At 58.7% G+C, this 132,590-nt stretch overlaps 12 protein-coding genes across 20 annotated transcripts in view; 9 read left to right on the forward strand and 3 right to left on the reverse strand.

Annotated features, from left to right (window-relative positions):
* Positions 1-9,997: 9,997 nt before the first annotated feature.
* SPATC1 (spermatogenesis and centriole associated 1) lies at positions 9,998-27,726 on the forward strand. The gene is made up of 5 exons (XM_059995354.1): positions 9,998-10,208; positions 18,178-18,753; positions 18,880-19,393; positions 19,504-19,645; positions 27,397-27,726. The coding sequence occupies exons 1-5, from the start codon at positions 9,998-10,000 to the stop codon at positions 27,724-27,726; spliced, it is 1,773 nt and encodes a 590-aa protein (XP_059851337.1).
* Positions 27,727-29,476: 1,750 nt separating this feature from the next.
* LOC132440362 (uncharacterized) lies at positions 29,477-32,009 on the forward strand (the record flags this gene model as incomplete). Its single annotated transcript, XM_069541558.1, has 5 exons — positions 29,477-29,893; positions 30,697-30,847; positions 31,124-31,265; positions 31,487-31,547; positions 31,626-32,009. Coding segments are annotated over 5 exons (900 nt in total), but the record flags the coding sequence as incomplete, so codon positions are not given.
* On the reverse strand, positions 31,983-41,800 carry OPLAH (5-oxoprolinase, ATP-hydrolysing). Of its 3 annotated transcripts, none has more exons than XM_059995311.1 (27): positions 41,512-41,778; positions 40,831-41,054; positions 40,565-40,756; positions 39,963-40,062; positions 39,759-39,882; positions 39,478-39,673; positions 39,232-39,397; positions 38,986-39,124; positions 38,826-38,893; positions 38,433-38,698; positions 38,224-38,336; positions 37,962-38,132; positions 37,676-37,813; positions 37,446-37,584; positions 37,212-37,324; positions 36,874-37,025; positions 36,240-36,400; positions 36,060-36,161; positions 35,814-35,988; positions 34,013-34,197; positions 33,743-33,889; positions 33,523-33,657; positions 33,213-33,362; positions 32,931-33,088; positions 32,678-32,838; positions 32,426-32,523; positions 31,983-32,183 (listed from the first exon to the last, which is right to left on the reverse strand). In XM_059995311.1, exons 1-27 carry the CDS (start codon positions 41,663-41,665, stop codon positions 32,037-32,039), a joined length of 4,074 nt encoding a protein of 1,357 aa, XP_059851294.1. In that variant the 5' UTR covers positions 41,666-41,778; the 3' UTR covers positions 31,983-32,036. The 3 variants fall into 3 exon arrangements, with proteins under 3 accessions (XP_059851294.1, XP_059851295.1, XP_059851296.1); XM_059995312.1 differs by having other exon boundaries at positions 40,831-41,097; positions 41,512-41,617; XM_059995313.1 differs by lacking the exons at positions 31,983-32,183; positions 32,426-32,523; positions 32,678-32,838 and having other exon boundaries at positions 32,948-33,108; positions 41,512-41,800.
* A 10,464-nt stretch (positions 41,801-52,264) lies between these two features.
* Positions 52,265-55,840, forward strand: EXOSC4 (exosome component 4). The gene is made up of 3 exons (XM_059995426.1): positions 52,265-53,029; positions 54,037-54,243; positions 54,364-55,840. The coding sequence occupies exons 1-3, from the start codon at positions 52,859-52,861 to the stop codon at positions 54,721-54,723; spliced, it is 738 nt and encodes a 245-aa protein (XP_059851409.1). The 5' UTR covers positions 52,265-52,858; the 3' UTR covers positions 54,724-55,840.
* Positions 55,841-55,976: 136 nt separating this feature from the next.
* Positions 55,977-59,445, forward strand: GPAA1 (glycosylphosphatidylinositol anchor attachment 1). 2 transcript variants are annotated; one of them, XM_059995331.1, is made up of 12 exons: positions 55,977-56,161; positions 56,402-56,581; positions 56,667-56,778; positions 57,000-57,147; positions 57,228-57,329; positions 57,416-57,612; positions 57,685-57,881; positions 57,980-58,133; positions 58,297-58,392; positions 58,533-58,723; positions 58,805-58,985; positions 59,119-59,445. In XM_059995331.1, exons 1-12 carry the CDS (start codon positions 56,088-56,090, stop codon positions 59,416-59,418), a joined length of 1,932 nt encoding a protein of 643 aa, XP_059851314.1. In that variant the 5' UTR covers positions 55,977-56,087; the 3' UTR covers positions 59,419-59,445. The 2 variants fall into 2 exon arrangements, with proteins under 2 accessions (XP_059851314.1, XP_059851315.1); XM_059995332.1 differs by having other exon boundaries at positions 58,805-58,975.
* Positions 59,446-69,366: 9,921 nt separating this feature from the next.
* Positions 69,367-71,864, forward strand: CYC1 (cytochrome c1). Its single transcript, XM_059995416.1, has 7 exons — positions 69,367-69,542; positions 70,156-70,352; positions 70,435-70,561; positions 70,648-70,805; positions 70,901-71,061; positions 71,370-71,470; positions 71,562-71,864. The coding sequence occupies exons 1-7, from the start codon at positions 69,411-69,413 to the stop codon at positions 71,664-71,666; spliced, it is 981 nt and encodes a 326-aa protein (XP_059851399.1). The 5' UTR covers positions 69,367-69,410; the 3' UTR covers positions 71,667-71,864.
* Positions 71,865-72,979: 1,115 nt separating this feature from the next.
* SHARPIN (SHANK associated RH domain interactor) lies at positions 72,980-77,643 on the reverse strand. Of its 3 annotated transcripts, none has more exons than XM_059995391.2 (9): positions 77,069-77,643; positions 76,485-76,659; positions 74,274-74,411; positions 74,061-74,202; positions 73,886-73,976; positions 73,666-73,819; positions 73,468-73,586; positions 73,252-73,380; positions 72,980-73,162 (listed from the first exon to the last, which is right to left on the reverse strand). In XM_059995391.2, the coding sequence occupies exons 1-9, from the start codon at positions 77,303-77,305 to the stop codon at positions 73,079-73,081; spliced, it is 1,269 nt and encodes a 422-aa protein (XP_059851374.1). In that variant the 5' UTR covers positions 77,306-77,643; the 3' UTR covers positions 72,980-73,078. The 3 variants fall into 3 exon arrangements, with proteins under 3 accessions (XP_059851374.1, XP_059851373.1, XP_059851372.1); XM_059995390.2 differs by having other exon boundaries at positions 76,949-77,643; XM_059995389.2 differs by having other exon boundaries at positions 73,666-73,976; positions 76,949-77,643.
* A 138-nt stretch (positions 77,644-77,781) lies between these two features.
* Positions 77,782-80,840, forward strand: MAF1 (MAF1 homolog, negative regulator of RNA polymerase III). 2 transcript variants are annotated; one of them, XM_059995424.2, is made up of 8 exons: positions 77,786-78,114; positions 78,848-78,973; positions 79,078-79,206; positions 79,281-79,446; positions 79,579-79,700; positions 79,781-79,900; positions 80,070-80,201; positions 80,328-80,840. In XM_059995424.2, the coding sequence occupies exons 2-8, from the start codon at positions 78,891-78,893 to the stop codon at positions 80,347-80,349; spliced, it is 774 nt and encodes a 257-aa protein (XP_059851407.1). In that variant the 5' UTR covers positions 77,786-78,114; positions 78,848-78,890; the 3' UTR covers positions 80,350-80,840. The 2 variants fall into 2 exon arrangements, with proteins under 2 accessions (XP_059851408.1, XP_059851407.1); XM_059995425.2 differs by lacking the exon at positions 80,328-80,840 and having other exon boundaries at positions 77,782-78,114; positions 80,003-80,139.
* Positions 80,841-80,905: 65 nt separating this feature from the next.
* WDR97 (WD repeat domain 97) lies at positions 80,906-90,002 on the forward strand. Its single transcript, XM_060035292.1, is given in 25 exon segments — positions 80,906-81,093; positions 81,298-81,428; positions 81,613-82,241; positions 82,422-82,543; positions 82,732-83,437; positions 83,509-83,651; positions 83,734-83,970; positions 84,047-84,137; positions 84,240-84,372; positions 84,463-84,584; positions 84,763-84,817; positions 84,819-84,920; positions 85,092-85,241; positions 85,320-85,547; positions 85,629-85,754; positions 85,850-85,933; positions 86,922-87,038; positions 87,131-87,295; positions 87,379-87,573; positions 87,676-87,873; positions 87,954-88,075; positions 88,162-88,324; positions 88,706-89,160; positions 89,257-89,318; positions 89,428-90,002. Coding segments are annotated over 25 exon segments (4,869 nt in total). The 5' UTR covers positions 80,906-80,963; the 3' UTR covers positions 89,631-90,002.
* Positions 90,003-96,786: 6,784 nt separating this feature from the next.
* Positions 96,787-99,734, forward strand: HGH1 (HGH1 homolog). The gene is made up of 6 exons (XM_059995410.1): positions 96,787-97,429; positions 97,502-97,602; positions 97,701-97,799; positions 98,001-98,092; positions 98,181-98,303; positions 98,389-99,734. The coding sequence occupies exons 1-6, from the start codon at positions 96,804-96,806 to the stop codon at positions 98,566-98,568; spliced, it is 1,221 nt and encodes a 406-aa protein (XP_059851393.1). The 5' UTR covers positions 96,787-96,803; the 3' UTR covers positions 98,569-99,734.
* LOC132440365 (testis-specific serine/threonine-protein kinase 5-like) lies at positions 98,835-102,411 on the reverse strand. Its single transcript, XM_060035293.1, is given in 9 exon segments — positions 98,835-99,013; positions 99,776-99,952; positions 100,026-100,163; positions 100,481-100,596; positions 100,675-100,810; positions 101,104-101,168; positions 101,252-101,442; positions 101,609-101,738; positions 102,099-102,411. Coding segments are annotated over 9 exon segments (1,299 nt in total). The 5' UTR covers positions 102,266-102,411.
* A 3,781-nt stretch (positions 102,412-106,192) lies between these two features.
* Positions 106,193-132,590, forward strand: part of MROH1 (maestro heat like repeat family member 1) — a 67,867-nt gene continuing 41,469 nt past the window's right edge. The window contains exons 1-8 of one of the 3 annotated variants that reach the window (XM_059995301.1): positions 106,235-106,276; positions 118,203-118,301; positions 119,691-119,768; positions 120,707-120,852; positions 126,438-126,569; positions 127,028-127,190; positions 127,426-127,524; positions 132,154-132,305. In XM_059995301.1, the coding sequence (XP_059851284.1) occupies positions 119,747-119,768; positions 120,707-120,852; positions 126,438-126,569; positions 127,028-127,190; positions 127,426-127,524; positions 132,154-132,305 (714 nt within the window). In that variant the 5' untranslated portion in view covers positions 106,235-106,276; positions 118,203-118,301; positions 119,691-119,746. Of the gene's footprint in view, positions 106,277-118,202; positions 118,302-119,690; positions 119,769-120,706; positions 120,853-126,437; positions 126,570-127,027; positions 127,191-127,425; positions 127,525-132,153; positions 132,306-132,590 lie in introns of those variants that run through there. The other 2 variants (XM_059995300.1, XM_059995302.1) reach the window with 2 other exon arrangements.

The raw sequence follows: 132,590 nt of genomic DNA on the forward strand, positions 1-132,590 counted from the left end.
CGCACTGTGTCGGTGGGCGAGACACTTCCCCGCTGACTGTGCCCTGCTCTCACTTCCCTCTGAATTTGCCATTTCTAACATCGTCTCCAAGTGTCTGTCCGTCATCTGTTGCCACTTCTGCCGGCGCAGGCCCTTCCACGTGCTTCTTGGAAGGTCCCACTCACCGAGTCTCTGCTGGCCTTCTTTTCCTTCATTCTCCCCACTTCCGTGCTGCCCTCAGCAGTCACCCAGCCCTCCCCAGCCCTCCCCTGATTCTCAGCCGCTGAGTGCCGCAGGCTCCGGCTCCGGCTCTGCATGCTCACTTCCCCGCAGGATTTCACCCTCCTTCCCCCACAGCGAGCTCACCTCCTGACCTGCAGGCTCCCAAACCAAGGCCCACTGAGGCTCCCCGCAGCCCAGGTGCTCTGGGAATGGACCAGACCAGCCTCCCACTTAGGGACCTCACCGTTTGGGGCACTGCCCATCCCACCACTGCATCCCGGCCACACACCTCTCACCCTGCTCCTCCTGTCCGGCCAGGTGCAAACCGGCAAGCCCTCAAGCCTTCTCCCCTCCCAGCCCACCCTGTTTCCCTCCCGCGCCCATCTGCCCTCCCTCCCCCAGGTGCACAGGGCCTGCTCCATGCCCCTTGTCCCACCATTTCGCGCCCTGGCTCAGCCCCCTCTGACGGGCCTTTCCCAGCCCATCCTGAGGCAGTCCGAGGCTGGGAGGGCACTCACAGGGCAAGGTGGCCTGGTGTCCTCCCAGGGACATTTCATGGACCTCGGCATGACCAAGCAGCCCTGCTACCAGCCTGCACACTCAGCACCCTGCTCCACTCTCCCCAGTCCTGGCTCTCCGCCTCACCCTGCTCTCAGCACAGGGTCAAACGGCGGCTGACGCCTAGAGAGCACTGGGTATGAGCTTACACACCCCCTGTCACATGGCTCCCCAACCACCTGCTCTGCCTACATCCCATGTACAGGCCCCACGCGTGCCACCAGCCCCTCCCCTGGTTCACGCTGTCCTGCCCCAACCTGCTCTGCCTACATCCCGTGGACAGGCCCCAGGCATGCCACCGGCGCCTCCCCTGGTTCACGCTGTCCTGCCCCACAGCCTTCTGGCTCTGCTTCTACGTGGCCTGCCGGTTCCTGCCTCAGGACCTTTGCTCCGCCCCTCATCCCAGCTCTCAGACACGATGTCCCCTCAGAGGCCCTGTAGTCCACCCTGCCCGCCATCCCCCATCCCACCACCTGCTCTGATGCCTTTGTGGCCCTCGTTCCATGCGTCTCTGCTGGAGCAGTGGTCTCGTCCACACCGTGTGCCCAGAGCTTGGCATGCATCTGCACACAGACAGACGTGCCCGAGTCCTCGGGTGCTGAATGGACAAATGAACATTCGGGAGGCTTCACAGATGAGGAGCCTGTGGCTCTCGGAGGTTCAGTAACTACCAGAGTCCAGCGGCAGCTCAGGTGTGTCCAACCAGCACAAGAAAAGCCACAAGACTTTTGAGGAAAATGAGGCTAGAGGCACAGTACTCAAAATGTCATCAATGAGATATTTAAGAAGTCTCAACAACCTAATAAAAACGATAGCACAGTTTTACATATGTTACATGGTTAAGAAATACCAAAAATACTACAATAAATATGGCATTTGCCTTGAAGAAGACCTGAAGCCAGTTTATAGAAGTGGGTGGGGGCAGGGTCGTGGCTTGTGGGTTACTATGAAGTGAGTTGTCTGAAATCGGATGGGAAGTTGTGACCCGGATGTGGCGAGGTGTGGCTCAGCACAGAGAGGAGGCAGTGAACTGAGGCACTGGCAGATGTCTGAGGTGTGTGTGTTTTGCACGTTCCTATGTTGCTGTGGTCCATTCATCTGGGTGCAGTTTTTGCTTTCTGTTTTCACCCATTTCTCATAAACAAAATTGCACGTAAACAAACGGAATTTGCCTTATGTTCAAATTGCTCCTAAATATATCAACCATGTTGAAACAAATTCACATTTTCAAAACAAGCATTTTAGCAAACCGTATTTTTTTAGGATTCCCTCCTATAACCAGATTTTTCAGTAACACGACAAATTGAGAGTGCACCAGAGAAGGTACTCATCTACATCATAAACTGTAGCATGAAATTCCTCAAGCTGGGGCTCAAGGACCCAGACTGGCCAAAGAGGGGTTCTGGGGTCAGAGTATCCCAGCTGCGGGACATCAGCCTAAACACTGTGGTGCAAGACGCTAGGAGGAGAGGACTGTCACGGGGAGTCTAAGCGTTGGTCAGCCCAAGCAGGTGTCCATCATCACCACCAAGCAAATGAGCTTAGCTCTAGCGAGTCCTCGGGTCACAAACCCAGGGCACAAACAGCAGATTCTAAGGACACTGGGTTTGGGAAAGTCTTTATTTCTGATCTGCTGAAGAAGGGAGGAGAGAAGAGACACTTTCCTAGGACCAGGCAGAAACGGCTGGCCAAATACGTCACAGGGGGGCTTCCCTGGTGGCGCAGTGGTTGAGAGTCCGCCTGTCGATGCAGGGGACGTGGGTTCGTGCCCTGGTCCGGAAAGATCCCACATGCCACGGAGCAGCTGGGCCCGTGAGCCACGGTCGCTGAGCCTGCGCGTCCGGAGCCTGTGCTCTGCAACGGGAGAGGCCACAGCAGTGAGACGCCCGCGTACCGCAAAAAAAAAAAAAAGTCACAGGAAGAAGTGCGGGCAACTCTGCCCCCCTGATCCAACCGGAGCCCCGCCCAGGGCTCACTTGCAGGCATGGGGACCGGGGCAGCCTCAGGGCCAAGGGCAGGAAGGTCTGAGTGGCTGCTGATGGGGGTGGCCAATGCCCTGTGCCAATCCCAATATCTGACATGCAGCTTGGTGACCTTATCAGGCCAACCCAGCATGTGCATGTTGGCCTTGAGCTGCTCCCCTTCTAGCAGCTCTCCCTCTGCCAGCCCTGAGCGTGGGCAGATGGGACCCCAAGTGTCGGAAGTCTGTCACCACAACCAGGTGTTGAGCACCACGTGCAGGCCCCTACCTGACCTCAGCTCTCAGCCTCAGGGTCATCTGACCTTCAAGACAAACTCACTCCCCAGATGAGACAGTCCAGCCTGCCGTGACCTCACAGCCCCTCTCCCACCGCTCTCCAGACTCAGGCCTAAAACCAGGCCCCTCTGTCCCCGGCTGCTTCCCTCTGTGTTCACAGAGATTCCTAATGAAAATCCCTCGTGAAGGTTCTGTTCGATAGGGCTGAGCTGAGAGCTGGGAAGGCAGGTCTGCCCTCAGCCGCAGGGCTGGCAAGGGTCTGACACAGAGGCACCTGGAGCCGGAGCCAGGGGCGGGCATGGGCTGGGGGCGTGCAGGCTGGTGTGGAGGCAGGGTGGCAGAGTGCCCGGCTCACGGGAGATGTGAGGACCAGGGAAGCGTGCAGTGGAGGGGCGGGCATCGTCAGGCATGAAGCTGGCGTGCGCTTTGAGGAGCTGCAGGTGCAGAGGGGAGGGGGCAGGCAGGGACGTCTGGACTCTACCTGGAGCCGAGGGGCAAGGGCAGTGGCAGGGCCAGGCAGGGCCCATGCACTTGCCCTGCAGGGTTCACCCAGAGCCCGTGGAGCACTGGGAGTGGACTCGAGGACCCAACAGAGACGAGTGTCCTGCAGCCCTGGGGTCACAGGTCATGCAATCACGTGAACTGGTGGTTAAAGCTCCTCCCTTCACTCCAAAGCCTCCGAGCCTTAACGTCCCACCGGGTGTAAAATCCAAACCCCTGTGTGAGCCCCACACGCCGCCCTCTGCCTCTCTGACTCAGTTGCCACCTCTCTCTCCGTGGCTCATTCCCCTCCATCTCACAGGCCTCCTGGATGGTCTTCAAAAGTGCGGCAGGCCTGCTCGTGTGCCCAGGGCCTTTGCACTGGCTGGCCCTCTATCTAGAAGGCCTGCCCCTCAACATCCTAATTTCTTGTCCTGCCCCCACCTCGAGTCCCCTCCCAAGTGTCACCTTGTTGGGGAGGCCCTCCGACCAGTCTGTACTGAAGGCCATGGCCTCCGCTTGCTCACCCTTTCCCCGCATTACGCCTCCCCACAGCCTGCATCACCACCACCCTCATCATCCTTCTCTCTGGCGACTGCCCATGGTCCCGCCGGGCATCAGCTCTGAGGCAGCAGGCCTTTGCTGTGTTCCCTGCACCAGTGAGAGATGGCGTCGATGGCTGCCGTGGAGCAAACGACCAAACGTACGGTCCTTACAGAAGCCACGAGAGCACACTGCAAGCCCACGTGGAAGAGGGGGAGACTGAAGCATCAGAGGGCCACGTGTCCTCTGGCCTAACCCTAGCCCTCGCTGGCAGGGCGGTCCTTGGCTCGGGCCCGTCAGCTCTCAGGCCCCCCCCACCTCCACACCCTCTGTGCCCCCCACCCAGACTTTGAGAATGCCCTCCAGTCAAGGAACGGGGCTGGGGAGCCTGGGGTTCCCGCCAACAGCTTCCAGCCTGCCCTGCCCTGGGCAGCTCCTGCCATAGAAATGGAGCCAGAGAGGGCAGAGGTTCCTTGTTTGTTCCCTGCTGTCCCCCGCAACGGCACCTGGCAGGCTTTCAAGATCTCTGGGCTGATGAGAAAACGCATTTGGCTCTCCCTCTGTGCCAGACGTTGCCTCGCTATTTTACACACATTACCTCATCTAAGCCTCACAACAACAGTAGGAGGAGGGAGCGTTATTACCCCACTTGACAGACAAAGGAACAGAGGATGCAGGCTGCCCCGGCCCACACAGCAAAGCTGGAGACGAGCCGCCTGACCCCTCTGATGCTGCTGAAGGGGAGCCCTGAGGGGGTCTCCCAAGCTGGGGTGTGAAGTGGGAGCAGGAATCAACTGAGGGTCAGGGTAGGGGGCACACGGGTCTGACGTGGGGCCTGTGGAGCCTGGGGGCCTGGACCCCAACCACACACGCCCAGCAGCCCTGGCTCCTAGCCCCCGCCCCTCTCTCGGGCTGACCAGCCCTCCTCCTCCTTGCTGCCCTCCAGATAACACTTCTCAAAAAGCCGAGAGGGCCCTGCTACCAACAGGGAGACGTGGTCAAGGCTCCAGAGCCTGGCAGAGCCCTCCTGGCCCCTGCCCTGGCCTCTAGTCCCTGAGCCCTTCACGAGGGGTGATGGACGAGCCCCGGGGTTGGTGACCAAGGTCTCACTCCTAGAACATTCCGCCTCTAGCCGAGACCTGGACAGTCTTTCCTCTGAGGCTGCTCTTCCTGACTCTGGCTGGCAGGGCCCCAGGTAGATGAGCAGGTGCCCCTGCTCCCCACAGGGCCGGCTGCCTTCCCACGGCCCTCCAGACCCAGGGAGGGCACAGCCGGCCCCTCAGAAACCCAGAGGCACGTCCTCCTCAGACACTCAGAAGGCCAACTAGCACCTGGCCTGTTTCTACCGCTAGCCAACGCATCCTCTCCAGCTTCATGGTGGGAATTCTTTCAGAAGAGAGGAGAGAGGGTTGAATAAAGATGCACTGATACATTTCTTGAGCACCCACTGTGTTCCAGGGCCTGTACTGGGCTCTGGGATGCAGAGTGTGCTGCGGTCCTTGTCCTCTCCGGGACACCACCCCGAGTCCTCCCTCTGAGTGGAGCCTTGATCCAGAAAGACCCTTTGGCAGCTGTGCAGAGAGGACGCAGCAGAAAGGCTGAGGCTGGATGCAGGGAGAGCAGGCCAGAGACTAGGCAGCCCGCCCCAAGCCCCAACCTCGACAGCTGGGAAGATGCAGGAAGCATGGGCCCGTCGTGGGGCCCTGGAAAGCCCCGGCACTTGGCATGGCTGTGTCTCGGTGCCTCACCTGTAGGAGGAGGGGACTGTACATCTGCCTGGGGCGGCGGGTGTTGGGACTGTTACGGCAGTGCCTGGAGGGTGTCGGCCGACTCCGTGGGAGCGCAGACTGGGCAAATGCCCCCAGGAGCTCCTTGCCAGCACCAGGATGTGACTGTGAGCCCACAGACCCTGAGGTTAAACAGGACGGAAATGATCACACGGCCGGTGTTGCTAGAACTGCGTTAGCCACGTGCAGACTGGCCCCTCCTCGGGAGGGGACAGGAGGTAAAACGGGGTGTGGACAGAGGGCTCCAGGGTGAAGGTGCCTGTTCTTCAGCAACTTAGTGCCTTGAGAAGGTGGCTTTAAAGCCAAGTTTACTAAACCTACAAAGAATCCCAAGCCACGACAGGAGCAAAGACCCCTGAGGGCCTTGCCAAGTTGGCACGCCGAGCTGAATCTAATGCGGCAAATCTGAATGGGGACAAACGGCGCAAAAGCCCGTGACCCAAGACCAGACGGGGGGTCTGACTCAGCATAAGCAAGTGGGAAAACACCGAAGGTTTGACTGCAGTGGATTCCTGACGAGCCCGTGGGGAATGCAAAGCCAGAGCAGAGGCGTGGAGGTCCCCGTCACTCCTGCAGCCCTGACCTCCCTGTAGCAGGACCTGAGAACCATTCCACAGTGACACTGGCCAGGAACTCAGACGGAAGAGCAGGACAGAAGACATCGAGGGGTGGCCCCATGCGTGCACGCCCCAAACTCCTGCCCCCAAACGCATGATCCAAATTAACGCGGGTCAATTTTTGGATGAAGCCCTTGCTCGCCAGATTTTTGCTACTCTCAATCCCAAGCTCAAACCTAATAGCTCTGGATACCAAAGGACACTGTCTATGTGATATAACAGCAAAAAAAACAAAACAAAGATGAGAAAATTAAAGAGAGCAAATGAAGCCTGAAGAGGGTGAGTACAAGGAAAGCGGCAGGAGGCTGCAGCTCAGCACCTGGGGGAGCCGGGTCTTCTGAGGAGAGGCTGGTGGCAGCAGAGGTACAGTGAGCTGCAACCAGGCAGTGGGGATAGCATCTGGCCCGTCCCCGGGCTTCCAGAGCTGGAAGGGGCTGGGGAGCCCGCAGCTGCACCCCTCCTCCTGGGAGCTGTCGTGCCCCCATCTCCTCGTGACCTTCCCGCTCACTTCTCACACTCAGGAACCCGGCATTAGCCCAATGGCTCTGCCAAACAGCCCTCCCTAAGGCCGATGCACACTCTGTCCTCCTGTCATCTGGCCTCTCGGCGCCATTCTATTTCCTCAGCCCGTGGCTGTGCCAGCCCAACCCCCCGGGCTCCTCCTCGTGTCCCTGTGGCATTTCTGTCCTGTGTTCTCTGCAGGCTTGTCCTGCTCTTCAAGGCCCAGGAGGCCTAAAGCCTATTGTCTTTCATGACTTACTGATTGCTGGGTGACCTCACCCACCGCTGTGGCTGCCTGTGCCGTCTAGAAGCTGATGACCTCAAGTGGTATCTTGCCAGTCCACGCAGCGGGCTCTGCCCTGGGACCCGAGCGGTAACCACTGCTTCCCTGAATTCACTCCTCAGAGGCTTCACGGCACCCGCTCTCAGCAGCGCATCCAAACCTGACTCAGGGTCTTTGCTCTAAACTCGGTCTTGCTCCCTGCTGGGCGGGGCCCCCAGCAGCTGTGAGGCTGTCCCTGCTCACGCCCGTGCCCAAGACCAGGCCGCCGGGTACCCGCTGAACTTCCCTCCCCCGCACCACTGCGTCCAAGGCACCCGCGCCGCTTGCTTGCGTGACTGTGGCGGCCTCCTTACTGCGCTCCATTCAGCGGCTCTTTCTCTCCAATCCATTCCCACGTGCCCTTCTCAAAGCCTTCAAGGGCTTCCCAAGGCCTTCAGGATGAAGATGAATGTAAACCCTGCGGCCGCCAGTCCCCATCACAGCCTGGGCCCTCTGTCCTCCGCGCCCCGCCCCCGCCCCGCCCCCGGGGCCCCATCACAGCCTGGGCCCTCTGTCCTCCGCGCCCCGCCCCTGCCCCCGCCCCCGGGGCCCCATCACAGCCTGGGCCCTCTGTCCTCCGCGCCCCGCCCCCGCCCCCGCCCCCCGGGGCCCCATCACAGCCTGGGCCCTCTGTCCTCCGCGCCCGGCCCCCTCGTTCCTTCGGCGGCACACTGCCCTGGGGCCTCTGCACGGGCTGTACTTCCGGTTGGAAGCTCTTCTCCCACCAGAGACTCCTCCTTCGTGTCACCTCAATCATCACTTCCTCAGGGGAGGCTGCCCCGAGCCGACTGGGTCTACCCTACCCGCCGCACCCTCTCCCGGCACCACGCTCAGCATTCATCACGCTGGTAATTCGACATTTACGTGTGATTGTTCGATTCTCCGCTGCTCCCCACTGTACTTCATACGGCCGATACGGCAGGGACAATGCCTGATTATGACTAGGATCGAACCCCCAGTTCCTAGCACAACGCCTGCCATACAGTTGGTGCTCAGTATATATATTTTTGGAGGAACGCAGCACTGGTACATGGGAAATACAGATGGTGTATCAGTCAGAGTTCTTGTATATTGAGAGGTTTATTTTAAGGAACTGGCTCACACAATCGTGGGAAATAGCACGTCCGAAGTCTGTGGAGCAGACCAGGAGACCAGAAACTCAGGCAGAATTTCTAGGACAGCGTTGAGGCACAATTCCTTCTTCCCCGGAAAACGTCAGTTTTCTATTCTTAAGGCTTTCAAATGATTGTATAAAGACCACCCACGTGACTGAGAATAATCTGCTTTACTTAAAGTCAACCTTCAGAGCAATGACTAGGCTAGTGTTTGACCAAATACCTGGGCAGCACCATAGCCCAGCCAAGCTGACACAGAAAATGTAACCATCACAGATGGCAAGGAGGGCAGCAACCCAAGGAGAGGCCAACAGCGCGGTAAGACGATTGAGAGAGCCGTGACAGGCTTATTTTCACATGCTGGAGGAAAACCCAGCAGAGACATTCTGTGAAGAGCTGAGGGTGTGCAGAGGGGATCTCTTCCACTGAAGAAATCTCAGCCCTGGTCCCCAGGGCCAGAGTGATTCAGCCAGGATTACAGTCTGGGGCGTCAGAGGAAGGTGAGGGCAGGCCCCCCATTGTGAGGTCCAGGTAGAACGCTCCACTCAGACTGGCCCCAGCCCTGGCTGATCTTCGACTCCATCCTCACCCTCACCCTCCTGCCAGGAGTGTGCCCTCTGTCTTATACCAGGACGTCACCACCCTCTCCTGTTCAAGAGCAGATGCCCGCAGAGCCAGTGGAGGTCACAAGGACGTGGCCTCACACAACTCCCAAGGTCAGGCCTGCAAATTTCTCTGTGTAGACGGCTCTAAAAAGGGGGAGTGCGATAAGGACTCAGAGATGTGAGTTCTTGGAACCTGATGGGGAATGCAGTCTTGGGTTCTTGAAGGACTATAGTCAGGAAAATTCAAGAAGCCAGAGAATAGTGGGCACAGAGGGGGCACCGCTAGGGAATTTGGAATAGGGAAACCTGAGTCATCAGAAATGGAAACTCCAAGCTATAGGGAGCCGACTGCTTAGACGAGGGAGCCCCTGGGCCAGCAGCCAGGGAAAGGCTCTCAGCACCTGGCGTCAGAAGAAAGCATAGCCCAGTGTCCCGCTGTCCAACATGTTAGTCCCCAGGAGAAGGCTGACAGCTAAATCCAGGTGCGCCCAAGATCCCAAGGGAAGGGCACCCTCTCCAGGAAGGCAGGTGATGAGTCTTCATTCAGCAGATGTTCACTGGTTACCTACCTGCACGGCACTCGGCCCTTTGCTGGATGCTGGCGAGTCGCAGTCCTTGCCCTGGATGTGAAGTGAGTGAAACAGCGCTAAAGAGCTAACTGCACAGAGCCAGGTAAGTGCTGTGATGGAGGACACGCCTGCGGGGAAGCCTAGAAGGCGGCTGCTGGGAAGCTCCACAGAGGAAAGCCGGCTGGACAGAGAAGGGGTGGGAATGTTCCAGGCTGAAGAAGGGCCTGCGCTCAGGCCTGGAGGCACGGAGAGCTGAGCCTGGTAGAGCAGAGAGGCCTGGAGGAGGTGCAGCCTCTGACCTCACAATACCCAGGCCCATGGGCCAGCCTTGCAACTTGCAAACTCTAGTGCCCTCTTCCAGCCCGGGTGAGGCCCCGGGCCCTGGGCAGCCTCCAGGTGCAGCGCCCTGCTGACAGCCGCACCCTTCCCGCTGCCCTGGGGCATGTCTCTACTCACCAATTACGAGGGGCTTCGCCATCAGATCGAGAGGCTGGTGCGGGAAAATGAGGAACTGAAGAAGCTGGTGCGGCTCCTTCGGGAGAATCACGAGCTCAAGTCGGCGATCAAGATGCAGGCGGGTGGCCTGGGCATCAGCGGGTTCAGCAGCAGGCTGGGCGAGGCAGCGACCAACCCTCCTCAACACCAGGGTAACTGCAAGGGGCCTGGGTTCAAGAAAAGCGGGGAGGGAAGGGTGAGACTGCACCCGAGAGGAGAGACTCTGTGCTGGGGTCTCGGGAAATCATGGAGAGAAGGGCGGAGATAGCAACAAACACCGGGTGAGGGGAGGGCGAGGACATAGGGCAACCACGATAAAAGAACAAAACTAGGCACCAGCCCCATTCACCTGATGGCAGGAGTCCCTGCCCACCCACACACTCCTCCCCTCAGGTGAACTTCCAAGCAGCTCCACAGACTGAGAATTTCCCAGCCCTGGAATCCAAGGTGCTGCCCCACTGGACCCAATACGGCACCCACCCTCAGCTTCCCCCCCTCCCCTCCGTCCCCCCGCCCCCAGCACCCTCAGCCCCCTGCCCCATCCCTCTCCACTCAGAATTGACCACCGGAGTCTAGAGACCAAGGAGAGAAGCCAGGACTGAAGCTTGAGGTTTGAAATCGTTAGTGTGTGACAGCCCTGGGGCTGGAGAGGAGGTATGGGGCAGGGTGAGACAGAAGAATGGGCAGAGAAGTTAGGGGCGTTCACACAGAAGCTGCCCAGGGGCCAGCTCTCCCCAAGCCACCGCATTCTGGCACAGAACTCCAGGGAGTACAGGAGTCCTAAAATCAAACCTTCCAGGTTGTTACAAAGGTTTATTTGTCAGGTAAGCAGATAGAACATAATTTAACAGTCGTTAGCTTGACTGATAACTTTTAACTGACATATCATATGTAAGCCTCCATTTGTGCTCTCGGCCAGGGGGAACCTGGGAGAAGGAAATTCAGTCTTGGAGGAAGAGAATAAGTTGCACTTTGGACAAACTGACTCTAAGACGTTCTCACGACATCCACCTGGAGCACCCAGGAGGCAGCGGAGGTGTGAGCCTGAGGCTCAAAGGAGAGGTCAGGGCTAGAGAGAAAAGATGGAAGAGTCACTGATAACTGAAGCCGCAGGAGGGGTGAGACGATCTGGAAAGAGAGAGGAACAGTGAGGAGAGACTGGGGACAAGTCCTGAGTCAAGACAGGTAGAGAAGCTGGCAAAGGGGCACTCAGAGAGACAAGGGACACCTCAAAAGTGTAATGTCACAGAAGCCGAGACAGCTTCGAAGGGGACAGAGTGTCAGCGGAATAAAGGCTGCCTGAGAGGTGGAGCAAGAAAGGTGCTAATGACCTGCGTTGGGAACCTCGGCTAGAGCAGCTTCAACCGCACTGTGAGCAGGAAAGGCCCAGGAGTGAGGTGGAGAGTGCGGGAGAAAACGGAGAGAATAAACGGTTGACACTACGTTCATGAAGTAGGGCTTGGAGGGGCGCCAGCTGGAGAAGGGCATGGCGTCTAGAGCTGCTTTTCCTGATGGCAGAGACCTGAGTTTATTTCTATGGAAAGGGGAGATACGAAAGAGAAAAGGAATGCTTTACAGAGCAGAGGCTGCCTTGACTGAAGGAAGAGCATCCGTCCACTGCCGGGGAAAGGAAGGAGGAAGGGTGGGTGAGAACACCAGGTGGGAAGCTGCAGAACTCCGGAACCGTGGCTTCAATTTTCTCTGGAAAAAATGTCATTCTCTGACAGTCAGGGTGGAGAGAAAAAGATGGGGGAAGTCTGAAATAAAGTGAAAATGGCAGGAGGAAGTGAGAGGGGAACCGGGAGGTGTGTAACGGGCGCAAACGGTGCCGGCATGTGTGGGCTTCGTAGGCAGCAGCCACCAGCCGCCTCCAGCAGCACTGGGCTGGCGGGGGTGCGGACAGACATGCGGAAGGCAGGCAGGTGGCCATAAGGGCCGGTCAGCGACAGCCTGGGCCCACCACGGAAGGGAGTGGACGCCAGCTGGGCTGGCACATGACACGGAAGAGGCCAGCGTCCCAGAGACCTAGAGAGGCCGGCAGCCAGGGCAGAAGGCACGCCTCCGTGGGCAGAGCGGGTCGCCTGCGCGGCGGGAAATCAGTAACCATCGCTGTTGGCTGCATTAATTTCACGGGGAAGAAAGGCCATGCGGTTCAGGCGCTGGCCTTGCGAACATGGCAGGGGAAGGCGGAGCCAGGATGCATGGGGACTGAGGGCTCAGGGGCTCTCGGCCCGACGTCTCGCAGACGGAAGATGCACGGGGCGTCGGGGCAGGGCTCAGGGACTCTCTCGGGCCCGACGTCTCGCAGACGGAAGGTGCGCGGGGCGTCGGGGCAGGGCTCAGGGACTCTCTCGGCCCGACGTCTCGCAGACGGAAGGTGCGCGGGGCGTCGGGGCAGGGCTCAGGGACTCTCTCGGCCCGACGTCTCGCAGACGGAAGGTGCGCGGGGCGTCGGGGCAGGGCTCAGGGACTCTCTCGGCCCGACGTCTCGCAGACGGAAGGTGCGCGGGGCGTCGGGGCAGGGCTCAGGGACTCTCTCGGCCCGACGTCTCGCAGACGGAAGACTCATGGGGACTGAGGGCTCAGGGGCTCTCGCGGGCCCGACGTCTCGCAGACGGAAGGCGCGCGGGGCGTCGGGGCAGTGGGCGCAGCGCGGAAGTGAGGGCTGCGCCGAGGGCTCAAGCCCGCACCGCGGGGGCGGCCCGCGCGCCGGCTCCTCCGCCCGAGGGGTCGGGCGGGGAGGCTGTCAGCAGGGGGGCAGGAGGGCTTCTGCTGCCCTTCCTGCTGGGCGCCTCCCCCTCCCCCCTCCTCACCTAAGCCCCCCCCCTCCCAGGCCCCCACCCTGCTGCCCCTCTGTCTTCTCTTGCTTCCTTAGGCGGGGAGCAGCCTTCTTCCTCTTTCCCGAAGGGCTTTGAGCAGCCCTGCTCCTCACAGCCTCCCTCCCCTCCCCCCAATCCTACCGGGGCCTGTTACCCCGGCAGGGCCTCCCTCCTCCCCTCAGGAACCGTCCTCCCCCAAGTCCCAACCTCCCACCCCGGACCCAACCCTACCCCCGCCCCACCCCCACCCCAGGGGTTGACCCTAAGCCCCCGGATCCATCACTCGTGGGACCCCAGCCCTCCCTCACGATTGCCTTCCTCTTAGGAGCCTTGTCCCCCCTCAGAACCCAGCCCCCTGGGGACCCCATCCCCCCTCAAGACCCACCTTCCTTTTGGGACCCCTGTGCACCCTCAGAACCCACGCCCTCACAGCCCTCTCCCCTCAGGACCCCATCCCGCCCTGCCCTTCTTTTAAGACCCTTGTCCCCCCTCAGAACCCGCCCCCTTCTCAGGGCCAGTCCCCTCCTCAGGACCTGTCGCCATCCCCCCTCTCTTTCTCACCTGCCGCCGCCCCAGACCTCTTGGAACCCTGGGCTCTAGCGGCCTTTGCTCACCCGTCTCGCCTCCTCGAGTCCGGCCTCGAGCAACACCTTCCCGCCCAGACCCTCAGGCCCCGCCCCTCAGGGCAGCCCCGTTACGCTAGCTCCGCCCCTTGAGCGGCGCCGCAACTCGGGCCCCGCCCCTACGCTCGGGCTCCGTCCCGTCAGGGCCCTCCCTGGCGCCCCGCCCCCTCCGACCGCCGGCTTTGACGCCCGCCACATTGACTGACCCCCGGCTTCGTCCCCGCGTGGACCGGGGGGTCTCGTGGCCGGGCCGCCCTTGCCCGGGTGTGGGCCCGGCCTGGTCCTCGCGGGGCCGACGTCCTCGCGGAGGGAGGGTTCCGAGGCCGGAGAGGCCACGGGTGGTGGGCAGGCCCGGGAGGGACCGATGGGGAGGCTCTGCAGCCCGGAGCCCGAGGGCCGGCCAGGGAAAAGGCGCGAGGGCGCGGCCGAGTGCAGGACAGTGTGGCGCACGTCCTGACCGACGCGACGAGGGGCGGGAGACCAGAGTGGGGCCCCTCCAGAGTCCCGCCCTCGGCCTCGGCGGGAAGGATAGAGCTGCCCCTGTGAGGAGCAGGCTGGGGGAGGAAATCACAAGTTCGCTTAAACGGTTAAAACATTGTAAACTGCATTTGTAGATCTAAGACATTTGCTTTTCTTTTTAGCTTCAATAGTCCGATGTAACAAACAAACCTTCCTGGACCCAAATAATTCTTATGTATAAAATAAACATAGGGCTTCCCTGGTGGTGCAGTGGTTAAGAATCCACCTGCCAATGCAGGGGACACAGGTTCGAGCCCTGGTCCGGAAAGATTGCACATGCCGCGGAGCGACTAAGCCCGTGCGCCTAGAGCCCATGCTCCACAAGAGAAGCCACCGCACGGAAGAGTGGCCCCCACTCACTGCAACTAGCTAAAGCCCGCGCGCGGCAACGAAGACTCAAAGCAGCCAAAAAATTAATTAATTAATTATTTTAAAAAGCTAAAAAATACCCTATATAGATGCAGTGAATCTAAGTTCTCTTTAAGTTTCTAATACTGTATGTAGTAAAGTACCTAGGAACATTTCAACTCGTAAGTCTAAATCAGCAAAATATAAATTATAAGGTTAAAACAAACTTGCACATTTTGCAATACAATACAAAGCTATAGGACTGAAATCTCTTAAACCGAGGCTCGACCTGGGGCTCCTGTTGGCTCAGAGCACTCCTGTTCATGAGAATTCCCTGGAGGTCCAGTGGTTGGGACTCTGTGCTTTCAAATGTCCCCATCTCCCAGCCAGAGATTTCAACAGGCTGCTCCTGAGATTCTCATCGGTGACCCTAATGGGTCAAAAATCCATGGACATGGCTTCCCTGGTGGTGCAGTGGTTGAGTCCTGCTGATGCAGGAGACACGGGTTCGTGCCCCGGTCCGGGAAGATCCCACATGCCGCGGAGCGGCTGGGCCCGTGGATAATCCTACACTGACCTTTTTTAATCATCAAGTTTTATCTGTGCTCATATATACATCATGTTCTTCATATTTATTGAACACTTTCTGTGGCCCAAGTACTGTTCTAGGCACTGGGAAACAGGAGCAAACAGACAAAGCCCTGCCCTCACGGAGCTTCCATTCTAATCGAGGGAAACAGGAAAAACCAATAAGTCAATGGAGAATATCTTGGAGAGAGATAAGTGCTAAGGAGGACATAGTCCAGAGGAAGGGGAAGGAACGGGTTGGGTGAAGGAAACTGGTGATTTGGGATGGAAGAGCTCATTGAAGAGGTAACAACTGAAAGGACGGGTGGAAGTACGTGGCCAGCTGTGCACACGGGAAAAGCGTTCCAGGCAGAGGGAACAGCAACACAAAGACAGAGGCAAGAGCGTGCCGGAGCATTTGAGGAACAGCAAGGAGGCCCGAGGGGCTGAAGAAGAAGGTGCCAGGGAGAGACCAGGAGGAGAAGAAAGTCAGAGAGAGGACGAGCCAGGTCACGGGGGACACTGAACTGCCTAGCACTCCGAATGAGACGGTGAGCTAGCTGGTGGGCATTTTAACTGGAACAGTCTGGCTGATGTGTGAAGGGAGAGGCCAGAAACAGGTAGCAAGCCAGGGGGCTCCTGCAATAATCCAGGCAGGGTAGTGTTGGTATGGACCGGAGTTGGGAGGAGCACACGTGCTGGATTCTGGATATACGTACTTGAAGGTGTTGCAGACAGATGGGATGCTCGGGGCTCCTGAAAGAGAAGTGTTGAGGCTGCACCATTTGAGGCCTGAGCCACTGAAAGAGCGAAGACGTCGGCGGCCGGCACGCCAGGGCGGCAGAGTCCCCAGCAGAACCCTGGGAAGAAGGGGGTCAGGCCACTGGGATGTGAGTCAGAGTCCAGCCCAAGAGTAAGCAGCCTGCGCTGGTCCAGAGCGTCCGAGCTGCATCAGCTCCTGCAGGGAAGCAGACTCTAGGTGGGCCTTGGGGCTGCCCCCGGGGGCAGAGGATGTGGGCCCAGAAGCACCTGGAGGAAGCCGGGTGACCAGGAACCTGGATGCCAAACCAAGACGGGATTTCAACAGGGAGGAACGTCCCGCCGCGTGGACACCACTCGCCACCTGCGAGAAGAGCCCCGTGAAGCGTGCGCTGGGTTCTGCGACGCGGGGTCACCGGCCCCTCGATCAGTGTTTGGGTGCAGGGATGGAGAAGGAGAAAATGGACTGAGATGCTGAGTTGGTACAACGCCCAGGGACGTCTGCGAGGGACACAGAGGACACCAGTGGAGGTGGGGACATCAGTGAGATGGAAACCAGATCCCCTGGGTCTCAGAGACCATGAGGACCTGGCCGCGCAGGCACCGTCTTCTCTCCCAAGTCCTGAAGACGCTGCCCGAGTGGTCCTTTCCCATGTCATCCGGACCCTAGGCTCCCCCAAGAGGAGACAGGCTGGGAAGGACAAACGCCCTGACTCGGGTCTCCGTGCCCCGTCACCCGTCTCTGCCGCACCGCCTGCTCCTTCCCTCACGCCGTTCCTCTCCGTGGGATACTTCCCTTTGGGCCACAAGCTTCACTGTCTCTTCAATCCTAAAGCAAAAATCCAAAAAAGCCAAAGCAAGAAATCATAAAAGACTGGTTGATTTGATTCTGAAAATTTAAGTTATTTGTTTGGGAAAAAATAACAAAACTTAAAACAAAAATAAACGGCAGGACATCCTGGCACACATTGTGCAGGGCGGCATCAGTGTAACAAGTCCCGGACTTCTCAGGGAATGTCAGATGTTTCTGAGGGGTCTGAAAGTGGATAGACTTAGCAGTGTGCGTTAAGAACCTCTCAAATGTCTGTTTTCGGGGGGAAAGATAATAAAGATTTATATAGTAGAATTTTTGTCACTGGGAAAACTGGAGACAATTCATTCTCCCAACAGCCGAAACAGGCTCAATAAACAATGGCACGTGCACAAGCCGGGCACCACCGCAGCCACGATAAGCGCTGTTTTCCAGGAACGATGATGCTGAAGGTAGCCGTGGTGCAGGCCCAGTAGGAAGAGGCGGGGCACATAAGGACACGGGCCACGTACGCAGTCACCACACACGTGTGCGTGGCCTGGGAGCTAGGAATGGACTTTACCTTTTTAAAGAGCTGAGGGAAAACCCAAAGGAGTCTGCTGGTTCACGACATGCACTGAGTCCATGAAATTCTAATATCGGCACCCACAAGTAACGTTTTGTCGCCAAGCTTCCACGTGTATTTGTTTCCGTGTTGTCTGTGGCTGTTTCGGAGCCGTGACAGCAGAGCTGAGCGGCTGCAATAGAGGCCGGATGGCCAGGAGAGCTGGAGCTCTTTTCACCAGCTCTTTACAGAGGGGTTCGCCAGCCCCTGAGCGACATAAACACGTGGAGAAAGTCTTCAAGCCTTCGCGGAGCTTTGCTATATGATGGACGGTGGGATAACAGGACCACCAGTGGTTTTCATCTTTTCTGACTTTTCTGTATTTCCATTCTTTTCCTATAATAAGCATGTACTGCTTTTTTTTTTAATGTGGAAGTTTTCAATCAAACTGCACACTCACAGAAACCTTTCCTGCACCCTCCCTAGGGGCCTTCTCCCCCAAACAGCGGTCACTCAGTCATCCGAGGGCAGTCTCCTCAGGAACCCAAGGGCAAACGGGCTCCCAGGCCCCACGCAGGGGAGAAGCAACACCCCCTCCTCTGCCTGCATCCCCGGCGACAGGCAGGCGGGGGCCCTGTACGGGCCAGGCACACCCTGGGCTCCACGGGAGGCTCCCAGCAGCTTTGAGCTCTGGCCTCCCTGAGGGTCCCCCACGTGGTGAGGCTTGGCCGTCCCCAAGAGGACAGCAGTCAGGAGGCCCGGGCCCACTCCCCCACCACCTGGGAACAGAGGGGTCCACTTGGCGACCTACGTGTTCAGACCCTCCTCTCCTCCGTGAGGGGTCAGCGGCTCAAGGCAGTGGGCCTGTCTGAGGGACAGGCAGCGTGGAAGGTCCTGGTGGCTGGGGGGCCGGCGTTTACAGAGGTGATCCTGGGAGGGACCAGGCTCCCTCGGAGCACAGGGATGAGGGGCCAGACCCTCGCGTGGGATCCACTGAGCAGCCCCACAGATGCCCGCTTAGAGGTGAGGCTCAGAGAGAGTTGGTCAGCTCATCAGAGGCACATGGGCATCTTGGTGCAGGCCCTGCCCCAGTGGGGAGAGAGCCTGGGGTCTCAGTGCTTTCTCCGTGTCCCCCAGGTGTCTTCCCGCCCCCGGCCCCGGCAGCAGCAAACGAACCCGTCCTGGAAGAAGGGATGGCGGCTCTGGTGCCCCTGGCCGACACGCTAGACAGCCCGCAGCCCAGCCCCGCGGCAGGCCCCGTCGTGAGCGCCCGGATGGGCCCTCTCAACACGCTGCTGCCCGGCCTGGGGCCCATCTCACAGAGCAGCCCACTCTCCAGCCTCCTGACTGGCCCCCTGAGCGACCACCTGGCCAGCCCCGTGGCAGTGCCCCTGGCGGACACACCGGCCAGCTCCCTGGGCCTGCCCTCGACTGGCCCCCTGACTCCCAGCAGCCCCCTGACAGGCCCCCGAGCTGTGCCTCAGAGCAGCCCCCTTATGGACGCTGTAACAGGTTCGGTGGCCCTCTCTCTGAGCAGCCCCCTGCTCACCTCCACGGCTGCCCCCCTAGGTGTCTCTCAGAACCTTCCGGCCAATCCCGTGAGCAGTCTGGTGCTGTTGGAGGCCCCAAGGGTGTGGCTGGCAGAGCCGCTGCAAGGATGCCCCTCTGGACCCCATCCCTCAGCGGGTGGGGGGCCTGCTGCCACCGCAGAAGGTAACCGGTGCAGGGGGAGGGGCAGCGGGGGCCCAGGGGGCGGGGCCCCTGCCAGGCTGGTAGGCCCTGGCCCTGCCTCGCTCTAACCCTCCTCCTCTCCTTTCTGCCCCTCCCCCACGTCGCTAGCCCCGCCCTCCGCTGAGCACCCCCAGCCCGCCCAGGAGCCTGAGCCCCTCAGCATGACGTCTGTGGGTGCGCCCATGCAGACTTCCACGCCCGTCGGTCCCATGGGCACACCCAGCCCCGCAACAGCCTTCTCCTACGGCACCCCAGACGCCCGGACACAGCCTGGTGGCCCCCAGGGACAAGCGGTCTCTGCCTCTGTCCCTGCCTCGGCCACCTCCTACAACATCACCATCCTCGCCTCTGCCCTCACTCCCGCTCCCCAAGCTGCCACCAGCTATAGGCCCTCAAGCACCCCGCACCCCTTTGCCCGCACGCACCGCTCCCCGACCCGGCTCTCGCCCACCCTCCACTCCCCTGCACACAACCCCCACTCCCCGCCTCGAGCCTCGTCCTCACCGGCTTCAGTCAACGACACCCGAGGTCCACGCGTGGCAGAGCCGTCTCGGAAGAGCAACCTGCAGTTGGAGCGGAAGCTAGCCCACCGGAAGACCGGCAAGTTCCCTGACAGCTCCCGACGGCAGCACGGGTCTGGGGTCTCCTCGGCTGCCCTAGGAGACCTCCCAGGCACCCCCCTGGGCTGCTGACCACGGTCACTGACCACTCCCTCCACCCCTTGTTGTCCCCAGAGTCGAAGCAGCTGGCCTGGGAGAGGCTGGTGGGGGAGATCGCCTTCCAGCTGGACCGCAGGATCCTGTCCAGCATCTTCCCCGAGCGTGTCCGGCTCTACGGCTTCACGGTCTCCAACATTCCGGAGAAGATCATTCAGGTGTGTTGTGCCTACCTGCCGCTCACCGCCTGAGGGCCTACCCCGCCACCTGCAGGGCTGGGGACGGCCTTCCGGGGGCCCCTGCACTCCGGCTAGGCAGAGCGCATCAGAATCTGCGGGCACCCTGGGACGGAGGATACACCGCACTCAGTCCAAGTGGCCAGCAGGTGTCCGCGGCATCTGGCAGCAGGAGTGTGTGGTCCCAGCCACCCGGGCGGCCTTCCCAGAGGGCAGAGCAGCAGAGGGGCCCCAGCACTGTCAGGCCTGTGAGCCCCCACTTTGCCACTGCCATGGCCTCGGGTCTGCCAGGCCCCGCTCCCACGGGCCCTCCCCAGACTGGCAGAGCTGCCGCCTTGTGTCTCTCCCTCGCCCTGTCCAAGTCCTCAAGTGTCACTGGGGGGTGCAGGGGAGGCAGTTCTCAGAGCCTCTGAGCAGCTGGCGGCCTGGTGGCCAGGGTCTTCAGGCCGGGCTCGTTCCGTATTCCCAGCATGCCCTCCACTGAGCCCGCTCCCACTGAGGGACACAGAGGACGATGTTTCCCAAACACGCTTGGGCGCGTCTCCTCGCCACCACGTGTAGGAGGCACGTTGGAGTGGGAGCCGTCGGGGGCTTGGGCTGCGCCGGGGCAGGATGAGCCGGTGCGCGCCCTTCCCCCCCGACACGCCCACTCGGGTGGAGCGGGGGTGGGGCAGGGGTGGGGCAGGGGGCGGGCGTCGGCGCCGCGGCCCTTCAGCCGTTTACTCTTCCCTCGAGAAGTAGCCCTCGGTGGTCCCGGCCTCTACCTCTCTGGCCGTCCTTATCCGTGGATGGACTGTGGCTCTGGGTCTGTGAGTGGGCAGGAATCACGTTCAGTGACAGTGGGCTCATCTGTGTCCCGGTTTGAGCTTGCCTTCTCCTTTTGTTAAGGTGTCCTTTGGTTAGGTTTGTAATTTTAATGAGACCAAAATAATCCACGTTTTTTATCCACCTTTTCCTTTTTTTTTTTGGCCGTGCCACGTGGCATGCAGAATGTTAGTTTCCCGACCAGGGATGGAACCCGCGTCCCCTGCAGTGGAAGCGCAGAGTCTTAACCGCTGGACCGCCAGGGAAGTCCCACGTTCTCCTTCATTGTTTGTACTCTTCGAGTCCCATTTAAGGCTGGAGCTGCCGGCCCCGCCTTGGTCCCCTCTCCCAGTCCCACGAGTGTGGGCTCCAGGTTTGCAGGTCTGGCCCTGCCCAGGTGACAGTGTCCTAATCCTGGGAGGCCAAGGGAGCCAGGGCATCTCTCCTTCCAGATCGTCGTAGCTCCTCTTGGCCCTTCGCTCTTCAAGATGAATTTTAGGATCAGTCTGGCAATTTCCAAGAAAAACCTAGTTCAAATTTTTAGTTTTTCATTGGTTTATAGGTTGAACTGGGGAAGTTTCCCATCTTTGCCATGTTGGCTATCCCTGTGTTGCTTGTGTCGGCGGGGCCAGCTTTGGCCATGCTGGGTTTGACAAGCCTTGACTCCTACCCTGGAACACCGCCACCACGGCTGTGCCATGAGTGCAGCCCGGCAGCGGCTGTTTAAAACTTGGCAGATGACGCGGGAGAAGCACAATATTTATGTCTCTAAAATGCTGCATCTGATATCTAGTTGGCAAAGACTACACTTAATCATAAGTGAAAGTCTAGTTGCCCACATAGAAGTTAGACATCAGGCTATGGAGAGAGGTTTCTGGTTGTTTGACACTGCTGTTTATGCGGAGGATAAGGTGGACCCTCCAGGAGGGTGTGTGCGTGCAGGTCCTCCGCTCCCACGCCGCTCTCCGCCTTGCCTGCGAGGTGCCGCTTATGCTGGAGAACTTAAGTCACGGCACTAAACGGCAACTCTTTAGAGAAGAGGCAAGAAAAGGAAGCAGAACGCACGTAAGGCAATTTGTTTGGTATTTAAGGAAGTCGAGGAGCTTGGTGCCCCTGAGCCTGTGCTTCAGGCTCCACCTCGGCGGCCTCTGGGTGGCGGTTCTCACCACAACACTCACCTGGTCATTCTGCCCATCGGCCACCGTCACCAATTCCACGGCCTCCGGCCCATGCACCTTCCATCCAGCCATGAGCAGAGCTGCAGGATCATACACTTGCTGCCCTTGTTCCCAGGAAGCCCTCCACTGCAGCCCACCCGCACGGAAGCTGTCTTCAGGATAGCCCCTGGCTGGCCTTCTGTAGGGCCCACTGCAGGTTGACTGAGCTCTGGTCCCACCTGAGGATCATAAAGATGCTTCCTGGTCTCAAGCTATCCTGCCTACTTGGCTGGATTATTCGTTGATTCCCATCTGCATTTAATTCCACTCTGCCCAGGCTTTCACTTCCCTTCATCAAGACATCTTGTTTATTTCTCTGCACATTGACCTCCAATGTTGGCGGTTGCTGGAAGCCCTAAATTCTACCTAGATTCACCAAACCAGGCGAAACCTGGTGTCGGCCCACTGGGGTCCTTTGCTTCCCGAATGCCGTAGAGCTTTAACGCTGAACACTGTAATGGAACCCGATATTCAATGAGGACTCGTTGACTTTGTCCATAGAACGTGGCTATCTACTTTTGTGTAAGTTCGCAGACAGTTATGCTGTCTTTTAAGCTCAACTGAAAGTTATCCCAGTGCTCATTACTGTCAGTTCTTCTGCCCAAACACAAAGCTCTGCTCCATGGGAGATGCTCTGGCTCTCTTCCTTTCTGCGCCCTTGTCCTAGGAGACCCTGAGTCCAGCTGCATCAGTGTGAGGGTGACTGAGGGTGGTGCCTCGGTCCTGCCCGTGGTCCCCCCGGGATGCTCTCTAGGCCAACGCATCGGCCTGCTCAGAACATTTTTGATTTCTGTGTACTGATTTGTTATTTAGCTACCTTGCCAAACCCCCTCGCTAGTTTTGATAGTCTGTATATCATTTTGGCTTTCCTCTGTAGACAATCATATCATATAGCACTTAAAAAAATTTTTTTTTGTTTTGGCCGCGCTGGGTCTTAGTTGCGGCATGTGGACTTCTTAGTTGCGGCATGTGGACTTCTTAGTTGCGGCATTCGAACTCAGTTGCGGCATGCATGTGGCATCTAGTTCCCCGGCCAGGGATTGAACCCGGGCCCCCTGCATTGGGAGCTCAGAATCTTACCCACTGGACCACCAGGGAAGTCCCATACAGCACGTTTTAAAAGCAGATCATAAGGCTACCTCATCTTGTCTCTGACGTGATTACAAACACACACTTCTAGTCTTCCGGTTAAGTGCGATGTGTGTTCCAGGCTTTTTGCCAGATCTTCTTTCGACAAATCAGTCAGAGTCCTCGGTTGCACACAACAGAATCCACACTAGCTGATATAGGCAGAAAGGGGTTTATTATAAATGTTTAGGTGTTCAGACAGGCTCCAGGAAGGACACCAAATTGGGCTTGCCTGCTACACAGCCAGTAAAAATGCCAGACGGCAAGGGAGTGAACACGCCATCGTCGTTGCTGCCCCGGGAACAGCACGCACACGCCTAGTCGGATGCCTGCAGTTTGGTACGGCTGCCCCGAAGAACCAGTGCCACAGCCAGTGCGCTCTCCAAAGAGCCCAGCCCCTGCCTGCACTGTCTCCTCCAGGAGACGAGGTCCACGCACCTGTACTTGCTGGGCGGAAACCCAGGTCAGAGGGGTACCTGAGCCACAGGGGAGTCTGGAATAGGTGATGTTTAGCGTCCAGCCTCTTAGAGTTCAGGAAGGTGCTAGAATGCACCAGGACAGAAGCCAGTGAGCCACATTCAGCATCTGCCTCACCAGGTGAAGAAGTTCCCTCTTCCTCCTTTGTCCAGAGTGCTTGGTTTTTTTCTTACTCATGAACAAATACTGAACTTTTAGAATGCTGTTTCTCTCTCTCACTGAGATGACCACACAGTTTTCTTCCCCCGCCCTTTTCTGTTAACATATTGATACACATGAGAAGATACTCTGCTCATAAACCACACTGCGTCCCTGGTGTTTATAGATGCCCTGGGAGGCTCTGTTTGCTGTTTATGAGTTCTGCAGCTTCGCTACATTTTTAGAGATCGTGCCAAGTTTCTGTGACAGGAATACATGGCTTAATAGCCAGAGGTTTATCTCTCCACAGGGTTGTGGGGCCCTGCTGACCAGCCCCTCGCACACATCAGGGTCCCCAGGGTCCCCGCGTCCCGGGACTCGGCCTGGGGGTGGTGCTCGAAGTCCCAGGCTCCTCCCCTTGGCTCGAACTTAGTGACATCAGGTCCCCCTGCAGGATGGTGGGACACGTGGTGGTTTCAGCTGGGCATTTCATTACCTAGAAGAAGGGGGAGGCGCTGCCTTGTTCAGTGGAGGGTGTGGACTTTGCTCATCCTCTCTATTGAGCTTTCTTCAGATTGTGTTTCCTCACTTCTCATTATTATTTCCTCCCTTCTCCTTCCGTTAGCTTTGCTTTATTTTCCTTTCTTGGGTTGAGCTCTTAAATCATTTTATTTTACATCTCTTTTGTTTTTAAATAACTGCATTTAGGACAAGGAAGTTCCTTCTGGTCAGGGAGATATTCAAAATCCTCAACAACCGGTACCAGGGAACCCCAGCCAGAGTGGACCCTGTTCTAGGGTCCAGGCAGAGCGGGAGGCTTCCGCTGTTCAAGGCTGGTGGGGAGAAGCGACGGTCTCCTGGCAGCCCCGGCTATGTCCGCCAAGGCTCCAGCCTGACTGGTGGCACTCTGCCTGCAGCCCTGCAGGCTAGAGGGGTGGTGTGTGGCTGTTCAGGTCTGACTATCTCACGAACTGCCTTGCATTTCCTCTCTAACCCCTGAGTCCGTCGGGACCACCATCTGAGGGGTGTCTGGCTGCCCGTGAGTGTTGGCTTCTAACACGCCTGCCCTGCGTTTGGAGAATGAGGGCCGCACCACGCGTATTCTCTGGTATTTGCTGCCATTTCCCCTCACTGAGCGCATGGTCGGTGCTGTGTGTGGTCCAGGACGGAAAGATTGCGTGATGAGCACGCGTGCTGGGTCTCGCAGGTGTGAGTCTATGTGCCTCCCCGCGCCCCCGCCCCCCACGTATCCCCTCCAGTGCCAGGCCCTGCGGCTTCGCCCTGTAGAGATTCTTCCCCTCCACTCTGATTGTCTCCACGTCCACCTCCACAGCTACATTCTCTCCTCCGCTCCTACCCCGTGGTCCAAACTGCTGTCACCTTAGCTGGTCCACAGCTAGCTTGCCGCTCCACCTGTTCAGGCCTGGCTAGCGGCAAGCGTTCAGAATATGCCAAGCGGGTGCCAGACACAGTCTCTGCCCTCGGGGAGCTCACTATCTCTCTCCGAGGCCTTCAGTCAACAAGAAGAGCCGTCAGGAGCTCTGCCTCTCGTTCTTCTCCCCACCCAGACCCGGGCTCACCGGGGCCAACTTCACCGCCCTGGGCGCCCCTCCTTCTCTACTCCTACGCCTGTAGACGTGACCCCCGTGCAGCAGAGCTGACTGGCCCGGGTGCTGTGCTTGACGCCCCCAGAGACGTTTCCTTTGTCCTCACAGCAGCGCTGTCAGGCGGTGCAGTGTTTCCTGCAGTCCCAGCAGGGAACGCGAGGCTCACACTCAGCGTGGTGGCGGCCGTTGAACCCGACTCTCCCCGGGGGCCCTGCTCTGCACCCGGCGTCCTGGCACCTTCCGTGCCATGCATGCTGCTCCCCAGCCTGGAAACTTCTTCCCTCCACTGTCCTTGTCCTTCAGGCCTCGCTTCAGCGACCTCTCCCTCCAGGACCCCATCCCAGTGGCAGCGCTCGCAGTACCATCCCTCTACCGGGCCGTGTCCTCACTGTAAACTCTGAGGGCCTTTTGCTCACACCTGAACTGGGAGGGCTCGGAGATCTGCAGAGTGAGGATGGATGGACAGAACCCTTCACCCTCTCTCGCCAGCTTCCGTCCAGCCCCTGCCAGTGGTCAGCACGATCTCTTAAAACCATAAAGCCCACCAGGCGTCTCCGAGCCTTTAGGACAGGCACTCCGCTCGCCCGCCACCTCCAGCCCCGTGCTCTGCTCAGGCCCGCAGCTTCTCAGGGGAAACCTGAGGGGACTGGGGGCGGGGACCCACACCCGCTGCCCCCGTGCTGTTGGGGTGCTTGTCCTACTCTTCCCCACCCACTCCCCCTTGTCGCCCTCCACTCTCAAGGGGTCACCTCCTAGGGGCAGCCCTGGCCTCGTCTCTCAGCGTAAATGTGCCCCCGTCGGACTCCTGCTCGTGTCTTAAGCTCCGTGTGCCCAGCCTGGCACACAGCAGCAGCCCAGCCACGGCCGGGGGTGAGCAGGTGACGGCTCTCGATGCCCCCGCAGGGGCCAAGGCTGAACGCTATCCACCGGCTTGCTCCCCGGTCGCCCCGGTGTGAGCAGCCGCAGGTCCGCTTGCTCACCCACAGATGCCGGCTGAGCTCCTGCCGTCTGTCCCCCCGGGGCCTGGAAACAGGCAAATGGAAGAAGATTCAGGCGCCCAGGTCAGGAAGCCAGGCCCGTCCTAGCGTCACCAGGCAGCAGAGGTGCGAGCCTAGGGCTCTGGGGGCCCCTGGGCTGAGCCCAGGCATCAGCCTGGTGCTCTGCTCACGTGACCATCCAGGGAGCGGACAGGGAGGCCTTCCTGGAGAAGGCAGTGCCTGAGCAGACTGTCCCGGCATCCCTAGCAGGTTGGGAGCCAGCCTGGTGGACGTCTGGGGACCTGCGGGAAGAGGGTGAGCAGGGCCAGATCCGGGCCTTGCCGGTCCGCCCTGGCCCTGGAAGTTGGAGCAGTGGAAAGTGCAGGGGGGCTCTAGCGGGGAAAGACCCTGTCCCACTACGTACACTTCAGACCTTCGTTCTGCAGGCCTGGGGGCAGTGGTACCAGTGACAGATACCTAATTTGCAGGACCCAGTGCACACAAAAACACAGGGCTCCTTGTTCAAAATTATGAAGAACTTCAAATGGCTACAGCAGAGACGGCTGAGGCCCCAGAAGGCAGTGGAGGGAGGGACGGGGCAGGGGGGTGACGCTGCGGGACGCAGCTCAGCCCGGCAGGGCGGTCACAGGTGATGAAGATGGAGGCAAAGAACCCGGTTGCTGGCAGACCCCGGGTCCAGGCGCTAGGAGCCAGCACCCGGTGGCAGCAGACCCGGGGTCCAGGCGCTGGGAGCGGCACCCGGTGGCAGCAGACCCCCAGCGCTGGGACTCAGGGCCCTGGCTCTGGGCCTGGGGTCATCGGTGCAGCATGAGGGTGGGAAGGGACGCCCACAGGGGGTGTGCAGGCCACGGGGCGCTGGGACGGGGGGCCCGGAGGAAAGGCTGAGAGGAAGCGGGGCGGGACCCAGGGGGCAACCCTGGGGGCTTTGGGACGCCCCCTCGTCTTTCATCACCCCCAGCCATGCTCTCCGTCCCCAGCTCCTGTGGCCCCCGCTCAGTCCGAATCCCTGGCGGTGGATGGAGCAGGTGACGGGGCCTCTGGGACCCCCTCGTCTTTCATCACCCCCAGCCGTGCTCTCTGTCCCCGGCTCCTGTGGCCCCCGCTCAGTCCGAACCCCTGGCGGTGGATGGAGCAGGTGATGCGGCCTCTGGAACCTCTCTGCTCAGGCGCAGCCCACAGGGCTCCCCTCGCCCTGGAGCCCACAGGCGCCTCTCTCAGCGCCTCCAGGACACCCCCCTTAGGACACCCCCTCGGATCTGGATCCCCCCACAACCACACCCCCGGCCTCCGTCGCCCCTCACCTGCCTGCCTGCTGATGTGCTGCGGTGGGGCCAGAGGGTCCCTGACGGCTGCTGTCCCCTCAGGCCTCCCTGAACCCCAGCGACCACAAGCTGGACGAGGAGCTGTGCCAGACACTCTCACAGCGCTACGTGAGCATCATGAACCGGCTGCAGAGCCTGGGCTACGACGGGCGGGTGCACCCGGCCCTGACCGAGCAGCTGGTGAACGCCTATGGCATCCTGCGGGAGCGGCCCGAGCTGGCCGCGTCCAAGGGCGTCTCCTACACGGTGGATTTCCTGCAGCGCGTGCTGGTGGAGACCGTGCACCCCAGCATGCTCGCCGATGCGCTGCTGCTGCTGTCCTGCCTCAGCCAGCTGGCGCACGACGACGGCAAGCCCATGTTCATCTGGTGATGCTGGCTCGCTGTGGCCCGCACCTGGGTGCACAGCCATTAAAGCTCGCCTCGGACGCTGGGCCTGCGCTGGTACTCCTGGGTGGTGCTGCCTCCTCTGGGGGGCTCGCCAGCGCCCCCTCCCCAGCTCCCCTTCAGTCCCGCCTACCCTGTAGGTTCACGCCCCTTCCGGGGCCCCTGGGGAGAGCCCCAAGACCAAAGCTCAGCAGCTGTGTTTCCAAGGGGGATGTTCCAAAGGCCCCAAAGCTGGCCTGGCAGTGGGAGCACAGGAGCCCCTGAGACCTGGAGGGGGAAGAGCCGGAAGGAGCCCAGCTGGCAGGCAAGGGTCGTGGTGTGCCAGCAGGCCTGGTGACGGGCATGGAACTGAGGCCTGGGCACAGAGCAGGAGGCAGAGGCGACGTCAAGAGAAGGATGTGGGCGTGGGAGCGCCTCCCTCTGCACGAGGCAGCAACAAGTGCTTCTGGAACCTCACGGAGGGCAGGAGGACGTTAAAGGGAGGGGAGCCAGGAGGAACCTGGGCACCGCGCAGCCCAGGGAGACGGGGTCCCTGCCAAAGGCCCCGCAGGAAGGGACCGGACTGGGAGAGTCAGAGCCGGCGAGGGCAGATTCCACCTACTGCAGGGGCAGAGCTGAGGTGCACAGGCCGACGGAAAGCCGAACAGAGCAGGGGAGAGCAGGAGTGGGGATGGGGTGGGGTGGGATTCCTGGAGGTGACCTAGAGACTCGGAGCGGGAAGGGCTCAGGGAGAGTGCGGGATGCAGAGGGGTGCAGGCCAGGATGCTGGTCCCTTCAGGACGTGCGTGAGGAGAGGAGAGCAGCGTGGGGCAGAGCAGAGGGCCTGCCTGAAGAGGGGGAGGTGGTGGGGATGCGGACCCCAGTCAAGGAGGCTCTGGAAGCACCGCTGCCTGCCAGCCTGAGGACCGCAAGTGAACAGAGGAGCCCTGGGTCTGGGTTCAAGCAGGGGAATCACGTCAGCAACCAGCGAGGGGTGCGGAGAGGGGTGTAGCGCGTGCTGGGGTGCTCGGCCCCAGGGCTCCGTCTGCTTGCTCCCCTCACTGCCGGGCTGCTACTTCAGGAGATGAAGCCAGACCCCTGGGAAAGGCAGGGAAGGCCTCTGTGTATAGACATGTTAGAGAGCTACACATGCAGACCTTCCAGCTCTGCCTGCCGAGAAGGCTTAGCAATACGACAAACCCACGGCAACGAGCACACCCAGCACCAGCTCTTGATTCGTAAAGGGTATCGGGGATTTCTGGAAAATTGGGGGCTGGGGGGGGGGAGCAGAAGCCCCTTCTCCATGTCTGTAGGTGTGAAGGGCAGCCCTGGCCCAAACTCCAGGGCAATCTAAGAGACAACCTTAAGAGCTCTAGGAACTGGTTCACAGCTCGAATTAGGAAGGTGGAGGGCAGGGCAGCGCCTGAGCAAGCGGGAGGCGGCTCGGTCCTGGGATGCAGCAGAGCGGGTGCAAGAGGCTGCGTGGACGCAGAGCTGGCTTCCACCTGGCTCGCGTGCCCCGGCGGCCCGGCCTACTGCGCGGGGCCGAACCAACAGCCCTTCCCCCAGATTGGAAGCTTCTTGGGGGAGGGTCACAGAGCCGCCTCCACTATGGGCGGTGCCCGGCGCTGAGCCGGTGACTGGTGAGGCCTCTCCGAGTCCGCCCCTTCCTCGGACTTGGGGGAAGCAGGTCGGGGTGGGGTAGATCCCGCAGTCTGGGCAGCGGGAGCGCCGGGGCCATTACGCTCTGACTCGCGGGAGGAGGGAGAGGGGGAGGCAGCGCGCATCGCGCTCCACTCCCTGTCGCTGCGCCGGCCCGCATTAAGAAGTGTCGCGCTCCACTTGGTGTGGGCTGCACCCAGAAGTCGCTCCCATCGGGCGGGTCTGGGGGTTCTCCCTGCGGCTTTCAGGGGAGGGCGGGGCGAGAAGGATCTGGGGCGGGACTAGGGTCTCTTTCGCTTTCCCTTTTGTTCTCCAACCGCCGCCGAGGTTCCGCGCGGGTGAGGAGAGGGCGGCTTCCCGGGTGGCTCCGCCTGTGCCCATACCCCCAGGCTCGCGGGGGCTCAGCGCCTTGCCGCCTCCGCGCACAAGTTGTGCCACGTGGCCTTGACCCCTGTGACTCCCCTGCAGCTCCCGGGCACGCACGAACGAGTCGACTCGCACGCTGGAAGCCAGTGAGTCGTCGGAGAGACTTGCTACCAAGAGCCCCGCGCGCCACGCCATGCCCGCCCGACTGGCCCCCGACGCCCTGCGCCCTACGGCCCTCACCCTTCCCGCACCCTGTGCTGCACGCTCTCCCCGGCCTGGCCCGCGCGCTACGTTTCTCGGCCTGCTGGGCCCTGGACCAGCTGCTGGGCTGCTGGGCGCCGGCCGCACGCCCGAGCGACCAGATCTGGCTGAGCGCCGCAGCGGGCGCCGGAGCGGCTCTGTCGCTGCTGCTGCTTGTCGGCCTGCCTGTGGCACTGCCGGACCTGCTGCTGCAAGCCTGGCGCCGTCCCTTCTGCTACCAGCCCCCTCCGCAGTGCTGGGCGCCCCCCACGCCCTGGCGCCCCGCGCGCAGCTTCAGCTTCTTCGGCGTCAACCTGTGCCTGCTCCCCGACGGGCTGGCGCACAACCAGCGGCGGGCCGAGACCGTGGGCGCCGTGCTGCTCGCCGGCCTGCGGCATTCGCCCTATGGGGCTACCGGCTGCAGTTGGCCAGTGCAGGGGTGCCGTGCCAGCGAGGCTGGACTTCATGTGCCTGCAGGACGTGTTCCATCTTCGCGCAGAGCGACGCCTGCTGAGCCGCCTGGCACCCAATCTGGGCCCGGTGTCGTACGACGTGGCACATTCGGCCTGCAGCCCGGGCTACACCTGAAGCTGCTGGGCAGCGGGCTGCTGCTGGCCTCGCGCTACCCGCTGCTACGCGCAGATTTCCAGTCCTTCCTCACGCACGTTGCGAGGATGCGCTGGCCTCCAAGTGACTACTTTCTGCACAGGTGTCCGCCCACCGGCCGCGGCGATCCGGAACCCGGAAGGGGGCGGGACATGGGGTCGAACGCGCGAAGGTCCCCAAGCGCAGCTGGGCATCCCGGACGGGCGCCACATCGTGGGCTTTCCTGCACTGCACGCATTTGCATTCGCCGAGCGGTGAGCCCGACTGGCTGCTCGTAGGCTCGTGGGCGGGCCGCCCCCCCTCACTCTGCGCGGAGTCCCAATCCTTGTCTGCACCTCCCCTCCCCCCACCGTTTATTCACTGCCCCAGGCGCCGCCAGTCCCTTCGAGTGCTGGTGGGCTCACAGATCGGGACCGGGCGGGGCGGGGAAAGGCGCGGGCGCAGCTGGGTGTCCAGGAGGCAGAATGGCACCTCGGACTGAGCCTTCCTTCCCTCCCCGTCCCTCTCCTCCAACCCACCCCGCCCCGCAGAGGACGGGCTCCTGCGCCGCACACAGCTGACGCTGTTGCTGGACTGGGCCGAGCTGTCCGAGGTTGAGAGCCGCCAAAGTGACGAGGCCGTGGCCTTCAGTGTGCGCCTGGGTGACCACAACTTCGACAACTGCGCGCTTAGGTGAGAAAAGGCTGCAGCGGGGCGGGCGGGCGGCCCCGCCCACCGAGCGCCGGCCTCTCCGCAGCCCACGCGCGGGAGCAGCGGCACCAGCTGTTCAGCCGCTTCCGGGACCGCCGCCGGCCGGGGACGCGCCGGGGTTGGGGGCGGACGGACCTAGGGCGGGCTCGCGGGCCAGGCTCCCACTGATACCGCCTCTCCCCACCGTCCTCCGCCCTCCCCAGGAACGCTGCTGAGATCCTGCAATCTCCGCCACTCCGTGGCCTGCCCCGCGGAGATGCTGAGGTGAGTGGCTACCTGGGGGCCAGGCAACGCTCGGAAGGAGGGATGCCCTAACCTTGGTGACACTGCCACCCTCCTCAGGGCCTTGGAAAGGAGGAAGGGCGCCGCCACTCCCTGGCAGGCCCTCCCAGGGGAGGCCGCCCGGCTGAGCACTGGCGGGCCGTCGCCTGGACTACGTCACCTACCGAGGAGGACCCGGAGGCGTTCTGAGCCCAGTACGTGCCAGAGCTCAGGGTGCTGGGCCTGCTGGCGCTGGGGCGACCCCTCAACCTGACTCCTGCCCCCAAGAGGTGGAACGGGTGACACTCAGCACCGCCCTGGTGGGGCTTACGGACCACCTGGCGGTGGGACTTGCAAGCCCTCCTAAGGCAGGTACGGAGGAGACAGGTGCCAGCACGGGTGGAAAGACAGACAGGGACACAGAACGTGAGCCTGGCCAGCCGCCACTGGAACAGGACGACTTCAGGAATCTTTATTGTGCGGGGCCCTCCCTCACACAGTCTCCTGGGCCCTGCGGTACTCATAGACGCTGCCCCGCTCAGGGAAGGCTAGGGGCTGCGGGAGCGACGCCGGCAGAGGGGCGGGGTCCTCTGGGTCCCCATAGCCCCCGCCGCCTGGTGTGTGGAGACAGAACACATCCTGTGGGGCAGAGGGGAGGTTCAGTGTGGGGATGGGCTCTGCCTGTCTCCTGCCGCCATCCCATCCCCGGCAGGGCAGTGCAGCCACAGCAGCCAGCTGGGACCCCAGAGTCTGCAGCCCCCATCCTTCAGGAGCCAAATTAAACTCCGTCTCTAGTTATCTGTGCAACTCCATTCACTCTGTGGGATGGGGGCAGCTGGGGGTGGGGGCGGGGATGGGACAGGCCAGGCCGCAGTCCTTACCCCCGGGGACACGAGCACTGAGGTCTTCCCGCCCAGATTCACTGTCCGGCCGCCCTTCCGGATCAGTAGGTTTAGGCCACGAGTTCCGGGCTCGCCCCCTGCAAGAAGAGGCAAGGTAGGGGTGGCCCAGGAGGCAAGGAAGTGAGAGGCGTGGGGAGTTGGTGGGGGAATAGGGGGGTAGATGGGACAGGAGGTGGGTGGGGAACTGACGGCCGTGATGGGCTGGGGGGAGAGGGGAAGGGAGCCACTTACCCATAAGGCCATAAGGCTGGAAGGCGCGGCGCTCGGTCAGCACTGACAGTAGCGCCTCCTCACGAAAAAGCAGCTCGCGGATAACACCATCGCCGCCCCGGAAGCGGCCGCGCCCCCCAGACCCCAGTCTCAGTTCAAAGCGGCGCAGGATAACTGGGTACCTGCGCGGGGCCAGGGTCTCAGCCCAGCCTGCCCCGCCCCCGCTCCACCCCAGGCCCGGCTCCTCAGCCCCACCCCTTCCTGCAGCGCTCACCTGCTCTCCAGGATCTCGGGGTCGGTGATCCGTGTGTTGGTCATGTGGCTGTGCACACCGCTGCGCCCATGCCAGCCGGGGCCCGCGCCCGCGCCGCCCGCCACCGTCTCGTAGTAGCCCAGGTGGGCGTTGCCCAAGGTCACGTTGTTCATGCAGCCCTGGCGGGGACAAATGGCCGCTGCGCTGGCTGGGGGCGCGTCGCCTCTCGGCCGGTCGCAGCCTGCAGCCCTCCCTCGCCCCGCCCCCAGCAGCCCCAGAGCTGTGCCCACCGGCCCACCACACCTGGGAAGCAGCGCAGGCCCCGAAGGCCCCCAGGATGACGTCCACCACCCGCTGCGACGTAAGCACGTTGCCGCCCACCACCGCCGCCTCTGGGGACGGGTCCAGGATGGAGCCCTTAGGGATCACAACATGCACCGGTGCCAGGCAGCCCTGTGGGGAGAGGGGCCAGCGCTCAAGAAGAGTTGGGAGGTACACCATCGCGTCCCTAGGATCAGTCCGACCTTGGGCCGGCCTAGCCCCAGGCTCCCTCAGGGTGACGTGGGGCTTGGGGTTGACCTGCTGTCCGTGTGCGCACCACACCCTTGCACACCTGGTTGAGTGGGATGTCGCGGCCGACCAGACAGCGAAGGCAGTAGATGAGCGCAGACAGCGTGATGGCCCGAGGCGCGTTGAGGTTGCCGAACACCTCGGGCCCCGTGCCGCTGAAATCAAACACCGCGCTACCCTGCCCGCCAGAGAGGAGGGGAGAAGTCAGCAGCCGGGTGGCCACGGCCCTGATGCCTGGGGAGGTCCTTCCTCCCAAGACTGACCTCACTCACGTCGATCTGCACTCGGAGTCGGATGGGAGAACCGTCGTCCATGTGGTCCTCTGCAGACACCTCCAGGGGCAGGCCCTGGGCCTGCCGGGAGGTTCCAAAGGCCCGAAGCATGTCTCGCACAGCTAGCTCAGCGTTCGCCTGGTGGAGAGTATGTTCAGTAACGGCCGCGCCACCTTCCAGGTGGGCCAGGTGCCCCCCACCTCCGTCCACCTGCCTGGGGCAGGCACAGAGCTGCCGGCTCGCTCCTTCCCCCCGGCCCACCTGAATGTGGCCCATGTAGGCCTGTACCACATCCAGGCCGTACTGCCCAATGAGCTCGCCCACCAGCTGGATGCCCTTCTGGTTGGCTGCCACCTGGGCACGCAGATCTGACAGGTTGTCGTGCAGGTTCCGTGTTCCGCTGCAGCCTGGAATGTTGCCTGGTGCCCGCAGGGCTTCGGTTACCGCTGAATGGATGGGATCGCCACTGAGCCACTCAAAGTCCCCGGGCCACCTGGTGCCCTGCTCCACACCTGCTGTACTTCTCTGCTGGGGCACTTGCGGGGACCACACGTTGGCCCATCACTGGCTCCCCACTACCCTGCTGGCTCTTCCAGGTCCCTGAAAATCCCCAGCTTTCCCCCATCAGCTACTGAACCTTCTTCCCACACCACAATGCCCCAGGGCACCCTAGGATGGGACAAGCAGCTTTGACCGTGACCATGATCTCACGTGGGCTGGAGGTACCCGGGGCAGGGGGCAGGGCAGGGGGAAGGTTCCCTCAGCAAACTCTCCTCCCTCCTTCATTTCTCCTGCCCTACCTCCCCACCACCTGGCTCACACTCTCCAGCCTTTTCTGGGCACCCCTCCCCTCTCCCAGCAGGAAAAACCACTTCCCTTAACCCTCCCACACTCACACTGCCCTCAGCCCTGGGGCCCCGAACTCACCGCCACAGCCAGTCGTTTTGAAAGAGCGCCAGCATGGCTGCCTGTGCGCCCCGCCACCGCCCCCAAAAGATCTGGACAAGGCGTCCACCTCGGGCAGCAGTACGGGTTCTGGCCCCGTGGACCACTCCCTGCTTCGGGCAAGCTCCCCTCCTGAGTCTGGATCAGGGTCCTCTCAGGCTCCCTGGCCGCTGGGTCCTCTGCCAGACATGCCTGCACAGGTCCCTCGGTGACCCCTACCCTCTGCCCCCACCCCATACTGACCAAGGGAGCAGCCAGGCCTCAGTCACTCTGTTCGTGTTCTCAGCACCCACAAGAGCCCATGGCTCTGTTACCCCACCTTCCACCCTGCCCACATCACCTGTTCTCACTCTGGGATGCCCCGTGGGCTCTCACACCAGCTGTCCCTGACCCCCAGGTGCCACTGCAGTCTCTGTCCCACCTTCCTGGCAACTGCAGTGCCAGGACCTCCATCCTACAGCTGTCCAAACTTGATTCCTCCCCGCTGCCCAAGTCCCACCACTTACCAACCCTGACCTCCAAAACCCCCTCACGGTTGCCTCCCAGCTTGAGGCTCAGCATCTTCGAGGGCGAGAGCGGCTGCCCCCCCCACGCCCCCTGCCTGGCCTGCAGGAGCCTCCACGCGCCCTGCACGCAGGCAGGGGCTTGCCCGGTGCACAGGCAGCTCAGGCCCAGCTGAAGCCCTTCACGGCTGCCCAGTGACTGACCCAGGCCCCGAGAGCCTGCAGCCCCTGGCCGCTGGTGCCGCCGTGTCTCTGCAGTCCCCAGAGCCAATGCAAACCCAGTGCAAATCATAAACGCCACCAGCAGCCGCCCACCTTAAAATAGGCTCCTCCCCCTCCTGCACCCAGTCCCTTGGGTGTCCTGGCCAGCTCCCCACCCCCAAACCTTCCAGGCCTCCTTGGACCCAGGCAGAACTCAGCTCAGCTCGTCTGATCACCTCTGAGAGGCGATCTGCAACCACCCTGGGGGGTCACCGAGCAGCTCCCTCAGCCTGGAGGCTGGCCTAGGCCGGGGGGGAGGGGGGCAGCGGGGGCTGCATCCCCGTGTCCGGCCCAGCCTGGCTGCACGAAGCGGCCGGGTGTTTCAGCCCCACCCCAGATCCGTTCCCACTCACCCTCCTCCTGGAAGACACCCGCCTGGACGAGTCTGAAGGACAGAAAGATGGCGCCCTCCTGCTGCAGGGTGGTGGAGTGGGGGGGCATGGAGCCCGGTGTGATGCCCCCAATGTCCGCGTGGTGCCCACGGCTGGCCACGTAGAACACAGGCCGCGTCTGACCCGGCCAAAACACCTAGGGGTGAGGGCAACGGTCAGGGGCGCCGGCGGCCCTACCACCCGAGGTACCTGGGCAGCGACCCTCACCGGTGTGATGACGGTCAGGTCTGGCAGGTGGCTGCCCCCCGCGCAGGGGTGGTTGCTCAGCAGAACGTCGCCGGGATGGAGGTCAGCCCCCACGTGCTGGATCTGAAGCCAGGAGACAGGTGCAGAGTGGGGAGGGGGCCGGTGCAAGGGGCGGGGGGCAGGGAGAGGGGCCCGCCGAACCTGGAACTGCACCGTCTCCTGCATGGCACCCAGGTGCACAGGGATGTGAGGGGCGTTGGAGACCAGCCCCCCGTCGGGCCCAAAGAGGGCGCAGGAGAAGTCCAGGCGCTCCTTGATGTTGGTGGAGATGGCCGTGCGCTGCAGGATGCGGCCCATCTGCTCTGGGGACACAGAGTGACCAAATGCCCGCTGGCCCCACCCCATCCACAGCGCATCCCCGGGGTACGGAGAGGCAGGGCCCACCGCCTTCAAGGCCTCTGAGTCCCGGACCCAGGACCCGAAGCGGGCGATGGTCCACCCAGACGCTGCGAGGCCATGGCCAAGCCACATCTTACTCGTGAAGGGCACCCCCTTCCTCCCCAGCCCTGCCCAGCGCCACCATCAGCCCTACGCCCTGCTTCGCACGTTAAGAAACTGGTGCGGGGCACGGGCTTCGGAGCCTGGGTTCACCGTGCGGAGCCCAGACCACGCGGTGCCGGGAGGAGAAGAGCGCCCACCCTGCCCAGGGCCTGCGCCACCGCAGGACGCCTTCCGCTTCCGCCCCTTCCCCCGGGTCACGCTTTCTCTCCGCACACCCCTGCCTGGTGCGCCGCAGGGAGCGGGGCGGGGAAGCAGGATGGTGGAAGCCACTCACCAGCAATGCTCATGAAGCGATGGGAGAAGATGGACAGGTGGATGGGGTCGAGCTGGGCACCCACCGTGCCGGGGGCCTCAGCCCCCACGGAGATGCGGATGTCCCCAGTCTCAGTCACCTCCGCCTGGCAGGCTGGCTCCACCAGGATGGTACTGCGGGCAGGGCAGCAAAGGGGCTGCAGGAGCCAGGCCACACACCCCTCCCAAGCAGGGACCCCACGTGCCCAGGCCCAGAAGCAGCCCAACCGGGAAGGGACCCGAGAGCCCTTCAGGCTCCTGCAGCCTGGGCCCCACGGGTCACCCCAGCCCCGGCAGCCGTGGCCCCGGCCCTCAGCCCACCTGTTGCTGTCAATGAGGAGGCAGGGCCCCTGCAGCTTGTGCCCAGCGCCCAGCTCGCCCAACAGGTACACGGGGGTCTCCTGGTAGCCCCCCTCGAAGTAGCAACGGGTCGTCTGAGGAGGGCGTCAGGTGAGCGAAGTTCCTAGGGCCGGTGCCCTCCCTGCGTCTCCCCCTCCACACCTGTCCCCGTGTCCCAGTGGGTGTGGGTGGACGGGCACAGGCAGGGCCACCAACCTTGTCTACCCGGGGAGGCCCACTCTGGGCTTTCGGGACGTACTCGAGGCGAAGGCCACTGCGGCCAGTGCCCCTCACCCGCACGTCGTCCACCACCACTGGCCGCTCAGGGATGATGAAGCCAAACTCCCTCATGTACCTGCGCACCCGAAGGTCCCGGAGAGCCATCAGGGCGGGCAGCCGGGCCAGCGGACGCCAGCCAGGGCTCCCAAGACGCGGAGCTCACATACCTCCCGACGAAGCCCGCCCCGAAGTCGCCCGCTCGGGGTGAGTGGGCCGTGGCCGGGTGCTGGCGGGCGGACACCATCAGGGCGCAGTCCGTGCCCTGGTAGCGCAGGTGCAGGAAGCTCTCGGTGCTGATCTGAGCCCTGCAGCGGCGACAGGCAGGGCACTCGCACTGGGTACCCTCGAGGACACCCAGGCCACCCCTCCCTGACTGCCGCCGAAGAGGCCCCAAGTGCAGCGGCTCGGGTGCGGCAGGCCCTCCACCTGGCCCGGCAGCCCCCGGAGCCCCACCTGGGGAAGCCCTGGGCCCGCAAGGCATCCACGCACTGCTCCTCCAGGCGGCTCAGCCTCTGGTCCAGCTGCACAAAGGTCTCGGGCGCGTAGGGCAGGGAGCAGGGCTCCTGTGCCTCGTGTACCACGTCTGCCAGGGCCAGCCCCAGTGCTGACAGCAGCCCACTATGCCTAGGGGGACAGGGACCGCACAGCGAAAGGGTGGGGTGCCTCCCACAGTGGCCCCCCGGCCCCAGGACACACGCACCACACCCAGACACACCTATGAATGTGCACGGTGTCCATGCCCAGGGCCCGGGCGATGGCGCAAGCGTGCTGCCCACCAGCTCCCCCAAAGCAAGCCAGCACGTGGGCCGAGGGGTCGTGGCCTCGCGCCTGGGGAGCCAGAAGGGGATCAGTGGCCTAGCCTGCCCCGCCCGGCCCTCCCCCATCCTGTCCCCCAGCCCTGGGCGAGGGGAGAGGCGGCTGTACCTGCGTGAGCGCGCGGATGGGCCGGCACATGGCCTCGTTGGCCACACGCACAAACCCCATGGCCACCTCCTCCAGGCTCAGTGGGGAGGCCGGACAAGGCCCGTTGGTCAGGAAGCTGTTGACCTCGGTGGCTACAGCCTCCAGGGCCTTTCGGGACGCCTCCGGGGACAGTGGCTGGTCCTCTCCCGGCCCAAAAATGCGGGGGAAGGAGGCAGGCAGCAGGCGACCCAGGACCAGATTAGCATCCGTCACGGTCACAGGGCCTCCTGGGAGGTGTGCACGGTGTGGGGCTGGAGGTGAGCGCCGGGAGCGGGCAGTGGGGGTGGGGCTGGAGGGGTCGCTGGGCCTGGGCCGTGTGGGAAGGGGACTGGCAGAGCACGTGCCAGCTCTTACCTTTGCGGTAGCAGGCGGGGCCGGGGTGGGCTCCTGCAGACTCTGGCCCCACCACGAAGAGGCCTGACCTTTGGAGAGGGGAATTGGAGGTGGAGGTGGGCTGGGAGGCAGGGCTGGGAGGCAGGGCTGGGGGTCCGCCCAGGTGCGGGATGGGGCTGACCTGAAGAAGAGGCGGGAGCCCCCACCAGCTGCCACGGTGTTGATGTCCAGCTGGGGGGCCTGGAGGGTGACACCAGCTGTGCTGGCCTCGAAGACGTGTTCAAATTCGCCAGCATAGCGGCTCACGTCGGTAGACGTGCCTGGTGGGAGACGGGGTGACGAGGGGTCATCCCACAGACCTGGATGCCTGACATTGCCCAGCCCGGCATCTGAGGCTCCCCCGGACCCCCCCCTCAGGCCCTCATACCTCCCATGTCAAAGCCGATGACAGGATGGCCACCCTCCACCCGGTAGGTGGTGGCTGAGTACCCAACGACGCCCCCAGCAGGGCCCGAGAGCACAGCGCGGGAGCCACTGAAGGAGTCCATGGGCGCCAGGCCACCATCGGAGCGCATGAACAGCACCTGCACGTCCTGTGGGCAGGCAGGTGGGCAGTGAGGGGCGGGGCGGCGCAGGGCGGGGGTGGCCAGGGCGGGCCGGCGGGGGGCCTCACCTTGAGCTGACCCTGGAAGCCACGGCGGAAGCCCTGCACGTAGCGCTGGATGGTGGGTGTGAGGTAGGCGTCGGCGCAGGCAGTGTGCCCCCGGGGCACGATGCGCACCATGGGCATGGCCTCCGAGGACAGTGACACGTGTGTGAAGCCCAGCTCGCGGGCCAGGGCGCCCACCTGCTGCTCGTGCTGGGCCCACCTACGATGGCGTCCGAGTGCCGCTGAGCTAGCTGCCCACCCGCTGGCCCACCTGCCGCCCGCACCCCCAGCCAGCCCACACTCACGTGTATGAGTGCATGAGCACCACGGCCAGGCTGCGGATGCCTCGGGACAGGAGCCCCTCCAGCTTCCCTCGCAGGCCCCCCAGGTCCACAGGCTGCTGCACCTCTAGCAGGTCCCCTGTGCGGCCTGCAGGGAAGCCCGCCGCTGCCCCGTCAAAGGCCCATCGGGGCCTGCTGCCCTGCGCCCCAACACTCGGGCATCCGTACCTTTCACGGGCACCCCAGCACCTGGCTCCTCTCGATACAGCACCACACGCTCGTCCACTTCCAGCACCTCCTCGTACAGCATCTCGGGCATGGGCACGGCCTGAGGGCAGGCAGAGGCTCAGAGGAGTCCCAGGCCTGAGGGTCCCTGCCGGGGCCCTGCACGGGTGGGGCAATGCAGGCGAGCAGATGTGTCCCAACAGGCCAGTCCACAGGCCCAGGAGACACAGTGAGACAGGGTGACACAGTCAGAGCGGGTGGCCCCAGGAAGGCCCCCCCGGGGGGCGGCTCTCTGCCCCCAGGCCTCTGAGTGCAGCCAACTGCCCCACCCCCACAAAGGCAGCTCCTTCCCAGAGCCCAACCGTGGGGGTGAGGGTCAGGGTCCAAGACTGGGCGGAGCGGCACACAGGCATAGGACAACACGTGACCAGTCAGGGCTAGGGGGACGCAGCATCCCACTACGAGTGCCCGGAACCTCCTCTCTATCAGCTGGTGGCCTTGGGCTGGCACTGACCCTTCCAAGGACCGCCCTCCCTGCGGGGCCACGGCACTCCAGGGAAAACATGTGCTGCAGAGCTGGCCACCTGCTGGCGTGATGAACTCACCAGGTCAAAGAGGTCTTCACGGGCCTGGGTGCCCACATGCAGCAGGTCTCGGAAGCCGCGAGTCACCAGCAGTGCCACCCGCTCCCCGCGCCGTTCCAGCAGCGCGTTGGTAGCTACCGTGGTGCCCATGCGGATGCTGGCGATGCGACTGGTGTCCAGCGGCCGGTCCCGCGGCAACAGCATGCCCCCCTCCTGGGAACCACGTGGTCAGCCATCAGGCCTCTGGCCCCAAGTCCCTCCCCACCCCACCACTCTGCCCTGGCCACCTGCTCCAGGATGCGGCGGATGCCCTCGGTGGGTGCGTCCACATAGTTGGCGGGGTCTTCTGAGAGCAGCTTTAAGACCCTCACGTGCCCCCCTGGGCACTGGGCAAAGACATCTGTGAAGGTGCCTCCGCGGTCAATGGCAAAGTGGAAGCGCCCCTCCGGGCTGCCCATGGTGGTGGGGCTGGAGTCCAGCAGCGACTCTTCAGCCGGCAGTCCTGGGAGCACTGGACAGAGGCAGTGGGTCAGCAGGGAGGCCTGGGGGGCATCCTGGGATGGGGAGAAGACAGGGGTTCCACGCCCATGAGGGGCCCTGGGTGGAGCCAGAGCCGGGCAAGTCCTGCAGGGCCTCATGACCCCCACTCCCCAGTTCCAGTGCGCAGGGTTGCAAGGGACCCCAGGGCCTGGAGCAGGCCTTTCAAAGGAGGAGGCGCGGCGGGAGCCCTCGGGCTGGGGTTTCTGGGCCCTTAAGCACGAAGAGGCACGTGGGTTGGGGGCTGGTGAGAAAAGGCCCACTTCCCAAAGGCTCGACCTTGGAGCAGAGGCCGAGCGGGACACGGGGACGGGGCGGAGCCTGCGCAGACGACGGGGCGGGGCCGGGAGGCGAAGGGGAGCGGGCGGTGGGGGCGAGTGGGGCCGGGGGTGCGGACGGGGGAGCGGGGAGGATCCTGGCGCGGCGCCCACCTGGCCTGTCGGCTCCGGTCGCTCGCCGTCCGTTCGGCCGCACTCGCTCTGGGCCCTGCCCGCGCCCTCCCCCAGCCCGGAAGCGGGGCCCGCCGGGCTCTCCGGTTGCGTCAGGCTCGGGTGGCCCGGAGCCGCGGGCGGCAGGCGTCTCCATCCAGATCCCCGGCGGGGCGGCGCCGTGCCGGCGCGGCCCCACCCCGCGGCCCGGCCCCCGGGCACCTGGGCTCTGCGGCCGCCCGGCCCTGCGCCGGTCCGGAGCTCGCTGAGCGCGGGCGCCCCGGGTGCCCTCCTCCAGGTGCCCCGGGGCAGGCGGAGCGCAGACGACCTCGGACCGCGCCCCGCAGCGTGCGGCGGTGGTGGCGGCCCGGGGTGGGGGATGGGTGACGCGGGAGGGCAGAATTGAGTGGCCCGACCCGCGGCGGGGGGGCAGGGGGGCGTCCTGGAGAAACCCCTCACTCCCCGTGGGCGCGCCAGGCGCTGTGGGCTTGGGGCCCTCCACGCCGCCCTCCCAGGCCGACCGCGCGACGCTCGGGCTGATATCGCCAGACGCTGTGGTCAGTCTCGGGACCACGGGGCGGGTGGCTGCCCTTCCCTGGCCCGTTTGCCGGCGAGCTGAAAGCTGCCCGGGTGCCTGCCCAGGCCTGAGGTGGGCTGGAGCTGTGAGGGGCCGCAAAGGAACGGTGGGGGATAGGGGGCTTCCCAAGCAGAGAAACAGCAGGTGAAGGGGCCACCTCACCTCACGGGCCAGGCAGACAGGTGGCCAGACAGGCAGGGACACGGTCCATGCCCTGGCCCCATCCCACCCCAGACTCTACCGCTTCCTTGAGCCTTGCTGGCCCTTGAAGTCTGCTTGGTCCCAAGAGGAGAGAGGGAGGTTGGCTGCTGTGAGAGCACAGGGTCTGGGCCGCAACCCAGGCTGCAGCAGGGCTCCCCACGGACTGGTGGCCTCTGGCCGCCTCACATCCTCTGTATGATGGGGCATTAAAGGGCAGCCTCACGGCTCCCTCACTTCAGTCTAGCGCTGCTCTGAGGTCACTCAGAGATGTCACCCTCTCCCCGCTGCACCCCTAGAAGAGCCCCCCGACTCCATTCCTCGCCCCTTCCTCCACAGCACCTGTCAGCACCTGACAGAACACGGCTGCACGGGAGCAGGGATTTCTCCCACTTCTCGCTGTCCTGCACGGCTCGGTGAGTGCAGCCTGCGGGTCCCTGAGGAGACCCCCACGGCCCTGGCCCACGCACCTCTTTCAGCATCCCTGAAGTTGATGGTTCTGCGCCGGGGCAGGCGGGGGCTGGCGGGCACCTCGGCCAGGAGCCCGGAGCTGCAGCAGCTCAGGCCGATGCCCCGGTTCCTGAGCACCAGCTTCAGCTGCTCGTTCTCCTGGATGAGCTGCACGAGCCGCCGCAGCTCTTGGTTCTCCTGTGCCAGCCGCTGGATCTCCTGCTGCAGGCCCTCGTAGCTGCTGAGGAGGGACATGCCTGGCAGCGGTGGGCGGCAGCTGCCGGCAGCTGGCGGGCTGGCCAGGGGCAGCAGACCCTGCCATTGTGAGGTCAGCACTGCCCCTCAGCCGCATTCCAGGGCTTCAGAGCACCTGGAGCAGGGCAAACTTAACCTCTGACCTCTGGCCCCCTGAGGGTTGAATGGCTAGAGGAGCCCAGACCTGCCTCAGGCCTGGAGTCCCCCTAGGAAGCTCCTCCTGGAGGACAGAAGCTTCTGCATCCTAGCCCAGGATGGCGGTGTTGCAGGTAGAGGGCTGCGAGATTCAGGCATCCTTCCCCACCCATCTGGCCACCAGCTGCTCGTGCCATGTTGTGGGGCTGGCTGACTGGGCACAGTCCCAGAGGCGGTCGTGGCCAGCACAGCCTCTGAAGGGGTCGGGAGAGTGGATGTTTGAGCTGCCCTGAGGGAGGGGGCATCTCTGGCCCAACAGCAAGGGGGAGCTGGACTGTGGAGGCGAAGGTGGGTCCGAGCTTGGGGGCGTGGGGTGAGCCAACGAGCACCTCAGGGCAAGGCTGGAGGCAAAGTGGTCCTGCTGCTGGGGTGGTAGGGAGTGTCACTGTCACAGGGAGGACGAGGCACCACATTCAGGGCCACACCTCAGGGCATGGGCGGGGAGGGCAGGGAGCAGGGAGGCCCCAGGAGACGTTGAGGACAGCAGGTTCCTGGGGGCAGGGGGGCCGCCTCAAGGACAACTGGGTTTACCCTTGAGATCATATAAAGGACTTCTTTCCTTCGCCCAGTCTGGCTTCCAATGGGACGGCTCTGTGCAGCTGGCATTATTTTGTGTCATTTCTTCCATCATGATCATTGTTTATTTCACATCGTCGTTTCCTTTTTGCGGGTCTGCTGTTTCCAGTTGTTAACCAGTAGTTTTCCTGGGATTTGCATGTCATTTCCCCACTGCTCCAGGGTGACACGCTGGCAGGAAGTTCTCGCCAGTGCTGAGCATGGGGGGACAGTCCTGAGAGCAGTTTCCGGGAGACTGGGGAGCAGCCACACTTAATCTCGATGGAAGTGATGTCAATTTTAATGGTTTCTGTAAGTGGGAAATAATCCTCATTCTAAGGGTTATGAAGTAGAGTGTTTATGCAGAACTAGAGATCTTACCCCCAAACGACGACAGGCTCAGGGCAGTCAACTTCCAGCTCAGACGCTCTCTGGAGGCCAGAGGGTAGACTGTGGTAGGCAGAATTCTAAGAAGGGCCCCAAGTTTTCCTGCCCTGGCACACGCGCCCTGCATAATTCCAGTACTGTGAGTAGAATGGCTTTTACACCCATGATTGTGTTATGACACAGCTGAGGTATAAAGGGATATTATCCTGGGCAGACCTGGCTTAATCAGGAGATCCCATATAAGGACGGCTTTCTTCCTGGAGGAAGGATGCAAAGCTCCAGAGAGATTCACGCAAGGGAGATTCTCCACTGCTGGGGGGCCATGAGGCAGGACATGTGGGCAGCCCCTAGGACCTGATATGTCATAGCCAAAATCTTGAAAGACAAAGAGAAAACTTCAAAAGCCACAAGATAAAAATAACTCATCACATATAAGAGAATACCATAAGATTTACACCTAACTTCTCATCAGAAACAATGGAGGCCAGGAGACAATGGGATGATAAACTCAAATTACTAAAAAACTCAAGCAAGAATCCAATATTTTGGAAAATGATCTTTTGTAAATTCAGGTGAAATAAAGTCCAAAATAAACAAAGAGAGAATCTATTGTTAGCAGACCTACCTTACAAGAAATACTAAAGAAAGTTCTTCAAGCTGAAAGGAAGTCACATGAAATAGTCATTCTAGTCCAGTTGCCCAAATGCAGCCATGTTGCACCCAGACTTGTGACCTGCAGAGCTGTGAGTTTACAAGTGGATGTAGTTTTAAGCCACTGCATTTGGGGCAGCCTATTCCATAGCAGTGGAAGCTAGCACAGCCTCCCGTGTTGAAGGAAACAGAGGCGCTGATTATACAAGTAGCTGGGTTGCAAAGGAAATGGCATGTGCACTGTCCCGGGGCAGAGTCAGCCTTGAGACCTGGGATGGGAACTTGGAGCGGATACACTTGGATCTTTGGCTGCCAAACTCCCACGAGCCCCTTCCTGGCAGAAGCAGCCCCTCGTTCCTCACTGGAGGAGCGGGCAGTGGCCTCCCCTGGGGTGCAGAGGGCCGCCGACCACTGCTGCCACTGTAGGTGCACGTGCTGTCTCCCCTCAACAGGTGCGTCCAGTTCTCAGTCCTTGGACTCTGACCTGGCTTTCTGCCTTATTTTGACTGGAAGAACGTGGTGGAAGTGACAGTGTTCCTGTGCCGAGCCGTGACCTTGAGAGGCCTGGCAGGGGCAGGAGTTCCAGGAGTGACCCTGTCACTCTGGAGACTGTCACTCTGGGCGTGCAGCAGTCATTCGTGGAGGTCTACTTCTTGGTAAGAAGAGCGGGACCTGCCCCTCCTCGCCCTGCTCTGCATCATGACAGCTGGGCTCCGAGAGGCTGTGGCCAAGAGCACGGGGCGCCCTGGGCTTGGCTCCAGCCGAGGGCAGAGGAAACTGGGAGAGACGAACTGAGAAGACGAGGCCTCCCCCGCAACACCCGCGGGTCAGGGGTATCTCTGGGAGGGGCAGGCTCCCACCCGCCCCAGCTCCCCCAGACCCCAGCCAGCGGTGAGGGGGTGAGACGGAAGGACGAGTGGCTCCACAGCGTAGCTGAGCAGCTCCTCGGACGCTGAGTGTGGTGTTGGGGAGGATGGTGGAGATCCTAGTGGTGAGAAATTATTAAGGAGCTCAAACAGGACTTTCCTGGCAGTCCAGTGGTTAAGACTCCCTGCTTCCAATGCAGAGGGCATGGGTTCAATCCCTGGTCGGGGAGCTAAGATCCCACATGCTGCACTGAGCAGCCCCCCCCCAAAAAAAGCTCGAACACGTTACCACAAATCCGAAGGCTTAGAACAACAGACATTTATTCTCTTCCAGTTCTAAGGGCCGGAAGTCCAAACGGAGTCATTTGGGCTAAAATCAAGATGTCAGCCAGGACAGTTCCTTCTGGAGGGTCCGGGGGTGGGGTGGGGGGGGGAGGGGGGAGGAGTTTGTTCCTCGCTGCGGCCAGCAGTCGGCGCTCCCCGGCTTGTGGCTGCATCACTCCAATCTGCCTCCAAGGCCACCTCTCCTCCTCCTCTGCTTCTGCAACCAAATGCCCCTCTGCTTCCACCTTAAAAGGATACTCATGATTACATGTAGGGCCCACCTGGATACTCTAGGACACTCCCTCCTTCTCAAGACCCTTAGCTTAATCATACGTGCAAAGTTCCTTTTGCCATTGAAAGTGACATTCACAGTCTTTGGGAATTAGGACCTGGCTATTCTTCAGCCTGTTACAATGGCTGGACGTGGGGCAGACTTGAAAGTGTTCCTCAACCGCAACCTGATTCATCAGCAAAGGGCAGCACGTCACTGGCTTGGGAGCTGAAGCACAACCTGTGCCCAGTCGGTGGCTGAACCCTAAGCTATGCTGACTCAGACGCAACTTCTGGGCAGCCAGGCTTAACTATAAGAAGGGGGGGGGGGACTTCTCCAGTGGCACAGTGGTTAAGAATCCGCCTGCCAATGCAGGGGACACGGGTTCGAGCCCTGGTCTGGGAAGATCCCACGTGCCGGGGGGCAACTAAGCCCATGTGCCACAACTACTGAAGCCCGCGCGCCTAGAGCCCGTCCTCTGCAACAAGAGAAGCCACCGCAATGAGGAGCCCACGCAGCGCAACCAAGAGTAGCCCCCGCTCGCCGCAACTAGAGAAAGCCCGCGCGCAGCAACGAAGACCCAACGCAGCCAGAAATAAATAAATAAATTTATTTATTAAAAAAAAAAAAGGAGGGGGGAGGGGGCCTGAGGAGTGACGTCATAGCTGCACACTGTGGAGGAACAGACTTCACAGAACTGCTGCAGACAAGCCACTGGACTAATTAACAGCAACAGCAACAAGCCCAAGGAGGGGCCAGCTAAACGTGACCCAGAGTTACTACAACAGATCACCTAAAACGTCCAGCTTTCAGCAAAACACCCTGAGACGTGCAGAGAAACAGGACAGGGTGATGGCTGCACAGGAGAGGCGCGCAGCAGTCACTGCCCTTGAAGGGCCAGGTCTTGGATTCGTAGACAGAGACATCAAAGCTTCGCTCACACAAAGGCCCGTGAGAGGGGTGGCTGTAGTGGCAGGCGGTGGCAGGCCCCTCTGCCACTGCAAATACCCCACCTGGGGCAGCAGAGACCCACAACCTCACTCGCACCCCTTCCACCTGGAGGGGCAGTTATTCTGCCCCAAACCAACCCCTGTTCTGGACACGGCTTTGCCTCCCTGACAGCTCCTCTCCCAGCACCTTCACCCCAGGCTTACCAAGTGCCTTACCTCCCGCTAGATGGGGATGCACACCAAGGACCCATCTGAGAGCCGATGGCCCACGGCAATGAGCTCGTGACCCCGGGACTCGCTGGTCTTCCCAGGTTCCCCACCAGCCTAACGGAATGGAGACCGTCTGTTGAAGGCCCTGCCGTGCTTCCAACTGGCTGTCGACCCCTCCTGGGATGGGACGCTGCTGAGATGCGTCTGTGCTGCCTAAGGGGTCTGGGGTCTGGGGACAGATTCACTGCGAGGTCATGAGGCTCAACTCGGGACTCTTCCAGGCCAGGGCCCCAGCAAAGTGTTCACAGGGTCGCACATTTTGTAAAATTTGCAAAGTACATAATTTAATCCCAGTCGGTTAATGCTGTCTCTTCCCACTGCCACCCGCTTTGGGTCATTTCCTCCCCTGCTGCACTGAATGGGGGGGGCCTCGTGGGCTCCACTCAGGGAGGCTGAGTCGGGAGGGCTTTAGTGTGGTTCTGGGGGGAACATTCACTCCCTGATGTAGTGCAGTTATTGCTGTCATTCTGGTGGAGAAGTGGCCGCCAGGAACACACCCGCCTGTGTGCTGTGTGTCACTACACGTCAAGCTAATGCAATTGGCTGAAGAGTGTCGTCAATTCGAAAACCATCTAAGTTAGTCACAGACAAGAGCCCCCAAAGGCCCTGAAATCTTAGGGCTCATACGTAAAAGAAATTTGATAGAGGTTTTCTCAAATTTAATAATTCTAAAAATGTACACAATATTAGCTAAAGGTGCTGTTACCTGAAAACAACTTTTCTCCTAAGCTGTAAGTTATAAAAATAAACTTTGATGGGACTTCCTTGGTGGTCCAGAGGGTAAGACTCTGCACTCCCAGTGCAGGGGGCCCACGTTCGATCCCTGGTCGGGGAACTAGATCCCGCATGCATGCTGCAACTAAGAAGTCAGTATGCTGCAACTAAGAAGCCCGCCTGCTGCAACTAAAAAGATCCCGTGTGCCACAACGAAGACACGGCGCAGCCAAAATAAATAAATATATTAAATAAACTTTGATTAAGCATGTTAGAGGGGAGACTAAATTATCCTCTCTCCATATACAGAAGGAGACATCATGAAAGTGTCATCATCTTAAGAGGTGACAGATTTTGCATCTGAAAAGCACAGGGGAAACATTAGAAATATGTCAGGAAGTTAATTGATGACATTATGTTTGTTTTCTGTGTGTTGCACGTTGGGATTTCTTTCCTCACGCTGTTCACTTAATTTTGTATATATGATTTTGTCCTGTTTCTTTTTAAAAAAAAAGTTTATTTATTTATTAATAAAATTAGTTGCGGCACACGGGATCTTCATTGTGGCATGTGGGATCTTTAGCTGTGGCATGCGGGATCTAGTTCCCTCACCAGGGATCGAACCTGGGCCCCCTGCATTGGGAGCATGGAGTCTTAACCACTGGACCACCAGGGAAATCCCTGTCCTCTGTTTCTTAAAGAGGGCCCTGAGGCTGCTCTCCTTCAGACGATGTTTGCAGAGCTGTGGCGTCTGGGAACCTAGGTTTCAGAAGGGTTCCTACCATTCCCCAATAAGAGTGGCTCACTGAACCTAAACTCTTTGTACAAACAAATATGGTTTATGCTAAACTCCTGCTTTCGTCCCAGGACTCTGGGTACATACCAGGCAGGCGTGCCTACATGACCGTGACCAGCTCCCTATGAAAGCTGTAGGCCCTGAGTCTCCAGTGAGCTTCGCTGGTGGCCAGCATTTCACACACATTGTTGCACCTTGTTCCCGGGGGGATGGAGTGTGTCCTGAGCGATTTCTCAAGGAGAGGACTCTGGAAGCTGGGGCCTGCTTTGCTCTTACTTTGCCCCACCAGCCTTTTCCCTTTGCTGATTTTGATTAACATTCTCTCCCTTGAATCGTGGTCATGAGTACAACTGTATGTGCTGAATTCTATGAGTCCTAGTCAATCACTGAATCCAGGGCTGGTCTTGGGGATCCTCAACACAGCTCCCAAATTTGTATAAGCTTTAGGCCCCAAATGTGAATCCACCCATGTGTGTACCCTATGGCTAGAACACAAGGGCCAGAGAAACAAGGGGTTCTCATTCCTGAACAGCCCATACCCTAAACCAGAGATGCTGCCAGGTTGGAGATCTTAGTTCCTGGGGTGGGGGGACACTTCCACAAGGGGACACAGTAAGGTTAGCACTGATCTGGAAGGAAAAGCCACCCCGCAGTCACTCTGGGCTCCTTAGGCCCAGAACCAACATTATCCTAATTATCCTGAGCTGCTAGGGCCAACCATGAAACGAGGGCGGGGCACCCGGGGGGCTTCCACCTGCGGCAATGGACTACAGCAATCTTGACCTAGTAAGAACTGGAAGAGTAAGAGCCCACACTGCTGAGGGAAGAAGGCCTGCTCAGTCCAGCTGAAGAGTCGAGGGTGAGGGGATGGAGGATGGCTAGTGGCAGAGAATGACGGCCATCATTCACGGCCTTCGACCAGGCACAGTGGCAGGGTCTCATGCCCCAGTATTCTAGGAGACCACCGCCTTGGAGGGGACGCTTTGTCTAGGACTTGGGCCCAAGCCCACCACAGTATGTCCATTCCACCTGCTCTTCTCATGGCTTGACATTGAACTGCTTCTATGGGGGTGGGGGGGTGGGTGGGGAGGGCATGTCCCCTCCCCTTGAGCCTGGCAGACCTCTGTGACTGCCTTGACCCAGAATTTGGCGAGAGTGCCACTACGTGACTTCTGAGGCTAGGTCTTAGAACACCATGCAGGATTTCCCTGGTGGCACAGTGGTTAAGAATCCACCTGCCAATGCAGGGGACACATTCAATCCCTGGTCCAGGAAGATCCCACATGCTGCGGAGCAACAGCTACTGAGCCTGTGCTCTAGAGCCCGCGAGCCACGACTACTGAGCCCGCACACCTAGAGTCCGAGCTCCTCAGCAAGAGAAGCCACCGCAATGAGAAGCCCGCGCACCGCAACGAAGAGTAACCACAACTAGAGAACGCCAGCGCGCAGCAACAAAGACCCAACGCAGCCAAATAAATAAATAAATAGATAAATAGACTAAGGCTATAAAACAGACACAGAGTTTATTAGAAGCACAGCACGTGTGGGAGAGTGCACAGAGAAGCAGTTTGTTTAAGAGAGAAGCAAAGCAAAGTTACACACCCAGGGAAGAAGATGTGTGGGTGTCCTCCCTAATGAGCACACCTAAGAGGCAGTTAAATCATTTCTATAGGGGCAGTTTTTCCAGGTCTTTCTTTTCCTCTGGCCAACCATCTTGCTTCATTTCCCACAACTGACTGGACCAGGGCCCTCCCCGACATATGCATGCATCTTTTAGCCAAGATGGATTCCAGCATGAGGGTCTTTAGGAGATTGACAGCACCTATTATGGGATAGTGACCCCTCCCTTTTTGACCCCTGAAGAGTCTTTCTGTGCATGGGCAGTTGGGGAGGTCTCCTTGACCTCAAGAATGATAGATGTGGTCATCTTACCTCTTTACTCCAGCCGAGCTCAACTCCTCTCTGCTCCTGCCATTAACTTTTTCCTTGAAAATGTCAGGGGAAGACAAACTCCAATTTACTCAGCTTGACAAATTCCAGCTGCTCAGCCCAGGGGCCCATCTACCTCCTACCTCAATAATATATTTATTTTTTGTTATTTGAAGGCACTAAGGCCATGCATCAAGAGTCAGACAGACACACAACCCCATACAATTCCCTTCTGGAAAGGGTGAGGATCTCTTCACTCCCAAATGGAAAAAGGAGGCCCATTTTATTGCACGTGGGAGCTGGATGTAATGGGGGAGCATGAGAGGACCTGAAAGACACTACGTGCAGGTGGTGCTGGGACACAGGCCTGTGCCCCTTCCTAGGCCCCTGTGAATGCCACCTCCTCTTGGTGAGTGTTGTAACCCTGCTGGTTCATCCTTCCACGTTCAAGTCTGAAGAATGCGATCTGGCTTCCTAAGCACTGCAGAGGGGCTGAATAATGCAGCTGGTGGGAATGGGGGGCGGTAGCGAGGGGGATGAACTCCCTGATGGTAATAACCTTGACCACCGAGAAACAGAGGTACCTGGAAACAGGAGGCAGCTAGGGAGAAAAGCATCTCATTTCTCCCTTCTGTAGACCCCTCAACAGTTCCAGGGGACTTGACCGACACAAGATGTTGGACTACATCAGGCAAAGAAATGCATGAGTGATTACAGCATGTCAGTAACACTCTGCAGGTTGGCGAGGATTATGTAAAAACTGTAACTTTTTCTTGGTGGGAAAGGAGGGAAAATGTAACTCACACTTACAGCCTTCACCCAGTTAGTCCCTACCCTGGGGTTCCATCTCCCAAGCCCCTGGACACACACCCACTGCCCACAGTGGGGCAGTAGATGGGTAAATTCTGGTACATCCACCCCATGAGTATCAAGCAAAAAATTAGAGTTCCACAGGATTATCTGGACAGATTTCACTACGTACTTTTTAGTGAGAAACAGAAAAGTGTGTACGAAATGATCCCATTTAAAAAAATAAGCAGAGTTCCAAAAGCCCCTATATGTCTGTACGTTACAACTGCACATATTTGTTGTGACTTGTATGTAATTATGTGTGCGGAGAAAATCATAAAACCAGTATTTAAGCTACGGCAGATGCTGGGGGGCGTGGGGTCGTACGGAGTGAAGAACCACATGGAAACATGGAACATGGAAACATGGAACCACGTGGCAACATGGAAAATTAAAACTGCTCTAAAAAGAACCACGTGTATGTACAATATAAACTACGTGGTTTTTTTTTTTTTATGGACAATTGTTAAAACTAAACGGTAAAAAACAAGAGAACAGAGAATGTGTCTCAGCTTGGGAAAACGAATGCATTTACGAGCGCGGAAGAACAGAAGCCGTCAGACAAAACGATGCTATCATTCCAGCAGTCGCGGCTCTCACCCGCGAACCTCGAGGAAGACGCCTGGCGTCAAAGAGAAGCAGAGGCGCACCGGCTGCGCGGGGTCCGAGCGGGGCTCGGCCGCAGAGGGAGAGGGAGAGGCGGAGGCGCGGCAGGGCCGGCGGGTCGCGGGCGCAGTGGGAGGCCCGGGACTCTGGGCCCGGGAGAAGGCGCGCGCCGGCGGCGACCAAGGCGGATAGGCCCCGAGGGTCGTGGGAACCGCCCCCACGACAAACCCGGGGGGAAACGACGTGGGGATTCCACGCCCAGCGGGTCTCCACCCCTAGCAGCCACGGGACAGCCATCCCAAACAGCCGTACCCCAACCTCCCCGCGGACCGGAAGTGCGGAAAGCGGCGCCGCCGGGAACCCTGGGAGAACCGTCGTTCTCCGGAACCGGAAATGGGAGGCGGCGCTCCGGAAACCGTAGGACCCCGGAGGTCGGAAGTGGGGCATCCGGACCGCCGGGAACTGTAGTTCTCCAGAGAGCGGAAACGGGGCTAGCGGCCGGGCGGCATGGCGGGGCTGGAGCTTCTGTCGGACCAGGGCTACCGGGTGGACGGGCGGCGCGCCGGGGAGCTGCGTAAGATCCAGGCGCGGATGGGTGTATTCGCGCAGGCCGACGGCTCGGCCTACATCGAGCAGGGAAACACCAAGGCGTTAGCGGTGGTCTACGGGCCTCACGAGGCGAGTGGGCGCGCGAGCCGGGCTTCCTCCGGGGCGGGCAGAGAAATCCGGCGGCGGCAATTGTGGGGTGCGCGGGGCCGCCAGGCTGCGCAGAGGCTCGGGAGGTGAGGCCGGCGCGCGCCTCCGTGTGGGGCCGCGGCCAGAGTCCTAACAGTGTGATGCACGATGGTCCCTGCCTTTCTCATCGGCCACTGTCCCCTGCACCCTCCACTCCTCTTTGCTATTCCTAAACCCGCCAGGTGCGCTGCCACTCACTCGCTCCCTCACCACTCAGCTCTACTCCGACGTCACCCTCCGGTGACACCTTCCCAGATCACCTTACTCACCTGTCAGATTCCCTCCCCTACGTTCACACACTTCCTGCTTTTCTGCACCCGCCTCCTCAGACATCAATTTAACGTATTTCTCACCGTTTGTCTCCCCACTGGAACAAACTACGTGAGGACAGGGACTGTAAATAAAGCCGCCTGGGTATATTGCCACTCCAGCGCTGGAGGCGTAAGGCCAGAGGGGTGGAAGAGTAAGCATGACACGCCTGCAGATCAGAAAGGCTGATGGTGGGGAGGGTGGGGAGTATTTCCAAATGAGATTGAGGGATTTGTAGAACAGGGAAAAGATTTAGGATTTTTGTCTCATACGTGGTGGGAAGCCTTTAAAGGTAAGTAGTACATGTATTGCCTAGAGAAGGCAGAATCAGACTTGACATTTGTAAACAGACTCTGATACAAACAGAGAGTGGGTTGGGAGAAGATGAGTCAAGGGTGGAAACAGGGAGGCCTGTTAGGAGAGAGGTGAGATCCAGAGGTGATGGTAGCATGGAGACTGGTCCAGTGGCCCTCCCCCAGGCTATGTTTTGGAGGTAAAGTAGTTGCTTGTTGAGACGCTGCAGATAGAGGGACGGGAGGGAGGGAGGGAGGCCAAGGCTCAGGGCAAGAGCCAGAGGAAGGAGTAGTGTGAGCTGGGAGGAGTGGGCCTGGCTCACGTGTCCTCCCCCAACCCTCCCCCAGATCCGGGGCTCCCGGGCACGAGCCCTGCCTGACAGGGCCCTGGTGAACTGTCAGTACAGTTCTGCGACCTTCAGCACAGGTGAGCGCAAGCGGCGGCCACACGGGGACCGTAAATCCTGCGAGATGGGCCTGCAGCTGCGTCAAACCTTCGAGGCAGCTGTCCTTACACAGCTTCATCCACGCTCCCAGATTGATATCTATGTGCAGGTGAGCAGACAGCAGCCCTCAACCCAGGGAGGGGAGAGAGCAGGAGGGTGTGTGTGTGGGGGGGGTGGGGATGGGGTCAGCGGCCTAATGGACTGATGCCACTGGGGGGCGTCCCTGCAGGTGCTGCAGGCAGATGGTGGCACCTACGCGGCTTGTGTGAATGCAGCCACGCTGGCAGTGTTGGATGCAGGGATACCCATGCGGGACTTTGTGTGTGCCTGCTCAGCTGGCTTTGTGGATGGGACAGCCCTGGCAGACCTCAGCCACGTGGAGGAAGCAGCTGGCGGCCCCCAGCTGGCCCTGGCCCTGCTCCCGTCCTCAGGCCAGATTGCACTGCTTGAGATGGATGCCAGGCTGCACGAGGACCAGCTGGAGCAGGTGCTAGAGGCTGCTACCCAGGCCGCCCGAGATGTACATACCCTACTGGACCGTGTGGTCCGGCAGCACGTCCAGGAGGCCTCTATCTTGCTGGGGGACTGAGCACGTGGCCACCCAGGGCCAGAATAAAACCCACGCACACTGCACTGTCCTTTGATCTCTCCCTGCAGCACTCCCATGCCCTCAAGGCCTGGCCTGGTGCTGGCTCCAGGGCTGACTAAGGATGCTCCCCCACACATGAACTGCGTACCCCTTGCAGCCTCAGGAGTCAAAGCCTGAAGAAGGAGGGGATGTCCCTGGATGAGGACAGCAGCTTGGGCCAGGAAGGGGTCAAGGCAGCTGGGCAGTGAGACATGGCCTGGTATAATGAGCCAAGCCCTGAGACCGTGGAGTCTGCCATTCTCACCCCGGCACCTCCAGGGCCCTGAGCACAAGTGCTGAGGGAGTACTCAGCTGGCTGTGGCATCCCCCGTGGTGCTGTAGGGGCCCATATCCCACATCCTCTGGATTACGGCTTAGACCGAATGCTCTCTTTCCCCCTAGGAATCCCTTGGGCCTGTCCTGCTACTTACCTTGGGCTCCAAAAGTACAAGACACATGATCTAGCCTGGAGTCTTCTCAGCTCTGATCCTTTCTCAGTCAGACACAGACACTCCCTGCTGCCCCACCACTGCCTCTCCCTCTTCAGACTCCCCTTCTCCCACCTCTTGCCCTCAGACCTGCCCGAGCCCCCTGCAGCCTACCCAGGGGCTACTTCTCCTCCAATATCCCAGGCACCTCCTGGCCTGGACAGGGGTGCGCCCCACTTTCTACTTAACACACCCCAGCTCCTTTGACACCCCTTTGGCCAGTAGTATCACGCATCCTCCTCCCTGTGGCCATCTGACCCCAATGACCTTGGTTCTGGGCACACGCTGTGATTCCACTCGGCTGTTTTTGGTGACCGACATCCATAGGAAAGGGTCCGCCAATGCCTTGGTCTCTCAGTTCACGGAAGCCCCCTCCCTTCCCACCACGGCATTCAGACCTGTCATTGCCAGTGGCAGCACCTTCGGAAATCTTCCGGCGTCTATGCTCTGGTCGCCGCTTCCGGATTTCCTCCCACCTGCCCTACTCATCATCCTACTCTGATTCCCCTTTGAGCCGAGCTTTCTCGAGTGGCCCGTCGTCTTCACTACCCTCCAGCGTTGCACAATGCCCTCGGCCTGTCTGGAGGACGCTCTCCGCAGGCGGGGAAACCCGGACCCGGGTCCCGCTCCCTCCACAGCGGCTCTGCTCTGGGCATGCGCGGCGGCGGGGCGGGGGGCGGGGGTGACTAGGGGGACGGCGCAGGCGCAGCGGCGTGAGGGCCGTCGGGACCGGAAGTGGGGGCCGGCGTGCAGCCCAGGGTCTGACAGGAGAGGCGTGCCCGGCCGGCGGCCGTACCTGACAGCGGGAGCGCGGTCCCGGAGCCGCCCGGCCCTGCGATGGGCCTCCTGTCGGACCCGGTGCGCCGGCGCGCGCTTGCCCGCCTCGTGCTGCGCCTCAACGCGCCGCTCTGGTGAGGGCGGGGGGCGCGGACCCCTCCGGCAGCGCGTGCCGGTCTCCTCCCGCTCGCCGGCATCACTCGGGGCCTGAGGCCTGGGGCTCAGCTCTCCCGTCCGGCGTCCCGGGTACCGGGACTCTGGATCCAGGTCCCGCAGACATGGTCCCTCCACCCCCAGTGCAGAGGTAGAGGCTGCGGGCCGGGGTGCCAGGGCCCGCTAACGCTCCGGTGGTCCCTCCGTCTCTCTCCCCGCAGCGTGCTGAGCTACGTGGCGGGCATCGCCTGGTTCCTGGCGCTGGCTTTCCCGCCGCTGACCCAGCGCACTTACATGTCGGAGAACGCCATGGGCTCCACCATGGTGGAGGAGCAGTTTGCGGGCGGAGAGCGTGCCCGAAGCTTTGCCCGGGACTTCGCTGCCCACCGCAGGAAGTCGGGGTGAGCGGCAGAGCCGTGGGTATGGGGGAAGCAATGCCAGTCAAGGCCAGAGAGCTCTGCTCAGAAGCTCTCTTGGTGTTTCCAGGGCTCTGCCAGTGGCTTGGCTGGAGCGGACGATGCGGTCAGTGGGGCTGGAGGTCTACACGCAGAGTTTCTCCCGGAAACTGCCCTTTCCAGATGAGACTCACGAGCGCTATGTACTGGGGGGGCGGGGCGGGGCGTGGGAGGGTGGGAGGGGGGTGTGCCTGCGACCAAAAAGCACCTTGAGGGGGTGGCCTTGGGGCCGGGAAGCTCATTGGGGGCGGGGGGGATGTCTTGGGGCCAGAGAAGGCACTGGTGGGCATTCTAGGGCTAAAGGGGAGGGGTTTCGGCCATCTAGAGTGGGGCCGTGCTGAGGCTTCCCCAATACCGCATGCAGATGGTGTCGGGCATCAACGTGTATGGCATCCTTCGGGCACCGCGCGCTGCCAGCACTGAGTCCCTGGTGCTCACCGTGCCCTGTGGCCCTGAGTCTACCAACAGCCAGGCTGTGGGGCTGACGCTAGCACTTGCTGCGCACTTCCGGGGTGAGGCTCGGGGGCTACCGCTGGCAAGGGAGGGTTTGGCCACCGCCTCAGGCCCTGCTGACCCTGCTTTTGGTCTTTAGGGCAGATTTACTGGGCCAAAGACATCATCTTCCTGGTGACAGAACACGACCTTCTGGGCTCTGAGGCTTGGCTTGAAGCCTACCACGACGTCAATGTCACTGGTGGGTGTTCTTGCCCTGCCCTGGCCCCCACAGGGCCACTGTCCTCACCAGCCCCTTACTGGCAGCTCATTCACCTGCTTCTACAGGTATGCAGTCATCCCCTCTGCAGGGTCGGGCTGGGGCCATCCAGGCAGCCGTGGCCCTGGAGCTGAGCAGTGATGTGGTCACTAGCCTCGACGTGGCTGTGGAGGGACTCAACGGACAGCTGCCCAACCTGGACCTGCTCAACCTCTTCCAGACCTTCTGCCAGAAAGGGGGGCTCCTGTGCACGCTGCAGGGCAAGGTAGGGCCACCTGCCTGGGGAGCACGGGGCCTTTGTGCAGGCTTTATCTGACTTTGTCTCACGCTGTCTAAGCTGCAGCCCCAGGACTGGACGTCAGCGGACGGGCCGCTGCAGGGTGTGCAAACGCTGCTGCTCATGGCTCTGCAGCAGGCCTCTGGCCACCCCCACGGCGCCCACGGCCTCTTCCTGCGCTACCGCGTGGAGGCTCTAACTCTCCGTGGCGTCAACAGCTTCCGCCAGTATAAGTATGACCTGGTGGCGGTCGGCAAGTGAGTGAGCCTTCTGGTCTGCCCTTTGCGTACTCGGGGCGGGGTAGTGGGTGCCCGGGGGTGTCTGGCCAGCCGTGACCCCAGCCCACGCCCGGCAGGGCTCTGGAGGGCATGTTCCGCAAACTCAACCACCTCCTGGAGCGCCTGCACCAGTCCTTCTTCTTCTACCTGCTCCCCGCACTCTCCCGCTTCGTCTCCATCGGCCTCTACATGCCTGCCGCCGGCTTTTTGCTCCTGGTCCTTGGTCTCAAGATATCCTCTGCTTCCCGCTGTCCGTTTGTGGCCAGCCTCAGGTCCCCCCACTCTAGGCTGGGGAGAGCTCTCCAACCTTGGGGTGGGGGAGTGGGAGTGAGCCCTGGGTCCCCCACTGGGCAGAGCCCATCACACCCCTTGTCAGGGTCCTTGACTCAGCCACGCTCTGGAACTGTGGATGCAGCTGCATGAGGCTGGAGTGGGTCCTGAGGAGGCTGGGGGGACCCCTGGGTCCAGTCCTCCCCTCCCTGCAGCACAGGTGATGGCCCCCCACTCCTGCTGTTGGGGTCCCGGGTGGTGGTTACTGCTGCCACTCAGTCTCAGCTGGTGGCGGGATGGTGAGGCTCCTCGGGACGCCCCGGCCCGGGATCTGTCTCCAAGTGCCCGTGTGCCCTGCAGCGCGTGGGGCTGGCCTCGCTCGTGGCACCCTTGCTGATCTCCCAGGCTGTGGGCCTGGCCCTCTACGTCCTCCCGGTGCTGGGTCAGCACGTGGCTGCCCAGCACTTCCCCGTGGCCGAGGCAGAGGCCGTGGTGCTGACGCTGCTGGCCGTCTATGCAGCTGGCCTGGCCCTTCCACACAGCACCCACTGGTGAGGAGCTGGGCTGGATGGGCGCGGGCAGGGTGCACCCTGGACACGCAGGCGGCTGCCCCTGAACCCCTTGCCTTGCAGGGTGCTGAGCACACAGGCCCCAGACAGGAGCTGGATGGCGCTGAAGCTGGTGGCCCTGATCTACCTGGCACTACAGCTGGCCTGCATCACCCTCACCAACTTCTCCCTGGGCTTTCTGCTGGCTGCCACCATGGTGCCCGGCGCTGCACTCACCAAGCCCTCCGGGCCCCGGTATGTGCTGGTCAGTCCCCACCACAAAGCCCGCCACGACGTGCCCCCCACCTCCGGGGCCTCTGCCCCTCGCCGCAGACTCCCCCTCACGCGTCACTCCTCCTCCCCCACCAGAGCCCCCTTGACCTTGCCTCTCCACGCAGGCCACTCTGTGCTGCCCTGCTGGTGCTGACAAGCCCAGCAGCTACGCTCCTGGGCGGCCTGTTCCTGTGGCGGCAGCTGCAGGAGGCGCCGCTCTCCCTGGCCGAGGGCTGGCGGCTCTTCCTGGCCGTGCTGGCTCAGGGCGTGCTGGCGCACCACACCTATGGCGCCCTGCTCTTCCCGCTGCTGGCGCTGGGCCTCTTCCCCTGCTGGCTCCTCTTCTGGAATGTTCTCTTCTGGAAGCGCTGAAGGCAGGTGGGAATCCCCCACGCGCCCCACGCTCTTCCCTTCCTGGGAAATAAACAGTTCTGCTTAGCTGCCCTTCGGGCTCCTGGTCACACTGTCTGCCGTGTACGTGGGGCCCCGGGGCCTGTAGCAAGAGGCTTTGCCTGCAGGGTTAGACACCCTGCTCAGCCCCTTCTGGTCCACTTACTGATGGCGAGAGGGAGGGCCCCAGCTGCACCAACCTTGGGAAGAGGTCCTTGGGTCGATGCTCGGGGTGTGGAAGTGGCACAGGCAGACCTGGCCGCAGCCCCAGGTGCACTCTCCCGGCCTTGGAGGTCTCTGCGCATCATGGCCCAGTGCTGTGCAAGAGGAAACATGACAGGCAGGGCTGGGAGGCCTGACAGGAGCTGAGACACCCAGAGACCACACAGCACAGTCTTCAGCGCTGGAGCTGAGAGGTCAAAGGAGCTGGAGCTGGCTCCCTCCAGAGGAGGAGAATGGCGCCCCAGCCAAGGCCAGAGCCTCGTGTGGGCTTGGGGTAGAGCAGGAGGCGCCCCTGGCCCGGCTTCCTGGGGGCCAGGCCAGCCCAGGCCGGGTGCCCACCCAGCACCACCTGAGCACCGGGGGCTGGCGGGGGGCACTGATGGGCTGGTACACAGAGAGGTCACTGGTTGTACCAAGACCCTGAAAGGGACTGGGGTGTCCAGTGTCCATTCGGGAGGGGAGGAAAGCAAAGTGTAGCCCTCTGGTGACGTTACGGCCACATGAGGCTAAGAGACCTCACGGGAGGGCCAAGGTGCCCCTGCCAGCGCCCCACAAGGCAGCGAGACCGGTACCACCTCCTACAGGCCTCAGAGTTGGAAGGGAGACAGAGATGCACTGCCTGGAGCATCAGCCCAGGACCAGCCTCCCTTCCTTCGGGACCGCATCCTGGGATGGGGCAGCCTGGCAAGTCTCAGGGAGGAAGCTTCGCCCCCGGCCCCCGCCCAGGCCCACCTCTATGGTGGGGCTCATCTTCCTGGGGGACCCCCTCAACAGCTGGGGGTCCCTGACTCCACAGCGGGGCGCAGCACCTGGAGAGGTTCACTTTGGGGCTTCTCACTGCTAAAGGGCACGTGTGCTGTGTGTGCAGAGTGTGAGGGATGGGGTGGGGCAAGGGTGCTGGAGGCCCTCTGTGACTAGCAGCCCGGCTTCCATCTGCTTGTCGTCTAGTCATTTTGAGGCTAGAGGAGGATTGCAGCCCCACACCCTGCACCCCGAGCAGTGCCTCCAGACTGGCCTCTCTCGGAAATCTCCCCTGATAAGGCAGGCGCCGCCTGATCTGTAGGCTTCCCATCTTCCAAGGCGCGTAGAGCTCTCTGCTCTGCTGTGGTCTCCCGTCGTCTCTGTCTTTGTGGACTGGCATCTGATGCAAAATCCCTTCCACACATTTTACCTGCACTTCGGCGCCAGTCAGTCATTTGCAACTGGACTTAGGCAGCCACTTAAAACGCAAATCATGAAAATACCTTACATCGTGAGACATACAAGTGAGGAGAAAAGCTGTCCGATCATCAGTTGTTTTGGGCTTACCCATACACGAGAGGTGGAGGGGAGCCGTGGGAGTTTTGAAGCTGATATGTTGGGGAAACAGAATTTCTGCTCTGCTTTTCATTGATGTCACTTGTGCAATACATTTTAAAGCGAAAGAAAACGTCAGGCTGTAAAGATACAGATGAGACGTACAGGGGGCGAGGATGAGGCCCCGCAGGCTTTACTCAGGGTGCTTGCCGCTGGCCCCCACGTCCCTTCTCCTTAGTCACGGCACAGGCGCACTGCCAGACTCTGTGCAGCTAGGTGTGGCCGTGTGGCTGCTGTGGCCCACAGGACCTGCGCAGAAGCTTCAAGAGTGAATTCCCTGCAGAGACTTCAGAGGATGGCCCTCTGAGCCGCTTCTCTCTCCTTCCCCGGGGCCACGTGGAACCGGAAGCACGTCTGGGACGTGAGCTCCAGCCCAGGCTGGGGGTGGAGATGAGCAGGGGCTCCCTGACCCTCCAAAGCCCTTGCTAAACTGGGGTTAGCCGTTGCCCAGGGTTGCTCAACTGGGCTTCATTTGCAAGAAAGAAACAAACTTCTACTGTGTTTAAGTCGTTGTTATTGGAGTTTTCTGCCATCTCAGTCCAGTTCAAGAGGGACTATTGCTGAGCCCAGCTCACATGGGGCTCTCAGGCGGTGAGCAGCCGGGTGCATCTAGAAGTGTGTGTGTCTGTTGTGTTGGTAGTAAGTGCTCATTCCTTGGTCGCTTGCCTCCCATGCCCCAGAAGAGCAGCTCTATGGCACAGGCTTTGTCTTTCTTCCTGCCTCTTTTCCAGCACAGAGCCAGGGACGTGGTGGAATATTCCTACGTATTTCTTGAATGAAAGAAGGGAAGAATCAGAGGGAGCCCTTCTGGAGGTCCAGGGGCAGACCTTTTGGCTTCCACAGGGGGCTCCTGTCTTATGATATGGGGTGAGGGCCCGGCAGTTTAGGGTGCAAGACTGGGGAGGTCCTGAGCCAGGCGGGACCCACCTCAGGACACCCAGCAGCTTCCTCACGACCAGACCCTCTGCAGACGTCCTCCTGCAATTGGCTGGCTGTCCCAGGTCTCCTCTGTGCTTCTATCAGACCCTTTGCGAAGTCACCCCATTCCACCTGGGGCTTTAAGGTGGGGCTCCAGGGCTGCCCTGGGGGCCTTTCTCTGTGAGCCGCCCCTGCGGGCTCCAGCTACCCTCATGCCTGCACTCAGATCGTGTCTTTCCTCTAGGCCTCTGTCCTGAGGCCACGTCCTGTCACCTCCGCCTCCTGGATGTGCCATGGTCACCTTTAAGTCATCTCTTCCCAACCTGAACACCTCCCACCCCGCGTGCATCTCCTCGCCTGGTGCCCTCACCCAATCCTGGACCTGCGGTCCACCTTGTCTCTCTTCAGGGGATGCCTATCGCCTCCAGGATAAAATCAAACCTCCTTACCTTGGTCTCCAAGGCCTGCCTGGCCAGCTCCTGCCTGTTCTTCAGAACATTTTTATTGCCCCCCAGAAGGAACCCTGTACCCCACTTCCCCCTCCCCTTTCAGCCCCTGGCACCGTTAACCTACTTTCTGCCGCTATAGAGTTGCCGAATCTGGACTTTGACATGAATGGATTCATGCAGTACAGTAGTACCCCTTACCTTCGGGGCTTGTGTTCCAAGACTCCCAGGGGATGCCTGAAACCCTGGATAGTACTGAATCCTCTCTGTTCGTGTCTTCCACCCACAAACTTAATGCTTTTTCCATCGTAACCAGATTCCTACCATGCACTGCGGCCATAACTTCTGCAGTTTTTGAGGCGCACCAGCGAAACCAGCATGAATTTCTTTTTCCTTCACAGTTTCGCGGATAGAAGATTGGTTCTTAGCGTAGATCTTAGCAACCTCAGCATACAATTTTTCTCCTTTCCTTATTAAGTTGAGGACTTTCACCTTTTCGCTTAAAGGAAGCACTTCATTTCACTTAAAGGCTTCTCTTTGGTGTACCTGAATCGCAAGCACCGCTACTCTTGCACTTTGAAGCCATTCTTAGGTAAAATAAGGGTCACTAAATGTAAAACAGCTAGCCAGTGGGAAGCAGCCATTGCACAGGGAGACCAGCTCGGTGCTGTGTGACCACCTAGAGGGGTGGGATAGGGAGTGTGGGAGGGAGATGCAAGGGGGAAGGGATATGGGGATATATGTGTGCATAGAACTGATTCACTTTGTTATACAGCAGAAACTAACACAACATTGTAAAGCAATTATACTCCAATAAAGATGTGAAAAAACAAATAAATAAAATAAAAGGGTCACTTACTTGAACACAGACACTGTGATGCCTCCACAGATGATCTGATAACCCAGATGGCTACTAAGTGACTAATGGGCAGGATATACTGGACAAAGGGATCATTTGTGTCCCAGGCAAGACAGAGGGGCGGGTGCAAGATTTCATCACTGTACTCAGTATGGGAAGTATTAACATGTTAGCAATATTAAGACTTCCAACCTGTGAACACAGGATGTCCTTACATTTATTTAGGTCTTCTTTAATTTCTTTCAGTAATGTTTTATAATTTTCAGTGTACAAAGGTTGTTAAATTTATTCTTAAATATTTAATTTTTTCTTTTAATTTATTTTTGGCTGCATTGGGTCTTCGTTGCTGCGCACAGGCTTTCTCTATTTGTAGCGAGTGGGGGCTACTCTGTTGTGGTGCATGGGCTGCTCATTGCTCTGGCTTCTCTTGTTGTGGAGCACGGGCTCTAGGTGCACGGGGTTCAGTAGTTGCAGCACGCGGAACTGCAGATATAGAGGGCTGACTTTAGAGTTATAGGTGGATTTTCAACTTTGCAGAGGGTCGGGCGCCCCTAACCCCTGCGTTGTTCGAGGGTCAGCTGTGAAATAGTAGTTGCGGTACGCGGACTCAGTAGTTGTGGCTTGCGGGCTTAGTTGCTCCGCAGTGTGTGGGATCTTCCCAGACCAGGGGTCGAACCCGTGTCCCCTGCATTGGCAGGCAGATTCTTAACAGCTGCGCCACCAGGGAAGTCCCCTAAGTATTTAATTTTTTGATGCTATTGTAAATATAATTAGTTTCTTAATTTCATTTTCAGTTTGTTCATTGCTGGTGTATAGAAACACAACTGATTTCTGTATATTGATCTTCAGTCAAACTTGATGAACTCATCCATTACCTCTAATATCAATAGTTTTTGTGTTCCTTAGGATTTCACAGTTGACCCTTGAACAATGCAGGGGTTAGGGGCGCCGACCCTCTGCAAAGTTGAAAATCCACCTATAACTCTACAGTCAGCCCTCTGTATCTGCAGTTCCAAATCCTCAGATTCCACCAACTGCAGATGGTGTAGTACTGTAGTGTGTATTTAGCAAAAAAATCTGAGTGTAAGTGGACCTGCGCAGTTCAAACCCATGTTGTTCATGGGTCAATTGTATGTAATTCATGTTATCTGCAAATATAATTTCATTTCTTCCTTTCAAATTTAGATGCTTTTTATTTTATATTCCTGCCTAATTGTCCTGGATAGACCCTCCTATATAATGCTGAATAGAAGTGGCAAGAACATCCTTCTCTTCCCTCTAATCTTACTAGGAAAGCTTTCAGTCTTGCACCATTGAGTATATTAGCCATGAGGTTTTCATAGATGTCCTTTATCAGGTTGAGGAAGTTGCTCTGTATTCCTGTTTCTTTGAGGTTTTCATCACGAAAATGTGTTGGATTTTTTTTCAGAAGCTTTTTCTGTGTCTATTGTAATGATCAAATGTGGTCCTTTCCCCTTTATTACTATTATGTGTTATATTGAGCGTTTTTTATACATTGATTGATGTTTACATTGATTTATCTTTACATTACTGAGATAAATCCCACTGGGAAAAAGACGTACTGCATTTTTCAAGCATTGGGTTGAGTTTGCTAATATTTTGTTGAGGATTTTTGCTATCTGTATTCATATAGGATATTGGCCTGTAGCTTTCTTTCCTATGATATGTTGTCTAGTTTTAGTGTCAGGGTAATACTGATCTCAAATAATGAGTTGGGAAGTATTCCCTCATCTTCTATTTTTTGGAGGAGTTTGTGAAGTATTGGAGTTAAGTCTTCCTTAATTTTGGTAGAATTCACCAGTGAAGCCATCTCATCCTGGGCTTTTCTTTCTGGGAAGTTGTTGTTGTTGTTTAATTACTAGTTCCGTTTCTTTAGTTGTTATCGGTCTATTTAGATTTTCTACTTCTTCTTGAGTCAGTTTTGGCAGTCTGTATCTTTCCAGGAATCTGGCCATTTCATATAGGTCATCTAATTTGGAGGCATAAATTATTTATGGTGTTACCTTATAATCATTTTTATTTCAGTAAGGTTGGTAGTAATGTCGCTTTTTTCATTTCTAATTTTAGCAATTTGAGTCTTCTCTTTTAATCTTAGTGAGTCAAGCTACAGGTGTGTCATTTTCGTTGATCTTTTTAAAGAATCAACTTTTAGTTTATTTTCTCTGTTGTTTTTCTCTTCTCTGTTTCAATTGTTTCTGCTCTAATCTTTATTATTTCCTTCCTTCTGCTTACTTTGGGTTTAGACTGTCTACTTTTTGTAGTTTTTAAAGTTAGAATGTTAGGTTATTTGTTTAAGATCTTATTATTTTTTTAATACAGTAATTTAAAGCACTAAATTTCCCTCAGCAGCTCTCTTGACGGTGCTAAGTTTTAGTATGTTGTGGTTTTGTTTTTATTCATCTCAGAGTATTTTCTAATTTTCCCTGTGATTTTTTTTTAATTTAATTTTTATTTTTGGCTGTGTTGGGTCTTCGGTGCTGCACACGGGCTTTTCTCTAGTTGTTGTGAGCAGGAGCTACTCTTCACTGTGGTGCGCGGCTTCTCATTGCCTTGGCTTTCCTTGTTGCAGAGCACAGGCTCTAGACGCATGGGCTTCAGTAGTTGTGACCCACGGGCTCTGGAGTGCAGCCTCAGTAGTTGTGGCTCATGGGCTTAGTTGCTCTGCAGCATGTGGGATCTTCCCGGGCCAGGGATTGAACCCGTGTCCTCTGCATCGGCAGGCAGATTCTAAACCACTGAGCCACCAGGGAAGTCCCTCCCTGTTATTTCTTCTTTGACTAATTGTTTATTTAGGAGTATGTCATTTAATTTTCACATACTTGTGAATTTCCCTACTCTCCTTCTGTTATTGATTTCTAATTTCATTCTGTTGTAGTCAGCAAACAAACTTTGTATGCTTTTACTACTCTTAAATTTATTGAGACTTGTTTTATTGCCTAACATATGATCTATCCTGAAGAATATTCCATGTGCACTTGGGAAGAATATGTACTCTTCTGTTGTTGGAGTGTTTCATTGCTGCCCGTTACGTCTAGTTGGCTTATTGTGTTGTTCAAGTCTCCTCTTTCCCTGCTGATATTCTGTCTAGCTGTTCTATCCATTACTGAAAGTGGGGTACTGAAGTCTCCAACTGTTATGTTAAATTTTCTATTTCTCCTTTCAATTCTGTCCAGTTTTGCTTCATGTATTTTGGGGCTGTGTTAGGTAAATATATCTTTATAGCTGTCATTTCTTCTTGATGAATGGATCCTTTTTTCATTATAAAATGTCCTTCTTTAACTCTAATATAAACATTTGTCTTAAAGTTTATATTGTCTGATATCACTATAGCCCCTCCAGCTCTGTTTTGGTTACTGTTGATGAAGTGTCCTTTTTTCCAAATTTTACTTTCTATTTGTGTCTTTGAATATAAAGTGTGTTTCTTATAGGCATTATATAGTTGGACCATGACTTTAAAAAGAAAAATCCACTGTGCCAATCTCTTCCCTTTAACTGGAGACTTTAATCCATTTACATTTAACGTAACTAATGATATAGTACAATTTATACCTGCTATCTTGATATTTGCTCTCTATGTGTCTTATGTCTTTTTTGCCCCCAATTTCTTCATTATTGTCTTTGTGTGTGTGTGTGTGTGTGTGTGTGTGTTATTTTCCAGTGAACAACTTTAATTCCTTTGTTATTTCTTTGACTACATTTTTTGAGTTATTTTCTTAGTGGTTACCCTTGGGATTACAACTGACATCTTAATTTGTAACAATCTGATTTAGATTAAAATTACATTAATTTTAACTGTATTAAAAGATGTTGCTCCTGTATAGCTGTTTACCCCTTCTTAATTTATTGCCACATATTCCACCTCATATATTCTGTGTCTATACCCATAGATTTTGTTTTTTTTTTTTGGCCTCACCACACAGCTTGTGAGATCTTAGTTGTGGCGCATGGGCTTAGTTGCCCCGTGGCAAGTGAGATCTTCCTGGACCAGGGCTTGAACCCATGTCCCCTGGATTGGCAGGCAGATTCTTAACCACTGTGCCACCAAGGAAGTCCCTACCCCCTTGTTGTGAGAGATGATTTTGACAGATATAGAATTCTCGGTTGGCAAGTTTGTTCTTTCAGCACTTGGAATATGTCATACCACCACCTTCTGGCCTCCATGGTTTCTGGTATGAAATCTTCTGTTAATTTTATTGAGGACCACTTATATGTGATGAGTCACTTCTCTCTTGCTGCTTTCAAGATTCCTTTTCTTTGCTTTTCAACAATGTATAATGTGTACAGGTGTGGACCTCTTTTACTTCATCCTGCTTGGAGTTTTTTAACTTCCTGGATGTGTAGATCCATGTTTTTCATCAAATTTGGAAAGTTTTCAGTCACAATTTCTTCAAATATTCTTTTTGCCCCTCTTTCTCCTCTGCTCCTGAGAATTATGTATAGGTTGGTATGCTTAATGGTGTCCCACAGGTCTCTGGGGCGCTGTTAATTTTTCTATTTTTTTTTTTCTGTTTTGCAGACCAGACAATCTCAACCGACCTAACTTCAAGTTTGCTAATTCTTTCTTCTACCTGCTCAAATCTGCAGTAGAACCCCATAAGTAAAAACTTTCAATTCCATTATTGTACATTTCAACTCCATAATTTCCATTTGGATCCTGTTTATAATTTCTTTTTACTGACATTCTCTATTTGATGAGATATTATTCTCATACTTTCCTCTAGTTCTTTAGACATAATGATTTCCTTTAGCTCTTTGAACATATTTTTAAATTTAATTGTTTTTTATTAAAATTTTTTATTATTTTTTTAATTTTTATTGGAGTATAGTTGATTTACAATATTGTGTTAGCTTCTGCTGCACAGCAAAGTGAATCAGTTATACATATACACATATCCACTCTTTTGTAGATTCTTTTCCCGTATAGGTCATTACAGAGTATTGAGTAGAGTTCCCTGTGCTATACAGTAGGTCCTCAGTCCTCATTAATTATCTATTTTATACATAGTAGTATGTATATGTCAATCTCAATCTTCCAGTTTATCCCCCCAAACATATTTAAATAGTTAAGATTCCCTAGAGATAGTTTCTATTGATTGGTTCTTTTTTCCCTATTTATAGGCCAGACCTTCTTGTTTCTTTGGATGTCTCGTAATTTTTTGTTGAAAACTAGACATTTTCAATGATATAATGTGGCATTTCTGGAAATCAGGTTCCAGGTTTTGTTGCTGTTGCTGCTATGGTAGTTGTGTTTGTGTATTGGCTTTTCTGAACTAATTCTGTCAAGTCTATTATTTGTCATGGGTAGCCACTGAAGTCTCTACCTGGTTAGCTTAGTGGTCAGATAAATGATTGGACAGAAATTTCCTTAAGTGTCTGGAACCAATAAATCTCTGTCGTTCCCAAGTGGCTCTGTGTGTATGTGGGACATGCTCTCGGAATTCAGCCAGGCAGTTTACAACTCTGCTTTAGGCTTCACCTGTGCACAGAGACTCAAGGTCAGGTCTTTCATGAGTATATGCACAGCCCTACTTATGTTTTTGACCAACGGTATTCCGGAAATTTGTAGGGCTTTTCAACGCCCCTGTGGACAATGTATTCCCCAGTTCTTCCTTTTAAGCTTTTTGGTTAGTCTGTTATTTGCCCCAGCTGTTCTCCATTGCCTCAGGGAGATTACAGCTTTGAAACTACAACACTTGCCAGTAATTGCCTTCAACAGCCTCGGGGAATAGGCTACTAGCACTGGGCAAGTTGAGTGGGCTCGGCGAGAGGGGCCTTCCAGGGGATCACCTGACTGGTTAAGTGATATCAGTGCTTTGCAGTGAGGGTGTTCTGCCACTGCGCCAGGTCTGGAAATGTTGCTGGACGAAAGCGTGCGATGCCTTCGAAAAGCGGTGGATTCCGGGTTGGGGGCGTCCGGGCGTGGGGGGCGCAGCACCGCTGAGCCCCGGAGACCAGCGGCGGGATCAGGGAAACCAGGGTTGTTGGGCGTTGTCACGGCAACAGAGAGACGCAACGAGGACCCGCCCAACCGCTGGTTTCCACGACGACCGGAGTAGCGCGGCGAGGCGGTGCCCGGCCCTGACTGACAGAGCCCCGCCTCGCCCCCGCCCCGCGCCCTCCCACGCTCCCCGGTTCTCGCGACGTTTAAGCTCTTTCGGCGCCGCAGAGGCCCACGGTAGCGGCGGCCGCGCTGAAGAGGGGCAATATGGCGGCAGCGGCGGTGGCTTCGCTTCGCGGGTTAGGGCTGGGCCCGCGGGGCGCGGGGCTGCCGGGCGCGCGGTCCCGGGGTCTGCTGAGCGGTGCGCGGCCCGGGCAGCTCCCACTGCGAACACCCCAGGTGAGAGCTGGTCTTAACCCTGGCCGCCGCGCGGACCCGCAGGCCGGTGAAGGTCACCGCTGGGAGGCTCCGGGCGCGGGCCGGGCAGCGCGGGAGCAGCCTTCGCACCCGGGCCCCCGCCCCGGCCGGACCCCCGCTGCCTGCCGACCTTGGGAGCAGGGCTGCGCTCCCACCCCTCCGAGCAGCACAGGCACCTGGTGCCGAGCGTGGGGGGCGGCGGGGCGGGCTCGCTGCCGGCTCGGGACTGGGCGCTTCCCCGGGGGGCGCGCCCAGGCCCGCTCCCCTCTCCGGCCTTCCAGACTGGGCCCGCGTCCTAAAGTGACCTCAGCCTGATCTCGGCCAGCTGCTTGTGACCTTGGCCTGCCCCAGCACCCTTGCTCACTTCGGCCCGATTCCTGGCGCAGGATCTAAGAACACGCCTCACAACCCCCCCCCCCCCCGCCCTCAGGGCCGAATTCCGGTCGAGGGGTCCGCAGCGGGGAGGGTGGGGAGGGCAGTGGCGCGGGAGGTGGCCGGTGCTGGGTGCCTGAGTTGGGAGAGGTAGGCGCTGAGAGTCAGATCCCCAGGTAGGGCTGGGTGGTGTTCTGGCAGGCGCTGAGCGGGACTCTTGCAGGCAGTGTCCCTGTCGTCGAAGTCTGGCCCGTCCCGGGGCCGGAAAGTGATTCTGTCAGCGCTTGGCATGCTGGCGGCAGGGGGTGCAGGGCTGGCTGTGGCTCTGCATTCAGCGGTGAGTGCCAGTGACCTGGAGTTGCACCCCCCCAGCTATCCGTGGTCCCACCGCGGCCTCCTCTCCTCCCTGGACCACACCAGGTGTGTGGCTGGCTGGGGGAATTTCTGGGTGGGCCGGGTGGGGTGGAATCCTCGGCGCCCTTAACCCTTTTTATGTCTCTAGCATCCGGAGGGGTTTCCAGGTGTACAAGCAGGTGTGCTCCTCCTGCCACAGCATGGACTACGTGGCTTACCGCCACCTGGTGGGCGTGTGCTACACAGAGGATGAAGCTAAGGCGCTGGCTGAGGAGGTGGGGACGTGGGGATGCCGAGGACCCACAGATCGGGGCTCCTGCTGTGCTGGACAGCAGGGTTGTGATGGGGCTCTTGGTGGCAGGTGGAGGTTGAGGACGGCCCCAACGAGAACGGGGAGATGTTCATGCGGCCGGGGAAGCTGTCTGACTACTTCCCCAAACCATACCCCAACCCTGAGGCTGCACGAGCGGCCAACAACGGAGCACTGCCCCCTGACCTCAGCTACGTCGTGCGAGCTAGGTACTGGCCTGCGGTGGCCGGGTGTGTGTGTGGCGGGGGACGGCGGGAAGGGCTGCCTCATGCCAGGGGCTGAGGAGACTCCAATCTGGTCCCAGGCACGGTGGTGAGGACTACGTCTTCTCCCTACTCACGGGCTACTGTGAGCCACCCACTGGGGTGTCGCTGCGAGAAGGCCTCCACTTCAATCCCTATTTTCCTGGCCAGGCCATTGGCATGGCGCCTCCCATCTACAATGAAGTCTTGGAGTTTGACGACGGTGAGAGGCCCCCACGCTGGGGGTGGGCAGGCTGGGTCCTACTTTCCCCACTGCCAGGGATGCTCTCCTGGTGTTCTTGGCCCAAGAGTGCCTGCACCTTCCTTGGCTGGGACACTGTGTGTTTCTGAGGAGGCTCATGGGCAGCCTTGAGGCCATCTGTGTGCTGGCTGGTGGTAGGGTGGGTCCCGTCCCTTTTGAAGCTGTGGGCAGGAACCCGTCTCTGTCCCATGGTGGAGGATGCTCTTTGGGCTACCCCAAATTGGGCAGGGACACCCACGGGCAGCTCGTACCACTTGTCCTTGGTCCAGGCACCCCAGCTACCATGTCCCAGGTAGCCAAGGACGTGAGTACCTTCCTGCGCTGGACATCTGAACCAGAACATGACCATCGCAAACGCATGGGGCTCAAGGTGAGAGGGCTGGGCGGAGGGGCACAGTGGGCCTGGGGGAGGGGCTGGGCTCCTTCCTGCCTCCCTCCTCTGAGCCTGCCTCCCCCCCCAGATGTTGATGATGATGGGCTTGCTTTTGCCCCTGGTCTATGCCATGAAGCGGCATAAGTGGTCAGTCCTGAAGAGCCGGAAGCTGGCATATCGGCCACCCAAGTGACCCTGCCCAGTGTCTGCTTGCTGTCCTGCCTGAATGGGTCCTCAAGCCAAGGAGCCACCCTGGGCCTGTTCAGGTCCCAGCTGGCCCTCCTGGCCAAGCCCCTCTTCCTCTGGGACAGAGGGGAAGGGGCAGGAGACGGGGTTCCAGCTCCAGATCGTTCAGCGCCCATCATGGAAATAAATTAAGTTTCTCAATATACCCATTTGAGCTATTGTGTGATGGGAATACAGGTTTGCAGAGGACTCTGGGACGAAGATCCCTGCCCTCAGAGCTCCCGGGGTGTCCAGTGCAGTGTGGTCAACATTGCCCTGAATGCTGGGAGTCCAGCCAGCAGTGAACGTGGGACAGGAAGCAGAGAACTAGCTGTTAGAGAAAGCGGCAACACTGACCGGAGTGGAGAGAACCTGGTTCCAGGTGGAAAGGGCTTCGCTTGGCCGGACACGGCCCAGGGACCCAGGGCCCTGCTGCAGTAACCCACCAGTGTCCGTGTATTGAACCACTTGGCCTTCATCCTGCAGGCGGCGGGGAGCCCTGCATAGCATTTCAACCAGGGAGAGGCTGGCCTAAAGTAGGAGCTGCAGGAGCTGTTCCTGGGGCTCAGGGGCAGGCAAGGCTGGGCGGTGGCCGGGAGAGGAGGGGCAGCGCTCAACCTCAGCGAGGAAGCAGAGAGGCAGGCGGAGGCCACCCAGAGGTGCTTCTGGTCTCTTGGCTGGGCAGCTGGAGGTGCTGTTGACTCAAGGGTCACGGTCTTTGTGAGGGGACAGCACCTCCTAGCAGTCTACAGGGCGGCTGGGAGTGGGCTCAGGCCACACGGCCAGACAGGGGCTGGGCTAACACAGCCACGGACCTGTCAGTAGCAAGAGGGCCATGGCGGTGTGTTCTTAGTAGTAGCCCTGGGCCCTGGCTCGGGGCTCTTGTCCTCTGAGCTTTTCTTGTCCCCAAGCAGGGAATGTAAGGGCAGCCTGGTGGGAATAGCCCAGAGGAGTGGGGACCAGCGTGGGGAGGGCAAGAGCAGAGAGGAGAAAGGCAGAGGGAGGGTGTGTGCCTGAAAAACTCTGGTTGGAAAAGGAGGGCCAGTCAGCTGAGGGCTGGGTGGGGCTCAGAGGGCCCAGCCCAGTGGTCAGCAGGCAGGGGGTGTCCTAAGCACCCTTGGGGCCTGGGAGACTTCAGGGGACTTGCGTCCCAAGTATGCTCTTCAGTAGCCACCTGGGCCCAGCTCGGGAGCCGCCACCCCTGCCTCTGCCGCTCAGTTTCATCTGAGTGGGGCTGCACCCTGCTCTGCATTCTCCCAGCAGCCCAGTCTGCACAAGGGCACAGTAAAGGGGCACCCAGCTGGCTCACAAGTGTATTTAATGACTCCAGCTCACAGCCCCTCCCTGGCAGCCCCGGTTTTGTCTCCAGCGAGCGGTCAGTCAGCAGAGGTTCCCTGAGAGGTTCAGGAGGGGGTCCAGGGACCTTGGGCCTGGAAGGGAAGGGCCATCCTCTCTCCTTGTGACCTGGGGGCAGGGGCAGAAGATGGGTCATTCTGCTTGTTTTGCCCCCCTGCCCCCATCCCCTCCCCTGCCTCTGCCTCTGCCCCTGGTACCTTTGGTAGCTGCTGGGTGGAGGCTGTGGGAAGGGGGTCCCAAGCACAGGGCCTCTGGGTGCTGCACATCTCACAGCCGGGTCGGCTTGGGGCATTGATGAAGGTGCAGGAAGGGCAGGGCCAGCCGGGCTGGGGAGGTGAGGACACAGTTACTGCTTACCCATTCCTTCAATGCCCACAGCCTCCTAGGCCCTCCCTGCCCAGTCCCTTGCCCACCTGAAGGGGGTTGGGCAGGCTGGAGCCAGCTGGCTGAGGGGCTTGGGGCAGCCCCAGTGACTGAGGAAACAGGCGGCCTAGTTCCCCATCCATCTTCTGGGGGTGCTGAGGATTGCGTCCTGCCATAGAGGGAAAGAGGCTCAGGACCATGTCAGGCTGCACCCCACCTTCCTCATCCCACTCCAATCAAGGACTGACCTGGGGCCTCTCGGGGGGCTGAGAGCAGGTAGAGGAAAGCAGGATCCCCATCCCGCCGGACCCCATAGAAAGCAAGGCTGTATTCGGGGACACACAGGCACCTCCCGATGACCCAGCGCTGCACAGCCGGTGGGAAGCCAAACTCCGAGAATACCTGGGGCCAGAGTGTCGGAATGTCACCCAGGTCCCCCCAGCAGGGCTCCCCAGACCCCGTGCTCACCTGCTCCTGGAGGGCCCCGATGGTGGAGTGGGGGTGGACTGCCAGCGAGATGTGGGCAGAGGACGCAGCATCTTCAACTGTAACCTGTAGCCTGGGCCAGAGTGGAGGTCAGCGGTAAAGACCGGGGACCTGACAGGACTGGGAGGGCGGGTGAGATGGAAGCCCCAGGCCTTACCTGATGGGGCCGGGAGGGAAGCAGGCCTCCTGGAGCTGGATGCTGAGGGCCACGTGATGCTGGGCCAGGATGGCTGCTGCGTGGGCTGCCCGCTTCTCATCCCCACCCTCTATGGCCCGGGTCAGGTGCCCTGCTAGGTCCTCTACAGGGGAGAGAGGGCCGTCACAGCCCCCCGCGGGCTGCCCCCCAGCCCCTCCAGCCCCCTGCCCTTACCTTTCTCCATCAAGTCTCCAGGGCGCCAAGGAAGATCCACCTTGGGCTTGGGGGCCTTGGTTGCAGGTACTTCAAGGAGACTGGGCGGGGAAACAGGGCACGTTTCTGAGCCTAGGGCTGGGGTCAGGCTGTCACTGCCTAGGAGGGAAGATGTGGGGTGGGCTGGTGGTCTGAGCTCTAGCCCCCAGCTGAGTACTCACCCAGGCCTCTGCTCTCTGACCTCAGGTTTCCAGTACCTTTGTCTCCTCCCTCCTCAGCTCAGCCCCTGCCAGGGCCCCGCCTTGGCCACACTTAAAGCCAGGCCTTTTCCCCAGCCTTGGCCCTTGCAAACTCCAGAGGTCCCAGCTGACTCCACTCAGAGCTGCACCTGGCTCTTCCTTGGGCTCTGGAGTCCTTTTGGTCCCTTCTGCTGCCCAGTCCCACCCGTGCCCCTCCTCCACAGAGGCCGGGCCCCCTCTCTTGGCCTGTACAGGCCCTCTCAGCCAGCCAGGAGGCTCCCTGGCCTCGCAGCAGAACCAAAGGAGGTCCTCAGAAGGAGCCCACCCCATACTGCTCACCAGGAGCCCTGGAGTCAAGATGGCCTCTTTTTTTTTTTTTTTTTTTTTTTTTTTTGCGGTACGCGGGCCTCTCTCACTGCTGTGGCCTCTCCCGTTGCGGAGCACAGGCTCCGGACGCGCAGGCCCAGCGGCCATGGCTCACGGGCCCAGCCGCTCCGCGGCATGTGGGATCTTCCCGGACCGGGGCACGAACCCGTGTCCCCTGCATCGGCAGGCGGACTCCCAACCACTGCGCCACCAGAGAAGCCCCAAGATGGCCTCTTTGTTGTCCTCGGGGACCTCCATCCCCTCTCTTGGCTCTACCATCGTCACAGAACACCTTGGGCTGCCCCCATGCCAAACCCTCTCCAGCCGATGCCTGCCCTGGGCATGCTGCCGTCTCTGCTTCTTACCACCCACTTGAGGCCCTGCCCACGCGGTGCTGATGCAGCTCCTGTGGTGGCCTCAGTATTCTGAGCTGTCCTCCCACCGAGATAAGCAGGGCTCCCGAGCACCGAGCCCGAAAGATGTCATGCATACTGTTGCCTTGGGGCTTCTGTACCTGCTGCTCCCAGGACACATGGTTCACCCCATGATCTTTAAATTTCACTCAAGGGTCACCTTAATGAGGATTTCCCTGCCACCCTATTTTAAATTGCAAACCCCTCCCTTCCAGCGCTCCCATCCTTTCCACCATCTGACAGAACTTATTTTACTTATTTCGTACGTCTGTCTCCTCTCTGGAAATGCCAGCTCCGAGAGAGCAGGGATTTAAAGTTTTATTCATGCTAAATCTCTAAGGCCTTAAAAGAGTGCTTACTACAGGTGCTGAACACACATTTGGTGAACCAACGGACAACGAATGAACGAAAAAAAAGGCCTTTCCTTCTCTACAGATGCTGTCGTCTGGACCTCTCTTCATCTCAGTGTATGGTTTTCTTCTCACCTCTGACGGCTGTTCTGATGCATCTGTGGACTTTCCCTGGTGCACTGTCTGCCTTCCCGACCCTCTTCTCTTCCCACTTCTCTCTTCTGGTGATCTTGGTTGACCTTTTCTACCCCCAACCTTTACCTCTTTAGAGCCCCAGCCCCAGTCCAGATCCACCTATCTCCCTTCCCTCCCACATGTTTAAAAACTTGACCACCTCTGTGCCCTCCCAAAAAGGTCCTCTATCTGGGAGCTCCCCAGTGTCTGTTCCTTGCAGCTTTCTGTCTCAACCACTCACTTTTCCATTTAAACCTCAAGGAAATCCAGCCAATTCCATCTCCTAAGCATCTCTGAAACATCCTTCTTCTCTCCGGCCCTATCTGCACCACTCACACGAATGCAGGTCTCAACCAGTCTTAAGTAGCTCGAATCTGAGCCTGTCACTCTCCCACCGAATACCTTCCCAAAGCTTTTCATATAGTCCGTCTTCTCACCCAGGTCCTGAGGGCCTGCGTGCTCTGCCCCTCCACATTGTCTGGCACTCCAGGCTCCAGCTCTTCGGTCTCTGTTCCTTTTCTCTACTTCCTCCCTCCTGGGAGTCCTCCCAGAACCCCAGCAGTGGGTAAGGTGGGCTCAGCTTTCCCCACTACTCCCCCCATCGAGACCTGGGGGGTCGGGGCTACTCCTGTTCTCTTGCAGAACTAACACTATCCCGGTCCCAGTGAATCTTCACTCCAGGGCACTGACCATTCTGTCCTTCCACGGTGGCACCTCGGACCAGGGCTGCCCACCGCCGAGCTTCCTGAGGGTTGGCGAAGTGCAGGCTGAGAGTCCCAGGCCCTCCTGGTGGAGGCTGCAGCTCATGCTGGCTGGGGCCTCGGACGGTGTAGGAGACGGACTCCAAGGGCCACTCCAAACTGACCTGAGGAGGGGGAGAGTCCGGGCTCAGTGCCTCCCCCAGCACATACTGCATGATGATCAAAGGAACACGAGGTAACATTTGCAGGCCACTTTCACTGTCCTAAGCCCTTTACACGTATTACCTTATGAAACTCTCACACTAGTCCTACGAAGGGAGGTACCAGCATTATCCCCATTTAACACACAAGGAAACAGAAGCAAAGAAAAGGTAACTGCTCAAGAGCACGCAGCTGGCGAATGGAAGGGCATGGCCTCGGGTTCAGCGGCCAGCCCCCGCCGCCCCCACTCACCGCCCCGGGCCCCGCGCCAAGCAGCTCCAGCCGGAAGCGCCCTGGTCGCTCGGGGTCCGCGCTCAGCTGCAGCCTCCGCAGCTGCGCCTCTGCGTCCGGCCCCGCGCCCAGCGGCCTCACCGCGGCGTGCACGGCCAGGAGCACCGCAGCCGAGCCAGCGTCGGAGGCCGCAGCCGCGCCGTCCGCCGGCGGCGCCATCTCCGGTCCGGTCCCGGCCCGGCCCCACGAGCCCGCTTCCGTGGCCTCGGGCCGCTGAGCGCCTCCACCGGCCGGAAACTGGGACCGCGAGCCTGGGGTTCCGGGCGCCGCCCGAGCGTTGGAGCCGTCTGACCCTCCCGCTTCGCCCACGATGGACATGGCCAGAGGGTCTTCGGACTCCGGCGGGCGAGGCTGGGCTTGGAGGCCTGTATTCTGGGCAAAGCGTCAGGGACTGAAGCACCTGCCACAACTGGAAGGCCCTAGAGGCTCGGCTGGGGGCTGCAGCCCGGCGGCCCTGTCGACCCCCGCGTCTGGCGGGAGCCAGACGCGCTCCTAGGCTTCTTCTGGGCCGCCGCCCGCCTCTCGCCGCCCACCGAACACTCAGTTGCCCCCTCTCGCCCACACCTACAGCACCCGGGGCGGAGCCGGCGAGGGGCCGCGACCAATGAGCGCCAGGGAGGAAGGCGGGTTCGCACGGCCGAGAAGATGACGGACATGCGCCACAGCCAGTAGGAGTGGAAGACGGGACTGAGCGGCGGGTACTGCCCCCAATGGCTCTGCGAGCTCCCGGTCCCGGCGTCTGGAGCGGGCCATTCAGACGCGTGGGGCCGGGCCTGGCGGACGCTTGTTGTTGTCCGGCCCGGGGAGGTAGAGGTCGTTCGCTCGCTTGCTCGGGCCTTCTGTGGCGGTCGGCGGGCAGGTCGGTCGCGATAGTCGGGCGCCGTGCACGGGCGAGGCTATGTCGCGGTGGCAGCTCGGATGGGCCGGCGGGGCCGGGAGTAACGGGACGTCGCTGCGGAGCTTCTTTCCCCGGATACAGTGCGGCCCGAGCGGAGGCCGCGGCGCCGCACTCCGGTCCTGAGGCGTCCGCGCTACCCGGGGCCCGCACCGCCTTCTCACCCGCACCGACGCCAATCGACCTGACCCTGCCTGGTCCGGTCCGGCCCGATTGAGCGCAGAGTAAGCAGGTAGGGGTACGCCCTGTGCCCGGCGCCGACTCGGGCCCTCCAGAACTACAGTCCCCAGCAGGCTTCGCGCTGGAGCGCACGCGCGCCTCCCAAGGCGCACGGCTTCCTGGGACTTGTAGTTCGCGCGGCTTGGCTGGGGTTTCCCCTTAGACCCGGCAGACGCTGTAGCGCCCTAGCTGCCCGGCTGACAGGCCCCCCGGGGGCCGCGGGGCCTCCCTCCGCTCCCTGTCGTACTTTCGGAGAAAAACGGAGGAGCTCACTAGAAAGCAGCCTGTAGAACAGGAAAGAGCGCCGCGTCCAGGTGACGGCAGGGCCGAGCCCCAGGTGATCTGGTTCCTAACTGGGTGCGGTTCTTACCCGGGCTGAGGATCCCGGCCGGAGGGGCACCGCAGGAGTCACGTCCCTTCGCGGGCTCGCAGGGCCCCCCTTGGTGGGTAGGGCTCTTGTGTCGGGATGGGGGCTGTTGAGGGAGAGACTAACCCAGCAGCCCCGGGGTTAGCAGGATCCCCGGTGGGTCCCCCAGCCTGGCCCAAGAACTCCTGTGAGGTGCAAGAGGTGTGGCTGATCTGGGACCTGGACGTGCCGCTCTCATCACCTCTCCCGCCAGTGCTGAAGGCCTGGGAGCAGGCTGCAGGAGGGACCCAAGTTGTTTACAGCGGCGCCACTTACTGGGAGGAGGGCTGAAGGTGGAGCCCCAAGGGCCAGACACCCATGGACTGACCTGCATCCTCAGGCAGCAGTAGCTCTTTGGAGCACAGGACATCCTCCCCGAGGACATGAAGCTGTTGGAGAACTCCAGCTTTGAGGCCATCAACTCGCAGCTGACCGTGGAGACGGGAGATGCCCACATCATTGGCAGGTGAGGCCGGGGCTCTGGGGCTGGCGTCTCAGAGGTCACTCTGCCCTGTCTCTGGGTTGAGCCTGCGGGGGTGGCGTGCTTCATGGTTGTGCCTGCGTCTCTAGGATTGAGAGCTACTCGTGTAAGATGGCGGGCGATGACAAGCACATGTTCAAGCAGTTCTGCCAGGAGGGCCAGCCACATGTGCTGGAGGCGCTGTCCCCACCCCAGACCTCGGGCCTCAGCCCCAGCAGGTGAGCCGGGCAGGGCCTGCCCACTGTGCACTGGCAAGCGGGGCAGTGCCAGGCTGACGCTTCTCTCTGTGCAGACTGAGTAAGAGCCAGGGTGGCGAGGATGAGGGCCCCCTCAGCGACAAGTGCAGCCGCAAGACCCTCTTCTACCTGATCGCCACGCTCAACGAGTCCTTCCGGCCGGACTACGACTTCAGCAGAGCCCGGAGCCACGAGTTCAGCCGGGAGCCCAGCCTCAGCTGGGTGAGGGTCGGGTCGGGGAAGGGACCCGTAGGCCCACAGCCATCCTTGGCATCCTCCCTTACTCACTGGGGCTCGGCCCGGTTCACGCCTGCTGCCCTGGGTCCTCGTCAGCCCTGACTGTGACCATCCTAGGTGGTGAACGCAGTCAACTGCAGCCTGTTCTCCGCTGTTCGGGAGGACTTCAAGGCCCTGAAGCCGCAGCTGTGGAACGCGGTGGATGAGGAGATCTGCTTGGCTGAGTGCGACATCTACAGGTGAGCTGGCGTCCCTGCAGGTGGGTCCTGGGCGGGTGGCACTTGGGACCTAACACCACATCTCGCCCCACACGCCGCAGCTACAACCCAGACCTGGACTCAGATCCCTTCGGGGAAGATGGCAGCCTCTGGTCCTTCAACTACTTCTTCTACAACAAGCGGCTGAAACGGATCGTGTTCTTCAGCTGCCGCTCTATCAGGTTGGCCGGCACCTGTCCACCTCCCTTCCTTTACCTCCCTGTTTGGCTCACACACCGTTTCCCCAGCCTGGCCCACCCCATTCCTAACTTTGTCCTCCCCAGACACCCTCCCTGGGGTTAGCAGCAGGCTGGGGGTAGGCGGTTTTAAGACTGGTCCCCCCACCCCCAGTGGATCCACCTACACTCCGTCGGAGGCAGGCAATGAGCTGGACATGGAGCTCGGGGGAGAGGAGGAGGAGGAGAGTGGAGGTGGAGGCCGCGAGGGCGGCCACGAGGAGACCAGCACCATGGAAGAGGACAGGTGCGTGACGGTTGCAGTGGCCTCCCTCCCTTCAGCCTGGGGTGTGCAGGGCAGGGTGGGGCCCCCTCTGCCTGGTCTCCTGAGTGTGGGCTCCTCAGAACTCACTGTGTGCCGCCCGTTGCCCAGGGTTCCGGTGATCTGTATGTGAAGAGGAGGAACAGAGGCCCTCGCTTCACCCAGCTTCAAACAGTGCCTGGACCTGCCCACCTGAGGGGCCGCAGGGCCTCCACAGCTGCTGGCCAGATCCTGGCGCTACCACAGCACCAGCGCCACTCCAGGCCACACCTGCCTAGCCCTTTGGCTGTAGCCTGTGGATGTCCCCTCAGCCCCACAGGCTCCCGCTGCCCACGCTGTGGCTGGACTGGACAGCAACGGCACAGGGCCTGGTGGGAAGAGCCACTGCCCCGCCCAAACGAACTGACACGGGCAGGGACAGCTGGACCACAGAGTTTATTTTTGTATTTTGTGCAGGGTCAGGCCTGGACCTGCACACTCCAGCCCAAAGGGCCGGAGACCCAGCAGGCGGTCCCCAGGGGTCATCCGCCCACTTGTACTCCCCACCTTGCCCATCGGGCAGCGTGCACTGAGTGTCACTTTGGTGCAGCTGGTTTGCTTCCAATAAAAGTTTCTGTGACTCAGTGCGCACGGAGGCTCATGAGGCGTGGGGGCGGGGCCTGCGTCGAGGGCGGGGCCTGCTGCGTCCGGTATCCTAGCAACGGTCCTAGAGGGCTGTTGAGCCGCCTGGACCCCGCGGCTCCTGAAATGGAGCCAGAAGTGTGGGACGCAAGCAAGCCCTTTACCATAGAAGGCGACCACCTGATTCCAGACCTGGACCTGTATGATGCCGACATCTACGACGTCCCGGACCCGGGACTGCTCAACGAAGAGGATGGTGAGGTGTCCTGGCCTCGACCCCCAGATGGCCGGCTTGGCCGCAGGCCTCACTCAAGCTCTGGTTCTGTCCTCTGGGAATGCAGCACTCCCCGGGCAGTCCCCTAACCTGGCAGGGCCCTCAGGAGGGGCCTTGGCTGCCCACGACCTCCAGGGTTAGGGGCCCAAAGGCCACACCGACAGGGCTTCCGCTGCCGGTTCGCAGAGTCATCGTTTAAGGAGGCGGCCCCACGGCTTTTTACCAGCAACTCTCGGTGGCAGAATGTGACCCCGAGCGCCCGTGCCCGCCAGCTGTGGCTGCTCCTGCGCACAGGCCTCCAGACTTTGGTGGAAAAGGTGCGGCTTGCCCGTGGCATCCGTCTCAAGGCCTCTTTCCGGCCCAGCCCTTCCCCTAGGGGTCCCCTGCAGGACCCCAGCCCAGATCCTCTTGGCTCCCCTAGGTGGGTGCCGCCTACAGCCCCGCCCCCCAACCCCTGGCCCCCGCCAAGTTTACGGCAGGCTTGCTGGTCCCGGTCCGCAGGAAAAGAGAGCCGAGCTGCACGTGGCGCGCTTGACGCACGGGCTAGAGCTGCTGCGGCGCCTGGAGGTGGCAGCCGGGCTGTGTTCGGTGGCACAGGACCCCATGGGCAGACGCTTCGTGGTGCTGGACGGTGCCGGCCGCCTGCACCTGCGCAGAGAGGATGGCTGGGCACAAGAGAAGCTGCTAGCTCCGGTCGCGCTTACAGGGCTGGTGGCAGTGCCGGGCGAGCTGGGCACTGTGGGCCGCTTTGTGGGCTGGGGCCCAGCGGGGTTGGCCATCCTAAGGTCCGACCTCAGCCTGCTGTGGCAGAGTAAGCCAGTGGAGCGCAGGGTGCCGGGCCGCGAGCCAGTCTGCTGCCTGCCGGTGCCCGACGCCGGGCTGCTGCTGGTGGCGGAGGCGGGCAGAAGCCTGGTGCTCTGGAAGTTCCGTGCAGGGGGTCGCTGCCTGGTTCCCCGTGGGTCCCCTCTGTGGCTGCCGCCAAACCTCTCGGGTGCGCTTGCGCGTCTGGCTCTCGGGCCTCAGCATCCCCCTCACGTCCCACGCTGCTGCGCAGCCTACGGCTCAGCCGTGCTCACCTTTGATCTGCACACCTGGGCTGTCACAGATGTGCGTCGGGATCTGCACAAAACGTGAGGAGGGGCCCAGGGGCTGGTGGGAGAGGGGGAAGTCATGAGGTGAGTCCGCGACACAAATCCGGTCGTGGTAGGGGTGCCGGCGCGTGCGCACGCGCGCGTGCGCACACACACACACACACACACACACACACACACAGCAGTCCTGAGTCCAGGGGCCTCCCTCTCCCCCCTCAGCACCATCTCCGACCTGGTGTACTGTAGAGAGGTGGGGGCCATGGTGACAGCTTCCCGGGACAGCACGGTGAAGGTGTGGGAGGCTGACTGGCAGATCCGGATGGTGTTCGTGGGACACACAGGTGCGCCGTGTGTGGCTATTGAGGCCTGGTCTCCCCTCACCCTGGGCACAGCCCTGCCTTTGAGAGCTCCGGGCACAGGATCTCCACGGGCTTCTGGCCAAGCTTCTCCGCCCTGGTCATGACCCTGACCGACGGCTCCCCTTCTCTCAGTCCCTGGTGCTCAGGAGTGACCCGAGCCCCTCCCGCAGGCCCGGTGACTGCGGTGGCCGTGCTCCCGAACACGGCCCTTGTGCTGTCGGCTTCTCAAGACGGGACGCTGCGCACGTGGGACCTGCAGGCAGCGGCGCAGGTGGGTGAGGTGGCGCCGAGCCGCCGGGGCCCGAGCGTGCCGTCGGAGACCGTGAGGCATCTGCTGGCTCCCGCCGGCCCCGGCTGGCCCTTGCTCGCCTTGCGCGCCCGCAGCGTGGAGCTGTGGCGCGTGCGGGAGCTCTACTCGTCATTGGCCCAGCTGTCGGCGCCGGTGCTCCACCTGCAGGTGGCGCCGGCGCTGCCCTCGCCCATGGCCCCGCAAGCGCAGCTGCCCACGCGCCTCGTGTGCGCCTGCGCCGACGGCTCGGTCTGCCTGGTGTCGGTCTCCAGCGGACGCACCGTGAGCGCGCTTCTGCTGGAGCCTGAGGACTGCGCGGCCGCCGTGGCCTACTGCCTGCCCCGCGAGGTGCTGTGGCTGATGACGCGCGCCGGGCACCTGCTGTGTGCCAACGCAGCACGCTGCCCCATGCGCGTGCTGCACCGCCTGTGCCCGCCGCCGCCCCCGGCGCCCCGGCCTTGCTGCCTGCACCTCTACAGCCACCTCACGGACCCCGGGAGCGCGTTTGCCGCCTGGGAGATAGTGCGCCAGTACAAGGGCGAGCTGTGCCGCAGTGACGTGGCCGGGGCCTGGAAGGACAAGAACCGGTGGGTGCCGGAGCCAGCCAGGGTAGGGCAAGGCGGCCGGGTCCACACCAACAGGCTGTGGTCACCCATAGGTACCTGCTCGTGGTGGGGCACACTGATGGCACCCTGTCCGTACTTGAGTTGCGCTCCTCGAAGACGGTCTTCCGTACGGAGGCGCACGGCCCAGGCCCCGTCACCGCCATTGCGTCCACCTGGAACAGCATCGTGTCCTCCGGTGGGTACCTCTCCTCCCTCCACGGCCGGCCTGGGAACCCCTTCCCTCCCCAAAGGCCCCACTGTGGCTCCCGTCCCCACAGGGGGAGACTTGACCGTGAAGATCTGGCGCGTCTTCCCGTATGCCGAGGAGAGCCTGAGCCTCCTGCGCACCTTCTCCTGCTGCCGCCCGGCGCTGGTGCTCTGCGCCCTCGGGAATCGCATCACCGTGGGCTTCGAGGACCTGAACAGCGCCACCTATGGCTTGGTGCAGTTTGGCCTGGACAACAGCCCTCGCTTTGATCACCGGCCCCAGGACGACCCCACGGACCACATCACCGGTGAGCGGGCAGGGCAGAGGTGAAGTCCAGGCCGCCAGATGGCTCTGGCCCCTGACCCTGAGTCCTGGCCCCCCAGGCCTGTGCTGCTGTCCCACACTCAAGCTGTACGCCTGCTCCAGCCTGGACGGCACCATCCGCATCTGGACCGCGGAGAACCGCCTGCTGCGGTGGGCTGGGGGTGGGAGAGGGTTGGGGGCTTGCCTCTGCTGCTGCCTCCGTGTTCTGTTCCAAGGAGCAGGGCCACACTGTCGGTCTGAACAACCCTCCAGGCTCCTGCAGCTGAACGGTGCCCCTCAGGCCCTGAGCTTCTGCAGTAACAGTGGGGACCTGGTGCTGGCCCTGGGCTCCTGCCTCTGCCTGGTGGCCCACAGGCTCTACCTGCCCACATCTTACCTGATTAAGGTGTGCACTGAGCACAGGTAGGCAGGGTGGGGCTGCTGTGGGCAGACCAGCCACCGAGGCCAGGGCTCCAGGCTCCTTTCCCCCGCTCAGAAGCTGTGCCAGGATGTCCCTGATGTGGTGGATGACCCTCCACTGCCGCTGACCAGCCAGGAGTCGCTGACCTCAGCCCAGCTGCAGAGGCTCGCCAGCCTGCGCGGGGTGGCCAGCCTCAGGTCTGCCGGCAGGCCCAACCGAGCCGTCCCGGAGGCCCCGACCTGGCTCCCCTGGGTCAGGGCCTGGCCGAGTGCTCCCAACCTGAGACCCCAGGGCTCCCAGGCCCCTTGGCCACCCACCGCAAGCCCGTCCCAGTGCCGGCCTTCCCACTCGTGGCTGTTTGTGGTTCCCCGCCAGGGGCCTGGCCACCACCCCTGGGTCCCTGGCCCAGCCTCTGCCCTATCCCACTGGTAATGCCACCCAGTGTCCCACCTGTGTCCTTCCCTGTCTGCAGCGCAGCCTCGTCTTTCATCCACTGCCCGACGGCCACGCCTCAGCAGCCAGTGTTGGAGAAGGTGGGGTGGCTCCTGACCCCTTCTCCACCTCAGTGGCCCAGCCCTGCCCCCCGACCCCGGCTCAGGCCCTTCCCCTTCAGTCCCTGGGCCAGGCCTGGGATCCCTGTGCTTGTCTAGGGGCACGCAGCAAGGCTCAAGGAAGAATGCGCTGACCCCTGACCCTCACCCCAGGACTTGGAAGCCTTCATTGCCCGGGACCAAGACCTTCAGCAGCTGAAACTGGGGCTGGTGGGCCCTGCAGCCCGGCCCTCACCCTCCTGGCAGCAGTGCCAGGAGGCCTTTGATAACTACCTCCGTCTGATTTATGGCCCTGGTCTGCTGGTGAGTGTGGGGCCTCCCCAGTCCCTCCCTTCACCCGGAGCCTCTGACACTGCCCGTCTGCCCTGCCCTCCCTGCCAGGGCAGGTATTCCGGAGGAGAGTCCCAGCAGTGGAGCACCGTGACCCTCACAGTGGAGAGACAGACCTGGGACGTGTGCGCCCTGCCCAGAGACGTCCCCGATCTCGGGGGCGTTGAAGCCTCGCCACCACAGGATCTTGGGACCCTGGGCCAGCGCTTTGCCCGACCACCCCAAGTCCCCTTGCCTCCCCCCACCACCCACCGGAGGTTGCACAGCAGAGCACCCCAGGTGAGGCTTACCACCACTCCCACCCCTCTGCCTTCACCTCATGGTCCCCACCCCACCCCCTGACGACTCCTTCCACCCCAGCTGCTGGCCCGCTCCTCCCCGAGCCACGAACTGGGCCTTAGTCTGCAACTGCAGCTGCAGTTGGAGCGGCTCCACGGGGAGAAGCCTGTGGCCCCGGATCCACTGTCCTCCCACCTGCAGCGCAGGGTGAGGGGCCCAGGTGGGTGGAGGCTGCCGCCCGAAGGCAGAACTGCAGGGACACTGGAGTCCAAACTCGGCTCTGATCCCTGTCCCATCCCCAGATCCCCCTGCTGCTGAAGAGGCGGCCCCAGGAGCATCTCTCCAACCCCAGGGGCTTCTTCCCTGCCGCTGTTCAGCCCTATGAGGTGAGACCCCTCGCTGTCCTGAGGCCCTTCCCTCCCCGGGGGGGCCCTCCTTATGTACCCCATGTCCCCTTTGCTGTAAGCCTTTGTGCCCAGCTCTGACCCGAGGGCCAGGCCCACCTGCACCCCTCACCCCGGGCCCGGTTTTGCCGCTGCTGCTCTCCGTGTGCCCTAACTCCTCACTCCGGGAACTGGCTGCCAGAGGGCCAGGGACTTCGGAGCTGGAGCCAGGCGGAGCCAGAGCCTCTGCCAGCGGTCGCTCCTGCAGCCACTCCCTAGCGCGAGGGTCGGGGGGCTGGGGCCTCTGTGCACTTTGTCTGCGAGACCAGAGTCCCCTCCCTTGAGGGGAGCAGAGTCGGTGGGAGCTGGCCTTCCCACTCTCTCCCCCTCCAGATGCCCAGACAGGCCCAGCCCCTTCTCCCCACACATCTGGCACTCTTACCTTCCCAGGTGGGTAACGGATCCTTCCAGCTGCTACTCCATCTACCCAAGCCCCCAGTAACACCCCCTCGAGCTCCCATTGTCCCCTTTTTTTTTTTTATTTTTTGGCCACGCTGCGTGCCTTGTGCAATCTTAGTTCCCCGACCGGGGATTGAACCCCGGCCCAGCAGTGAAAGCACGGAGCTAACCAGTGGACCGCCGAGGGAGTCCCTTCTACTGCCCCCTTCTTATCAGCGTCTCTGCTCCAGGACCGGGGGCTGAGTCCTGTGGAGACCATGTGGGTGTCAGGGCTCCCCAAAGGCCGGCTGTTACCCAGATCTCCGTCCTCAGTTACCACAGCTGATGCCACACTCACTGCCTGCCCTTCGGCCTGATATCTAGAGATTCTCTCTTCCTGTCTGTGTGTCGTGGGCAGGGCGTGCGAGCCCCACTCAGCTCTTGGACGTCAGGCGGGCAGAGCTGGGCTGGTGGCGGGGGTGCCCTGCCAGCGTGGTCTCTGGGGCAGGTGGAGTCCAGGCCCTCAACCTGCCCCGCTGTGCTCCACCTGCAGTACTGGCGGCGGCCCATCCGCTTCCCGGGCTGCGTGCCCAACTCGGTGGTGCTGCAGCAGATGTGGCTGCCTGTGGAGGTCCGCGGCCTCGGAGCCCTGGGCCGCTGCGAGAGCAAGGCAAGGGGCGGGGCGAGGCGGGGCGGGGTCTGCAGGGGGCGGGGCCGGATCCCTGCTGCGCCCGTGGCCACGCCTCGCTCTCCACTTCGCAGCCTGGAGGGAGCCCGGACGACCAGTGGCTGCCGCGGCAGGAGAAGCTGACCCAGTTGTTGGGAGGGGAGGGGGAGGAGGAGGGCGAGCAGGGTCTGGACTGGGCCTCGGACTCGCAGCGCCGCCACACGCAGCTCTCCGACCAGCTGCCGGAGCAGGAAGCTCAGGTGGGCGTCCGGGGCTGGGCTGGGCAGCGGCGCAGGAGCTGCCTGAGGCGGGCAGGGTCTGCAGCTGCTGCCGCTGCCCCTAGAGCCCCGAGGGTCGCATCCCGAAGCCCATGGGCTCCCGCGAGGACACCGCCAGGGCCGAGACCTGTCTTCACTGCCCCCAGTTCCACTACGGGCACTCGCTCTGGGAAGAGAGCTGCGCGCATCTGCCTAGGTTCCTGCTTTTTTTCGTCGGCCAGAACTGGTTCAAAAAGCTCTTCCCCATCTTCACTCTGCAGGTTCGGGGGAGTTTGGGAGGCACGGGCTCAGGTACGGGAGGGGGAGGCTGGAGCGCCCGGGTGCGGCGCAGGGGGCCAGGCCTCAGCACCAGATCCCTGCAGGCGTACCCCGAGGTGGGCACGGTGGAGGGCCTGGCCTCGCTGTTCATGGACCTGCTGGACGAGGCCTCTTGGGCAGACCGTGTGCACATCCTGCACGCGCTGCTGAGGCTGCTGCCCGACGTCAGCAGAGACCTCTGTAGCCGGCTGCACGGCATCCTCGTGCGCTTGCTCAACCTGGACCAGCCCCCCAGCCTCCAGGTGAGCCCCTAGTCCCGAGACCCGCCCCGCCCCGCCCCACCCCAGGCCTCGGGCCCCAGTGTCGCTCCCCCTGCGCTCAGGACAGGATGCAGAAGCAGTTTGTGATGCTGGCGCTGCAGCTGCTCCGGGCCTGCTCCCTGGAGTCCCGCGAGGTGGTGCTGGAGCTCCTGTGCTACGTCCTTTACTCGCCAGCCTCCTGCTGGTGAGTTCCGCTCCCTTCCCTCCCTCCTCCCCGCTGCTGCCAGGGAGGCCGCCCAGAAGCCTCCCACGCCTGTACACCTGTCCCAGGCCGGACCTCAGGAAGCTGCTGGAAGGACTCGGCCTTCAGGACCCGCACGGCCTCCTGTTCAAGGAGATGACGACCTGGGTCCAGGGCCCGGAGCGCGCCTCCAAGGCCGCACTGCGCAAGCGCTGCTGCCAGAAGCTGGAGGAGATGGTCGGGCAGCTGAAGGTCTGGGCGGGGGCGGGAGTGGGGGCGGGGCGGGGCGGGGGCGGGCCACCTGCCCGCAGAGCCTCTCGCCTTCTCCCCACGCTTTTCCCAAGTGCAGAGGAGAGAGCCAGGTGAGGCCAGCGGGCTCCTTGCCCCGCTCTGGCTCTGCGCCTCTTCCATCCTCCCCCATCCCTCACCCCTCCCCCATCTCCCGGGATCTTCCTGCGTCTCCCCAGGAGGGAGTCTGGGGTGGGGTCTCAGGCTTGGAGCCATGGGCAGCACCTCTCCAGCCTCCGCTGGCCAACTCCCCAGCAGACGGAAACTGTGCCGCCATCTGTAGCCAAGTCGTCAGAGATGCTGCCCGAGGTCTCAGAGACCTCAGCACTTCACCCTCCTTCGAAGGAGACCCTGTCGCAGATTTCCATGGTCTCTGGGGCAACTGTTCATATCTCTGTGATGCCCTCAAGCGTCTCCCGGACGCCCTCACCGGTGGTCTCACCCGGAGAGCCGGACTTGGCCGCCCTGGAGTTGCAGGCCCAGCAGACGCTTGCACAGATGCGCTTTGGGCGGACCCAACGTGCACTGTCTGGGACACTGACGCACTTCGGCCCCTTGCCTGAGGCCCACTTGGGATCCTCCGCGCCAGCTGCACTGCCTGATGAGCCACTGCCTCTGGAGCAGACGACCTGGTCACAGTCAAAACTGCTGGACCTGGGGCCCATCAACGCACTCAACAACTTCTGCGAGCAGCGTGGGGCTCGGCAGCAGGACCCCCTGCAGGAGGAGCCCAAGACCCCGCCCCCTCGCCCGCCCCCACGGACGCCCAGCATGGTGGTGCCACAGCCCCGGGAACCCCAGTGAGCACGCCACGGGTCCCTGGAAGAGGCTGGGGCAGAGCCTGTGTGGAACAGCTGAGGCGTGGGCTTAGCCAAACCCGCTTCCTTATCCTCCAGGCACTACTCCATCCTCCGGCTTCAGGAGGCCAAGGTCCAGAGGTCTCCAATGAAACTGAGGGGTGAGTAGGGACAGGGGTAGAAATCGGACCTGACCTCTACCCCACCCCAGCCCAGTTCCCGCGGAGCACTGACCCCACCCCAAGGCCTCACTATACTGCTGGCCCCCAGGCCGAATGCTGTCCCGGCTCTGGGCGGGCCGCACCCTGGATGGTGCCGTCCGGATGCTGAAGCTGCCACTGCCCCGGGTGGAACTGCAGCCTTTCCCCCCAGACTGGCCCAGGCCGGCCCATCCGCTGCCCCCGCAGCTCCTGCAGCCTGCCCTGCAACGCTACTTTCTGCCAGATGACACGGACCCTGACAGCTACAGCTGAGCTGGCTGGTGACCCTGGCCTGACCCTGCCTCCCCCTTTTCCCTCCAGCATGGAGTCAGGACATGGCTCTCCAGCCGGCTGTTCACCCCAGCCAAGGCCCAGGGCCCGAATAAAGTCCAGAGGCCACGGCCAGCTCACTTTCACCTTTGGGGGCCCCTGATGTGGGCGAGGGGGGGGTCTGGCTGGTGTGTCACGAACCTGCTGGTGGCCAGCTGCATGTGTGAGGCAGGAGCTGGGGGACTGGTGGGGTCTGGGATGGGACAGGGTCTGGGCTCGGGTCAGCACGTGGTAGAGCAGCGTTCTCGGTGCGGGAGGGCCTGTCTGCCCAGAGAGGGAACCTGCCGCACGGGCGTGGCCCTGCTCAGGCACTCAGCCGCGGTGCTCAGGAGGGGAGGGGGAGACTAACGGGTGGGCTGGGGAGAGGGGAGGGTCTGGGTGGTCGCAGGTGTGTGTGGGGGAGCTTGCAGTCATTTGATGCAGGTGAAACCAGGAGTCGGTCGGAGCTTTGCTACCTTTAGGCTGGAAAGGAGAAAAATTAATGAAGAGGCCCCGTCTGCTTTATCCGAGAAGCAGTAAAGGGGCAGTGTTCTCTGGACCTTTCAACCTAAAAGTCACCAGGAGATTCACCTTGTCTGTGAAGCACGGGGTCTCGGGGCCTCGGCCTTCTTCTGAACTGCCGTGACCTCAAAGGGCACTGACCCAACCACACGTGGAGCCCACGTGCGCACTTACTAGGACGGCTTTTGTGACGGGCCTGTTCTAGCTTTCTGTATCCTGCTGCTGGGTTGCCTGAGCAGCGATCTCTTTCCTGTATTTTCAGCCTCTGACTTTACACATTTCTGCTCAATGCTTTGTGGTTAAAATTGGTCTCCCACACCTTTCCCACAGCCCCTAACCTGTGCAGGGGCTCTTGTCACAGGGCTGCTGAGTGGGCCGCTCTTTCCTAGGCCAAGGAGGGCCAGCAGTGCCAGGTCCAGATAACTGAAAAACTGGACGTTTTTATAAAAGGAACTGTACCTGCTACAACAAGGACTGAGGCCCGTAGTAGTCTGCATCTACTGGTGTTTCTATGTTTCGAATTACAGAAGCAATAAATGCTTTAAAAAATACAGACATGGGAATTCCCTGGCAGTCCAGTGGTTGGGACTCTGCGCTTTTACTGCCGAGGACTCAGGTTCGATCCCTGGCTGGGGAACTAAGATTCCGCAAGCCACGCGGTGCAGCCAAAAAAAACCACCAACATACAAACGTGAGAAAGTAGGGCAAGAGTTTAAACAGGTCCAAATCCCCGCTAATCGTGAAGGAAAACACTAATATATTTATTAATACGTATTAATATATAACTTTTAAAATTAGGAAATATATTAATGAAAATATACCATTAAGAGAGTAAAAAGTCAGGCCACAGAGTGGGAGAACATATTTGAAATACATGTAACTAAAAATGGCTTGTCTCCAAAATATATAAAGAAGTTCTACAAATTAATAAAAAAAATCACACAACCCAATTAAATGTACAAAAAGCTAGAATGGGATTTCCACTATAGATGTTAAAATACCACATATATATATAGCAAACATAAATACATATTTTTGTCCGCTTCCTGACTGTGTGACGTTAAACAAGTTACCTGTGTTCTCTAAGCCTCAGTTTCCAATCTATGAAATGTGGATAATAATGCTATGACACCTCACAGGACTGCTGTGAGGATTAAATGAATTGTTATATCTAAAGAACTTGGGAACAGTGCTGAGCACAGCGTAGGTAGATAGAAAACAAAGCCGGAACCCTTCCTCACATCATTTATGAGAGTAATTTTCAGATGAAGATTGTAATGTAGAAAATAAAACTATAAATATATCAGAAGGTAATTTAGAAAAATAATTAACTTAGAACACTCAGAAAAGACAGATATATTTGCTGATTAAAAAAAAAAGTTATGGCAAAGACAAAACTCAAAGCAGATCATACATGTAAATGTAAAATTATAAAAATTTAGCCTTAGAAAACAGGCAAAAGAAACAAAACACACATTTCACCCAAGAGAAGATGAAGATGGCAAACGAGCACATGAGAAGATGCTCCACACACCATCCATTGGGAAGTGTTAATTAAGAATGGCTCAGATTTAAAAAGGGACGCCACCAGATGCTGGAGATGTGGAGCAGCTGGATCTGTGTACGATGCTGGCGGGAATGTAAAATGGTCCAGACGCTGGAAAGCAGTTTGGCAACTTCTTGAAAAGCAGGACTCAGCAATCATACTGCTGGGCATTTATCCCAGAGAAATGAGGACTTCCGTCCACACGAAACCATACTATGCACCACTGTTTACAGCAGCTTTATTTGTAACAGCCCCAAACTGGCGATGACACAAAGGTCCTCAACAGGTGAATGGCTGGCCAATCTGTGGCACATCCACACCATGGAATACTTCTCAGCAATAAAAATAAATTATTAACGCAACAACCTGGATGAATCTCCAGATAATTACGCTGAGTGAAAAAAGCCAATCTCAAAACATTCCATTTAGATAACGTTCCTGAGATGACAAAATTATAGAGGTGAAGAACAGACTAGTGGTTGCCTGGGGTTAAGGACGGGCAGGAGAGGGCAGAGCAGGAGGGAGATCTCTGTGGTGATGAAGCCATTCTCTATTTTGACTGTGATATTGGTCACACGAATCTACACAAGGGATAAAGAGGCATGGAAGGACTTCCCTGGTGGTCCAGTGGTAAAGAATCCGCCTTACAATGCGGGGAACGTGGGTTCGACCCCTGGTCAGGGAACTAAGATCCCACACGCCGCAGGGCAGCTAAGCCCGTGCGCCACAACTACTGAGCTCGCGCGCCTCAACTAGAACCCGCGTGCCGCAAACTACAGAGCCCGTGCACCCTGGAGCCTAGGGTGCGCCACAGCTAGAGAAGAGAAAACCCGCATGCCACAACTAGAGAGAAGCCAGCACACCACAACGAACAGCCCGCATGCCGCAACTAAGACCCGATGCATCCAAACATAAATAAAATAATTAAATAATAAATCTTTAAAAAACAAAAAAAAGAGGCACGAATCTACACACACAATTTCATTTTGACACTGTATTATAGCCTCATAAGAGTAACCACTGAAGAACCTAGAACAGGCAGCTTTGTAGAGACAGAAAATAGCCATGAGGTCACTGGAGGGGTTGGGAGGTTAGAGTTTCTGCTCTGGGGGGTGAAAATGTTTTGGAAATACACAGTGGTGATGGTGGCAGAATGTTGTGGTGGTGATTAATGCCACTAATTATACACTTAAAAATAATTAAATGGGGGAATTCCCTGTTGGTCCAGTGGTTAGGACTTGGCGCTCTCGCTGCCGAGGGCAAGGGTTCAATCCCTGGTTGGGGAACTAAGATCCCACAAGCTGTGCAGCACAGCCCAAAAAATGGTCAATTTTGTTACATGTATTTTACAACCGTTTACAACAGTTAATGTAACACACCAGAAACCACTGAATTTAAATGGATGATCTGTACTGTATGTGGATTACATCTCAATATGCTACCGAACGGAACTTGGGTCTGCCTGCCTGATGCACAGTGAAACCAATCTGCTGACACTGGGCTGTAGTGAAGGAGGGTACAGCGTTTATTGCAGGCGCCAATCAAGAAGAGCTGGCAGCTCATATTCAAAAGACCTGAACTCCCCAGTGGCTTTCAGGGAATGGCTTTTAAGGACAGTGTGAGGGAGAGTGCCATGGGTTTTGTGATCAGCTCGTGCACAGTTCTCTGGTTGGTTGATGGTGAGGTAACAGGATACTAGGTATTTCGGAAATCTCAATTATCAGTTTTCTGCGGTCTAAGTGCTGGTGGTCAGCATGCAGTTAACTTCTTCCACCTGCTGGGGGCTTTAGTATCTGCAAAACCACTCAAGGATATGGCTCAGGATATTATCTGTAGCCTTCAAGTACAACTAAAGGTCCTTGACTTTGTTTTATGGCTAAACTATTATTACTTTGTCTAGACTGCTCTCTCTTTTTTGCTACGTTTTCCCGCTTCTCTGATTCAATTTGCTCTTTGGAACTCAGGGACAGCCTAGGAGGCTAGAGGTGGTGGGACGTGGCGGGTGTCTCTCCCCAGGAAGGCCCTGCAGGGTCCTGTTTGGTTTCAAATAAAGCTATTTTAAAAAACATGCAGAAGGGACTTCCCTGGTGGCACAGAGGTTAAGAATCCGCCTGCCAATGCAGGGGACACGGGTTTGAGCCCTGGTCCGGGAAGATCCCACATGCCGCATTGCAGCTAAGCCTGTGCACCACAACTACTGAGCCTGCACTCTAGAGCCCACAAGCCACAACTACTGAGCCCACGTGCCACAACTACCGAAGCCCGCGTGCCTAGAGCCCATGCTCCACAAGAGAAGCCACCGCAATGAGAAACCCACGCACCACAACAAAGAGTAGCCCCCGCTCGCCACAACTAGAGAAAGCCCACGCACAGCAACAAAGACCCAACGCAGCCAAAAATAAATAAATAAAAATAAAACAAAATTTAAAAATTAAAAAAACCACCAAAAAAACAGAGAAGGGCTTCCCTGGTGGCACAGTGGTTAAGAATCTGCCTGCCAATACAAGGGACACAGGTTCCAGCCCTGGTCCGGGAAGATCCCACATGCCACGGAGCCACTAAGCCCGTGCGCCACAACTACTGAGCCTGAGCTCTAGAGCTCGCCACAACTACTGAGCCCACATGCCACAACTACTGAAGCCTGCGTGCCTAGAGCCTGTGCTCCGCAACGAGAAGCCACCACAATGAGAAGGCCGCACATCGCAACCAAGAGTAGCCCCTGCTCGCCGCAACTAGAGAAAACCCACGCACGGCAACGAAGACCCAACACAGCCAAAAATAAATAAATAAATAAATTTTAAAAATAAATAAATAAAAACACACAGGAGCCTCCTTAAAGGGGCTTCCACTGGCCAAACTGAGGATCAAAATAATGACAGTAAAGTATTATATTTCTATGAATAAACTAGGAATCCATGAGACTTCATTGACATAAATAGGTAAAGAGAAAGCTTTTTTCCCTACAATAAATGATAAAATTAGAAAATAGCCATTTGGAAACCATCACAGTAATAACTAATTCAGAGAAAAAAAACAATACATGCAAAAACGAGGGAGTGAAGGGTGGATGAGGAACGGAGTGTTTACATAGCCTCAAAGTATCCCCCCATAAAATACTTATTAAATACAAGAAGAAAAAGAGTAACCTGACAGGGAAGAAGCTTGGGCCACTCCATCATAATTAAGTAATCAAAATAAGCCTCTCCCGCGCTGAGACACACTGACGTTGTGCCACCTGATTGGACAGGATGAAAAGAACCCAGGATTTCCTCCAGAGCATTCCTGCCAGAAATGTACAACCTGAATCTAATCAGGAGCCAACCAGACAAATACAAATCGAGGAACGTGCTCCACAATAGCTGGCCGGTGGTCTGTGTCAAGGGCATGAAGAGCTGTTCCCACCTGGACACAAGAGGTGAGACAAAGGTCATTACAGGGGTGACCTGGGAATTTGAGGTCTCTGGGTCAAGGCTATAAGGGGGTTCTTTGTACAGTTCTTGTACCTTTAACTTTGAAATCACTTCCAAACACTTTGGATCTTTTAATTCACCGTGGGCATATTTAAGGCTCCCTAGCTGCTGATTACTGTAAACACATCCTTGACGCAGTCAAATCACGGGCCTGCTCATTAGTCCCCTGCTCACGCAAGTGGGCCCTGAAGGTGCACATTTCTGTCTCAGTCAAAAGTACCCACCAGAGGGCATCATTTACCTAGGTTATCCACAATATTCTAATTCCATACCTTGAGGAATTTTCAACTCTTATGGCCTGGCCGGGATCTGTGTGTCCCGAGCATGTGGTTGCCTTGGAGAGGTGGCACGTCCTTGGACTCATCCATCCTCTTCCTCAATTTCCATGGGACTTTCAGGAAAGTTTAGGTTGGGATTGAGGCTATGGGTCTCAGGCGGGGCAAGTCCCGGCTCTTGGGCGTTATGACCTCCTGACTTCAGGGCCATATTTTTCCCTGTAAGTGGCTCTTCTGGGCATCACTGCCCCTAGAGGCTTTGTCCTAGCCCTTAGTGTGAAACAAAAATAATATCTATTAAGAGGCTTATAACCTATGTAAAAGTAAAGTACATAACAAATAACCCATGAGTCAGGTAATAATTGTGGGGAAACCCCTATATTAGAAAAGAAGAAAGGTTTCAAATCAATGACCTCAGCTTCTACCTTAAGAAACTAGAAAAAGAACAGTAAATTAAACTCAAAGTAACCAGAAGAAAGGAAACAGTAAGGTCAAAGTAGAAATCAATAAACTTGAAAAAGAAAACAATAAAGAAATGAATCCAAAAGGTGGTTCTTTAACAAGACCAATAAGGTCTTCCGTGGTGGCGCAGTGGTTAAGAAGCCGCGTGCCAATGAAAGGGACACGGGTTCCAGCCCTGGTCCGGGAAGATTCCCACATGCCGCAGATGCAACTAAGCCCGTGCGCCACAACTACTGAGCCCGCGCGCCTAGAGCCCGCGCACCGAGACGGAGAAACCATCGCAATGAGAAGCCCGCTGCACCCGGACGAAGAGTAGCCCCCGCTCGCCGCAACTAGAGAGAGCCCGCGCGCAGCAACAAAGACCCAACACAGCCAAAACTTAAAAAAAATTTTTTTTTTCTTAAACTGAATACAACCATATATAAAACCGAAAATATATCACGATCAAACGGAGAGTATGCCAGGGATACACTAGAAAGGCAATCACTGTAATTGATCCTGCTTTTCTTCCCGCGAAGACGGATGTTTGCCAATCATGAAGGAAGAGGGAAAGTAATCGGTCTGCTATCAGCGGCTGGCAGGACCCCCAAGGGACGGTGCCATGCCGGGGCCCAAAGCTTGTCCCTGCACGACCCCCACCACCGCGCAGAGCCCGAGGTCCCCGGCTTCTGGCCGGCAACCAATCCCACAATCCCCCGGGCCTTGGCGTGGCCCCGCCTCCGCGCGCCGGTCCCGCCCCTTGCGCGGAGTCGGTAGCCTCGGATTGGTCACCGGGGCTTCCGGTACCCTGGTGAGCGGGGCCGCTGCCCACCTGTAGGCGCCTCGCAAAGCTGAGCTTGCGCAGCGGAGCGCGCCGACAAGCATGCGGGAGGACGAAGGGGTCGTGGGTGGGTCAGCCGGTGGCCTCGCCTCTGTAGGGTCGCCGATAGTGGAGGCCGGCCCGAAGGCGGAGGCGGCGAAGCTGCTGCCTTTCCTGGCGCTCGGGGCGCGGGCTGACCTGCAGGCGGCGGCGGCGCAGCATGTGCTGGCGCTCACCGGCTCGGGGCCCGGTCGCACGCTGCTGGCCGGCCAGGCGGCACTGCTGCGGGCTCTGGTCGAGCTGGCGGTGGCCCCTCCTCCCGCCCCGGCCCGAGACGCCGCTCGCGCGCTAGTCAATTTGGCCGCCGACCCTGGTCTGCACGAGCCGCTGCTGGCGGCCGAGCCCGGACTACCTGCCCGCCTGCTGGGCTGCGCTTTGGACCCACAGTGGCCCTGGGCCGAGGAGGCGGCCGCCGTGCTGGCTAACCTCAGCCGCGAGCCGGTGCCATGTACTGCGCTGATGGCGGCGCTGGCGGCCGCTGAGCCCGGGGAGTCGGGCCTGGAGCGGCTGGTGCTCGCGCTGTGCACTCCCGGCTACAACGCCCGCGCGCCCCTGCACTACTTGGGGCCGATGCTCTCCAACCTCAGCCAGCGTCCTGCGACGCGCGCTTTCCTGCTGAATCACGACAGGTGAAGCCCAGGGCGCTCGCGGGGAGGGCGTGGAAATGAGCAGGGACGGCACTGAGTGGTTTTTCCCTCCAGGTGCGTGGTCCAGCGGCTGCTGCCCCTTACCCAATACCCGGACTCCTCGGTGCGCAGGGGCGGGGTGGTGGGGACACTGCGAAACTGCTGCTTCGAGCACCGTGAGTGGTGGTGAGGAAGTTGCCGTGTCGGGGAGTGGGAGGAATAGACTGGACCCTGGGGCCCCTCTGGACTGGCCTCCATTCCTGTTTCTCCCCAGGACACCATGAGTGGTTGCTTGGGCCTGAGGTGGACATTCTCCCCTACTTGCTACTGCCCCTGGCTGGGCCTGAGGACTTCTCCGAGGAGGAGATGGAGCGTGAGTGGCTTGGGTCGAGCCTCAGGGTTGGTCTGGCAGGAGGGGAGGCCAGTGGGGGAGAGGCAGAAGGAAGTGTCCAGATCAGGGCCCCTTCTGAAACCTTCTAGCAGGGAGTTGCTGAACACAGATGGGCCTTACAATGGCAGGGTCTTGCCTAGCAGACCAGGGGCCAGCATAGGGACCCAGTGAATTCACTCCTAGGGCTGCCCGTTGACCTGCAATACCTGCCACAAGACAAGCAGCGAGATCCTGATGCCGACATCCGCAAGATGCTCATTGAGGCCATCATGCTGGTGAGCCGGCGTGCTGCTGCGTTAATGTCACCCCCACACGCTTACATGTTAGCACACTGATGTCTGGATGATCTCTGCCCTCTCCCAGCTGACGGCCACGGCACCTGGTCGGAAGCAGGTGAGGGACCAGGGAGCCTACTTGATCCTGCGCGAGCTGCACAACTGGGAGCCAGAGCCCGATGTGCGGGTGACTTGTGAGAAGCTCATCCAGGTGGGCGCAGGGTTGGGGGAGTGGTGGATGTCCGCAGTGTGCCAGCCAGCTGCTCACCTGCTTGCCCTGCCTGCCCTGCGGGCAGGTCCTCATTGGGGATGAGCCAGAGCACGGCATGGAAAACCTGCTGGAGGTGCAAGTACCTGAGGATATCGAGCGACAGCTGCAGCAGCGGGACCGCCAGGAGCAGAGCAGCGCGAGCGGTGCGGCAGCAGCTGGAGCTGTGGCCCCAGAGGCGCGCGCAGAGGGAGCTGCACCCACCTGAGGCCCGCGAAGCCTGCCGCCAGCCCTGGGCCCACCTCTGCTCGCCATCGTCCAGGCCTCCCAGACCGGGTCTGTGTGCAGCCGCCCGCAGGCCTCTGGGTCCCCTGGCTCTGAGGGTGCGCCTTGCTGAGAAGCAGAGCTGTTCTTAAGCTCCAGGTCTTTGCTGAGGGTTGAGGGTGCCTCCCTGTGCCCTGTTGGCTCCAGCAAGAAGGCTGGTTGCTCAGAGGAGGACTGTTCAGCCAGAGCTGGCCCAACCCTGTGACTTGCTCAGGTATCTCCACGGGGATGGCCAGCAGGGCCGGACAGAAAGACACTGCAAGCCCGAGGGGCTAGCTGGAGCTTCCCAGTCCCAACGGTGCTACGGGGGTCTGGGCATAGGGGGGCACCCAGGTGCTTGCAGTGCCCCTTGGTACCAGTCCCACCCCAGGCCCCTCCATCCTGGGGCCCTGCCGGAGACCCAGCCTCAAAGGGCTCACCTGTTGAGGTTTTCACCAGCCACAGCCTGTCGTGGGGTCTAGCCAGGGCTGCACCCCTGTGGCCTGTCCTCGGAGCACTTGCTGGGCGTTGCCTCCCCTTCATGCTCCCCACCTTTCCACTTGACCTGTGCCCAAACCTGCCCCCCGCTCTTTGCAAGCTCCTCAAGTCCTATTTCCCAGTCCTGGACTGAGCTGATGCCCTCGCTCTCCCCCGCTAGCTGGGCCCTCTCGCTGGTCAGCCTGCCTGAGCCTCAGCTCCCCAGAGCCCCTCGCCTGCCGAGCTGAGAGCCTCCCTGATGTGCCTGCAGCCTTGCCCTGGGCTCTTCTTTCCCCTGACCACCCTCCAAAGCTGGAGACCGTCCCCTGGCACGCCCATCAAGGCTGGCTTCTTCATGGGTGCCGGGTGCCTCCCTCCTCTGCGGTCCCCTCTCTCTTCCCTCCCTCCCCCCAGATAAGTGAAAGCTCTGGCCTGGAGGTGTGTGGACTGTTTTGCAGATGCCCCAAGGCCCACGGCCCTCTTCCCGCGTTGAGAAGTCCACGCCGTTGGCGCCACAGAATAAACGCTCTGTTTGGCCTTGCCCCCGCCGTCCCGCCCGCCCTCAGTTAACCAGGTAGTGTCCAGGCACGGTCCGGATGGCAGACATGGGGCGTGGCGACAGCGGACGCCTGGAGGGGCTCGCCGCGCGACTGGCCGTCTCCGTGCTCCAGAGTCCCAGCCCGGCAGGGTCGCACCTCGTCTCGGGGGAGACTCCGTGGGCTCGGGCGCCGGACCAGAGGCACTCTCAAGGGGGGTGCACTGTTGCTGGGGTCGCCGCAGGTGCAGGAGCGGCCTTGGGGGATCTGAGTCCGCGCTGGGCTCCACGTTGTCCGGGGACGTTGGGAGCTCACACTCCTCGGGCTTCTTTGCAACTGACCGGAGTGGGAGGGTCAGGTGGGGCGCTGAGGAGCCGCCCACCTGCCCACACTGGTGGGCGTGCAGCACCTGGTGTGACGCCGCCGAGCACGGTGCGGAAGAGCGTATGTGCGGCGGGCAGCCTCCCGTGCTGCGCGGCCACCTGCTGCAGGCCCAGGCGCGCTCGCGGGCGCAGCTGGCGCAGGCCTCGGATCAGGTCCTGGCACTCTGCGGGTGAGGGCTCAAGGATGCGGCCTACAGGTGCCACTGCCCTCTCGCGCCCCAGCCCGCAGCCATCGCGGCCAACAATGCTGGCAGCTTGGAGGTGTCATCCCGTTCAGTCTTCCCAAACGGCCGTAGGGTGTCCGTGTTTCACACGTGGGGAGACAGGCAGAGAGAGGTGAGGCGCCCTGCCCTGGGCTAGCGCAGGGTTCAGGCTTAGCGGGGCCACCAACACATTTCCACCTCTCTGGACCCAGCTCTCTCTTGCCGCCCACCTGGGTGCGGGCTGGGACCGGGGAGGGACACAGGGTGGAGGCGCTCACCTGGGGACAGGCCTGGCCGTAAGGTGGGGCCCTGGCGCATCAGGTACCGCATGCGGTGGGGCTGGCGCTCCTTGAAGGGCAGGTTCCCGGTCACCATGGCGTAGAGGATGACACCTCTGGGGGCGTGGGCTTCCCAGGGCGTGCCCCCTCCCCTCCCCTCCCCTCCCTAGGGGTCCTGGAGCCCGTGAGGTGGCGCTCCCCGGCTCCACGGGTCAGCCTGCTCCCCGCTGTACTTGCTTGTGAGGACCTCCAGGGCTGTGTAGGCCACAGAGCCACAGAAGGTGCTCAGCCGCGAGTTCTTAAGCCCCTACCGATTGGCAAAGCCGAAGTCTGCAGGGGGCATACAGGGAGGGCGGGGGGGGGCGGGGTGTAAGTGGGCTCCTGTGGTGGGCATGGGGTGTGTGGGGTGACTGCAAGTGTGGCTCTGGGCGAGGGTGGGGTGTAGGCCTCCTAGGGGGATTGAAGGACAAGGCAGACTGGGGTCAGAAGTTTGGAGCAAGCCAGTGTAGACACTGGGTGCCTGGCTGGGGCGAGAGTGGGGAATGTGTGGCCCTCAGAAGTCGAAGACCTCAGTCAGTTGGCGCAGGCTGGGGGCAGGGTTGCGGGCTGGGCCGCAGGCTCACCGCTCAGCTTTAGGAAGCCTCGGTCATCTAGCAGGATGTTCTCACACTTTAGGTCCCTGCATGGGGAAGCGGAGGTGAGGCTGGGCCTGAGCTCAGGCGGCTCTCTCCATGTGGTGGGCGGGTGGGCTGGGCGGCGCCCTCAACTGCCATGCCTGAGCTGGGGCAGTGCGCCGCAGCACTGGCTAGCTGCCGGCACAGCCTGTGGGCCCCCTGCTCCAGCCCCGGGCAGCGGCAGTCGTCGGACACGGCATTGATGTGCTCCGGCAGGTCACCACGGGCCGCTGGCTCCAGCACCAAGTAGGCGCGCCAGCTGTTCCGGTAGGTCTCGTAGAGCTGCACCTACTGGATCCCGCCCGCCTGCCATCACCCCGAGGAGGGGCCGTCAGGTGCACTGGATTGGGGTCTCAGGATGGGGCTGGGCTCGAGCGTAAGGGTCCCAGGAGGGGAAGGCGGCAGGCCTGGGCTGGGCAGGAGGGGACCAGGATGTTTTGGGGTCTCTGCCCACCACGTTCAGGTGCTTGTAGGTAGCACTGAGTGACGAGATCTCACAGGGCAGGAACTTGCAGGAGAACTCCACAGAGGCCTCAGCGGTGGAGACGATCTTGATAGCCACCTGCGGGAGTGGAGGGTGGCCACTGTGCGAAGACCAGAGCCCCTCGGGGGCGGGATGTGGCAGAGCAGGCCCTGTGGCCTTTGTGCATGTTGCTGAACTTGGCCGGGGCAAGGCTCGGTGAGCAGCGTCCTTGGGGGGCCGCTCTGGTCTCCTACTCACTCCTGTCCCAGGCACTTATGTGTTCAAGGGGTCCAGGAACTGGGAGTGATCAGCCTGCCCGAGCCTTGGCCTTCAGGGAGGATGCAGGACCAGGAGGGGGCCAGAGCACCTGGAAAGTGCCTGAGTGGGGTTAGGACAGGGGCCTCAGGGCTGGGCTGGAGGGTGAACCACGGATCCCCCACCCCATGGGGAGGAGGTGGCCTGCCTCTCTGTGGTGTGGCACGTACCCCGCAGGTCAGAGGCCAGCTTGGAGTTGTGCTGTGTGCGCTCCTGCGTGGCATAGGCCAGGTGGACTTTGGAGAAGGCCCCAGAGCCGATCTTCTTGGAGGAAGGCGGGTAGCTGTTGTCCCTGCATTCGCATACCTGCTCCATGAAGGCTCTCTGGTCCATGAAGGTCTGGTCTGACCTTCCGGAGGTCAGGGCACTGCGGAAGGGGTTGGGGCCATCCAGCTCACCGCAGGGCCTTGGGGATGGGGGGCGGGAGGCGTGACTGAGGCCTGACCTGTTAGCGGGACAGGGGTGATGGGGCTGCAGGAGGCCAGCTGGGACCTGCGCCCCCTCAAGGCTGCAGCCGAGTTTCTGAAGTCTTCCTGGGACTGGGGCAGAGACACGGGAGGGCCCAGGACTGAGAACTCGGGGTGGGAGGCTAACACAGCTGCACAACCATAGACTGGCACGGGGAAGGCAGGCTCTGGGATAGCGGGGGCAGATTCTAGAGTGGAAGGTTCTATAGCTGCACCTGCAGTGCGCCCTCGGAGGGGGTGTCCTATCCCCCAGGACTTGCTTGCCCTAAGAACATCTTGCTGGAACCAGCCCTGCCCTGCCTGAGGCCCATTCTCTGGGGTGAGAACCCCAAGGGCCAAAAGAGGCGTTTTTTGGACGGTGCTGTGAGGCTTGCAGGATCTTATTTCCCTGTCCAGGGATTGAATCCAGGCCTTTGGCAGTGAAAGTGCCAAGTCACATCCACTGGCCTGGGGACTTCCCTGGTGGCGCAGCGGTTAAGAATCCGCCTGCCAATGCAGGGGACCCCGGTTCAATCTCTGGTCCAGGAAGATCCCACATGCCACGGAGCAACTAAGCCCGTGCGCCATAACTACTGAGCCTGTGCTCTAGAGCCCACGAACCACCACTACTGAAGCCCACGCGCCTAGAGTCTGTTCCCCAATTAGAGAAGCCACTGCAATGAGAAGCCCACGCACTGCAACGAAGAGTAGTCCCTGCTCGCCGCAACTAGAGGAAGCCCACGCGCAACACTGAAGACCCAACGCAGCCAAAAAACAAAAACAAACAAACAAAAAAACCACTGGCCAGCCAGAGAATTCCCAAAGCCACCCAGCCTTCCTCTGCTCAGGCCTGGAAGCTTCTGCTCAGGCCAAGACCTGCTGCAGAGGCCTTTCCCCCAGAGCTGTCTACACACTTGATGACACATTCCCAAGCAAGCAAGTAACCCTCGCCCCCGCCTGGGTCCACCTCAAACCCCAGCTCCAGGAGAGATGCGCCAGCATGGTCCCTCCCTTCTCCTGGCCCCTGGAGTCTTCTGTGAGTGCCTTTACCGTGGGGAGCCAATGTTTCCTAAGTGCCTGCTGTGAGCCAGGTGCTGTTCTAAGGGGCAACTACCAGCTCCCAGAGTCCTGCTCCTGTGCACAGACCGCACCCGACATGCCTGTCCTGTGGTAGGCAGTTCACACCCAGGATTTCAAATCTGAGTAACACCAAGCGATGCCCCCTTTCCAGACGACACAACTGAGGCCCAAGTCGTAGTCTCTCTTCTGTGAGCTGGACGGCACAGTGGCTGGGGGCTGCCGTCCTGGCAGTGGCTGGGGACTGGACTTGTCCCCGCCGGGATCCACGGTCCGCAGGGTGCTCCCGCTGCAGGGAGAGCCTCGGAATGCTTGGAATTGAACTGCTGCGGCACATTTTGTCATCCCTGTTGGACTGTGAGCTGCTTGAGAACAAGGCTGGTGTTTGATATTCCGTTGCTCACCCACAGCCCTTGTCTAGCAAACTGCCTGGAGTATAGAAAATATGGGCAAACTAACTGGTTTGCTACTGACCTGGGGGTTAGGAAAAGAGAAGCTGCGCCAGGTATTTCAAGGGGAGGGTAACGTTATATTTGTCTTTCTCTTTCTGACTTACTTCACTTAGCATGATAATCTCTAGGTCCATCCATGTCCCTGCAAATGCCATTATTTCATCCTTTTTTATGGTTGAATAGTATTCCATTGTATACATGTGCCACATCTTCTTTATCCATTCATCTGTCAGTGGACACTTAGGATGCTTCCATGTCTTGGCTGTTGTAAATAGTGCTCCTATTAACACTGAGGTGCATGTATCTTTTCAACTTATAGTTTACTCCAAATATATGCCCAAGAGTGGGATTGCTGGCTCATATGGCAACTCTATTTTGGTTTTTTTGAGGAACCCCCATACTGTTTGCCATAGCGGCTGCACCACTTCACATTCACACCAACAGTGTAGGAGGGTTCCCTTTTCTCCACACCCTCTCCAGCATTTGTTATTTGTAGACTTTTTAATGATGGCCATTCTGACTGGTGTCAGGTGGTACCTTATTGCAGTTTTGATTTGCATTTCTCTAATAATTAGCAATGTTGAGTATCTTTTCATGTGCCTATTGGCCATCTGTATGTCTTTGGAGAAACGTCTTCTGTGCATTTAAAAAAAATAAGTGTATTTATTTTATTTATTTTACTTTTGACTGAGTTGGGTCTTCGTTGCTGCCTGCAGGCTTTCTCTAGTTGTGGTGAGCCAGGGCTACTCTTCGTCGTGGTGTGCAGGCTTCTCATTGCAGTGGCTTCTCTTATTGCAGAGCATGGGCTCTAGGCATGCTGGCTTCAGTAGTTGTGGCACGTGGGCTCAGTAGTTGTGGCTTGCGGACTCTGGAGCACAGCCTCAGTAGTTGTGGTGCACGGGCTTAGTTACTCCGCAGCATGTGGCATCTTCCCGGACCAGGGCTCGAACCCATGTCCCCTGCATTGGCAGGCGAATTCTTAACCACTGCGCCACCAGGGATGTCCTTTCTGTGCATTTTTCGATTGGGGTTTTTTTTTTTTTATGGATTTCTATGAGCTGTTTGTATGTTCTGGAAATAAAGCCCTTGTTGGTCGCATCATTTGCAAATATTTTCTGCCATTCCATAGGATGTCTTTTTGTTTTGTTTATGGTTTCAAAGCTTTTAAGTTTGATTAGGTCCCATTTATTTATTTATTTTATTTTATTTTATTTTTTATTTATTTTTTTTTTTTGGCAGTACGTGGGCCTCTCACTGTTGTGGCCTCTCCAGTTGTGGAGCACAGGCTCTGGACGTGCAGGCTCAGCGGCCATGGCTCACGGGCCCAGCCGCTCCGCAGCATGTGGGATCTTCCCGGACCGGGGCACGAACCCATGTCCCCTGCTTGAGCAGGCGGACTCTCAACCACTGCGCCACCAGGGAAGCCCCTATTTTTGCTTTTACTTTTTTTTTTTTTTTTTTTTTGTGGTACGCGGGCCTCTCACTGTCATGGCCTCTCCCGTTGCGGAGCACAGGCTCCGGACGCGCAGGCTCAGCGGCCATGGCTCACGGGCCCAGCCGCTCCGCGGCACGTGGGATCCCCCCGGACCGGGGCACGAACCCGTGTCCCCTGCATCGGCAGGCGGACTCTCAACCGCTGCGCCACCAGGGAAGCCCTATGGCTGCTCATCTTGATTCCCACGGTCTGTTGGCATACTGGACGTGTGCCTCCAGTTTGCGTGTGCGTACCTTTTTGCGGAGGGATCCTCGGCCCTGGGTCTCTCGGGTGTTGGTTGGGTGTTCAGTGTGTGTGCATGTGTGAGAGATATAGGGCATGACAGTGCCTGTGTGTGTCCCGGTCAGGCCCACCTGGCGTGCGTACCTGGACAGGTATGTGCTTGTGAGAGGACCGGCTTTGGGCGCACTGACGCGCCGAGCCGGCGTCGCCGATGCCTCTCCCGGTATGTGGGGCGGTGTCTGTGTGCCGGGATCATCGCGGTGTAAATGTCGTACGAGGACACAGCAGAGTGGGAAGGGAGCCGCGTCCTGCGCCTGCGCAGTGGCCGGCCGCACGCCTTGAGGCCGACAGGGCTGCCCTACTGGCGCCCAACAGTCAGGTGTGGCGGTCACGGGGCGGCAGGGGGCGGGGCCGAGCGCGAGGCGGAGTTTGCGCACTCTCACTCTCTGGCGTTCGGGGGACCGGGTGGAGAGGGCGAGAGGGACGCACCTCCGACCAGTGAGCGCAGAGATCGCTTGGGGGCGGGGCCGGGCTGCCGCGCGCCGGGCCACGGTTGGCGGGGGGGCGGTGGCCTCGCCGCGTGGCCCCGCCCACTCCGGTCAGCGGCAGGCGGGAGGGCGGATGCCGGGCTGCGGCTGCCGCGGCTCCTCAGGTAAATGGGGTCGGGGCCCGGGATCGGGGCTGGCGGCGGTAACTCGGCGAGGCGCCCCTCGGGGAAGCCTGGGCTGCGGACTCTCGGGCCGCCCCCTTGGCCAGGCCGCCGCGGGAAACCGAGTCAGGGGGCGCCTCTCCAAGGTCACCGGGCGAGCGCGGAAAGGGTCCCGGGCGTCGCGGGGCCGAGCCCACCCCCTTCCCCGGGCTCAGGTGCGCCCAGCTGCGCGCGGAGCCGCATTTTCCGCGTCACAACCCGGAAGAGCGCCCTGGGAGCCGAGCCGCTCACATTCTTCGTCGCAACGGCATGGGGAGCCCGGCCCCCGTGCCCGTGCCCTCCCAGGGTGGGACTCGGAGTACCTGGTCTCTGTGCCCGTCTCCTCCCTGGGGGGCGCTCGGTCCCCAGTCCTAGCGCCTGTCACTCCGGAGGCGTGTGGTTCACGCCCTTGCTTCCCCGGGGGGAAAACGGGGTCCTCCCTATGGGAAGCTAAGCCTAAACCCGAGAGTCCCAACGCGCAGGGGCCGTTGTATTCGTTCCATCTTCTCTTTGACTGTAGAGCAGGGAGGTACTTTGTCCACAGTCCTGAGGATTACTGGTCATGTAAGGTAGGCGTGAAGCTGGAGGGCTGCAGGACGTCCCGCTCTCAATCCAGGTGAGAGCTCCGTGGTGCTAGACCAGGGCTGGCTCCCAGTCAGCCCCTGGGCCCTTAGGCCCAAGTTTGGGTTCTGGTTTTCCTGGAGCGCCAGCACAGCTAGGGCCTGAGGTTCCCCGTTGCCGGCCCAGCCGGGGTGGGGGCGGGGCTGACTGGTAAGCTCAAGGGCAGTGAGGCACAAAGGGGTGCGGGGGGCAGAGGGGGCGGGTGTGGGGATGTAAGCGGGAGCGGCTGCCTGGTGCGAGGGGCAGGTGGGGTTGGGGTGGAGGCTGGCTGAGGGGACCACCCTGGAAAGGGATGGTGGTAGAGGTGGGGAAGAAGGTGGTCAGTGAGTCACTGTAGGGTGTGGGAAGGGAGATGGAGGAACAGGAGGGGGTGATGCTGACCTCTGACCCACGTAGCTGAGTGCACGATGACACAGGAAAAGAGGCAGGTGAGGTGGGGGTCGGGGAGAAGTCGGGGTGACGATGGTGTTAGAGCCGTTGAGTGTGCGTGGCGATGGTGGTCCAGATGGAGAAGGCCAGCAGGCGCTGGGCCCCAGGAGACCCATGCGGGAATCATCAGTGTGGGACACTTGAGTGGTGGCATGATGGTGACGTGGTTGCCCCTGTGGTCCTGGCAGCCAAAGGGCCTGGGGATGCTGTTGTCAGCAGGGTCTTCGGCCATCATGGCTCACGCAAGCACGTGTCTCTCGTCTCTCTTTGGTGTCAGAATAGGATCACCTGGAGTTGAGCTGTCTTGGTTACCTTGACACCGACGTCCATGCTGCGGTGGATTGTTTGGACCTGCGTCTTGCAGTTTCTCACTCCTCCAGGGCTGTTTGCTGCCTGCTGAGGGCCCTCAGGGGATCAGAGGTGGAGCCCGTGGCTGCTTGCCGGCTCCCTCACCTTCACAGCTGCCGCCTGTGCCTGGAAGCAGGTGTCTGTGCTTAGTTCGGACCAGGGTCCACCGAGGCCCAGGTGGGCAGCCGGCTCGCTGCTTGTCTGTGATCAGCAGCCCCAGATCTCGTGAGCCCCTTCGTGGAGCTGAGTTACTTGATCTTCTCGAGGTAGGGCCCCAGGAAGGCTCCTGCTCGGTGCTCAAGGAATGGTGGCTGCTGGACGTCGTGAGAAACGTGCTTTCTCCACTGAGCTGGAGGGCCACCCAGTTCTGGGGGGACACCGCTTGGCATGGCTTATGTTGAGAAACGGTGTTCTCAAAGGACTGTGCTTCCTGGGTCATCTGCCCAGGTTCTTGTCGGTGACTCTGGAAGCTGATTCCTTCTCTAGCTCCTGTGCTAAGAGGGGAAGACCCTGGGCCTTGTGCGTGGGTGGGGGTGGGGAGTTCCTGCGACCCCCCAGGGCCTCCTGACTTCCCAGTCTCCCCTCACACACCTACCCTCCAGACCAGCTCCTGGCTGCCTCTGGGCTGGGCTGTGTGTGGCCTCCTTGGCCTCCCACACGCACTTCTGACCCCTCTCCGGCTCAGCAAAGTTGGCCCAGCACCTCTGTTAGCGTGTGCCAGTTCATGTGGCAGCCATAATACAAGTGGGCATCTTTCAGGCCAGGGGCTCTGTGGGTGGGGGCAGCACCTAGTGGGCATTACTAAATGCCATTGAATGAATGCTGAGTACAGGTGAGCGAGGAGGAGGGGTGGGAGAGGGAGGAGGGAGCTGCTTCCGCGCTCACCCACAGCGCGTCCAGCGTGGGAAGGAGGACCCTGTTGGCCCTGCTCCGTGCCCTGTGCTGGGAGCATCTGGGCAGGTGTGGAGGAGGGCAGTGCAGGAGCCAGTCCCGGCGGAAGTCCCGCCCCATCGCTGACCAGCTGCTGACAGCACGTGCCTCGCAGACCTGCTTGGCCGTGCAGATTAAAGGAGATGGTGCCTCTTCAGTGCATCCTGTGGGACGCGGGGAGCCTCCCAGACCCGTCCCCGTCTCTGCACCCCCTTCCCCTGCAGCGTGTTCACCTCGATTTGCCGTCAGCTCTGTGCTCACAGGTCTGTCTGCTCCACAGACCTCCTGGCCTGGGGCAGGGGCAGCAGGTGGAAACTTACAAAACCGGTCAAGCCCGGCTCTTCCACCAGCCAGGTAGTTTATACTTACTTGACAGCCACCTTTTTCCAGTGCTTGTTTTTTAAAAAGTCTAACCAGATCCCTGATTGACACGTGTGTTTTCTAACATCTGCACTCACGGGAGGGCTTCTGTAGACGGATGTCGAGAGGTGGATGATCCCGTCACGCAGCGCGACCATTTGGGCTTGTGGGGGACACTCCACAGGCTCTGCTGGTTGTCCGCACCTGTGTGGTGGCCACAGCACTGACAACGTCTGGTGCTGGCAGAGCGCAGCTGTGTGCAGGCCTCACTCCCAGCGGCTCACTCGTGACGCGGGCAGAGCCCAGTCCTGGACTGGCCGTCTGCATACCGCCCTCCTTCTTGTTCGTCTTGTTGGTGCGGATGGGCTCCTTTGCGTGTTAGTAGGAGACAGATTCGCCTCTTGATTATGAACGGTTATGAACGGTTGGACCTGCTTTGTCTTTTAGTTACTTTATGCTCCACTGAGGATGGGGTGAGTTGTGAGAGTGTGGGGTTGTGGGCTTAGGTGTATGTGTATGGATGTGGTCTTCAATTTATGTGTGTTTTTGACTTTCAGAAATTAAAAAATTTTATATAGTCCAACTGAACAACATTCATCAAGGTGTGTGGGTTTTTGTGTCTGGCTTAGAAAGTCCTTTCCTACTCCAAGACTCTAAAATGTGTACTTGTATTTTCTACTTAGGACTTACATTTCATTTTTACATGTAACACTTATATCCATCTAGCATTTATTTTGGGGTAAGGAAAGATGTAGGGAAGACTAATTTTTTTCCCTAAGTGCCTAACTAGCTGTTCCAACACTATTGGCTAATCTGTCTTCATTATTTAAAATCTTCCTTTTCTTCCTTACTGGTGTTTATTTCTGGACTTTCTGTACAGTTCTGTTGATCTGTTCACCTCTTCTTAGAACAATAGCATAGTTTTAATTACGGTAGCCTTTTAATACGTTTTAACACAACATAGGACAAATCCTGTTCACATACTTTTCAGAATTTAGTTGGCTACTTTTGTCTGTTGATTCTTCCATATGAACTTTGGAACCATTTTATCAAGTACCCTCCAGTAGCCCGACTCACATATTTGTAGATGAAGGAAAATCGATAGTTGTATAATATTGAGTCTTATGGGAGGATTTTGGGTCTTTTCCTTCAATGAACAGCTTTTGTTTGTTTTTTGAAATTGCGTGCATACTAAGGATATAAACCACAACTTTTCTCCCCACTCACAGTGCGCTGGAGCGGACTGGCACGCACAACTCTCATTGTTTGGAACTGATGCCACAGTCCCCGTAGGAGCCAGGGCCGCAGGAACACTGGGTCACCCGCTGGAGGGGTGCGCTAAGGGACTGGCCCTTGAGGAATGAGTGGGTTTCCCGGGGTGGAGGGGCCAGGGCGGGGCAGGGTACTTGTAGGGACCAACAGAAGCAGAGGTGCGAGAGCCGAAGCCCTGGCCCAGGGCGTTCAGGTACTGGACGCCTGCAGCGTGAGGGGCGAGAGAGAAGCAGAGAGGGGCTTGGGTCTAGGTTGCGACAGCCCTCGTTGAAGGTGTTGGTTTGATTCTGTGGGCAACAGTGAAGATCAGTGAGAAGCGGTGTGACGTGATGTGACCTGCGTTTGACAAAGGCCAGCACTCAGCGTGGAGGAAGTGGCCAAAGGCAGGGTTAGGTGAGGCGGCCGCCAGGGATCAGCTCTCAGAGAAGGAGCAGGGCATCTGCTGTCTGCTGTGCAGTGTGGGGGTGGAGCGAGGAGGGTGGGGGGGCGCTGACGTTGATCGTGGCATGTCTGTCGCTGAGTGGTGGCCTTAGAGGTGCTCACTCGTTCAGTTGCCACTCCCTTAGCAGCATATTCAAAGAGCAGTGCTTGGACAAATGTCAGTTTATCAAGTTTTTCTTTTATAGATTTTGCTTTTGGTGTCAGTCATGGATATTTTCTTCTATGTTTCTTTCCAGAAGTTTTATAGTTTTAAGTTTCACATTTAGGTCTGTGGGTCATTTGGAGTTTTTGTGTGTGGCGTGAGGTATAGATTGGAGTTTACTTATTGTATGTGGGTGTCCAGTTCAGTACTGTTTGTTGAAAGACTATCTCTTCTCCACTCAGTTGCCTTTGTACCTTTGTTGAAAACTGGACATGTAAGTCCTGAAGTCAGGTAGTGTAAGTTCTCCAGTTTAGTTTTGGTTTGCTTTTTTTCAGAGTTGTCTTGGCTATTCTAGGTCCTTTGCATTTCCATATGAGTTTAGAATCAGTCTGTCAATTTCTACAAAAAACATTCTGGGATTTTGATTGGGAATGCCTTCAATCCGTAGATGCATTTGTAAAAAGTTGATATCCTTGTACCGTATTTCTCTCCATTTATTTAAGTTTTCTTTACTATCTCTCACCAGGTCCACCTTTTGTCAAATTTATCCCCAAATATTTCATATAATTTTTGCTCAGTGGCAAATGGTGTGGCTTTTTCAATTTTTGTTTATTGTTAGTATATGGAAATACAGTTGCTTTATTGTTCTTAATTTTTTTTTAATTTATTTATTTTTGCCTGTGTTGGGTCTTCGTTGCTGTGTGCAGGCTTTCTCTAGTTGAGGCGAGTGGGTGCTACTCTTCATTACGGTGCGTGGGCTCCTCACTGCGGTGGCTTCTCTTGTTGCGGAGCACGGGCTCTAGGTGTGCGGGCTTCAGTAGTCGTGGCACGTGGGCTCAGTAGTTGTGGCTTGCGGGCTCAGTAGTTGTGGCTCGTGGACTCTAGAGTGCGGGCTCAGTAGTTGTGGTGCACAGGCTTAGTTACTCTGTGGCATGTGGGATCTTCCCAGACCAGGGATCGAACCCATGTCCCCTGCATTGGCAGGTGGATTCTTAACCACTGCACCACCAAGGAAGCCCCATACGTTGCTTTTTTAATGTTAATTTTATATCCTGTGATCTTGCTAGCTGACTTATTGATCTGGTTCCACTTGTAGGTTCTGTAGGATTTTCTGCATAGATGGCCACATCATCTGTGAATAAAAACAGTTTTACTTCTTTTTCAATTTGGATGCCTTAGATTATTGTTTTCCTTGCCTTGTTGCATAGGCTAGAGCCTCCAGTATGATAGTGAATAGAATGGGTGAGAGCAGACATCCTTGCCTTGTCCCCCATCTTACAGGGATTGCATTTAGTCTTTTACCATTAAGGATGTTCTTATAGGTTTCCCTTAGGTGCTCTTTGTCAGGTTGTGGAAGTTCCCTTCTATTCCTGTTTGTTGATAATTTTTATTATAAGTGGATATTGGATTGTGGCAAATGCTTTTTCTGCATTTATTGAGATGATTATATGGTTTTTATTTTTTGGTCTGTTATTGTGACTTACATTGGCTGCACTTAAAAATACTCAACCAACCTTGCATTCATAGGATAAACCCAATTTAGTCATGATGTATTATCCTTTTTACATGTTGGATATGATTTGATAAAATATTGTCAAGAAATTTTGTGTCTATGAGGGATGTTGGTCTATAGTTTTCATTATTTGTAGTATCTGTGTCTGGTTTTGTTATCAGAGTTATGCTGGCCTCAGAGAATCAGTTGGTAAGTGTTTTTATTTAGTTCGTTATTTAGTTTTGGCCGCATTGAGTCTTCGTTGCTGCGCGCGGGCTTTCTCTAGTTGCGGCGAGCAGGGGCTACTCTTTGTTGCGGTGCGCGGGCTTATTGTGGTGGCTTCTCTTGTTGCAGAGCACGGGCCCTAGGTGTGCGGGCTTCAGTAGTTGTGGTGTGCGGGCTCAGTAGTTGTGGCTCGTGGGCTCTAGAGCGCAGGCTCAGTAGTTGCGGTGCACAGGCTTACTTGCTCCGTGGCATGTGGAATCTTCCCGGACCAGGGCTCGAACCCGTGTCCCCTGCATTGGCAGGTGGATTCTTAACCACTGTGCCACCAGGGAAGTCTTGGTAAGTGCTTTTTATTTTCAGTTTTCCTGGAAGAATTTGTATATAGTTGGTATTGTTTCTTCCTTAAATGTTTGACAGAATTCCCCAGGGAAGTCATCTAGGCCTAGAGTTTTCTCTGTGGGAAGGCTTTTAACTACAAGTTCAATTTCTTTATTAGATATAGGGCTATTTAGGTTATCTGTTTTTTCTTGAGTGAGGTTTGATAGTCTGTCTTTCAAGGAACTTGTCTATTTCTCTTATTTACTTATTTTTTGCGGTACGTGGGCCTGTCACTTCTGTGGCCTCTCTCGTTGCGGAGCACAGGCTCCGGACACGCAGGCTCAGTGGCCATGGCTCACGGGCCCAGCCGCTCTGCGGCATGTGGGATCTTCCCGGACCGGGGCGCTAACCCACGTCCCCTGCATCGGCAGGCGGACCCCCAACCACTGTGCCACCAGGGAAGCCCTATTTCTCTTATTTTTTAAATTTTTTTTTTTTTTTTTTGGCAGTATGCAGGCCTCTCACTGTTGTGGCCTCTCCCGTTGCGGAGCACAGGCTCCGGACGTGCAGGCTCAGCGGCCATGGCTCACGGGCCCAGCCACTCCGCGGCATGCGGGATCTTCCCGGACCGGGGCACGAACCCGTGTCTCCTGCATCGGCAGGCGGACTCTCAACCACTGCGCCACCAGGGAAGCCCTTATTTTTTAAATTTTTATAATTTTTTATTGAGATATAATTGACTTGTCTATTTCTTTTAAGTTGTCCAATTTACTGGCAAAAAGTTATTCAGAATATATTCTTACTATCCTTTTAATATCTGTAGAATCTGTAGTGATGTCACCATTCTCATTCTTAAGATTGATAATTTGTGTTTTCTCTCTTTTTCCTGATCAGTCAGGCTGGAGGTTATCAAATTTATTGATCTTCTAAATAACTAGCCTTTGGTACTTTGATTTTTTTTTCTATTCTTTGTTTTTATTTCTTTGATTTATGTACTGATACTTATTATTTCCTTTTGCTTCTTTTGAGTGTCTAGTTTCTTAAGGTGGAATTTTTTTTTTTTAATAAATTTATTTATTTATTTGGCTGTGTTGTGTCTTCGTTGCTGCACGTGGGTTTTCTCTAGTTGCGGCGAGCGGGAGCTACTCTTCATTGCGGCACGCAGGCTTCTCATTGTGGTGGCTTCTCTTGTTGTGGAGCACGGGGTCTAGGCACACGGGCTTCAGTAGTTGTGGCACGCGGGCTTAGTAGTTGTGACTCGCAGGCTCTAGAGTGCAGGCTTAGTAGTTGTGGTGCATGGGCTTAGTTGCTCCGTGGCATGTGGAATCTTCCCAGACCAGGGCTCGAACCCGTGTCCCCTGCATCGGCAGGCGGACTCTCAACCACTGCGCCACCAGGGATGCCCCGAGCAGACAGATTCTTAACCGCTGCGCCACGAGGGGAGTCCCTTAAGGTGGAATTTGATGTTGTTGACCTTAAAACTAAAACAGCCAGTTATTTTACCAGCAAAATGTGTTTATTTGGGAATAGCAGAGAATTGCAGCCATGGTATAGCAAAAACTATAGGCTAGTCCAGCAAACAAAGGAGAGGAAGTTACTTTGCAGAGAAAAAGGAGGAAGTTGGGAGGGGCTGCTCTGAAGGAAAGTCCACCGGAGGGATGGGAGAGTTCAGGATGGTGATGGCTTCCCAGTGCCTGAGCTGAGAGGGTTCCCATCTGCTGGGCTTGTTGCCGGGCAAGGAGAGATCTTCCTTCCTCTTGCCAGCGTCCTAAAGTAGAGACATCTTCCTGCGGGGAATGCAAGTCATGACTCTTCCTGTTGGGTCTGTGATTCACCTGGAGTGGCAGTGCACAGGAGCTCCCACTCTGGCCTCCGCACTCCCTGCTAAATTAGGTTTCTTTTATTCAGATTCACAAAGTCATTCTTCTTTTCTAATACAGACATTTAGTGCTATACATTTCCCACCAATTTTGATGTCTTCATTTTCATTCACTTCAAAATGCTTTCTAATTTCATTTTTGATTTCTTTTTTGACTCATGCATTATTTTGAAGCATATTAAGCAGTTTCTAAATACTTGGGGATTTCTCAGATAGCTTTCTCTTATTGATTTCGAATTTAACTCCATGTGCTCAGAGAGCATACTTTGTATGACTCGAATTCTTTTAGGCTTATTGAGACTTGTTTTATTGCTCAGAATATGGTCAGTCTTGGTAAATGTTTCATGTGATTTTGGAAAAAATACATATTCTACTGTTAATGAATACAGTGTTCTATAAATACTACTTAAGTTGGTTGACAGTATTGTTCAGGTCTCCTGTACCTTTAGCAATTTTCTGTACACTTGTTCTGACAATTACAGACAGAGGGGTGCTGAATTTCTACTGTATTTTGGATTTGTCTCTTTCTCCTTGCATTTTTATTAGGTTTGATTTTGTGTATTTTGAAGCTCTGTTATTAGGTGCATAAATGCTTAGAATTGTTGTGTCTCTGTAATCCACTTTGTCTACTATTAATATAGTCACTCCAGCTTTTTTATGACTAGTTGTCAGCCTTGTTTTTCTTTTCCCATTCTTGTACTTTAGCCTCTTTATGTTAACATACTCAGTGTTCCCTGTGGTTTCTTGAATATATGAAATGCAATTATAATCTAAATGTCCTTAACTACTAATTCTTTCCTCTGCATCATTTCTGGGTCAGTGTCTATTGATTGATTCATCCTCATTATGAGTTGAGTTTTCTTGCCTGTTTGCATGTCTGGTAATTTCTTTTCTTTAATAAATTTATTTACTTTTGGCCGCGTTGGGTCTGCGTTGCTCTGCGCAGGCTTTCTCTAGTTGCGGCGAGTGGGGGCTACTCTTCGTTGCGGTGCACGGGCTTCTCATTGTGGTGGCTTCTCTTGTTGCGGAGCACAGGCTCTAGGCGTGCAGGCTTCAGTAGTTGTGGCATGCAGGCTCAGTAGTTGTGGCACGTGGGCTCAGTAGTTGTGGCACACCGGCTTAGCTGCTCCGTGGCATGTGGGATCTTCCCGGACGAGGGATCGAACCCGTGTCCCCTGCATTGGCAGGCAGATTCTTAACCACTGCACCACGAGGGAAGTCCCTGCCTGGTAATTTTTGATTGGATGACAGACATTGTAATTTTACTTTGTTAGTGCTAGATGTTTTTGTGTTCCTATTACTATTCTCAAGCTTTGTGCTGGGTTGTGGCTAAGTTATTTGGGAACAGTTTGATCTTTTCAGGTCTTGCTTTTAGCTTTGTTAGGTGAAACCAGAATGGCATTTAGCGTCGGGCTAATCTTACTTGTTTTTTTTCTTTGTCTTTTTTTGGCTGCATGGCACAGTTTGCGGGATTGAACCCGGGCCGTGGCAGCGAAAGCCTGGAATCCTAACCACTAGGCCATCAAGGAACTCCCTAATTTTACTTCTTTACTGAGCTGAAATCTTTTTTAGTGCCCTTCCCAGAACCCTGTGAGTTGTGGTGTTTCCCCCGATTGCTGGGAGCAGGCCCATTCCTGCCTCATTGTGAGCTCCAGGGATTATTTGCTGCTAATCCTTTTGGGTGGCTCCTTTCCTGGCCTTGCGTAATTTCTTCTTCTTTTTTTTTTAAAAATAAATTTATTTATTTATTTTGGCCGCATTGGGTCTTCGTTGCTGCGCGCAGCTTTCTCTAGTTGAGGCGAGCGGGGGCTACTCTTCGTTGCGGTGCGCAGGCTTCTCATTGTGGTGGCTTTTCTTGTTGCAGAGCTCGGGCTCTAGGCACGTGGCCTTCAGTAGTTGTGGCACACGGGCTCAGTAGTTGTGGCACGCGGGCTCAGTAGTTGTGCCTCGCGGGGTCTAGAGCACAGGCTCAGTAGTTGTGGCGCACGGGCATAGTTGCTCCACGGGATGTGGGATCTTCCCAGACCAGGGCTCGAACCCGTGTGCCCTGCATTGGCAGGCGGATTCTTAACCACTGCGCCACCAGGGAAGCCCCCGTAATTTCTTCTTAAACATCGTGCTTGTATTGGTTTTCTATTGCTGTTGTAACAAATTACTACAAACTTAGTGGCTTAAACAACACATATTCATGATCTTAAAGTTCTTAAGATCAGAAGGCTGACGTGGATCTCATGGGGCTCTAATTGGGTTGCTAGGGCTGTGCTCCTTTCTGGGGACTCTGGGGAGGATCTGTTTCCTGCTGTTTCAGATTGTTGGCAGAATTTGGTTCTTTATGGCTGTAGGACCAAAGTCCGTGTCTTCTTGCTGACTGTAAGCTGAGGGTTGTTCCCAGCTTCTATAGGTGCCCACATTCGTTGGCTCAGAGCCTCCTTCCTCCATCTTCAAAGCCAGCCATGGTGGGTTTTCTTCCCATGCTTTGATTTTCTCCCTGTTTTTCCATCTCAGCTCTCTGACACAGCTGGGAAAGGTTCTCTGCTTTTAAGAACTTAGGCTGGTCTCACCCACATAATCCAGGGTAATTTCTCCACCTCAAGGTCTGTACCCTTAATCCCATCTGCTAAGTCCCTTTGCCAGATAAGGTAACATATTCACATTCTGGGGATGAGGGCATGGGCATCTTTGGGGACATTATTCTGTTGCCCCTGTGCTGGCCAGTAAGTCAACTGAGTGGCCAGGAGACCCTCTGCAGGTCTCTGGACTTCTCTCTGGCACTAGACCCTCCAAACTCCAGCGAGACTCAGGCCTCCCGAGATGCTCCCCGTCCTAACTCTGGGCCTTCCTGAGTGTCCTCAGCTGGACGTGCCCTATAGGTGACGAGCTGGAGTGGCCTCAGGGTTTCCTGCCCTTCGTTTCCTGTTGACCAACAGCCTGAGAACTATGGCTTCACGTGTTTCGTTCAGTTTCTTAGTTGTTTTGGTCGAGATGGCAGGCGGGTCCCTCCCTCCCGGGTGGGCTGGGGGCTCGCGTCTCTTACGCTTGTTTGCGTTTGCTGCGACTCGAGCCGAGTGAGCACAGCTGTCTGCACTTGTGTGAAGGATGTTCCAGCTGGAGCTGGTTAGCCCCTTCGCTCTGAGGCGTGGACATAGCTGTATCTTTCCACAGGGCAAAGCCTCTGCCCCAGGAACTGGCTGCTTGCCTTGTAAACTCAGACCGGTTCTGGGAACTCAGGATGTGGGTTCCATGTGCGGGGGTGCCTGCCTCTGAGAAGTGTCCTGTGGGCTTTCTGAAGCCTGTGGCCGGTGCACCTCACACCTGCCTGCTGGCTGTGGCGCTTCCGCCTTTCGGCTTTTCAGGGGGGCGGTTTCTGCCACCTTCTTGCTGTGCTGCCAGTGGAACATGTGTTTTTATTTCTTGTTTTCCTTGTTATTTTCAGATGCTTTCCAGAAAGGGGAAACACCTTGCTGATGCCACCGGCTTCAAACCAGTCCTCTCCATCTGCTTTCTGTCTGCCTGGGATTCCTGGAAGCTTCTGGTCTGCTAATTTTATCTTTTCTTGTTTTCTAGTGCTCTTGTGGGTTTGTTCTTTTAAAACATGCATCTTTTCTGTCATTTCACTGAGGTTTTGGTGGGATGGGTGAATGCTTAGGACCAGTGTGCCTTCTTGATCTAGAATTCTCACTTATTTTTTAAAAATTAATTAATTAATTAATTAATTTTTGGTTGCATTGGGTCTTCGTTGCTGTGCGCGGGATTTCTCTAGTTGCAGAGAGCCGGGGCTACTCTTCGTTGTGGTGCATGGGCTTCTCATTGCAGTGGCTTCTCTCCTTGCGGAGCACGGGCTCTAGGTGCGCAGGCTCAGTAGTTGCAGCATGCAGGCTCAGTAGTTGTGGCTCACGGGCTCTAGGCGCACAGGCTCAGTAGTTGTGGCGCACGGGCTTAGTTGCTCTGCGGCATGTGGGATCTTCCCGGACCAGGGATCGAACCCGTGTCCCCTGCCTCGGCAGGCGGACTCTCAACCACTGCGCCACCAGGGAAGCCCTCTCACTTATTTTTAATTCCACCCCCTAACCCTGTCCCCGCATTAGGTGACTTCTCACTGCCCCCTTCCCGTGTGGCCGCAACCAAATGAGCGCATCCTCCATGCTCGGGAGCAAGGCCAGGCGTCTCTCCTTTGCTGCCTCCACCTTCAGCCTTTTCTGAATAGGTGGTGACTGGGGAATGAAGGGTGGTGAGCAGCAAATCGAGGACACTAGTGTGAGAAAGCAGCACCGTACAGGTCCTCGGAGAGTGTGCCGTAGGGCAGAGCATGTGGCCACGTGCTGAAGTGGGGGCCGCTTGCGCATTTCATGGGCTTTATCCTTTGGGTCCATCTGTTGCAAGTGGCGCTTCGAGGCGTGTGCTGTTTGGATGGTTGGTTTCAGGCGCCAGGGAGCCCCCCAGGTCCCTGTGCTGCCCACCCAGTCTCTCGGCCAGCAGGAGGCTCATTTGACGTTTTGCTAGGATCTCAGGCATGGGGCGTCCCAGCCCCGCAGCCACCAAGGCTGTTGCTCTTGGCTCTCAGGGAGGGTGTCCCTGCTCCGCACAGGCCGCCAGCGACACCAGACCTGATGCGCACGGAGTGAAGGGAGATGCTGTAGCTGGGGGTGGTAACACGCTTGCCCAGGCCACCGTGGGCCAGTCAGGACCAGCCCTGGTGGACCGGCCACGCATCGGCGGGGCTGACAGCTGCTGGGGTGGAGGAGAGCCGGTGACCATTGAGGGGACGGTGCCTCCCGTCCTCCGCACGCCTTTCAGCCAAACTGTGGCAGAGACAGTTCCCCCAGGGCGAAATTGTTTAAACCTTGTGTTTTACACAAACACAGTAACTGCTCAAAAACTGAGGAGGCTTATGACTTAAATGTTGTGCGTCTGGTTGCTGCAGGTTTGAAGACAGCTGTCCATGTTCACACCGGGCGAGAGGAAGCCACGGCCACAGCAATGAGCGAGTCATACGTGAAGAGTGAGTGTGTGGGGCTCTTGGCAGGTCTCCACGTCATGCCTGCCGGTTTCTGAGCTTGGGACACAGAGGAGCCCGTGGCATGGAGTAAATGTGCTTGGAAGGAATGACGCTTGCACGAACACACTTTCTCTAAGTTTCCATTAGAAAAAAAAAAGAAAACAAAGCTCTCGTCTCTGCAGATGCTGACGCAGAGGTCCAGACCTGGCCACAGGCTCAGTCTGGCGTGGGGGACGGCGTTTGCCTGGCACAGGGGGCTTCGTGCTCCATGTGGGAGGGTCCCTGAGCCTTCGTCCCTTCTTACAGAAGCCCCAGGGCCGGCATCCACTCTGGCTGGCCGCTCTGCTTGCGGCCAGGGCCAGTGGTTTGCTGAGGGCATGGCCCAGGGCGGGGCAGAGGCTGGGAATGGTGTTCCTGCCCCACAGCTTCCATCCCCAGGGTGAGGGTCTGCGAACCGCTGGCGGGCACACGCCCGGAGCTCTCGGGGCACTGAGGATGGGGGGTCCTGTCCGTGGGGCGGAGGCCTGGATCTGAGTGTGGGGAGTTGCCAGGGTGAGGAGTCTGCGAAAGCAGCTGGTGGGACTGGGGTGCCGCCTGGCAAGCACAGGGCAGAGTGTGGGCCAGAGGGCCACCTGGGGCAGCTTCCGAAGGGGCCCTGAGTCTGCACCGCCTGCCTTTTATAGGAGCTCGGATCCAGCGGGGCCGGAGACGTGGAGCAGACGTGGCCTGGGCTGGAAGGTCGGGGTACAGGTGGCTGGAGTGACCTCAGAGCAGGCGGCCAGTGGGTCCCAGAGATCCCGGCCAGTGCAGTGGAGGCTGCAAAGCGGCCAGGCCGGCGCGGCGGTCTCCTCCAGCTGTGGGGCCGAGTCCTCAGAGGCTGAGCGTAGCGATGGTGGGGTCGGGGCCGGGCCTGACTACGCCACTGGGCTTTGTCACGGCAGGGCTGTTCACCATTCTGCTGGACGCTGTCACCGACAAGGACCCTCAGGTGCAGGAGCAGGTGTGTGGCGCCCTGTGCGCCCTCGGAGAGTCACAGCCTGAGGAGGCTCTCCGCGCCTGCGAGGAGCACCTGCGGCTGCATGACAAGGTATTGCTGCTCCTGCCGGGCGGGTCTGCGGGGCGGGGCCTGCGGGGCGGGGTCTGCGCCAGGGGTCTGCCGGCTGGCTGGGTCCGGAGTGCAGAGCCGTGCTGCTGTGGGCAGAAAATCGTACCTGCGAGTCCAAGCCCCCTCGAGGCGGGCAAGTCCAGCATAGATGACCCTCTTTGCCTCGTGGCCTGTGGGCTGGTCCTGTCGTGGAGGGACCGGGTGGTGAGCACTGCAGCGTCCAGCCGCTCGCTCGCAGGCCCAGTGCCGCCATCCCCTTTCGCTGACCCGCTGGAGCCTGGACAGCCGTCCTCGCCGATGAGAGAGGGCAGCTCGCGTCCACCGCGGTAACGGGAACACGTGGACAGGCCTTGGAGAGGGGCTGTGGCTGGGTGGGCGCGCCGACTGGACTCTGCAGAGATGGCTCAAGGCTCTGCAGAGATGGCTCAGAAGGGGCTCTGCCAGCTCCCCCTCTCCTGGGTCTCGGCTCCACGGTTCTGTGACGCTCTCAGCTCCCTGTGGTGGGAAATTATTTCAGTTTTCCCCAGTGCATGTTTTAGGCTCATTCCTGGGAGTTAGACTTTCGGTCTCAAAAGACCATTTTTCTTTTTGTTTTTGCCATTTGATCAGTAAAAGAGGATCCCTATACAATATAAGTTATTTCTCTCTCATCTGTCAACTGCCCTCTCCTGGGGGAAAGAGCCGCGTCCTGCTGAGCGGCCTGTGCTGCGGCTTGATGGCCTCTCCTCTCGTGGGGAGGGTCCCCTGCCCCCGCCCCGCTGTCCTAGCTGTTCTGGGCCTTTTACGTGTTCGTGGACTGCTGTTGGGACTGGGGGTACATAGGACGGGAAGGGCACCCTCATGCTTGGGCACGTGTGTGTCTACCCAGGCTCCTCGGCTCATGGAGCTTCACGGTGCGTGCACGCTGGGCGTCAGGGCCCTTCTCTTCGTGGCCGAAAGGCTCCATCAGCGTGACCTGCTGAATTCAGCGTCTGATTGTTAGACAAAGCTTAGGGCTGCCCTGGCTGTTTGAGGGGATGGCCTGAGAGTACTAGAGGTGGCTAAAAGCCTTTGTTGTTTTTAACAGTTCAGAGAATTTACGTGTGCTTCACACTTGCCATTTTCTGGCTCATTTATGATTTTACCCCTTTTCTAGCCTTTTTAGTTTCTTCAACCAACTGTAAAAACCAGCTTCCTTCGCAGTGGCCCTTTACAGTAAGCGTGTCTGGAGTTGGAAGCCCTGTCCCTCGCAGTGGAGCCCTTCCTAGCGCCTCTCCCCCGCCAGCCACTGCCCCATCCACACCCTGCTGCCGGCAGCTTTGTGCCACTCACTCGTGTTTCTTTCACTCACTCGTGTGCCACTCACTCGTTGGGCTGCATCTTAGCATGTACGTTTCGAATCCCCTTGACTCTCTCTCCAAAAAGCTGGGGGCTAGCGGAAGAAAGGTGCACAGCACTATCTGGTCAGCGTAGGTCGGTGCCGCGTTTTGAGATGCGCGCGATACTTTGTAGATATCAGCTTCTCGAGGCTTCCGTGTGCCTGGGGCGCTGGGGCATGTTCGCTGCTCCTCCAGCTGGTCCTGGTCTGTGTTCCTGGACGGTGGGGGGCCGCACGGTTTTAGACAGATCCAGTCTCCTTCCTGTTGGCCAAGTCTCAGCATAGGAAAGGTGAACACAGAGGCAAGCAGGCTCCTTCGCAAGGGCTGTCAGGCCAGTGGGCAGGGAAGTGATTTGGGGAAGAGAGGCAGAAATAGTTGTCTTAGCCCCCTCTGGCTCCTAGGACAAAATGCCACAGACTGGGCGGCTCTGAGACAGCAGACTTGTGTCTCCCACAGTTCTGGAGGCTGGAGGTCTTAGGATCAAGGTGCTGGCGGGTTCGGTGCCTGGTGAGCGCTTGCTTCTTGGTTTATAGGTGGATGTGTCCTCCCTTTGTCCTCACCTGGCAGAAGGGATGAGGGAGCTCTCTGGGGTCTCTTCTATAGGGGCACAAATTCCATTCATGAGGGCTGCACCCTCGTGGCCTAATCACATCCCAAAGGCCCTGCCTCCTAACGTCGTCCTGCCCGCAGGTAGCCTAGTCATCCAGTTCGTCCATTTAGTGGACTCAGTCAGTTCTGGGGGTGGGGGAAGGGCAGCAGGCCACCCGCCAACACATCAGAACGGTTGAGCCGGAAATCTCACACACTCCTGCCAAGGGCAGGTAGCATCAGAGAACTGCCCCCACCCCCCCAGCCCCGTTCCCTTCCCAGTGTGCTACCTGACGGGGCTGCGGCTACAGCATCCTGCATGAGGGCCTGGGCGAAACCCCCTCCCTCAGAGGGAGTGCTGCACATCTTCCTTTGACGTGGTTACTGTTCTGCTCATTGAACTCTCAAGAGCAACGTAAAGTGGAAATAAAATCTTAAAAAATAAGCAGCTGTCGCAACTTTGTAGAAGTAGAAGAACCCATCCTAAAATTCATAGGGAATCTCGAGGGATCCTGAATAGCCAGAACATTCCTAAAGAAGAAGAACGAAGCCGGAGGCCTCCCAATTCCTGATTCCAAAATTGACCAGGAAAGCTACGGTAATCAAGCCAGTGTGGCACTGGCGTAGACAGACGCATAGACAATGGAGTAGAATAGAGCCTAGAAATAAACTCACATATACGGTCAAATGCTTTTCAACAGGGGTGCCAAGATAATTGAATGCGGAAAGGATAGTCTTTTCAACAAATGATACTGGGAAAACTGGATCTCCATTTGCAAAAGAATGAAGTTGGACCACTACCTCACATCATACACAAAAATTAACTCAAGGGGTCAAAGACCTAAACGTAAAACCTAAAACTGTAAAACTCTTAGAAGAAAACATAGGACAGAAGCTCCTGGACATTGGACTTGGCAATGATTTCTTGGATATGACACCAAAGGGACAGGCAACCCACAGCATGGGAGAAAATGTTTGCAAATCATATATCCAATAAGGAATTAATATCCAGGATATATAGAGAACTCTGAAAACTGAGCAACAAAATACCAAACTACTCAATTCAAAAATAGGCAAGGGACTTGAATAGACATTTCTCCAAAAAAGATACACAAATGGCCACTAAGAACATGAAAAGGTGGTCAGCATCCCTAATCATTAGGGAAATGCAAATCAAAACTACAGTGAAATACCCCCTCACATCCATTGCAATGGATACTATCAAAAAAAGAGAAAATAACAAGTGTTGGTGAAAATGTGGAGAAACGGGAAACCTTGTGCAGTGGTGGTGGGAGTGTTAAATGGTGCAGTGGCTATGGAAAACATTATGGAGGTTCCTCAAAAAATAAAAATAGAATTATCATATGACCCAGCAGTTCCACTTCTGGGTATATACCCAAAAGATTGAAAGCAGAGTCTCAAAGAGATATTTGCACACCTTCGTTCATAGCAGCATTAATCACATTAGTCAAAAGGTGGAGGCAACCCAAGTGCCCATCAGTGGGTGATGGATAAGCCAGATGTGGTCCATCCACACAACGGAATATTCAGCCTTAAAAAGGAAGTGAATTCTGGAAACTCCCTGGCGGTCCTGTGGTTAGGACTCAGCCCTGTCACTGCTAAGGGCCCAGGTTCAATCCCTGGTCGGGGAACTAAGATCCCACAAGCCGTGGTGCTGCAAAAAAAAAAAAAAAAAAAAGGAATTCTCACACATGCTACAACATGGAGGAACCTCTTTTTTTAAAAAAAAAATATTTTTATCTAGGGATACATATGACTTTTAAAAAATAAATTTATTTTATTTTATTTATTGTTTTTGGCTACATTGGGTCTTTGTTGCTGTGCGCGGGCCTTTCTCTAGTTGTGGCGAGCGGGGGCTACTCTTTGTTGCGGTGCGCGGGCTTCCCATTGCGGTGGCTTCTCTTGTTGCGGAGCCTGGGCTCTAGGCGCACGGGCTTCAGTAGTTGTGGCTTGAGGACTCTAGAGCACAGACTCAGTAGTTATGGCACACGGGCTTAGGTGCTCCGTGGCATGTGGGGTCTTCCCGGACCAGAACTCGAACCCGTGTCCCCTGCATTGGCAGGCGGATTCCCAACCACTGCGCCACCAGGGAAGCCCCTGAATGAACCTCCTTGAGGACATTTTGCTCAGTGAAATAAGCCAGTCACTAAAGGACAAATACTGTATACTTCTACTTCTGTGAAGTGTCTAGAATAGTCAAATTCAGATACAGAAAGTAGAAAGGTGGGTGGCAGGGGCTGAGGGGATGGGGATGGAGAGTTAGGGTTTAATGGGACAGGGTTTCAGTTTTATAAGATGGAAAGAGCTATGGGGAGGGATGGTACTGACGGCCACACCACCAGCTGAACGTATTTATACCACTGCACTGCGTGCTTGAGAATGGTTAAGATGGTAAACTTTGTTATGTGTATTTCAACACAATTTAAAAAAGCGAAAAACAGAACAAAACAAACCAGTAGGGCTTCCCTGGTGGCACAGTGGTTGAGAATCCGCCTGCCAATGCAGGGGACACGGGTTCGAGCCCTGGTCTGGGAAGATCCCACATGCCACGGAGCACCTAAGCCCGTGCGCCACAACTGCTGAGCCTGCGCTCTAGAGCCCGCGAGCCACAACTACTGAAGCCCGCGTGCCTAGAGCCCATGCTCTGCAACAAGAGAAGCCACCGCAGTGAGAAGCCCGTGCACCGCAACAAAGAGGAGCCCCCGCTCGCCGCAACTAGAGAAAGCCCGCGCGCAGCAATGAAGACCCAACGCAGCCAGAGATAAATAAATAAATTAAAAAAAAACCCCAGCAGCTGTGAATGACCCCATCAGTAGGACATTGGTACTTTCCCCAGGTATAAGCTGTATGTTTCTACTTGAAATAGAGGGGTTCCTGCCCTCCCCTCTCGCGTGCAGGGCTGAGTGACCGGGTAGTGTGGGCCACCCCCGTGAGGGCTGCTAGCAGCCTCTGCAGGAGGGAGCGTGGTGGGGACGTCGTTGGCGGGGGGCCCGAGGGTCACGAGCACCTTTTCTCAGGCCTGAGCAGCTCTGCAGAGTGCAAGCAGCTCTACAGAGTGCAGCCAGCCTGAGTCGCGCCCTTTCTTGCCCTCTTTGCTCCCGTCACGTGGCCTGGGCACTCCAGCTGCACTGAGGTTGTGCCCCCTGGTCTGCACCCCCAGTCTGGACGCTGCATTCCCGGGGGAGGGGGGAGGGTCCTCAGGGAGCAGCGGGTCTTGGTCTTTCCTGGCTCCCTGAGTATTTCCTGTCCTCACCGCCGGTCTCCGTGACGCCGGGGACTCCCGCAGGATGAAGCCCTTCCCTTGGCTGGGCTCTGCTCACGTCGCGGGGTTTTCTGTCATCACCGTGACATGCCCTCCACCTGTCACGGCCTCCGCTGTGGTCTGCGTGTCCTCAGTGAAGGCGAGGATGATGCGTGCTGGACGGGGGCGCTGCAGGGACATGGCTGAGGAGAGGGCTGCACCAGGACATATGGAGAGCTCCCCAGGAGGCGGGCCACCCAGAGCGACGCCGTCAGGAGACCAGGGCTCTTTCTTAAGCTCAGAGAGGAGCCGTGAGAGACAAGCAGGTCCTGGCCCTCCCTCCATGGTTCTCTCCTCAGCTGGCGCATCCGTACCGGACGATGATCCTGAGGGTCATGGAGACGGTCGTGAGCAGTCACCTCGGCGAGCTGGACAAGGGCTTGGCCAGGGCCAGCATCCTCCTGGCCTCCAGCGAGATGACCAAAGTGAAGGTCCGTGGGGCTGAGCAGGCCCTGGCTTGGGAGGGAAGCTGCCTTCCGAGGCCTTTCCTCCCAGGTGCCTTAAGGGTGTGGGTTTGTGTCCGGCTGCCTCAGCTTGGCCCCTGGGTCCTGTGCACTGACTGCCCTCCTGGGGTGGGGAGGGTCACCCCACAATGGAAACTGACGCAGAGAGCAAACTCCCCGAACCCTCAGGGCAGACGCGGGGGCGGTGGTGCCCGGTGTGTGGAGGCGCTGAGAGCAAACTCCCCGAACCCTCAGGGCACACGCAGGGGCGGTGGTGCCCGGTGTGTGGAGGCGCTGGGCTCAGCAGGGAGCCCTGCTCCCAGCAGCAGCAGCGTGTCCCCTGGCGTGACTGAGGGCAGAGTGTCTCGTTTCGCTTCCTGGGCGGTTTCAGGGCGAGGTCTGCCTCCTTTGGTCTGGGTGCCAGTTCAGGTCTTTTGGGGGGATAGGAACTGGTTTGTGACTGGCAGCAGGCCGCCAGCAACGTCCTGGTGGCTTTGGGAAAGCGTTTCATCAGCAGCGTGATGGAGGAGATACTGAGCAAGTTCCAGCCCGGGGTCCTGCCGCACCATTTTGTCGTGCAGACGCTCGCCAACCTCTCCGTTTCCAATGGTAGGTGGCGGCTCGGCCCCTTCGACCCGTGGTCTGAGCGGTCTTGAAGACCTCTGAGAGCCCGCCGGCCTCGGTTCCTTGTGTCCCAGCAGCTCCACCGTGAGCCCCAGGCTGTGCAGAAGGAGCTCAAGGCGTGTGGCCGGGGTGCCCTGCCTCCCCTGGGGCACAGGGCCCGAGGGAAGGACAGGCTGGGTGGGGATGGCAGTGGGGCCCCTGTGACGTGCCCCTCTTGCAGTGTTCGGCGTGGTGCCCTTCCTGACGTCCATCCTGAGCACCATGCTGCCCATGCTGAGTGCAGCCAAGCCCGACTCGATGAGGGTGGTGTTCTGCTGTGGTAAGACGGGCCTCCGCGGGCAGGGGGGCCTCCACGGGCAGGGGGGCCTCCGCGGGCACGGGGCCTCTGCGGGCAGGGGGGCCTCCGCGGGCAGGGGGGCAGGTGGGCCTCCACGGGCAGGTGGGTCTCTGCGGGCGGGGGGCCTCCGCGGGCAGGGGGGCCTCCGCGGGCAGGTGGGTCTCTGCGGGGCGGGTGGGTCTCTGCGGGGCAGGGGCTGGGTGCAGCCTGTCCACTCCTGGACCTTTTGTCTCCGGTGCCCCTTTGTGGGGCTGTGGGTCCTCCAGGCTGCAGGAGGAGGGCGGGACATTTAGAGGAAGGGTGACTGCAGGCGCAGGCTGGGTGGGCACTGCTGCAGATAGAGACCTGGCCTCTGCCGTCTGACTGCTTTTCTCTGCTGCTGGGGGCCCCCCTGCCCAGGACTTCACACTGCAGTCCCTGAGCCCTGGACGCTTGATGTGGGCCGGGAAGAGACTTACCCAAGGCTGCAGCTGCTTCCCATTCCTCTCCCTGCCCCGTGCTGGGAGCGTGACCATTCCCTGGGCATCTTGGGATGGGGCATTCACTCTCCCACCTTCTGTGTGCGGCCCTCCGCGTGCCTGGCCAGGGGACGGTGCCTCGCGGCATGACTCTTGGGGGAGAGGAGGGCACTCTTGTGGGAGGGAAGCAGAGGGTCCTGAGACCCGGGGGCTGAGGGGGCCTGGGCCTCTTCTAGCAGCCACCACGTTGCCCTTGTCCTTCAGCTTCCTGGTGTCCCTAGTGTCCCCACCAGGCTCAGGGAGACGCTGGCCGGTACTGAGGGGAGGGAGAGGGAGCATCTAGGCCCGCATGAGGACTGGACCCTTTTTAACCCGCAGCCCAGCCTGTTAGCAGGTGCTGGGCTTCCACCCCAGGCTGCCAGCTAGGGAGCATGTGGTGAGGGCGTGGCCGCACTGGGCAGGGCTCAGGGTTGGGGTTGGGGGCTGGTAGCTAGAGGATTGGTGTCTGGGGAGGGTTCCTAGGGAAGCTGCGTATCTTGCACACACCCGGGGACTTTCCTAGCCAGGGCCTAGAGCTTTGGGCCCCAGGCCTCCCTGTTCACAGTGGCTTTGGGTTCAGGGTTCCCCTGCTTTCAGGGGGCCCTAGGAGGGGCTCCAGCCCCTGCCAGCCCTCCTCACAGCCCCCCGCGTTCCCCATTCTCTCCATTCCCTGCCATGGTCTCTTTGGTGCCTCTTGCAGGCTCCTCCCAACTGTGCGTGATTGGCAGGCTGCGTGGGCTGAAGGGCAGAACCCTCCTTGACCTAGTTTTGGCTGAAAAGGGGAATTGTGACAGGATCCCCGATCAGCTGGGTGGGAATCACCGCTGAGCTGGGAATGCAGGAGCAGGACACAGAAGGGGCCGAGGCAGAGCTGAGGGGCTGGGGCTGTACCTCGGGTGCGCCGCACACGGGGAGAAGACCAGCCTAGGACAGAGCCCGTGTCGGAGCCGAGGGCTTAGGTACCGGCCCCAGGCAGCTCCTCTGGGAGGCACTGGCCTCGCTCCGGGAGGTGCAGGGCCCTGCACAGAGAGCTGACTCGCGCTTCTCAGGCGCTCTGGTCCCAGCCCTTCACGGGCCAAAGGCCCCTGCAGTTCCCACCTGTTGGTATGTCGTGTATGAAGCAAGTGCGTGGGCCAAGTGACCTGCCCGCAGGCCGCCCTCCTGCTGAGGTGTGCGCCCCTCACCGCAGACAGAACGTTCAGGGTCTGCAGTTGGAGGGAAGAGTGGTCCTGCCTGCTGGAGGGGCCTCAGTCGGGCCAGGAGGGTCCACAACAGCCCATCAGCGGCCTGGGTGGGCCACGAGAGGGCTGGGGCCTCCTGTCCTTCCAGACAGCCTCTGGTTCTGGGCAGATGTCTGTGTCCACTGCCGGAAGGCGGCACAAGTGGGCAGCGGCGCTGGGCCAAGAACAGGAGCACGTGCACACTTGAAGCTTCTCGTCCAGTTTGCAGTACGCTGTGGCCAGGGAGACCCAGAGACCGTGTTGACATGCCCCAGACAGCAGGGTGCACGGCTGGCCTGGCCACACTGTCCAGCACCAGTAGCGGCCAAAAATCACTGCCCACGAGGAAAGTCTCTGATAGGAAAGGTGGCCGCAAAATAAGCAGAAACCGAGACTTGGGGAAAGCCGACGGTTCAGGGAGGAGAAGACAGGCAGGAAAGGAAGTCTGTGGTTAATGTCCTCTGGGAGCTAAGGGAAGATGCGTTCAGGAAACGAGCGTGTGGCTGTGAAGAAGCTACATTCGGAGAATAAAATTAAGCTTCTGGGAATTAAAAACATGATGAAAATGGAAGGCAGAAATGGAACAGAAAGTTGAGGAAATCCTCCGGAAAGTAGAACAAAAATGCAAATATATGGAAAATAGGAGAGAAAAGAATTAGCAGGCTAGGCCATGAAGCCAGCATTCGAATGAGACAACCTGGAAAGAACGAACAGAGAGAGTGGAGTGGGGGCGTCGTGCAGTAATCCCCGAACCTGCCCTGCAGCAGGAGCTGTTCCTGGTGGAGACGCCCTCCAGGCACCGCACCAGGAAGACTTTGCAGGGGGGTGGGCAGGGATGGGCCAAGGGGAGGCTGAGGAAATAGGTGGCCTTGCCTTCTCTCGCTCAAGTGAGAGTGCCAGAAAGCTCCGGTGGAAGGCACCCTCTGAGAATCAGAGCCCTGCCCAGATGCTGCTTGAGCAGGAGGTAAAGGCTCTTGTGGAGAAGCCAGGATCAGGAAGGGTGCGGTCCCACGTGGGGCCGGGGGAGCCCCAGGGTGTGCGGCAAGAGATGTGGAGGTCGCCTTGGTGACTCGTGCCTGGAGAGCCAAGGAGACTCAAACCGCAGGTGGTCGGTGACTCTGGGAAACAAAGCTGCTCATGGACGGAGTGGGTGGGCTCTGGCGGCGTGGGTCTGGAGGGATGGACGGGAAGGACGGGCCCCGTCCTTGCGGGGAGTGGGTGAGGAACACCGTGGACGCGTTATTTATCGAGAGAGAGATCAAACGCCATGTTTGCTTCTGGAGCAAGGGAGGTTGGGCTGGCGGAGGGTGTGTGAGGAGTGCCCTTTACTCTGTGCCCGTGTGTGTACCTGATGGAACACTCAAGCCTAGTAACAGGTCGGGGCTGGGCTTCTGCTTCTGGCCATATGGTAGCCTGTTACCCTGAAAGACCTTCCCACGCAAAATACCTAGGATCCCTGATCAGTTTAACCAACAGCCTGACTGAACAGCTCAAGGAGGCAAAAGAGTGGGGGGACGAAGGGGCCGTGGAGGAGTGGAGGGTTGAGAGAGGAGCTGAGGGTTCTCGGGGCACCTGCAGCCCCGGTTTTAGCAGCCGTGTGGCAGGGAGGGGACCAGAGCCCACCTCGCCAGACCCTCCAGGGGCCCATCCTCAGTGGAAGGGCTGCCCATGACACAGAAACCTTCCCCCAGGAGGTAGTTTTCTTTGAGAATTTCTTTATGTTCTGTCTTGAGCACGTGTGAACATGGCTGCCCTCCTGTAGATGGAGGGTTAGGGTTAGTCTTTCCGCTGGGCTGCAAAGCCCAGGCTAAGAAATTAGCCTTACAAGTGGGCCAGGTTTGAGGTTGTGAGCTGGAGCAAGTAAAGACCCCCGGGGCAGCTGCTGCAGCCCCTGCCTGGGCGCCGGGCTCTGCCCTTGGGAGGCCCGGCCGGGAGCCGCCGCCTCTCCGGGCCATTGCATCCTCATCTCCCCCTCCACTGCCCAGGCCCGTGGCCAGGGCCTGGCCTCCGACTCTCCTTCGTGGCCCCATCGTCTCCCCTGACCCAGGGTCCAGGTCCTGCTGACCACTCGCAGGTCTGCAGCAAAGCGAGTCCCCAGGCTTACCCGCCTGGTGTCCACAGCACAGTCCCTTCCACAGACACAGACCCCCAGGCCAGCGCTCCCCACCCTCGGCACCCCGCCACCGTGCCCCCAGGTCTTCTTCCTACACGTGTCCTGGGGGGCCCACGCCTGCCCGGCACAGGAGCCCTTGAAAGCGTGTGGCATGCATCTCTGTGAGGGAGGAGGTGGGCACAGCAGACTGGAGTGGGCCAGGCGTGGTGGCCTGGGGGCATTTTGGGGAGGTTGGTGCCTGTACTGGTTTCCTTGGACCACCTCAATGAAAGACCACAAATTGGGGGGGTTAAAACAACAGAAATGTGTTCTCTACGGCTCAGGAGGCCAGGATTCCGAGAGCAGGGTGTTGACAGGGCCGTGCGCCCTCTGCAGCTCTGGAGAGAAACCTTCCAGGCCCCCTGGCGTCTGGAGGTGCCCGTGCATCCTGGCGTGTTGGCTCGAGGCTGCAGCAGTGCAGCTCTGCCTCCGTTGTCCCCGCGTGTCTGTCTCTCTTCTTGTGAGGACACGGTCCTGTTGGAGTTGCCCCCCACCCACTGTGACCTCGTCTTGACTCATTGCATCTGCAAAGACCCTATTTCTGAAAAAGGTCACGTTCTGAGCTTCTGCGAAGCATGCGAGTTGGGGGACCCTTGACGCCCGCACAGCGCTTTGGTCCCGAGCCTGGCCGGGTGCTCTGGAGGGTGTCTCGCAGGCAGCATGGCATGTTAGAAGGGGCAGGTGTCGCGCGGAAGCTGTGCGGCCATGGGCCGGCCGCCGCTTACCGCGTGGGTCGCCACAGCTCTGCAGCGCTTTAGCGAGAGCGCCCTGGAGTACCTGGCCGACCTGGACCAGGCCCCCGACCCCACGGTCAGGAAGGATGCCTTCGCCGCTGACATCTTCAGCGCCTACGACATCCTCTTCCACCACTGGCTGCAGAGCCGGGAAGCCAAGGTATGTGTGGCCCTTAGGGACCTGTGGCCTCACCTAGCTGGCTTTCCTCTCCCACCCCCAGCCTGGAGGTACTGCTCCAGTCACCTGGGCCTCTTCTGGGGTCCTGCGGGTTCTCGGGTGTTGGGGGGAGATCTGTCTACATGTGCCCCTCCCTCCCCCGCCCCACAGGTCCTCACAGAGTAGGGCTAGTTTTCTGGGGCCCCAGCGCTGGACCTCTCCCTGTAGGCCCACTCCCTCCACCCCTTTAGGACCCCCGCTCGCGGTAACCCGGGTCTTCGATTCCAA

The sequence above is a fragment of the Delphinus delphis genome, chromosome 17 (assembly GCF_949987515.2).
Source record: "Delphinus delphis chromosome 17, mDelDel1.2, whole genome shotgun sequence".
NCBI lineage: Eukaryota > Metazoa > Chordata > Mammalia > Artiodactyla > Delphinidae > Delphinus > Delphinus delphis.

What these genes read in the sequence shown, in the direction of transcription:
- SPATC1 (XM_059995354.1), top strand. Translation starts at nt 9,998, where the DNA reads ATGTCTCTACTCACCAATTACGAGGGGCTTCGCCATCAGATCGAGAGG. An exon ending in TCCTCAACACCAGGGTAACT is followed by an intron (nt 10,209 to 18,177) that starts GCAAGGGGCCTG and finishes CGTGTCCCCCAG; the next exon opens with GTGTCTTCCCGCCCCCGGCC. An exon ending in GCCTGCTGCCACCGCAGAAG is followed by an intron (nt 18,754 to 18,879) that starts GTAACCGGTGCA and finishes CCACGTCGCTAG; the next exon opens with CCCCGCCCTCCGCTGAGCAC.
- OPLAH (XM_059995311.1), bottom strand. Translation starts at nt 41,665, where the DNA reads ATGGAGACGCCTGCCGCCCGCGGCTCCGGGCCACCCGAGCCTGACGCA. An exon ending in GACCGGAGCCGACAGGCCAG is followed by an intron (nt 41,055 to 41,511) that starts GTGGGCGCCGCG and finishes GCCTCTGTCCAG; the next exon opens with TGCTCCCAGGACTGCCGGCT. An exon ending in TCCGCCGCATCCTGGAGCAG is followed by an intron (nt 40,757 to 40,830) that starts GTGGCCAGGGCA and finishes CGTGGTTCCCAG; the next exon opens with GAGGGGGGCATGCTGTTGCC.
- EXOSC4 (XM_059995426.1), top strand. Translation starts at nt 52,859, where the DNA reads ATGGCGGGGCTGGAGCTTCTGTCGGACCAGGGCTACCGGGTGGACGGG. An exon ending in TGGTCTACGGGCCTCACGAG is followed by an intron (nt 53,030 to 54,036) that starts GCGAGTGGGCGC and finishes ACCCTCCCCCAG; the next exon opens with ATCCGGGGCTCCCGGGCACG. An exon ending in AGATTGATATCTATGTGCAG is followed by an intron (nt 54,244 to 54,363) that starts GTGAGCAGACAG and finishes GCGTCCCTGCAG; the next exon opens with GTGCTGCAGGCAGATGGTGG.
- GPAA1 (XM_059995331.1), top strand. Translation starts at nt 56,088, where the DNA reads ATGGGCCTCCTGTCGGACCCGGTGCGCCGGCGCGCGCTTGCCCGCCTC. An exon ending in ACTTGCTGCGCACTTCCGGG is followed by an intron (nt 57,148 to 57,227) that starts GTGAGGCTCGGG and finishes TTTGGTCTTTAG; the next exon opens with GGCAGATTTACTGGGCCAAA. An exon ending in CTTCCACACAGCACCCACTG is followed by an intron (nt 58,724 to 58,804) that starts GTGAGGAGCTGG and finishes CTTGCCTTGCAG; the next exon opens with GGTGCTGAGCACACAGGCCC.
- CYC1 (XM_059995416.1), top strand. Translation starts at nt 69,411, where the DNA reads ATGGCGGCAGCGGCGGTGGCTTCGCTTCGCGGGTTAGGGCTGGGCCCG. An exon ending in AGTCTTGGAGTTTGACGACG is followed by an intron (nt 71,062 to 71,369) that starts GTGAGAGGCCCC and finishes TCCTTGGTCCAG; the next exon opens with GCACCCCAGCTACCATGTCC. An exon ending in GCAAACGCATGGGGCTCAAG is followed by an intron (nt 71,471 to 71,561) that starts GTGAGAGGGCTG and finishes CTCCCCCCCCAG; the next exon opens with ATGTTGATGATGATGGGCTT.
- SHARPIN (XM_059995389.2), bottom strand. Translation starts at nt 77,305, where the DNA reads ATGTCCATCGTGGGCGAAGCGGGAGGGTCAGACGGCTCCAACGCTCGG. An exon ending in TTCCCTCCCGGCCCCATCAG is followed by an intron (nt 73,977 to 74,060) that starts GTAAGGCCTGGG and finishes ACTCTGGCCCAG; the next exon opens with GCTACAGGTTACAGTTGAAG. An exon ending in GCCTGCCCAACCCCCTTCAG is followed by an intron (nt 73,381 to 73,467) that starts GTGGGCAAGGGA and finishes TCACCTCCCCAG; the next exon opens with CCCGGCTGGCCCTGCCCTTC.
- MAF1 (XM_059995424.2), top strand. Translation starts at nt 78,891, where the DNA reads ATGAAGCTGTTGGAGAACTCCAGCTTTGAGGCCATCAACTCGCAGCTG. An exon ending in TTCAGCTGCCGCTCTATCAG is followed by an intron (nt 79,901 to 80,069) that starts GTTGGCCGGCAC and finishes CCCCACCCCCAG; the next exon opens with TGGATCCACCTACACTCCGT. An exon ending in AGCACCATGGAAGAGGACAG is followed by an intron (nt 80,202 to 80,327) that starts GTGCGTGACGGT and finishes CCCGTTGCCCAG; the next exon opens with GGTTCCGGTGATCTGTATGT.
- HGH1 (XM_059995410.1), top strand. Translation starts at nt 96,804, where the DNA reads ATGCGGGAGGACGAAGGGGTCGTGGGTGGGTCAGCCGGTGGCCTCGCC. An exon ending in TCATTGAGGCCATCATGCTG is followed by an intron (nt 98,093 to 98,180) that starts GTGAGCCGGCGT and finishes GCCCTCTCCCAG; the next exon opens with CTGACGGCCACGGCACCTGG. An exon ending in CTTGTGAGAAGCTCATCCAG is followed by an intron (nt 98,304 to 98,388) that starts GTGGGCGCAGGG and finishes CCCTGCGGGCAG; the next exon opens with GTCCTCATTGGGGATGAGCC.